Raw genomic sequence first — 144,179 nt, forward strand, 5'->3', positions numbered from 1 at the left:
AAAAAAGCACTATTTTGAAACATACCTTACTCCTCCTGCAATGAGGATTACAGGGATGCCAAAACATTGTGGCTGTTATTTCAGAAATAACAGGTGCATGTCAAAGACATAGACTAGCTATTTCAGGATACTGAGTTATCCCAGAATAGCTCTGCTACATGGACATAACCTGTATAAGCAAAAGAGAATAAGATTCATACAGTAACTTGATCAGACTGCATATTGGGCATGGTAGAAACATGATGTTTTTCTTCCTGGGTTGCCACCTTCTGAAACAAAATACAGAAGATTGTCTTGGGCAATCTATAGCAATTCAAAATATATATGAACAAATACTTGTTCATCTGCACAAAGAGCAGCTAGCTACAGTAGACATCCACTGAAGAAAAAATTTAACTGATAGAGAAAAGGCTGAACAGAAGGTGAAGCCAGTAAAATATTGACTTCCACATACAACAAGAAGGAAAAAGTATAAACCAGTTTTTAGAAGCAGCGTCATTCAAAAAACAGCAGATTCTGGTACCTCTGAAAATTCTTTTTACTTAGTGGCATCATACTTTACAGTAGTCCCGCTAAATTCAATAAGACTAAGAGGGGAGTCAAACACATATGGACATGAGTGGTCCAGTGAATATCATGTACTTGGAATTTTAGAAAGCCTTTGGCCATGTCCCTCATCAAAGGCTCTGAAGTAGACTAAGCAGTTGTGGGTTAAGGGGAATATCCTCCTGTGGTTCCATAGTGCATAAAAGATTGAAAACAAAGGGTAGGATTAAAAGACCAGTTTTAAGAATGGGGAGAGATAAATAGTGGTTTCCCCAGCTATCTGTATTAGGATAAGCACAATGTAACATATTCCTAAATGAGTTGGGAAAAGGGATAAACAATGAAGTGGCAAAACTTGTACATGAAAAAATTAGTTAGGCTAGTTAAATCCAAAGAGACTCTGAAGCATTACAAAGGAATCTCACAAAACTGTGCAACTAGGCAAGTAAATGGCAGATGAAATTCAGTGTTGATAAATACAAAGAAATGCACATTGGAAAAATCTAATCACAACTATACAAAAAAAAATAAAGATGGACCTAAGTAGATAACCGCTCAAGAAAGATCTTGGAGTCATTGGCCGTGTCTACACTAGCCCCAAACTTCGAAATGGTCATGCAAATGGCCATTTTGAAGTTTACTAATGAAGCGCTGAAATGCATATTCAGCACTTCATTAACATGCGGGCAGCTGTGGCGCTTCGAAATTGACGCGTCTTGCCGCCGTGCGGCTCGTCCCGACGGGGCTCCTTTTCAAAAGGACCCCGCCTACTTCAAAGTCCGCTTATTCCCATCTGCTCATAGGAATAAGGGGACTTCGAAGTAGGTGGGGTCCTTTTGAAAAGGAGCCCCATCGGGACAAGCCGTGTGGCTGCGAGCTGCATCAATTTCGAAGCACCGCGGCTGCCCGCATGCTAAAGAAGTGCTGAATATGCATTTCAGCGCTTCATTAGTAAACTTTGAAATGGCCATTTGCATGGCCATTTCGAAGTTTGTAGCTAGTGTAGACACGGCCATTGACTGTTCAGTGGGAGCCAGGGCAAGTAGTGGACTCCCTGGGCAGCAGAGGGGCTGGCGAATGCTGGCCAGGATCTCAGGTGTCAGTGATATGGGGCTAGTGACCTGGACCCGAGGCACAAAACTTCAGGGTGCTGTAGCATCCATTGCACTTCTACTTGCATCTTTTGTCTGCTGATAGGAATAAGGGGATTTCGAAGTTCCCGGGTTCAAAAAGGACCCCCGTCTGAACCAGCTGCACGGCAGCGAGCCGCAGCAATTTCAAAGTGCTGCGGCTGCCAGCATTCTAATGAGGCTCTGAATACGTATTTCAGCGCTTCATTAGTAAACTTTGAAATGGCCATTTGCATGGCCATTTTGAAGTTTTGGGATAGTGTAGATGTAGCCCAAAAGGTGAACTGCTCCAGATCTTGCTGTAAATCAAAGGAGGCAATGTGTTTGAAAAGCAGGGTGCATACTGGAACTGTTATAAATAAATAATGGTGAATTATTATTTTCAATTTGTTCTAGAATCTCTTTTGACACCTCAGTCTGACAGTACCTGTAAAGCGCTTGCAAACCTCAGTTTCATAGAAGCACATTTTCCATATAAATCCCATCCAACACTGAGCACCAATCTAAAATTTCCAAGTAAAACTCTCTGTCATTAGGACTACTTCAGTCCATTAGCAAATACATGGGTTCTGTAAGTTCTGGTAGCTTTTAAAATCTGTTTATTTTGTCAGACTGAGTTATGTGTTTGCATACTAATAATATACCTTCCCAGAGCCAAGGCTGCAGATTGTACCTGGCAGTTCAGAAGCTGAATAGCATTTTACCTGGTTGCAGAGCAATACAGGGCATAGTTTTCTACAGGAGCTGTAAATATGTGAGTAGCTTTCACTTGCCAAAGCCGGGCACACACTGTTTGAAAGGGTCATGGGGAAGAATAACGGGTTGAGATGAAAAACAGCTCAGCCAGACATATCAACTTAATTTGAGTCAGGGAAGGGAGAAAAAATTAAATGTACTGTGGAGTACATAAACTAATCCTCAGCCTAGGTAACCATTGCTAAAGAAAGGTGACACAGCCACTCAAAATGTTCACTTAACAATTTAAGCGACTACCTCTTTGTAACGTTAAATACGATCAAGTAATCATAAGAAATATCCTCATATTTTTTTTTTCTTCTGAACTGGCCAGATTCATGAGAAGAAAGGGAGATTTCTGTTCCTGACAGCTTACACTTTTACCAAATGTCCTCTTTACCTTCTCTGCGGAAAGGAGAAGAACAGTAGTTCAGTTATTCAAAGTAGTTTTATAGCCATAATGCATTCTGCTGAGTACTAGAACTCTCTAATGTGGCAGAGAAAAGCACAAAAAGCTGCAAGTTAAAGCAAGAACAAATTCAAGTCAGGAATAAGGCACCTATTTAACAGATACCGGCTACGTCTACACGTGCACCCAACTTCGAAATAGCTTATTTCGATGTTGCGACATCGAAATAGGCTATTTCGATGAATAACGTCTACACGTCCTCCAGGGCTGGCAACGTCGATGTTCAACTTCGACGTTGCTCAGCCCAACATCGAAATAGGCACAGCGAGGGAACGTCTACACGCCAAAGTAGCACACATCGAAATAAGGGAGCCAGGCACAGCTGCAGACAGGGTCACGGGGCGGACTCAACAGCAAGTCGCTCCCTTAAAGGGCCCCTCCCAGACACACTTTCATTAAACAGTGCAAGATACACAGAGCCAACAACTAGTTGCAGACCCTGTATATGCAGCACGGACCCCCAGCTGCAGCAGCAGCAGCCAGAAGCCCTGGGCTAAGGGCTGCTGCCCACGGTGACCACAGAGCCCCGCAAGGGCTGGAGAGAGAGTATCTCTCAACCCCCCAGCTGATGGCCGCCATGGAGGACCCCGCTATTTCGATGTTGCGGGACGCGGATCGTCTACACGTCCCTACTTCGATGTTGAACGTCGAAGTAGGGCGCTATTCCCATCCGCTCACGGGGTTAGCGACTTCGACGTCTCGCCGCCTAACGTCGATTTCAACTTCGAAATAGCGCCCAACATGTGTAGACGTGACGGGCGCTATTTCGAAGTTACTGCCGCTACTTCGAAGTAGCGTGCACGTGTAGACGCAGCCACCATGATTGATCCAGTGGTTAAGCTGCCATCATTTAATTTTGTCAAATCAAGACGAGCCTGTTTGGACAGTCCTTGATCAGACAAATAATTGAGCTCAATCTACATAACACAATTCCAGGCAGGGGATAGGGGGCAAACTTATTGTGTCTATATTGTGTGTGGAAGCAGTGGCAGCAGCTACAAGCATGACTGAAAACAGTAAGTTTCACAGTCTTTTCTCCTCCATTTTAAGTTCTCAGAAACTTTGACTTTATTGAATTATATCTGTGTGGTGTACCTCTACTGTAAAGCATCTATCCACATCAAGGCAAGAGTCCTGCATCGTGGTAACTTGCCAACTGCTACCTTTTCTCTATAGGTAATTTGCAATAACTTCATCCATTATGTGAATGAGCCTGCATAGATACTGGATTACTTGGCCCAGCTAGTATACCAGAGTAACATCATGTGCAATAGCTCCAAAGACAGCCCTAACAACAATACACATTCTGCCATACACAAATTTCCTGGCACAATACACATTCATTCCCTGTGCTTACTCATAGTTAACATGAAGCCATAAATTTGTGTGGCAAAGCCATGGTTTCATCCCTAGATGGGGAGTAACTGCGTGGAAGTCTATGGCCTGTATTTTAGAGGAGGTGAGATAAGATGTTATAATAGTCTCTTTTGCTCTTAATAATCTACAAAAGCCTTGGTTCTATACAGCTGGTTTAATAAATTATGTATTAAATGCATCTATGTCTACATTACCAATGTCAACAGTCTCATATCTGCTGCCCAGCAATTGCTGAATTTGAAAAGTTTCATTCACCAAACTATTTAAATAAATGTGTTCAGGCTGGCCTGCGCTAGAGACTGGTCTACTCCTACTGCTGCTCCAAGCTGCCTTTGGGACATAGAAGATACATTGAGTGAAATCCTAGCATCTTGTAGTCAATAGAAATTTTGTTATTGATTCAATGGTGCCAGCATTTTACACACCATCTATTACAATAATATTAGTATTGTCCTATGAAGTACCTTCTATAGGCCACTTTTAATGAGTGGAACCCATATTATAAAAATCCTTCATCCTATCCTCTATTAATTCCTCTACTAATACATTTATCCTTTAAGACGCACCTTGTTCCTGTGAAAGGCATTGAGCAAAGTGTTCCCTTGCAGTAGAAACATGTAGTCTGAGTCTGAATCTACTGGACATGCAGCAGAATCTTGCAGCCTGTCTTATCCCTTTACACAATCATGAATGGTCAAGGGAAGGACAAGTCTGTTGGTGGAACCTCAAACTGATCTTGGTGGAAAACAATAATTTCATTGCAGAAAAAATATTGAGTTTTTTTTTTTTTTCTGCATATAGGAATGCTTTTTTTTTTCCTTGGGGAAAAAAAAGGTCTCAGAATAGTCAACATCCTAATGGATAGAACTAAAGAGGGTCTCACACATTATAGTTGAGTAACCTCATTTCTAGGCTATTGGATATTGCAGGCTACTTATCTGAAATTTAATCCTGGACTGGAGGAAATAACATTTTTGACCTTCTATAATTGTAACTGTCCTTGACTGTCTTTTGTTCATGTTTATTCCATGAATCTCAATATCCATATCACAAATTCTTTAAACTATCTTTGTCCCAAGAATATGTATTTACATGGAGGCCGCGTCTACACGTGCACGCTACTTCGAAGTAGCGGCGCCAACTTTGAAATAGCGCCCGTCACGTCTACACGTGTTGGGCGCTATTTCGAAGTTGAAATCGACGTTAGGCGGCGAGACGTTGAAGTCGCTAACCCCATGAGGGGATGGGAATAGCCCCCTACTTCGAAGTTGAACATCGAAGTAGGGCACGTGTAGCCGATCCGTGTCCCACAACATCGAAATAGCGGGGTCCGCCATGGCGGCCGTCAGCTGAGGGGTTGAGAGACGCTCTCTCTCCAGCCCTTGCGGGGCTCTATGGTCACCGTGTGCAGCAGCCCTTAGCTCAGGGCTTCTGGCTGCTGCTGCGGCAGCTGGGGATCCATGCTGCATGCATAGGGTCTGTAACCAGTTGTCGGCTCTGTGGATATTGTGTTGTTTAGTGCAACTGTGTCTGGGAGGGGTCCTTTAAGGGAGTGGCTTGCTGTTGAGTCTGCCTGTGACCCTGTCTGCAGCTGTGCCTGGCACCCTTATTTCGATGTGTGCCACTTTGGCATGTAGACGTTCCCTCGCAGCGCCTATTTCGATGTGGTGCTGCGCAACGTCGATGTTGAACATCGACGTTGCCAGGCCTGGAGGACGTGTAGACGTTATTCATCGAAATAGCCTATTTCGATGTAGGCTTCACGTGTAGACGTAGCTGGAGCTACATATGTTACGGTGTAAGTAGGCTACTAATTCAGTATGCTTATGGTGGATGGCATGACTGTTTTAGCTTGCATCTTTTTTAAATAGGCTCAGTCCATTAACTTACAACAGTTTTATCCATATTTACATGTGTATAAATTGGCCAAAAATGACTATGATAATGATCACACTTTATTATATTGTCCAAGTTTTAGTGATTAGGATTTTGTTTTTGTTTTTTGTCTAGTGATTATAATCTTACATAATCTTCTAAAAATAAGCAAATTCTTTAGGATTTCAACAAGACAAAATATCTCCAAGTAAGCAACTTCAATGAATTACAATTGAATTTTAAGTCAACACTTTTCTTCAAAAGAAAACTTACTTTCCTGTTGTTAACTGGCTTCAATTTGAAACATTAAGGGAATGAGTACCTTTGGAAAAAAATGTAGAGCTGAAGTTCTAAATACAGGATGTCACTTAAATATTTTAAACTATATGCATTAGAAAATCTCAAAACCTATAACTTGCTGTTTCAATAATATATTGGTTTTGCCCAAGGCCATATCACACAATACAATAAACACATGATAAGTAAGTTTTCAAATCAACTCATGATTCTATCTACTTTCTTGTAACCTGTACTGTCACCTGAGAAAAATGATTGATTTCATTTCTCACTCAAATACTCTATTATATAGTCTCAGACTAGAACACTACTATATAACAAATGCTTGGATTACTCAGGTTGTCAACCTCTTTGTCTGGCTGTCTGGAAAAACAAGAAGAAAGTATGTGGAAGAGATGTTCCGTAGAACCTAAATGCAGCCTGTATTCATGGTTTGGGGATAATAAAAGGTATAACTTATCCTACTGGGGGAAGTGATGCTCTGGAGTGTCTAAATCTTACATTTCTATAATTTTTATTAATTTTTCCTAAGCTGATTTTATAATTTGCATTTATGTTACATTTTGTGTTTTGTGAACTATAGCTAATATGCTTTCTTAAACTGTAAACATCTAGTAACAACACCTGAAATACAGTACCACCATGATATGGTAAACACTGAGCTTAGCTAAAATAAAGGGTGGAGGTTATTAATAGTCATTAGAATGAGTGATTTGTTTTAGACATAAGAACTGCCATACTGGGTCAGACCATAAGTCCATCAAGTCCAACAAGCCCAGTATCCTGTCTTCCAACAGTGGCCAATGCCAGGTGCCCCAGGGGGAATAAACAAAACAGGTAATCATCAAGGCTCATTAGTAATCTTTGAAATGACCATTTTCATAGCCATTTTCAAGGTTTGGCCAAGTGTGGCCACAGCCCAAGTGATCAGTTCCCTGTCACCTATTTCCAGTCTCTTGGAAACAGAGGCTAGGGGCACTGCCCATGCCTATCCTGGCTAATAGCCATTGATGGACCTATCCCTCATGAATTTATCTAGTTCTTTTTTAATCTCTACTATAGTCTTGGTCTTTATACATTCTCCAGCAAAGAGTTCTACAGATTAACTGCCTGTTGTGTGAAAAATTATTTCCTATTGTTTGTTTTAAACCTGCTACTTAATTTCATTTGGTGATCCCTAGTTCTTGGGTTGTGAGAAGGAGTAAATAACAATTCCTTATCTATTTTCTCCACACCAGTCATGATTATATACCACTATCATATTCCCGCTTAACTGTCTTTTTTTTTCAAGCTAACAAGTCCCAGTCTTATTAATCTCTGGTCACATGGCAGATGTCCCATACCCTTAATCATATTTTTTGCCCTTTTTTGAACCCTTTAGAATTCCAATATATCTTTTTGAGATGGGGTGACCACATCTGTACACAGCATTCAAGATGTGGACGTATCATGGATTTATATAAAGGTAATCTGACATTTTCTATTTTACTATCTATTCCTTTCTTAATGATTCCTAACATTTTGTTAGATTTTTGACTGCCACTTCACACTGATTAGGTGTTTTCAGAGAACTATCCACAATGACTCAAAGATCTCTTTCTTGAGTGGTAACAGCTAAGTCAGACCCCATCATTTTGTATGTATAGTTGGGATTATATTTTCCAAAGTGCATTACTTTACATTTATCAACGTTGATTTTCATCTGCCATTTTGTTGCCCAATCACCCAGTTTATTAAGACCAAAGACTTTCTAAAAAATCTATGTACATTATATCCGCAGGATCCCCCTTGTCCGCATGCTTGTTGACCCTTTCAAAAAATTCTAAAAGATGGCTGAGGCATGACTTCCCTTAACAAAAGCCATGTTGACTCTTCCCCAACAAATTATGTTCATCAACATGTCCAACAATTCTGTTCTTTACTAGGATTTCAACCAGTTTGCCCGGTACTGAAATAAGACTGACTGGCCTGTAGTTGCCAAGATTACCTCTGGGCTTGTTCCATGGCAAATGAATTACAACTAATTTCTAGTTGTCTAGTGTACTAAGGAGATACCTGCAGTAGACTTTCAAAAATACCTCTGAGTGACTAACTAGCTGGTAATTTATTATATAGTCCTACCTTGAGTGCAGTATACTGAACCAGGCGACCTCTGGATTTCCCTTCCAGTCTTACACTTTGGCCATTTTTACACAGGCCACTTCCTTTGGAAGTGGCATGCTAATACACGGAGCGAAAGATGCTAATGAGGCACAGATGCAAATTCCCTGCACCTCATTAACATAACATCACATGATTTGGAGTCTGGAAGACCGTTCTTCCGGACTCCAAAATGCCATGTAGAAGCGTGGCCCCAGGGGGAGCTTCTGGAAGGAAGTCCTTCTTCTGGAGGCCCCTTCTTCCCAAAAATTTTCAGAAAGAAGGGGCCTCTGGAAGAAGGACTTCCTTCCAGAAGTCCCCACTGGACCACGTTTCTACGCTGCATTTTGGAGTCTGGAAGAACGGTCTTCCGGACTCCAAATCACGTGGCATTATGCTAATGAGGCATGGGGAATTTGCATCCATGCCTCATTAGCATATTTTGCTCCATGTATTAACATGCCACTTTTGAAGGAAGTGGCCTGTGTAGAAACCACCTTTGTGATTCTAAAATGCTCCAGATCATTTCTGTGAACACAATAAAAAGTGAAACAACGTCAGTGGAATAAACTAGGGAAATGCTCCTTCATTTATACCTAAAAGAACTTTGCTAACACAGGCCTGACAATCAATATTATCAATATGGATTTCTGCTAGAAAAAGATCCTCTCCATAAGACTTATTATCTCATTAAATTTTAATGAACCAGCAGACCTCCCTTACATTGAAAGGAAAACAGCTGTGGTGCATTGAGGAGCACCATATTAAAGGGCTGACAGACTGATGACAAGACCTAAGAAAAAGCATATTTGGGAATCAGGAATCCGATATTTACTTTAATTTTCTCATAACTCATTGCCAGCAACTGCCAAAAAAAGGATTATTTTTCCTTTGCTTATGAGTTTAAATTTCTTTCACAGGAGTTTTGGATGATCCAATGTTTTCCTATTCAACAATATTTTATATTTTTCCCTAAAGATAACTAATTTCTTAATGGAACAAGGGGAACCATTATTTCTAATAGATCTTGCTGTAAATTGAAGCTGTTTTTATAGACATAGTAATCCAAATCATTATAGCTTGTTATCTTTTAGATGAAAATATATCATTTCAGGGGTAAGACCTAAATAATCTCCACAAATATCATGTGGGATTGTTCTGGATTGCTAAAATCCAGAAGTTAGTTAATCAAAATTGGCAAATCACTGTTTGAGTTTTTCTGCCTTTAGACTTAATTAATAGAGTTCACTTATTTCACTTCATGTACGACTTCAAAAGAAGGGGTGAGATAGAAAGTGACTGGAGGGCAGAAATTCGCTACAGGTGTTAATGACTGCTGGTAAAAGTAAAAAAAACTAAGAAGTTAGATGGGGAAAGAAACTAACTTAAAACCAGACCTGTAAATTATAATCACATTGCCTCACTCTAGTTAGTGTGAATATAAAATAATCCTCTGGATCACTGCAGTCTCTGTCACTCAATCTCCAGCAAAAATCCATTTAAAATTACAGGTTCTAGCCTGAGGATACTCTTTGCCCTTAGAATACTGAGGAGAAAGAGATGATAATCCAGCACTAACCAAGATGAAGGAAAATATTAAATGTCCTTAACCTCAAAGCCCAGTTGGGCACTTACCTCCTGAACAAAGGCGGTGGATGAAAATATTTCTTTGAACAGGTTAATGACAGAGTCAAGAGCTGCCCATGAAGACTCATAGAAGGGGATCCTAATGGGGTGAAGGGGTGATCCATTCATGCAGTGCTGAAAAAAATAATTAAGGAAAAACATTGGTAAGCAGGAAATAGGGGTTACTAGGTGCAAAACTTATTAGTTATGATATTTTAATTAACATAAGCATTGAATAAGCCACTTGCTCATCTATCCTTTCTATGCATAACACCCATTCTAAAAAGGCTTCAAAGTCCATGCAAGAAGGCAATCTTTCCTTAAAGGGTCAGAGAACAGCTATCCTTGTTCTGTGAACGAGCCCAACTGGCAGGTGTTGGAAATCATTTGACCACACAAGAAATCATTTGGTGATTGGAGAGGATTCCTTGCCCAGGGTATAAAGAAAAGACTCAGTGCCATGAGAGAGCTGGTGGTGTATCTGCTTTTAGTTGTATCGCAGTACTGTGAGAGGGTAGACAGTCTGTGCCAACCCATGACTGCTAACTTGAGAAGATCTCGTCCATTAAGTTATCCAAGGATCCCACAATCTCAGACAAGAACAGGACAGTGGATGTGTTTTTTTTTTTTTGGTTTTGATTTTTGTTAAAATTTAAATAGAGGGTGAGGGAAGGGCTATAAACTGAACTTGGCATGGGTAAACTGTCATTCAAGGCTAGCGATAGAGTCTATCAGTCCTTAGTCTGCTCAATAAAAAGAGTTAGAAAGCCAACGTTCCTGGAGGAAAACTAGCAATATTTATGTCAGTTTGATTTAAAGTACAAATCCTGGGATGTTCTTTTAACATTGTTTTCCAATAGTCAATTTTAGTGTGTTTTAACTAGAGTCCCAGTTAGAACTTGTGAATCACCTGTTTGGCACATTGAAAACTTGCCATGAGAACCTGCGCAGTTCAAGTTTAATTCTTCCAGGATTATAATCTTTAAACTTCTGAAGCCAGGTCCTTTGGTTGAATTTGTATGTCATGATACAGTCCAATAGGACTTGTTGGGAGCCAGGCCCATTTTTTAAGAGTTATTCTTTCTGGCTGTAAATTTGCAAATTGCCTTCATTTTGCCTTTCCTATTGGATGGCTTCCATAGCTAATAGTGGTCCCATACTGCACAGTTTCATAACACCTCCCCCACTCCAGTCTCTAAATTATACATCCTCCACTTTTTAAAATGTTTAAATCAGCAAATCTCTTTCTACCTTTTGGTTTCTGAACAGACAATAAGACACTGCTTATTCAGGTAATATAATATAAGCAGTGTTGTGTAGAGTCAAATGACTCAACCTTATATCTAGAAACATTATTTTAAAAACAGGGTCACAGTGCAAAAGTGTTTAGCATTTACTACTCTTGGGTCAGGATTAAAGGGGACTGATGGACCATTTTATTAACCTCAGAATTACGGGAGGGAAAAGCAGGAATGTGCACAAGTTAACATGTTTCCAAAAGCAGTCAAGTAGCACTTTAAAGACTAGCAAAATAGTTTATTAGGTGAGCTTTCGTGGGACAGACCCACTTCTTCAGACTAGAAGTAGGTCTGTCCCACGAAAGCTCACCTAATAAACTATTTTGCTAGTCTTTAAAGTGCTACTTGACTGCTTTTTATTTTGATAGTGTATAGACTAGCACGGCTTCCTCTCTGTTACTGTTTCCAAAAGGTGGGGCTCTGCTCAAATTTATGGTCGTGGCACCATCTCCAGAGTCATCAAGTTATTCTGAACCAGAGCAGGTACCCAACATTTCAAGCTAGATTAAGCCAGAAGAAGGCTGACAGCGCTGCTGTTTTTATCACTTTAGTGCAAGCAGAGCTAGTGCCTGCCTATCAGCCTCCCTGTGTTCTACCAGCTGCTGGGTAGACATCCCTATAGTGTGAACAATATTGCTGAACAAGAACAGCCAGAGACAGATCCGTTTTGAAGCAACAGGGTTCCTACACAGAGAGCAGCCACAGGCTTTGCACCACTTGTCGTAAACCTTAACATTATGGAGACATGGGAAGTAGCCTGTACTAAGGGCAACCCGATGCAAATTTTCCCCTTGTGCACACTGCTCTGAGATTTTCTGCAGGATGGCATGATTAGATCCTGGAAGGAGAGTGTTTAAGTAAGGACTTGCAGATAAAGGGGGTTTATGCTGTTGTGCAGGCAAGGCTGGAAATTAAGGAGGGCTGAACTTTGAAAGATCCACATGCTAGGCTTTTAAGGTAGACTTTGTTTTTAACACTATAGTGACTACTTTCAGAAATAGCCTTATTGTATTTATCCCCTTAACTCTAAGTAAAACAGGTTTATATGTTACCTTCAGGATATATCACATAGGCTATTTCTACACATGCCACTTTCCTCCAAAAGTGGCATGTTAATAAACAGCTTGCAATCTGCTAATGAGGCACAGATGCAAATTCCCAGCACCTCATTAGCATAAGGTCATGTGATTTAGAGTTCAGAAGATGTTCATCCACAATCCAAAACAATGTGTAGAAGCATGGCCCTTGGTGGGGGGTCTTCCAGAAGGAAGTCCTCCTTCTGGGGCCCCCTTCTTCCCAAAACTTTTTGGGAAGAAGGGGCCCCCAGAAGGAAGACTTCCTTCCAGAAGACCCCCCCAGGGGCCGCACTTCTACACGTTTTGGAGTCTGGAAGAACATCTTCCAGACTCCAAATCACATGACCTTACGCTAATAAGGTGCTGGGAATTTGCATCTGTGCTTCATTACCATATCTAGGGCTGTTTATTAGCATGCCACTTTTGGAGAAAGTGGCATGTGTAGAAACAGCCATAGGTGTTAGAACTAGGAGTGTTGGGGATACCTGAAGTGTTTTCCATTATATCTAATATTTCCAGTTTGGTTCAACTGCTCTCAGTACCCCCACTACACAAATTGTTCCACTACCCCAGTCTGCCTCTGTTTGATACCTTAGTCATTCTCACCCAGGCTATAAATTGAAAAGTTATAGAGATTGGGCTGCCTGCTATATCCCTTACAGGCAGGATTTAGGTAGGTGGAAAGAAATTATTTATATTAGAATATTGTTAAAACATCAGAACTATCATTAATTCTCCTGCTGGTATTTTTACCTCTGCTAAAATTCAGTCATCTTTCATTAGATGCTATGGCTGCATCTATGTCTTCCATCAGTGCCTGAGATGTGTACTGATTCAGGAGACAAGTGTGTCAAAAGACCAAAACAAACTGGATAGTCTCAATGCAAATCACTCTCCAGAGAATCTCATTAAAGTTATCCCATTTAAAAAAGGTCTATATTTTTAAAAAGAAAGAACTATTTCCTAGTACTCAAAACAGTTATATAAATTATCAACTATACTATCAATGACAATTTAAACTTCAGAATGAGCTGGTGTAATTAAAATTGTAATACTTCCCTTCTCTTTCCCTCCTTTCCTTTCTCAGGCCTTTAACATTCAAATTGCATTTAAATTATTTCATCTCTTGTGGAAAACATTCCATATTTTACTCTGGATCAAGCTTTAAAATGATCACAACTCACTTTGTCTAATTGTTTGACTTCAAAGAAAGTAGGGGCTTCTCGGGAGCCTTGGAAACACTATTTTAGGGAGCAGCTATGAATTTGGGCCCAAAATTTAGTGATGAAATCAAGTCCCTGTTTTAGTCCAAAACCTTTATCACTGATGTCAGCAAGGATAGTATTTCACACAAGATGACTACATTTGAAAAGCAAGCCAAGTGCCTAGTAACCATAACAGGAAATTTGCTCATGGAACAAATATTTTTGAGATTTTTTTGAAGAAAAGGAGGACACTTATTCTATGTTATTTTCTTCAATACTTTGTCCCCGTGGGATATCCATGTTTGTCACTTCCTTTTTTCCATATCTTTTATAGGGCAGAGTTTCTTCTTCCTTGTCTCTTCTCCCAAATAGTTCTGCTAGACACTGCCTAAGGTCCCTTTTTCTTCCAGTCTCCAGTAGCAGAAGGAGGAAGGAAGATCTAATAAATCCAGTGGGATAGTTATGCAGTATCCACTGAGATCAGTTGGGTAGCAGATATCAGAGGGGTAGCTGTGTTAGTATGTATCTACAAAAACAACATCTTATAGGCTAACAGATATGTTGGAGCATAAGCTTTTGTGGGCAAAGACCCGCTTTGTTAGATGCAATGTAGTGGAGATTCCACAGGTTTAACTATACAGGCTCATGAAAAGGAGGGAGTCCATAGTTGATGAGATCAATTCAGTCAGGGACATGTGGCCCACTTCCAGCAGCTAGTGTGATGTTGTGATCACCAAGAGAAGAGAAACTGTTTTTGCAGTTGGCCAGCCACTCCCAGTCTCTGTTCAATCCTTTATTGATGGTGTCAAATTTCAAATGAATTGTAACTCTGCAGTTTCTCTTTGGAGTCTTGTTTTTGAAGGTATTTTGTTGTTGTTGTTGTTGTTGCAGGTTGGCTACTTTTCCGGAAGATGGGTCTTCTGTAAGAAGGATTTCCTTCAGAAGGACCTCTGTTTCCTTCCAAAGGAGCCCCGTCTATGTGGCAGCTTTTGCTTGCAGAACTGGATCTTGCAGGAATATGCAAATGAGGCATGAGATATTTTAATCCATGACTCATTGGCATCTTCTGCTCTGCTCATTACTATTCCCCTACTGGAAGGGCAGTGTAGACATGGCCTAAGTTATTATTTATATCTGGCCTAAGTTATTATTTATATCTGATGTAGTAGTGATACTCAATAAGGCATATTTACTAATCAACCTACAGAGAATAAAGTGTAACAAATTCACTTCCTACAAAAGTGTAAGAGTCTGAACTGTAAAACTCTCATGCTATCAAAGGCATATTATGCAGTTATTTATGTCTGCCCGCCCCAAAACATGTGATCATGGCTTGGGAAATAAAAAGCATCCTTCATTTACAAGGCATCACACAGCCATTCTGTGGCAGAGCCAAGGACAGAAACCAGTTAACCACATGCAGCATTGTGCTGTTTTAACTATGAAACTTCCTATTTCTGCAGTTCTCTGCCTCACAATGCACCTTGCAACTTCATTAAAACAATGTATCAGAGTTGCTACTGACCATGACCTTGCTGATGATGAAAGACATTAAGCTGATAGGAGCAATGCTTGTTGGTTATCACACAGGTTTATGGTAATAAAATGACATTTCATTGTATCGGAAAGCTATACAACAAATATGATGTGCTAATTCAATATGCAAATTTTTGATAAATAATATGTTTATTTTGAATTGTTTGTAAGTTTATAGAGGATTCCTGTGGGGTTTGTAATATGCAGCTGCAATACTGCAGGCTTTGATCTCATAAAATCACAGATGCTAAGATGTGTCAGGCCCAGTCAGTATTTGATTAGGAGATTAATAAAAGGGGAAAACTAACTACTGAAAGAAACAGTGTTAGTTCTGTAATGGATTAATTAACTTAAAAGTTCAAGTGTTTCAGAGTCTTTGATTGAAATAATTTATATGCTGAGCAACCAATTTTATTCAGAAACTTATTCTTTTGTAATACATGAATGTGTGAATAAATTTCTTCCAAAGACAGAGACATACCTACAGAAAGATATTAATATCAAAGTGTTCAACTAAGAATCTTTCCATTGTTATCTCTTTTTCCTTCCTAATTAATAACCCTGAGATATTCAAAATAGGGAATATGAAAAAGGTTTTCTGTCTCTTCCCCCAGTTCCTCCTATTATCTTAAAGGGGGATTTGGAAAAAAAAATAATTGTGTGTTAATAAAAACTATTCCATGCAAATGCTTCTTGCTTCTCTGTGCATGTTGAATACACCAGATTTAAATCTCATGGGGATTACACTTGTAGCTAAATAGCAGATTGGCTCAGAGTGAGATGTATTTGAGGAGAACATGGCCTAAAATACGCATGCTAAGTCCATAAGTATTTTTGTTGTTGTTGTTGTTGTTATTCTTGTGCAGTATGAGGATGCCAAATAAAACTAGTTGCATGCTGACTTCAAATTATTTAGCCTATGTACCAGACATTGTAAATGCAATTTGATATCTATAAAGTCAAACCTGAACACACCATCCTTGTAAAAGTTGCATTTCTAGATATGGGTCTAGAAAAATGAACTGACTTTTAAGTTCAATAGAGTTAAACTGTCCACTAACGAGAGAACAATTTGTCTCATTTTCTTCATCCCATCCCTCTGGGACAAGACTCTCATCTCTGTAACAACTTCTGCCCCTGAATGATGGATTCACCTTGCATGCCTCATTTCTTGTGTAAATACACCAATGGAATCCAAGATTTGAGGCATGTGTGTGACTAAAGAATTCACTGTCTTTTAGATCAACATTTGAAATTACAGCACATGCACAAGCAGAAGTGACTTACTGAGGAGAGTGCAATTTCTGTCTAGCGCTAGCAAGATATGACTGACAAAGTATAAATCTAAAAGCTGCCTTTGCTCCATAATGGGTTTCCCCTGCAGGCATGGACTTTCTCTTGTTATTTAGTTATATTTTTCATCCTTCAAAGCACTCAGCAATCTATAAATTAGAAATAGTGACAGCGATTGTGACCACTCCGTCAAAGCCCTGCACTAATGAACTTGGTAAGTGAAAGGTGTCTCTGAAGTAAATCTACTTAAGCTTTTAGGTAAAATTTTTGAGTGGTGATAAATATTGAAAAAACTTAAATGAAATTACTGAAAGGCTTTCACTTCCTTTTGGTGATTTCCTTGATACTGCTGAAGTTTCTCGAAAGCATTTCTCAATAACTTTGAGTTAACTCATGGTTTGGGTATTAGTAATTCCAGTCTTTTTATTAATTTATTAATTTATAAATTAATTTATAAAAATTTTATATATATATTTCTTCAAGCCTCTTTTCATCTAAAGATGAACTATAAGGTAGTCAGCTTCAGTAATGGAAAAAAGTAATTGCATACACACAGAGATTATTCAGCCTTTTATTTTGTATAAGTACCAGTATTATTGCATTAACTTACTAGTCTGCAGTCTTCTGCAACTTACAGTTACAACTTAATACTGAGTCAGGAATTTTTTTAAAAAATTATTAATTTTGGCTGAAGACTATTAGCGTCAATTTTCTACCTGGCTTCCCATTTCCATCAACCTAACTTCCTGGATCTAATTACAAATGATCACTTCTACAGCACTCCAAAATGTTCCTGTTCAGCATGTTTTATAGAATTCATCAAAAGCGTGCTCTTCCTGCATGAATGGAAGGAACTGCTTGTCTGGTTATTTACCAACAGCCTTAAAAGTGCACATCCTAATGTTAAGGATATGAGGTGTTGAATCAGGGTTAATGACATGCTTTTACTGCATCCCTCAACACAGGATGTTGCCTCCATAGCATTATGTTGAGCTGGATTAACACCCTCCTGAAATATGCCTTCTTGTAGCTAATTGGATTAACACAACTCAAAAATTGGATTAATCTAGTGTGGAGATACCTAAGGTGTGTGTGGGGGGGAGGTGTTGAGTGTTTTTTGGGGGAGGATGATTCTTCAGAACCTTGCAGTGTAACTCACATCTCAATAAGGAGGCAGTATAGACCTACTGCAGCAGAATGGAAGCGACTGCAACCACTCTGCATAGTGTAAATGACTCTGCCTAGTGCCAGACCCTCGAGAGCAAGGGCACTGCTTGTTAACCACTGGGGCTTTACTGGGTGCAGAGGTACATTTCTTTTTTAATTGACTTGTCCCTTGGGAAGCAACGTGTTATTTTTCACTTCAGACTTACTCCTATCTTGGTCTGAGTCAGAAATTCGTGGGGATAATATTCAAACTTCTACATAGAGTATGTTGGGTTTTACAATTTGAAACAACTAAGAAAGGGAGGCCACAGGAGTATTCAGGATGACAACCAAAATTCAAGCTAGGGACAACCTGATTTCCAGGCCCAAGGAAGAGAGATCTAGTTAGGCATGGGGGGGGCGGGGTAATTAAAAGAGTAGTTAAGCTCTGGTGTAAACTTGCAAGGGAGGTTGTAGCTGACATAAATCCAATGAGCAAAGGCTTATGCACGTACTTTTTATTTTTATTTTTGTCTGCATGAGGAGACCCACTAAAGTCAATGGACACTTGTAGGTTCAAAACTATAATCATGAAAGGATTTTATTAAAGTATCCCAAAGCACATACTAACCTTCATAAGATTATACAAATAGAGGGAGAACTAGCTATCAACTTCCTATTTATGAACTCATTGAAAGCAAAACATTATGGGGTCATTATGCTTAACAGAAGATGAGTGAGTTAAAGGAATCTTTACGTAACATTTATTCTGCAAACAACATTAAAGGCTTTCCATCTTAATAATCTTTCCTTGGCATTTATTGCCTTCCACTTGTTACATAAATTGCCAGGCAAGAAAATTATCTATCTTTTTAAATACATTTTACAATTTTTATTGACTTCAGTGAACTTTTGTCTGACTTAGTGTAAGAGGGTTTGATTTATATTATTGCTCAATGATATGTCAGATAGTTATCACAACTAGTTTTATTGTCAAAGGCAAATGAGCACACTACAGAGAAGCAAAGGATAATAAATTACCCCTTCAGAGAGCAAACTTGCTCCTTAATGTATTTTAACTTCATAATCCAAATTTGATTTATTTATACCCCACCTATTTACAAAAACACAATTATTACAACCCTTTATTCTCTTCTCTTTCTCTATACTTTGTCTTTTTCAGGGTACAGAGGCATCTACCTCAATCATTTCTAACATTTGCACCATATTGACCTAGCATGTGATCAAGTTACAGAGATTTGTATCAATTATTCCCAGAGCATAACTAGTACTGATAGCTTGTATCACTTCTGAATGGTTCTGCATAGCTAAACAGGTGCTATGTGTAGTTTGTCATAAGCTTGGCACAAATACAAAGCATGCTGGTAGTTTGATTTATAGGTAGCTTAAGTGCTGAGAATACTATAACATCTGCACGTCTGCTATCAGTCTCTATGCTCCCTCTTGTCACACTGACTTAACATCACTATGGCATCTTTGAAAAATTCATATATGTAGCTGATGTTAAAGCATTTCTATGAAGTGTGTATTTTTCAGCAGACTATGTAAGTGACAGAAGAAAATCAACACAGGAAAATCAATGTTACTTGTAAAACAATTAAAGCTTTAAAGAATAACCTCTATCTGTGCTGTCAATATGTGCTGCACTGACTCAAAATCATATGCAGCCCTTCAGGGCAAATTATTAAGAGGCCTTGCACCGTTGAGAGGCAAGGCACAAACACCAAATTGGTTCTGAGTTCTATGTTTTGATTTAAGCACCCAATTATCAACAGTAAACTCCTCAGGCATTTTAGTAGAAATAACATGGGCTCACAAGTAATGATCTTGGGTACTCTAATCTAGCTTGCCAGCCACTTGAGCTTTCCTTTGTGATAGCTGGACCCAGTAGTAAGAACAACAACAATAGTCATATTAGTCCTGTCTCAAAGGATCAATCATTTTCCTCAGGTCAAACACACCTTACATTTTACACCAAAGAGAGCACTTATAACTAACTAATCCTCTCACAAATACAGGCTGAACCTCACTAGTCTGGCCTGTTCTCCTCCAACAATATCCATAATCCAGCAAGATTTTAGTTAGCTGATAACCACTTTTTATGGGTGTGGCCAAGTTCCCTGTGGTCCCATAAAGTTCACTTACAGTCACTAGTCCCAGCTCTCAGGGTTGTGTGCTGTTATTTAGCTGTAATTTATCCCTAAATATCTTCTAGAAGCTCAGTGAGCCATGGAAGTGATGGCAGTGCTACTAGACAATATTGACCTCCCATTGTCTCACAAATTCATTCAGCACTGGAAGGTTCTGAGAGTTCCAGAGCAGGGAGGTTCAGTCTCTATTTATTGACTAAAAAAAGCAAAAGAGAGTTAGTTACAAAGTTAAAGCATGTAACATATATACACACAAATGAGCTCCAGTCTTAAATTTAAAAAAGTAATAGATACTTCTACAATAATTAAACTGTGGCTATGTCTACACTAGAATCATCTGTCAACAAAAGTTACTTTCGACAGGGAAATCTCAACAGAACCTCTGTCAACAGATTCCATCTACACACAACTTGCTCTGTCGACAGAGAACTACCAGACTGAGCTGCCCTGTGGTGCCAGAAAGCAGAATACCAGCTCTGAAAAGAGGGCTGCCTGACAACTGGAAGCCCTCTCCATTGACAGAAGTTGAAATTGAAGTTAGACAGCAAGACGTCAAAATCGCTATTCCTATCAGAAGATGGGAATAGCACCCTACATCGACGTAGGATGCATGTAGACATTTCGTATCCTGATACTTTGAAATAGTGGGGTCTGTCATGGCAGCAATCAGCTGTTAGGTGGAGACATGCTGTCCAGCCCCTTTGGGGCTCTATGATCCCTGCACGCAGCAGTTCTTAAATCCGCACAGACCCGGCAACACCATAGCAGGAAGCTGAGACTGTGCAACCAGCAGCCGTGCCACGAGGTGCCCTGCATGGCCTAGAGACAGTGGATGTCATCAAGCCATCCCTCTGAGCTCCCCAAGGGCTCCCTCCCAGCCATCTTAGGGCTCCCAGGGCTCCAGACGGCAGTACAAGAAGCAGGGACCCTCCTGGACCGACTCTGATCTTTGTGACCTGCTGGGGCTCTGGGGTGAGGAGGAGGTGCTCCATGCAATGGGGAGCAAGCGGAGGAATGCAGAGCTGTTCACCCAGCTGGCCAAGGGCCTGGCTGCCTGGGGTCACCCTTCCCGCACACCTGACCATGTCATTAATAAGGTCAAGAAGTTGCGGCAGGGTTACGCCCTGGCACAGGACTTGGCCAGATGGTCTGAGGCTGCCCCCACTGCTTGCCCCTATTACCGGGAGCTCAGGGCTATCCTGGGCCCCCGGGGCACCTCCTCCCCCCTGGCCACCCTCAACACCACAGCCAAGCAGCCCCAGCAGGCCTCGGAGCTGGAGTTGGGGTCCAGAGACCAGATCTGCACCCCCAGGGCCAGAGCCAGGGCCATCTACCCCAGAGTGGTCCAGCGAGAAGGGGGAGCTGGTGCTGGACATCCCCTCCTGCAGCTCCAGACAGGCGTCTGCCTGATGGGCCTCCCCTGACCATGGTGGTGGACTGTTGGGTATGTAGCCCACAGGGCACACACCCCCAGGTCATGGGGTGGGGGCACCATGTGACCAGGGCCCCCATATCCCTAGCACTCCCCAGCCTGCCAGGGCCTGGGCAGACCATGGCCCAGGGATGGTGCCATGGACACCAGTGCCCATCAACACCCTCACCCACAAATACTGACATACCCCACCCCCAGTGGGAGGTGGGAGGGGGCAGACCACTGGAAGGGGCCACTCACTGGGCCACTGCACACACCGATAGGGGATGGGGGATAGGGAACAGATGCTTATGGGGGGATGGGGGTGGGCCATGAGTCAGGACTTGGTATTCATGGACTCCGTCCTCCCTTCCCCCCTGTTTCTGCAGCTGCACTATCTGAGGGCCAGGACAGCATGGCACCATCTGTGGTCCTGCACAGCTCCCCCCGAGATCCCCAGACCATCACCACCCAGGGGTACTTCCAGCGCCAAGATGGGCCCAACCCCGCCGGGGCCAGAGGTGCACCACCCACGACCCCGAGGTGGCCGCTTCCCTCTGGTGCCAGGCGGACATCATGGAGAGGAGGCTCTACTTCGAGGAGTAGGAAGCTGCCAGGCAGCAGGAGGCCTGGTGGGACTTTATGGCCACCATCAATCATTTGGCTTCCATGTTTGAAGAGCTGGTGGCCCAGCTGCCTCCCCCCATTGCCCTCCATGCTGCCCTCCCTCCTGCCCCACCTGATGTCCTGCCTGATGTCCCACCTGCCACCCCACCTGCTGCCCTGCTCAACATTCTGCCTGCTGCCCCACCTGCCAGTTCTGCAAAGCAGGAGCCCACTGGGGCCAAGGACTGGGCCGAGAACCTGCCGCAGCTGTACCACCCATCCTCTTGGCCCCCAGCCAGCCTTGCCAGTGACCCCAGCTGAGGAGGGGACCAGCCACCCATACACGGTGGGGGTTGCACCCATCCACCCCCCTCCCCAGAATGATGGGCCGATGGGTGGCCTGGCCACATCTCTCCCATGTATATAGTTGACCCACCCCCATATATAGTTATTTTTATGATGCTGTTTGTTATTAGTTTTATATGCACAGAGGCAAGGTTTTTGGTTAGTTAAGCAATGAAGCAGTTTTATTTTTCAAGAACTCCATGTCCCATGTGCTTTCAGTGGGGGCAGTGTGCGGGTGCTAGGTGTGGTGTGCAGAGGACCCATCAGGGATGGCCTGGGTAGTGCTCACTAGGCCCCCTGGTCAAAGTACTCCCACAGGGCCTCCTGGACCCAGACCCCATCCCAGTGGGCCTGGTGGCTAGGAGCAGCAGCCGGCGGAGGGTATCCTGTTCTGGTCTCCAGTGCTCATCCCTGCACGAAGGCCTTCCCCTTGCTTTCCAACAAGTTGTGCAGCGTGCAGCAGACACCCACAACCTGGGGGATGTTTGGGAGGCCCACATCCAGGCAGACTAGGACGCAACGCCATCAACACTTCAGGTGCCCGAAGGCCCACTTGACCACTTGGCAGGTGTGGTTAAATTGGGTATTGTAGCATTTCTGGCTAGCATTGAGGTGGCCCGTGTAGGGGCTCATAAGCCAGGGTTGGAGGAGGTAGGCCTCATCCACCATGAGGCAGAGGGGTACAGTGGTGTCCCACAGAGGGATCTCCCTCTTAGGGAAGTAGGTCCCCACCTCCAGCCAGTGGCATAGTCCCAAAATGCAGAACATGCGAGCATCATGGGTACATCCAGGCCAGCCTACAAATGCATCCTGGAAGCAGCCACTACTGTCCACAATGGCCTGCAGAAGCACAGAGTGATAGCCCTTCCTGTTGATATAGCACCTGCCACTGTAGTCTGGGGTGCGGAAGGCGATGTGGGTCCCAAAACAGTTAGGGAATCCCATGGTAGGGAATCCCATGACTACTGCATCCAGGTCCCCAACATGGATGACCCTCTGCAGCAGCAGGACATTGAGCTCCCGCATCACCTGCAGGGAGAAGACATGGGTGCCCATGAGGGTATGCAGAGTGTGCCCTCCTACCCTCCCTGGCCCCCCTCCCGGGCCCCCCTCCCCAGGCCTTCCACCAGAGCCCCCCAGCCCCCAGTGGGTGCAGGCCCAGGCCTAGGCCTCCTTACCTCCATCACAACAGCCCTGACTGGCCTTGCTTATGCCAAACTGCTGGCCCATGGAGTGGTAGCTGTCTCAAGTGGCCAGCTTCTAGACAGGTATTGTGACCATCTTCTTGACATTGAGGGTGCACTGCATCTGGATGTCTTGGTGCCTCAGGGTAGGCGTGAGACACTGTCAGAGCTCCATGAAGGTCTGCTGGCTCATACCGAAGTTCTACAGCCACAGGTCAGCATCCCATTCCCCCACGACCAGGTGCTCCCACCACTCAGTGCTGGAGGGTGAGCTCCAGAGCCAGCGGGCACTCAGAGTGCGGGGGGGAGCAGGACAGCCTGATGGTTTGCGGCATCCCCTTGTGGCCCTGGGGAGGGATTCCCCTCCAGGAGCTGTTGGGCAGCAGCCTGTGCAGCATTGAGCAGGGTGCCTGCCCCACAGGAGGCGGCTTGGAGAACTTCCAGCTGCTGCTGGATATCCATGTCTGTGGGCTTGAGGTCTGCAAGGCTTGTGTCACCAACACAGGGCTTGTGCAGTGCAGGCCAAGTTTCTGGGAGGGGCCCTTTAAGGGAATGGCATGGTGGTGCCCCAGAAGGGCTAGTCTGTCCTGTGGCCCCGTCCGTGGGCTTTCTTAGCCCCTTATTTTGAAGCGGGGGTGCTTGTGTGTGTGGATGCTCTGCTTTTCCTTCTGGGGCAGTGCCTTTCGACATTCCCCATCACTACTTCTATGTTGAACATCGATGGCACCTGTCCTGGAGGATGTGTGGATGATACTCGTCGAAGTAGCCTATTTCGATGACATTTCGATGTCGTTACTTTGAAATAGTCTATTTTGACATAGCATCCTAATGTAGACATGGCCAAATATTTTAGGGATAATACTGTTGCAGTAAATGCAGAGTTCTGTCAACACTCTATCGACAGAACGCTTTAAGTGTGTAGATGCTCCCTGAGTTATGTTGCCAGAAGGCCCCTTCTCTCGACAAAACTCTCTAGTGTAGAATCAGACTCTATGGCTATGTCTACACTTAGAAAATATTTCAAAATGACCATGCTAATGGCCAAATCAAAGAATACTAATGAGGCACTGAAATGAATATTCAGCACCTCATTAGCATGCCACCGGCCGCGGCACTTCAAAAGTGCTGTGGTTTCCTCACCTGCAGCTTGTCTACACTGGGGGAATAAGGGGCTTTCAATGTTTGCAGGGTCCTTTTGAAAAGGACCCCTGTGTAGAGGAGCTGCGGGTGAGCGAACTGCAGCACTTTCAAAGTGTCGCAGCTGGCAGCATGCTAATGAGACATTCGTATTTTTCGATTTGGCCATTAGTATGGTCATTTCAAAGTTTTTTGTAAGTATAGACAAGGCCTATATATCAGTTATAACTAACCAGCTAAGCAGTGGGGATCTTTCTCTAGTGATTGTCCCCTCTGGTTTTGTCTACTCAGCAGAGCTATTTCAGGAGATCTTTGTATCCTAAAATAGATGCTCCATATCCGTGAAATGGGCCTGATATTTTGAAATAATAATAATACTGTCCTCACGTAATATAGGTCACCTTTAGTGCTGAACATTACTGCATATTAAGCATCATGAGACGAGATGGCGGTGGTGAGTTCATCTGTAACATTCATTGGCTCCAGGCCTCCTCCTCCACATATTGGAGTTGCAGTGCCAAAGCCATCCCATCACTTACATTCATCTATACCTCTTAATATGACAAGAAGTAGTTGGCCATGCCCTCCAGGCTTATGTTGCTGCATAAATCACTAGCAGTGGTAAATTAAGAGCTTCTAGTGGATGTCTCCTTTAAAGTAACCTATTGGATGTAAAGACTAATTTATCAAAAATAGCAGGTTTAGGGTCTAATGTGGGTAGAGATGCATATTGTGTGGAAGCTACCACTGGACAAAACTGAGCAGGATAACATCCTGTTAGCATGCTGTTTTCCTGAGCCTAAATAAGAATTCTGCTATAGGGAACTTGCATGCACAATTTAACGCATGGGCCGTGTCTACACGTGCCCCAAACTTCGAAATGGCCACGCAAATGGCCATTTCGAAGTTTACTAATGAAGCACGGAAATGCATATTCAGCGCTTCATTAGCATGCGGGCGGCAGCGGCGCTTCGAAATTGACGCCCCTTGCCGCAGCGCGGTGCGTCCAGACGGGGCTCCTTTTTGAAAGGACCCCGCCTACTTCAAAGTCCCCTTATTCCCATCAGCTCATGGGAATACGGGGACTTCGAAGTAGGCGGCGTCCTTTCGAAAAGGAGCCCCGTCTGGATGCGCCGCACGGCGGCAAGGAGAAGCAATTTTGAAGCGCCGTTGCTGCCCGCATGCTAATGAAGCGCTGAATATGCATTTCAGTGCTTCATTAGTAAACTTCGAAATGGCCATTTGCGTGGCCGTTCCAAAGTTTGGGGCACGTGTAGACGTAGCCATGGCTGGTGTACAAGATTCTTTGACATATACTAAGAGCAATACCATATAGCTAATAGTTCATCACGAATAAGATCAGGCAGCTTATACATCTCAAGATTCCTTAATGAACTGGTTATGGCAGGAAATTGTTCACCATTTGCTACACACCTTTAATATTGAAATACTAGAATTGAAACATGGTCTTGCTAGGTACAATGTCTATAAATATACCCATCACTCTCTCTCATGGAGTTAACACAAAATCTCACCAGTCTGCCATTGCCTCCTTGTTTAGTTATGGGTTTCAAAATGATCTTTTATGCCGCCAAGTACATTGAGTTGCACTTTGTCTGAAGTTTTTAACACAAATGTCAACTTTGTCTCAAACTTGTAAAATTTGCAGTTGTAATTTTTTTATGCAGTGTACTTCTGGAATACTGCTCTTCTGTAGATTTCGTTTCTACTTGGAACATACACGATTTATTGTACATAATACTGTCCTTTAAAAGTTCCTGATTCTTCATGTCACCAGTGCAAATCAGAAGAGTACCAGAGTGACCCATATATGGAATCATCATAAGGATAATGCCATACAATATCAGCTCTTATGCCTCAGTAACAATATATATTGTATACTTCAGAGAGCTAATAAATTCTAATTTGCAGAGCTTAGAAACAAAAAGAAAAAAATATAGTACACAGTTTTCTGCATCTTCTGAACTGCGTTATAGTTCTCAATGATTCATTGTTTCTTTGATATATTCATTTTTCAAAAATTATCCCTACTATATCTGTAAAAACAATATGTCAGCAGAAACTAATAAGCTATTTCCTTTAATAGAATACAAACATTCATTCTGAAGAGTGGACAAACTATTTCTATTCCCCAAATAAGCAAAACTTATATATAAAAGCCTAATAAGCAATAAAATTAGCATAAATATCAGGTTCTTCTGTTCTGCCTTCACTTTCCTGTTTATTAATTAATGCAAGTCTAGAAATAATTAGTGTGATGAAATATGATGAAGATATTGAACACAATTTTTAGAAAATAAATGCCACGTTCAGTAAAAAAAAAGCAATATGTCAATAAAAATGTCCTTTTTTCTGTAAATTAATTCATATACTAAGCCTCTTTATCAAAAGAGAGGAAAAATATTCTTTCTGAAAAACAGATATATAGTAATAATTCCAGAAATTAATTACTTAGATATACGTGTGGTTTAAACAGTGAACTAGCTGCATTATAAAAAAAAATATGAAGACAATCATTCTGTGTTTGACAAATTGTGAGACTGATACTGGAGTACAATGCACAGTTCTGATTACGTTTTTTTTTTAAAAAAAGATGTTGGAAAATTATGAAAGATGCTGAGGACAATCACCAAAATTATTTGATGTGTTAACTTATTTAAGGTGTCTTTGAAGTTTGGAGAAAATGCCTCAAGTGAGACCTAAGCTCAACTGTTTATCCTACCAAAAACATAAGAGTTGACTTGATTTTGGTGTACATGTACTATAAGATGGAGAAAATCATAAAAACAGTGGCTGGAAACTGAAGGCAGACAAAGGCAGGTTAGAATTAGGCAAATTTTGAAAAACAGTGTTTTAAGCATTCAAGAGAAATGAATACTCCCTCTTTTGATTTCTTTGTATATCAAGACTGCACGCCTTTCCAGAAGATGTGCTTTAGCCAAGTGCAAGGTATTGAGCTCAATACAAGGGTAAGTAAAACATCTCAGACAATCTCTGAGGTTGGGTCAACAGAGTTTGGCTCTTGCAACAAGAAATAGCCATGTAAATTATCCCCACTTGGGAAGCAACCTGGATTTTGAGACCCAAGAAGGGGTGGACATCAGAGAGACTCTCTAGCTGCTAAGACCCACCCCTCTCCTTGGGTCTCAGAGTTTGGGCTCAAGCCTGTGCAGGAACATCTGTATAGCTATTTTTAGACCTATAATTATGAGCTGCGTAAGTCCAACTCAGTTGAACATAGCTCTCAGACTTGTTGCTGGGGGATTTCATGTTCTCTGTTGATGTGTTTCTATGACATGTTCAGGAGTTCAGATTAAATCTTACAGTCTTCTGGCCTGAAAATTCATTAATCTCTTTTACAATTTAAATTTACATGGAGGTCATTAGGGGGTTTGCGCGGGTGCCCATACATATACAATTGCAATTTTAGAGATTATAGAAAATAGCTAAAAGGGAGGGAGGGGGAGATGCAGTATGATGCATTCATTGGAAGTGAAATTGAACTTGTGTCTTGGTAGCCTCATGGGTTTTGTCTGAATTCTGTATAAGTGAAACTACATTAAGGTACCTACATGTAATGGTTGTTGTAGGTACAATTTTAGGCTGAGCCAACAATAACAAGTTTTTTCAAAAGTTTTTTCAAAAGAAGGGAGCTCTTTTGAAAGATCTCATGCAGTATCTGCACACACAAGTGTTGTCTTGAAAGTATATTGAAAGAATGCAGCACTCCTTTCGTAATCTCTCTTCCTTTCTTGTTTCAGGAAGAACTCCCCCTTTTGATAGCTTCTTTCTAAAGAAAATGTGTGTAGATGCGTCACAGGCCCTTTTTTCAAAACAGCAGTCCAACTGGGGCCTGATTTTTCGAAGACTGGCCTGTTCTTTTGTGAGAGCAGGGTCTGTGTGGATATTCTCTTCGGAAAGAAGTTCTTTCAGAAGAGATCTTCCAGAAGATCTTCTTTCAAAAGATCTCTGTAATGTAGACAGAGCCTTACTAAAACTGAGTATGTTTTTGGTTGCCCATCTTGCAATACAAAAAAAAAAAAAAAAGGGGGTGGGTGGGTGGGTATGAGAGTCAACGAGAAATGAGGATCCTGAGGCTGATACCAGGGCCAATCAGCCAAGGTTCCAGGTCAGCCCAACTGACAGGACAGGCAAACCAAAGAGGGAGTCCCACCCTCTGAGTGAACTGGAATTGCCTGAGCCCAGATGGAGCTAGTGAAGGGGAGAACAGGATTATACAGACCTCCAAGTAAAGGAAATGGGAGCACTAACTCAGATCCTTTTGCTAGCCAGTTTACATAAGTGTAACATGTAAGCTAGGAATGTTCCCCAAAATAACACATTCACCCCCCATACAAATATCAAATGGTTTATAAAACGTGGAACTGTTTTCCAGGTGCAACTGAAGGAGAGGCACCTCCAAATATTCCATAACTGACTGGTTTGGACACTCTGCTGCAGGATGTGAGTTCTGTGCTCTAAATCAGGTAGAGAGGAATTGAACCTTTCTCCATCTTCTGTCCGAGTGCTAATCATGGGGATAAAGGTTGTTAGGGGGGATATCAACTCCTTCCCACAGTTGTTCATATTGGCTACGTCTACACGTGCACCCAACTTCGAAATAGCTTATTTCGATGTTGAGACATCGAAATAGGCTATTTCGATGAATAACGTCTACACGTCCTCCAGGGCTGGCAACGTCGATGTTCAACTTCGACGTTGCTCAGCCCAACATCGAAATAGGCACAGCGAGGGAACGTCTACACGCCAAAGTAGCACACATCGAAATAAGGGAGCCAGGCACAGCTGCAGACAGGGTCACGGGGCGGACTCAACAGCAAGTCGCTCCCTTAAAGGGCCCCTCCCAGACACACTTTCATTAAACAGTGCAAGATACACAGAGCCAACAACTAGTTGCAGACCCTGTATATGCAGCACGGACCCCCAGCTGCAGCAGCAGCAGCCAGAAGCCCTGGGCTAAGGGCTGCTGCCCACGGTGACCACAGAGCCCCGCAAGGGCTGGAGAGAGAGTATCTCTCAACCCCCCAGCTGATGGCTGCCATGGAGGACCCCGCTATTTCGATGTTGCGGGACGCGGATCGTCTACACGTCCCTACTTCGATGTTGAACGTCGAAGTAGGGCGCTATTCCCATCCCCTCATGGGGTTAGCGACCTCGACGTCTCTCCGCCTAACGTCGATTTCAACTTCGAAATAGCGCCCAACACGTGTAGACGTGACGGGCGCTATTTCGAGTTACTGCCGCTACTTCGAAGTAGCGTGCACGTGTAGACGCAGCTATTGAGTTTTTTAATCAAGATAGGGCGTAGGCATCTGACCGCAGAAGAAAGTTCATGGTTGTGAACCCCAAGTATCCCATGCCCCAGAAGATGGCTTTCCCTGACCCAAATTTAGTTGCTTCAGTCTCATCTTCTTAACACTTTTATGGCTAGCTTAGCCATAGCTAAGCTATGTGGTTCCTGCTTAGCATGCTGCCTTCCATAAATTCCATTCTTAGGAGCCTAGAGTTAGTCATGGCAAAAATGAGCCTAAATCACCTTTGTAACTCTTGCCTTCATTCTTCTCAGATTGGCATATAGCAGGCACATTGTGGAAGTGATGTACTTGCTGAAGAAATGGAAGAGAGAATGTTGGGTGCTCTGATAGGCACTCTAAACCATCACTAAGTGAATTAAGTAACCTGAGCAGAAGGTCCAACAGATCACCATTTAAACCCGGGAGCCACAGGAGCTGTTCACCATATTTCCAGTTTACAGTATTCATCAGACCTGCTTCCTCACCAGCCTTTGCTCTGACCTTTTCTATTCTGCTCCAGTTGCACTCCTTCCTTACTTTTGAAGTGATTCCTTAATCCTGGCTGTGACTACTGGCTTCTTTCTCAGCCATGACTTTGGCTCTGCCCTTTCATTCAATTGGACGCCTGGCTCCAACCATTGGCTTCCCACCTGACCACACCTCCTGTTCTTCTCTGACCACCAGGTTGCCCTGCCTATACATCACTGTGTGGTGGAGACTCTGAAGGGAGGTAAACATTATACTATTCCGCTCTATGGATTGACGACTTAATGAAATGGTATCATTTGTGATCTTGAATTATTTTATTCTGTCCTTACTTTCCACAAAACCTGAAAGAAACTCAATGTGAGAAGAGACCTTGGCTATGTCTATGCTATGACATAATATCTATTTTAAGTCATTTAGCCCAATTTCACCAAGTGGCTATCTTCTCTGTAAATTCAATTAGCTTGATTTATGGTGTACTAAAATTGACATAATATCGATAAGACAATATCATAGTAATCTGATGAGTGTAGTGTTCAGTTTGAATTTAAAATTCCAAATGAAGGGTAGTAAGGAAGCACCATGTCTTTAAATCAAATTCATTAGCCTCTAGAGATGTCCTGTATGTGCTCCACAATATACCACAGTTCTCTGCTCTGGCCTCTTCCATCTCCACGGCTCTCAGGTGCAGGGGAATAAGGCAACAGGAAGACCATTTCAGTTTGGCACCTGGAAGCCCGTGGCTGTAGGGTCATGAGAGGCTGAAAAATCTTCTTTCTTTTTTGCTCTAAATGCAGCTGTGGGGTCTGTGGTTCTGTGTCTACCTCTGCTAGCTGCCTTTTTTTCTGCACTGCCTGGCGCCATTTGCTGCCCCAGGCACCATGTGGCAGCTAGGCTGTGGGTGGGGTTCATGCTTGTATGATAGGATAAGAAACTTCTTTTCACCCGTTTACACGTTGTTCTGCTCCCTACATCCCCTCTGTCGCCTCCCTGAGAGGCACCACACAGTCTGGAACACTCCCGCATTGTGTGGCTGCTTGTCTGTGGGTAGGGGTTCTGCTTGGATGAGAAACTTCTTTTCAGCCATCTATATTTTGTCCTGCCCCCCACATCCTCTCCCTTCCCTTCCGGCAGAGGCTCCAATCAGTCTGAAACTTTCCCATGCCCTGTCGCATCATGTGGCTTGACCCTGAATCAATAAAAGGACATGCTGCACGAGGCACCAGGCAGCTTGCACACGGCAAGGTTCCTGTAGCCAACCAAGGGAAGTCTCATTCAGTGGCTTGGGATATGGGGGGTCTGTCTGCTATTTGGGGGTCATGTTTTTATGGGTCTTTTATCCATCTGGAGGAAATCTCCCTCAGTGGTCACAATGTGCAGGGCTGGCTATAGTTAGTGGTCTTTTAGCTGCCCAGGGGAAGTCTCCCTCAGTGGTCCCAATGTTCAGGGGCTGGCTGTAGTTGAGGGTCTTTTAGCTGTTGGGGGGAAGTCTCCCTCAATGGTCACAATTTTTGGGCAACGGAAGATAACACTCTGTTACTTGAGTGGCTGTCCTTTCAGAGCAAATTCTTATATGGGCTTTATCCAAAGGCCAATGGTCTGGCTATAATTGGGGGTCTTTTAGCCACCCAGGGAAGTTTCCCTGGGTAGTCATGATTTTTAGGGTTGGTTGTAGTCAGGAGTTTTTAGCTGCCTGGGGGAAGTCACCCTGGGCAGTCACAATTTTTGGAGCTGGCTATAATTGGTGGTCTTTTAGCTACCCTGAGCCACAACTGATTTTATGATACATTGCATTTTTAGTGTTGTGCTCATATCTACTATGTAGACATGCATTTGCAGGTTTTGCAGTGGTTGCAAGGATGGAAATTCTTGTTCTAAGGGTCTCCTTTACTAGGTCTAAAACCTAGATCCAAGCCTGGAACTGCTGGTAATAGGTGCAGGTGACAAATAAAATTACCAATCTGTGGATCTTCTTTACTAGGAGGTCTAAATCCACATCCAAGCCTCCAAAGGTCCAGCGCATTTGCATCCCGTTTGGAAAACCTGTCAGTTAGGAAAACTGAAATCTTATTTCTAACCTTTCCAAAGCACTTTACTAACCCTCCCCTCCCCTCAGTTATAAAAAGTACATATCTTATACAGGCAAGCCAGATCCCTCCTAGAAAAAGAGACATTTAGTTAACAGGGCAGGGGAATGAGGGAAATGAAATGTGGGAAGATGTCTTGAGATACTCACAGCCACTTGTGGACCATTTTTTCCCATGTTGCACCAGTGAAAACAGCCAGAATGCTATGGGTCTCTGGGAACTGTGGGATAGGTTCCCACAATACACTGCTGCAAAAGTAAATTTTGTCAACTTGTGTGTGGCAGCAATAAGTCCATTTTGTGGGGAGTATGTGGAAAGGGGAGGATGTTCAAAATAGAATTGATAAAACCCAGAATTAATAAATTGATTTTAATGAAATAAATTTTAGCTCCTAGTATAGGCACAACCCTAGAACCCTTGGTAGACTTCACCCATTCCCCAGAAAGAAACCTGTGACTTAAAATTAAAAAAAAAAAAAAAAAAAAAAAGCATGAAGCAAAATAGTGGTAGCCACTTCGTCAAGCTTACTTAGTTTTTCAGAAGTATTTGACCAGTTTACCTAACAATCCAACTCCATAATATATTTTGTTATTAATTGATGATGAGTGTGTGTGAGTAGTATTATGGATCTAGTTCAAAACCAAAAGAGTGATTTTTTGTCAGAATGAAAACATGGCAAATTTACTATATAATGTATTTGATTAGCTCCAATGCATTGAATATATGCCAGTTTGGACACTCTCAGACCTAGATTAATATATTTTATCAATACTTCAACCTCCATTGAAGTCCCAGTTGTCAGAATATAATGTTCTAATCCCTGACAATTTAGTTTTGTATTATTACTTTGCAGAACAGTAAATTTTGGATTTCAGTATCCCAGGGCATAATATAGTTCAGTGAAGAAGAGGGAAAAGCACGAGCAAAGAATTAGAATTCATGATTATAACAGTAAGGCACATTTCTGGTTTAATAGTTTATTCTGCAAGGTTCCATTTGGGGATTGTTAGTGTACACTATAACTCAATATTAACAGATCTAAGTGACTAGTTCCCAATAGATGCTTAGTCCATGGGAGATAGTTTTTGTCTTCTTGATCACGTTACTATTTTCTTATTTTTTTTTAATTTGTTTACAGTGTCCATTGATTGCCCAGTGTGTTGCAGGGGGTTGGGTAACCGCACCATTTTTGTGAAACTCTTGGGCTTCATAACTGCCTTCAATACAAAGTAAATGAGGAAAACAATAAGTATTCCTAGGGTTAGTAATAGTGGGACACAATCTCCCAGGGACCAGCTGGCATGTGAGTCTCAGGATTGACTAGACCATCTGATCCAAGGAGTCAGCTGGTGGACTGGCAAGGAATGGAAGTTGGGGACTGATTGGATTGCGGGTGTGACAGTGAAGGGAAAAGGTGAAATTGCCCTCATGCCCAGCATTTCCAAGGAGACCAGAGCTCCAGCCACCAAAGCTGCCACTTTGGCAGTGGTGGCAGCTTGAGCTCTGGGCCCATTTCAGTTGCTGAGGGAGTACTGTTGTGCCACTGCCCACACCTGTGAGAAATGGGGAGGGCGCCCTAGTGCCATGATCCAAGTGGCTCTGAGGGCCAAATGTCATAGGCCAAGCCCCTTCTGCCCTTGACCCCCACCCCTTCAGGGGCACAGAGCCAGATTTTCCTCCCACCTTGCCCTGGGGCCTGCAGCAGCTGTTGGCTCCCCTGCTGGTGTATGTCTACACTGCATTGTCCTGACAACAGCACATAGAGTACATGCACTGATAAAAATATCATTATAGATAGTGAGGAGAATAGGCACCCAGAACCTTAACATATGTAACCTCTGTGGCTTGATATACACCCAAACAGTGTCTCTACATCTAGAAGGTTATTTTTAGCAGTGTACTGTTCTTTTCTCTGTTCACTGCTAGTTTCTTTCCCCAGAAAGGCTCTGGAAAGGGAAGGGTGTAGAAAAGGATACGCTGCAGCTCCTTTATCTTCCAAAGGAAGGTTCCAGAGCCTTTCACTGTTTTGGGTAGCTACACACCACAGCATGGAAGCAGCTCGATTTTCGGCATAGCACGTAGGTAAAAGTACCTCATTGCTTCCAGTAACGTGCAGTATAGCTATTTATTTAAAACAGATAACAGAGTGATAGAATCATAGGAGTGGAAGGGAGGTTTAAGAGGTCATCTAGTCCAGTCTCTAGCACTCATGGCAGGAATAAATATTACATAGACCATCTCTAACTTGTGTTTGTCTAACCTGCTCTTAAAAAGCTCCAGTGTGGAGATTTCACCACCATACTAGGCAAATTATTCCTGTGCGCAACCATCCTGAGAGTTAGGAAGTTTTTCCAATGTCCAGGTGAACCTTCCTTGCTGAATCTTAAGTCTGTTGCTTTCTGTTCGTCCCTAAGACATAGTGAACAATTTTTCTCCCTTCTTTTTGCAGCAGTCTTTACTGTATTTCAAAACTGTTTATCAGGTTACCACTCAATCTTCTCTTCTCCAGTCTACACAAGCCCATTTTTTCAATCTTTGATCAAAAGTTATATTTTCTATATGTTTCATCATGTTTGGTCTATCTCTGGACTTTCTTCAATTTGTCCACTTTTTTCCTGAAATATGGCACCCAGAACTGGACACAATGCTCCAACAGAGACTAATCATTGTGGAGTAGAGTAGAAGAATTATATCTCATGTCTTCCTTACACCACTTGCTAATGCATCCCAGAATGATGCTTGTTTATTTTGCAACAGAGCTACATCGTTGATTCATATTAACTTTCTGATGAAATATAACTCCCAGATTCTTTTCTGCAGTACACTTTCATAAGCAGTCATTTACAATTTTGTGTGTGTGCAACTGATTGTTCCTTCCTCGGTGGCATACTTTGTATTTCTCCTAATTGAATTTCATCATATTTACTTCAGAGCATGTCTCCAGTTTACCCTAATCTTTCTGATTCTTATTCCTCTCCTCCAAAATACTTGAAATCCCTCCAGCTTAGTGTAGTACCCAGAGGCGCTGAGACCTCATCTGGGGTGAGTGCAGCCTCTGCTCTACAGCCTCAGCTATAGGCCAGCTGGCCTTCAGCTTACATGGTAGAGTGCAGGACTTTAGACCCTGTGCTTGCAGGTTCCCTCCCTGGGGCCAGCAACCTGGGTCTGTCAGGATTACATTGGTAACATCCAAAATTTTATAATTACACTCAATGCTGTTATCTAAGTTATTGATGAAGATTTTGACCAGAAAAGGAGACAGAAACAATCCTTGAAGGATTCCACTTGGTATACTCTTCCAATATGATTGTGAATCATTCATAACTATTCTGTGAGAATTGTTTTCCACACATGTAGGTATTTATCATATAGCAAACCCTATTTACTAGGGTTTGTAGTAAATACAGGCCCAGTACGAGGCCTTAGGCCTGAACTAAAGTAATGGTCAAGACTTTGCTAACAGAAAGCAAAGTTCAGCTGTGAGCTAAAGGAATGCATTGCTCACAGAAGTTGGCAAGAAGAGGGTTGATGTTGCATAAACATATCTACCTAGCATATTGAAGTATGAACATGATACCAGAACACCCTACCCTGGAACATTCCACAGATAAGAAAGAACAGGCCGACCCATCCCACTGACAGGGGCAAAAGGGTAATATGATGGATAGAGTTGTTTTGTTCGAACCAACATGTACAAAGTGAGAGGCGGCACCTGACTACGTAGAAGGGTTGTACCTCAGTACGTCAGGAGTGATGTGTAAATTGTTTGTACCTGTGTATAAGAATGTACTCCTGGGGTGTGGTCTGGGTCTGGCCAAGGGGGCAGTGGAAATTCCTGCCACTGACTGAGCCGAGTCCATTGATCGTGGATACATATTTGTAGTATGCCCTGACTTAGACTAAGAAGTCTACAGGGAACTACTGTTGTGTCCAATACAGCAATAAACCTGGCTGACATGCCTTCGCACCTTACTAGACTTTGTGGTCATTGGGGGTTCCCTTTGGGTCTGCTGTGTCAGCTATCTGCAGAGCTGGGGCAGCGCACAGAGGGAACACATGCATGCAGCCGAGTGATACCAACATTGGAGAGAGCAGAGCACCACGCTGGTAGCATCTGACAACAGGGTTGTATTTCCCTAGTTTGTTTTTCAGATGGACAGGCAACACAAAATGAAAAGCCTTACTAGAGTCAAGATATACCATATCTACTGCTTACTCCCTATCCACAAGACTTATTATCCTATCAAAACAAACAAACAAACAATCATGTTGATTTGACTTAATTTGCTCTTGACAGCTTCATTCTGCCTCTTACTTACCAACTTACTAACTTGTAGGTGTTTGCAAATTGATTGTTTAGTTATTTCTTCCATTATCTTTCTGTATTTTGGAGTTCAGATGACTGGTCTATAATTTCCCAGGAGGTCCTTATTTATTAGGGCTGTTGATTTATTACAGTTAACTCATATGATTAACTTAAAAAATAGTTCCGATTAAATATAATCATGATTAATCACAGTTTAAATTGCGCTGCTAAACAATAAAATAGCAATTTACTGAAATATTTTCACTGTAAAAATGTATGTAGGTAGTCCGTCATGTCCGAAGATGATGTCTTGAGCTTGCACAGGCTCATCGGTTGTGGACTCTCATGCGGCTGAAGAGTCCAAGCTTTGAATGACATGGGCGTTCACAGTGGGGGCAAGGGAATTGTCCTGGCTCTGTTGGTGCGGATGCTGCTGTTGCTTTCTTCCTCTCACGAGCATCAATGAGGCGTATGCATCGCTGCTCTTCAAAGTTGTCATACACATGTCGTACAAGAGCACGCCAGCCTGTTTGGTCTTTTGCATGTTGCTCTACCTGGTCTGGTTTTAAACCAGCATGAGCAATGTTGGCCTTCATGCAGTCTTTATATCTCTTGCGAGGCCTACCTTGATTACTTTTGCCCTGGGAGGGTTCATCATAGAGGAGTTGCTTAGGGATTCTTGACCACTCCATTCGAATGAAGTGCCCTGTCCAGTGAAGCTGGGCTTTCAGAATCATGGCTTCAGTGCTCGTGGTTCCTGATCTGTCCAGGACTTCCAGGTTCGTAACTCTGTCCTGCCATCAAATGTGCAGTATTGACCTCAGGCTGCGTGTGTGGAAGCGGTCCAGTAGTTTTATATGTTTTCTGTAAAAGGTCCAGGTTTCACAGCCATACAGGAGACTGGTCAGGACTACAGCCTTGTAAACTTTGTTTCGTGGACTGTTGGATATTGTGGTGATTCAACACTCGCACTCTCAGACATCCTAGTGCCCTGCTGGCCTGGCAGATTCTGGTATTGATTTTTTTGTCAAGGGAGCCATCATTGGCTATCACACTGCCAAGGTATTTGAACTCCTCTACTGTTTCAATAAAGATTGAAGTGGGGAGAACAGCAGATCCTGAAGCAGGTTGAAACAGTACCTTGGTCTTTCCTAGGCTGATGGTCAAACCGAAGAGGTGAGTGGCATCAGCAAACTTGTTGATGATGAGCTGGAGATCAGATTCCTCGTGTGCTATAAGTGCACAATTGTCAGAAAAAAGAGTTTCGAGGATGAGCCTCTCAAGCATCTTGGTTTTAGTATTCATATGACGAAGGTCGAAAAGTGACCCATCAAGTCTGTATTTTATGTAAACTCCATGGTCCAGATCCCTAACTGCATGGCTGAGGATGCATGTGAAAAAGAGGTTGACTTACAGTGTTGCCAGCACGCACCCTTGCTTCACACCTTTGGATATCTCAGATGGATCTGAGGACTCACCATTTGCAAGAACAAAGCCAGTCTTGTCATCATGGAACAGGCATATGAGGTTAACGAATCTTCTCGGGCAGCCAAGTTTTGACAGGATAATCCACAGGGCTTCTTTGTTGATGGTGTCAAACACCTTGGTCAAGTCTATAAAGACAGCGTACACATCCAAGTTCTGCTCTATGCACTTTTCCATGACCTGACAAACAGCAAAGATCATGTCAATGGTGCTGCAGCCTGGGTGAAAACCACACTGTGCCTCTGGTAGGTTCTCTGAGATGCTGGTGATCAGACGGTTGAGGGTGACTCGAGCCAAGATCTTCCCAGCAGTACAGAGAAGGGAGATGACCCGGTAATTTCCACAGTCAGCTTTGTTGCCCTTGTTCTTGAAGAGCGAGATGATTATGACATCCTAAAAGTCTTTGGGCATGTTTTCTTCTTCCCAGATGCCCATCAAGATGTTGTGAAAGGCTTCAAGTGACACTGGTCCTGGCACTTTGAAAATTTCGGCAGGGATACCATCCATCCCACGGGCTTTGCCAGAGCTGGTTTGGCTGATTTCTTTTTTGACATCATCCTTGTAGGGGGCAGGTCAAGACTGTTTATTGTGGGTTTCTGAGGGATCTGGCCTAGGGCCACAGGGTCTACAATGGAGGGTCTGTTGAGAAGGTTGCTGCAGTGCTCTCTCCACCTATTGTTGATGCTGTCCTTCTCCCTCAGAAGGGTCATGCCATCTGCAGACAGAACAGGTGTAGTACTTGGCTTTGAAGGTCCATATATAGCTTTGATAGCACTGAAGAACATCTTGGAGTTCTTGGTGTCAGCATAGTATAGGACTGCATCAGCTTTACTCTGCCACCACTCATCTTGCATTTTGCGAAGTACCGTTTGCACCTGGCTCTGAAGGTGTTTGAAACAATCACATTTGGAGATTGAGGACTGATCATTTTGTCATAGCAGAAATGTGTTCTGTTTTTCCTCTAAGATCTTCATGATGGCCTTGTCATTTTAATCAAACCACTCTTGGTGAACTCTGTTTTTCAGTCCTCGTGTTGATTGGCTGACTCCATCACCACGGTTTTGAACTGGCCCACTTTTGTGTTGTGTCTCCAGTCAGAGGTCCATGGGATGCCAGCACTTTGTCAAGGCAGGCTCTGAATTTCTCATGATGACCAGTGCATTGCAGCTTCCCATTGTTGAAGGAGGGTCTGAAAACCGTGAGCTTCTTGTGGTGCAGTGATGTGATGTGTAGCATAAGGACTGATCTGATGAGTCTATGATCACTCCAGCACCCCCCGTCATGGCCCAGGTGATCTTAACATCTCGAATGTCCTGCCTGCAACTGATGACATAGTCAATCAGGTGCCACTGTTTTGATCTCTTGTGCATCCATGTGGTCTTGTATTTATCGGCTTGCCTGAAGAGAGTGTTGATAATTGTCAGGTCATTTTCTGCACACAAGCTCAGCAGAAGGTGGCCATTGGCATTCATGTTACCAACACCATGATGCCCCAGCACCCCATTCCACGTCCTACAGTCCTTGCCGACCCTGGTGTTGAAGTCATCCAACAGCACAACCTTGTCACTAGGAGGAGTTGCTTTCACAAGATGGTCAAGGTCCTCATAGAAACTTTCTTTTGCTTTGTCGCTGCTAGTCAGTGTGGGGGCATAAGTGCTGATGACTGTAACATTGCGAGAGGTGTGGAGGTGGAAGCGGACTTGATCAAATGCTCACTGATGCAAGCTGGTAGGTCCGGAGGCTGGTGCAGAAGTGATGTCTGGATGGTAAGTTCCACTCTGTTGATTCTGTCTTCATTTTCTGACCTGTATTTCCAGAAGGCGTAACCTCCTTTTGGTTCACATATGGATCCTTTCTCTGTCAGTCTGGTCTCACTCAGGTTGGCTATGTCAATGTTGTAATGTGCCAGTTCTCTTGCTATGAGGGCCATTCTTCTCTCAGGCCTCATAGCATTCTCCCTGTCCAAGAGGGTGCGAACGTTCCCTGCTGCAAATATCATCTTTCTTTTCACTGTTTTTCAACCGCTGTGAGGATAAAACTGCCAGATGCAGTATGCTGGCCATTTTGGTTGGGACAAGCAATTTTTGGGACACCTTTTCGAGTCCCCTTCCTCATTTTGAAGGTGAGCAGTGCTGTTCCTAAAAAGGCCTGCTCGGTTGCCTGGTATTCTGCCAAACTCCTCTGTCGTCCTGAGGTCAGAGTTGAGCGACCAAAGTCCACAGGCCACCTACATGCAGGTTTGGAGCTACGACTCCCAGTGGTCACCTCCATCTGTTGCTTCGCCCCTCCACCATCATTGCAGGACTTTGAGGTAGACAGAAATGATGAGAATGAGCAAAGAACCTGTGTGGGAGAATGTTTAAAGTAGAAAAGCCATTGCACAGGGGCAGTTTCATTCTCTCAACCTCAGAAGCCTGGTTCGAGTGGTAAAAAAAGTCATCATGGCTGGGACTTCCTAGGTTGTAGTGGATGGCCATGCCATCTTTGGTGCCTTGTCATGCCCTTCGCTCTTCACAGAGCATTGCAGAACCGCTTTCCTGGTCGTTGGATCTACTGTAAAAAATGATAAACCAGCTAAATAACGTTTTTCAGTTCATCTCATTCAAGTACTGCAGGGCAAATTCTTTATTGTGAAAGTGCAAGTCATTTTTTTTGCATGACTGCACTCCTCAACAAAAACAAATGTAAAACTAGAGAACCTACAAGTACCCTCAGTCCTATTTCTTCAGCCAATTGCTAATACAAAAACGTTTGTTCTTATTTAGAATGTCACCAGAAAGTGAGAACTTATGTGTGCATAGGAATTTTGTAGCTGATGTTTCAAGGTATTTATATGTTAGATATGCTAAACATTCAGATGCCCTTTCGTGTTATGGCCACCATTTCCAGTGTCAGACTTAACTCCTTGGCGGCAGGGGTATAACTGTACGGTTCAGTTTTACCCTCATTCTGCCATACATTTCATGTTATTTTAAACTTGGATGATGACTATGCACATGGTCATTAGACTGCTACAGAACTCTTTTAAGGTGTCTGGCGGGGGTGTCCCCTTAAGGGCATGTCTCCCCAGGGCTTCCAAAAGGGATTGCTGGCCATGCAACCCTGTCTGACAGTGTTCCAGGTGACTGTCTTGTTGAGAATGACTGTGCAGTCTGGTCACTCTCTATTGACAGAACGATCCACTTTGCAGTATGGCCACAATCTTTCGACAGAAGTTTTGTTGGATGATATCTTCTGAAAGAAACTTCTGTTGACAGACTGCACTAATCTAGACATTGCCCGTAAATGTTACTGAGCTACCCTAGAATTCCATCATGTCTAAAGAAAATGAATGCTGTACAGCATAATAAATATAGCAAATAATAATGTTCCTGGACATGGAGAAGAGAACGGAAGGTTTTAGTAATATAGACTGTATAGATGTGATTATTCAAGTTTTTTTTTCTTATTAGCTTTAAGCACCAGAGTTTTTTATGTTAAAATTAGAGTTGACACTTCTGTAATGACTCAGAAAAGGAAGGCTTTTTGACCGAAGAAATTTCAGAAGTCAAGCAAATTAAATTATTCAGCTAATAGAAAAATTTCAGAAGAGCAGCTAAGGGATGCCTTCTTAAAACTGTTAATTTAGTTAAGAATGATGTATGCAATGAAACAAGAGAAGAATCAGCTGAGCCAAAAGAGAATAAAAGTCTTCAAAGATGGAATAATAGACTTAGGAGTAACAAAGACACCTCTCTCCATGTGCAAAATGTTCCTTCCTTGACAAAGCTGCGATGCGGTGATACAGCTCATGCAAAACATTGATTAATTCGCTTACATCCATCTTTACATGTCAGCTGGACAGTTTTTATTATTTTCTAATAGCAAGTCAATGGAACTGACAATTAAGGAATTGTATTTATTTATTACTTTCCTTACTGCTTGCTTATTTGCTTGTTCGATACATGCTGGAACTCTTAAAACATACAAGATATGTTATCTAACATGGGCCTTTTAGACAATATTTTGTCCTTAACACTTGTTGCAACAGTGTATATGTTAGTCTCAACCCTTCAGGAATCTGCACATTTCATTACTTTTTTTTTTTTGTGAGAAGCAATGAAAATACCTGTTTTTCTCACTGGGAACAAAAACGTTTGATAGTCCTACATACCACAAAATATGTATCAGCCAATGAGTGACTAACTGGAAGATATATAACCACTTCTCACCTCGCTTAACCACTGTATGTGAAGGAAAGACCCTCTGAGTTATGCTGATGTAAAACTGATGTAGGGAGAAAATCAGACCCATAGTTTTAAATTGTCATCACCTTCCAATCCTCTGTCTCAGTTTATCTTCTTAATATGAAGATTTCAACCCTTGTCCCCTACCCCTGCTCACACAACTGCAGCATCCAGATGCTATCACAGTATAGCAACTTGATGAAAGCTGACTCTTGCTGTTCTGCTAAACCTTCTTTTCTCCCTTTATTACTGCTGACATCATAGTACATTAAATGTCTTCGAATTTTGCCACCTCACTGTTACATTTTTAATTCCCCTCCATCTCCACCTCCCCACACACCCAAGGTAATGCCTTTTCCATATCTTGTAGCATAATTATCAAGACTTCTCCCTAGCTGTTGGGTGCAGTGATTGCTATTGGAACAAGAGTCGGTGTGAATATAAATTGAAGAAATCAGTATTTGAAATGAAAGTAAGTAAAAGGCCCATGAAGTGGAACACTTCCACAAGCAGGAAAATCTAACTTACTGGTATGGGAGTTTGATGAAACAGCATGTTCTCCCCAACCCTCCTTCTTGTTCTTTTGAGGTTAGACACATTTTTTCCCCTGTTCTTACCATCAGAAAGAAATTGAAATGTCTCTCAGCCTAGCTGAGAGACTGTTGATGCCTGAGTGTATATACTGAAGCTATTTAGAAGTAATATGACTTTCACTAACTCCACCACCCCAGTGACTAGATTAGTCTCACCTCTTGAACCTTGCTAGTGGTGCTTGCTGTTTAAGTAATAAAATAACCTAACTGCCTTGTGTGGATATGAGATGCGCCAGTGCGGTGCCAGAGGTTACCAGGGTTTGTGAGAACGCTTCCTTTCATTCAATATTCTTTGACTATAGTTGGATGGCAGATTTATATCCATATTACTGAAGAGCTGCCCTCTTTGTAATAGTCTGAGCCAAAGCCCCTGCCCATGACTTGCCCTTGGCTATACCTTAATTCTGCAATTGTACCCTGAAGACATAGTCATCGTGTATGACCATCTTCTATCAGTCCCCACTTTCTCTTCTCGCTTCAAGCATATTATCTTACTTCATTCTTAGAGTTCACGCATCTGGATGCTTTGTTAACTCTGTGCCCTTCCTTTCTGATGTTTAGGTCATTCAGCTCCGACTTAAATGGCAGTCAACCAAAGCTCTCTACTTAAAGCATAGACATTTTCTTGAAAATTTTACTTGTTAAACAAATCACTAATACTCTTGGTAATAATTAGATTGTCAAGCACAGAAGGTAAAAGTAAAAAGTTTCCAATGGGGACTTGACACCTCAATGTAGTTTTAGAAGTAGGGACTTTTTTAGACTATCCTCCAGTCTCACTTTGATAAAATAATCCCTTTTCCGGTTTTTAAGGGACAATATTCTGTAGTTCTAAAAATGTAACTTTCTACATGAATGAAAAATACCCTTCACTCTGCTTCCCACTAATGGGAAAAAGACTGGTATGAGAGTATGTAAATATCAGTTCTTTTAAAATTTATTTAAATTGTTTGTTAGTAACAAATTCCATACTATTATATTCATTATTACTACTATTATATTGTGTTTTGGTACTAGTATGATACCTGATTAATGGTCCTGCTCTGTGTGTAAGCAGAACTATTTTAATAAAGCCATCTCATACATACAGCATTTTAACTTTAATAAACTAGTGTAAGGGACAATATTTTAGAATATAATCCTAAAAAAAATTATGCTTCTGTTTAACTTCTAATGGCACTTTGTGCATACTTAATGTCAAGGATACACAGGAGGGATTGCAGCCTGGTAGCCTATGACACCAGGTATGTAATCCTGGCCCACAGACTTTTGCAATGTTTTGTAATTTCCTCAGGAAGTCAGCGGTATCTTGGAGATAGCTGTGTGTTGGTTGCATAGGGTTTGAGGAGGGAGTGCACATAACTGGATAGACCGGTGGTAAGGGTGCCAATACCCAAAATGATAAGGTGTCCGAGGTTTGTGGCTCAGATGGTGTGGCTGAGTGAATAAGGTCCTGAATAGCAGCAGGGAGTTCCTTAAGTAGTTGATGGGAATAAGGGGATTTCGAAGTAGGCGGGGTCTATACGTGCCACGCAAATGGCCATTTCGAAGTTTACTAATGAAGCGCTGAAATGCATATTCAGCGCTTCATTAGCATGTGGGCGGCAGCCGCGGAGTTGCCGCGGAGCTCATGGGAATAAGGGGACTTCGAAGTAGGCGGCATCCTTTCAAAAAGGAGCCCCGTCTGGACGCGCCGCGCGGCAGCAAGCCGCATCAATTTTGAAGCGCCGCTGCCGCCTGCATGCTAATGAAGCGCTGAATATGCATTTCAGCGCTTCATTAGTAAACTTTGAAATGGCCATTTACGTGGCCATTTCAAAGTTTGGGGCTCGTGTAGAAGTAGCCTGTATCACATAAACTCCTATTTTATCTCTGTCAAAAGTTTTGCAATTTCAGTTTCATTTGTTTCAAAGGAAATACATATTTTTCTTTTATATCTTCTCATTTTAAGTTCCTCCAGAACCCTTGATAGCAGAGGGACAGTATATTGATGTCTTCTTTAGTTTCATCTGTACGGCTACATCTACATGAGCCCCAAACTTTGAAATGGCCACGCAAATGGCCATTTCGAAGTTTACTAATGAAGCACTGAAATGCATATTCAGCGCTTCATTAGGATGTGGGCGGCCGCTGCACTTCGAAATTGACGCGCCTCACCGCCACGCATCTCGTCCCGACGGGGCTTCTTTTCGAAAGGACCCCGCCTACTTTGAAGTCCCCTTATTCCCATCAGCTTCTGGGGATAAGGATAATAAGAGGACTTTGAAGTAGGCGGGGTCCTTTTGAAAAGGAGCCCCGTCGGGACGAGATGCGTGGCGGCGAGGAGCGTCAATTTCGAAGTGCCGCGGCCACCCGCATGCTAATGAAGCACTGAATATGCATTTCAGTGCTTCATTAGTAAATTTCGAAATGGCCATTTGCGTGGCCATATCGAAGTTTGGGGCTCGTGTAGACATGGCCTACGACTGCAAAACTGTCAGCCAACCATTTGCCAGTTTGAGATGAGTTGCTGCCACATAAGATGTGGTTTTCTTTTCTCTCTAATGAGACTATTATTCAAGCAAAGTTCATAGTATGTTGGCTAATTTTAAAACTCTAATACTACTGAACAGCTCTTTATCTATTCACACAAAAATTCTGTATTTTACATTCAGATTGAAAGACAAACTGAATATTGCATTCATCTCTTTTATTTTTAAGGTATGTAACTGAATGGGTAAAATAGATTGCCACAAATTTTAAAGTCATTAAGAGGCTTTGCATATATATTTCATAATAGACTATACTTACTAACTGCAGCACACAAATAGATGATCAAGCCAACGGGCCACTATTAAGCTTCTGCCACAGACTTAAAGTGTGTCCCTCAGCAGCTTGCCATATGATTGTAAAGAGAATAGTGGGCCAATACTTATTGACTTCTATAGAGGGTGGCTGAAAAGATAACTGAGTGCTATGAGAAGTGCTGGGTAGGAAGGAGATGCAGTGAAAAACCTGCTAGTTGAAAATGAGCCCCCAGAATGAAGGCTCTGGAAGACGTAGCACTGTGAAAAAAGCAAAGAACCACCCTGCAGAACATGAGAGTACAGGTAAAGAGCAGAGAACTTCTTCATAATTCAAGAGGGGTGGGAGGTCCAATTGTATAAATGTCTATTTGGATTTTCAATTGGAAATCTGTTTCCTTCCACTGTAGCAAAAAAAAAAAAAAAAATTGTCTTCACAAAGGCCGGGGCCACAGAAAATTCAGACACCTGTTGAGCTCTTGGGGGATGACAGGGTGTAAATCCACCCACATCTAAAGGCTTAAGAGGAGGAGCTACTAAGTCACAGGTTCAGATGAGGACAAAGGACAACTGCTGATGAAGTGAGTCTGTGCTCATGAAAGTTCATGCTCAAAACTTTTCTGTTAGTCTATAAGGTGCCACAGGACCCTTCGTTGCTGTTACAGATCCATACTAACACGGCTACCCCTCCAATGCTGAAAAAGAGGGACAGGAGTGAGCTGGCAGGATGCCCACGGGAGCCACAAAGTATAATTTGTGAAATTATATAATTTTTTTTTCTGCTACTTGAATGCCCCTTACCTTCCTGAACTTTGAATTGCTCTGTTTGAAAAAAGTGGTATTTTTCTTGATGCAACATCAGATAGCATGATTAATGTTCAAGGAGTGCTACAGGTTGAATTGCTGCAGTCCAGCACCCATGGGAACCTAACTGGTGTCATATGAGAATATTAGCTGGACCACAGAAGGTCTATATTTTTTTATCACCATTACCAACACTTTTATGGCTTACTGGGCTCCTCGAAGAAATTTAGGGTGAATTACAGATGAATAACAGTACAGAACAGTGAGAGCCAGGACTGGTGGCTATAAACAAAGTTTATGGGATCATGGAAAACTTGGCCACACCCAGGATAAATAAACTCCTGCTAACTAAACTCATACTGGTTTACGAATGTTGCTGAACAAGAGAGTGCCAAATTAGAGAGGTTCAACCGGTATTAAAATATAGTAACCCTTGTTTAAATGAAATAAGAGTTATAGCAGCTCAAACACTATCATCAAAATTAGATTTCTGTAGGCTCATCAAGGCTGGATTCAAATACATTCCCAGCAGAGCAGGAAATAGATTAACTTTGAACTTTTTTTCTGTAAGAAGCACTAATTTTCTCCATTTGTAATACAAGAGTATTCTCTTTTTGAAAAACTCAAGTCTATAACAGTTAATGGACTGAAAAGAGATTGACAGCAGGTAACTGGGATATGAGCAAAGAAATAGAAGAAGAACTTACTGATATGATTCTGCTATTTTATTAAGTACACATCAATGTTTAAGGATGGAATGAGGCATTAGGATTATTTTGATAAATAAATATCTCTAGATAGCCGTGTCTACACGTGCACGCTACTTCGCAGTAGCGGCACTAACTTTGAAATAGCGCCCGTCATGGCTACATGCGTCGGGCGCTATTTCGAAGTTAACTTCGACGTTAGGCGGCGAGATGTCGAAGTCGCTATCCTCATCAGGAGATGGGGATAGCGCCCTACTTCGACGTTGAACATCGAAGTAGGGACCGTGTAGTCATTGCGCGTCCCGCAACTTCGAAATAGCGGGGTCCGCCATGGTGGCCATCAGCTGAGGGGTTGAGAGATGCTCTCTCTCGAGCCCCTGCGGGGCTCTATGGTCACCGTGGGCAGCAGCCCTTAGCCCAGGGCTTCTGGCTGCTGCTGCGGCAGCTGGGGATCCATGCTGCAGGCACAGGGTCTGCAACCAGTTGTCAGCTCTGTGGATCTTGTGTTGTTTAGTGCAACTGTGTCTGGGAGGGGCCCTTTAAGGGAGCGGCTTGCTGTTGAGTCCACCCTGTGACCCTGTCTGCAGCTGTGCCTGGCACCCTTATTTCAATGTGTGCTACTTTGGCGTGTAGACGTACCCTCGCAGCGCCTATTTCGATGTGGTGCTGTGCAACGTCGAAGTTGTACATCGACGTTGCCAGCCCTGGAGGACGTGTAGACGTTATTCATCGAAATAGCCTATTTCGATGTTGCTACATCGAAATAAGCTATTTCGATGTAGGCTTCACGTGTAGACGTAGCCGATAGGGTTCATTGCCTATACAGTTTCTTCTACTTCCTGAACCCAACTTATTCATGAGTACTTTAACCTGGTGAATATTAGTATGTCTATTGTCAGTGTATGTTATACTTATGTGTATATATTTACAGTTGTGCTTGAAGTTACAGTTCAAAAAAAGGTTACAGATTCTTTGGGTCAAGTACAGTGTATGCTTCTCCAAATAACCCTGAAACAAATAAACTGTATGGCTACATCTACACTAGACAGTTTTATAAACAAAACTGGCATTTTGTCAACAAAACTCGCGGAGCAAACACATTACAAATGCGTTCTGTTGACAGTAAATTGACATAATGCGGCACTTTTTTTGACAGCATTCTGCTTCTTCCCCTATGAGGCAGAACATGTCTGTTGACAGATCTGTCGACAGGAAGCAAATGTGGATGATCCAGGAGGCCCTCTGTCGACAGACAGGGATTCCAGGTCACCGGTCAGCCCTGTCTGCTGTGCTTCTGGTTAGCAATCCAGCTGCTCTCTGACAACAGAGCAGATTGGTTTTTTTGATCGGTTTTGCTGTCTGGCCGCAATCTGTCAACAGAAGTGTTTTGTTAGAAAATATATTCTGACAGTAACTTCTGATGACAAATGGTTGTAGTGTAGACATAGCCTATTTGTACCTGCCATCGTTGTGACTTCACATCTTATGCTGTTCCTTGTGCCACACTGCAGGGTGATTTTTGATAGTCCTTAAATTTAAATTGATGATCTATGTCAGAGTTTGAACCTGATAATGCAATGGTGAAAATGTGCACTATAAAGAAGGCTAGCATTCAAAGGTTTGTTTTGAAAACCCAAAGATGAGCTCTGTGCATGTTCAATAGAATTTCTCACTCACCAACAGAAGTTGGTCCAATAAAAAATATTAACTCACTCACCTAGTCTATTTAGCATTCAAAGAAAGCTTTTGCTGTGAAACCATTTCAGTTTCAGGTTAGAACACATTTCATTTTTTTTACACTTTTATTATGAATCTTGTTATCTTCCTGAACAATTTGTTTGAACCCACGTTAAGTATTTCTTCTGATCCATTAATTTGTTAATACTTCCTTTTGCTCTCTTTGGCTTCCTTACTTCTTCCAGAAACCAGAGTCACTTTAAATTCCTGTCTTGTATCTTTCCACCTTTATGTGCTGTTATAGTAGCATAAATCCATGAAGATAATATGTGAATAGACAAAGTATAAACTTACCAAATTATCTAAAGTGAAATGTACTGTGTACACAATTCAAAAAAAAACAAAACAAAGCAGGAACTTAAGTAAAATGCTGTGAGGCAAAGGGTAGAATAAAAGAAACATTTTGTATTTTATATAGCAGGAAGTGCCACCAACCCTGAACCAAGTGTTCAAAAGCCCTTTAGTTAGACAGTTGATCCTTCAAACACAAGCTTATTGTAATGCATTGGCAATACTGGAATTATATGGTTAGAGCCTCCATTCGAAAACATAAGAACATAAGAATGGCCATACTGGGTTAGACCAAAGGTCCATCCAGCCCAGTATCCCGTCTGCCGACAGTGGCCAATTCCAGGTGCCCCAGAGAAGGACAGCAGAAGACAATGATCAAGTGATTTATCTCCTGCCATCTATCTCCTGCCCTTGTACTGAAGGCTAGGGCACCATACTTTACCCCTGGCTAATAGCCATTTATGGACCTAACCTGCAAAAATTTATCGAGCTCTCTTTTAAACCCTAATAGAGTCCTGGCCTTCACAGCCACAGGTTCCACAGGTTGACTGTGTGTTGTGTGAAGAAAAATTTCCTTTTATTAGTTTTGAACATACTATCCATCAATTTCATTTGGTGTCCCCTAGTTCTTGTATTATGGGAAAAGGTAAATAATTTTTCTATATTCACTTTCTCCACACCATTCATGATTTTATATACCTCTATCATATCGCCCCTCAATCGCCTCTTTTCCAGACTGCAAAGTCCCAGTCTCTCTAGCCTCTCCCCATATGGGACCCATTTCAAACCCCTAATCAACTTAGTCGCCCTTTTCTGAACCTTTTCTAATGCCAATATATCTTTTTTGAGGTGAGGAGACCACATCTGCACGCAGTACTCAAGATGTGGGCGTACCATAGTTTTATATAGGGGAAGTATGATATCTTTTGTCTTATTATCTATCCCTTTTTTAATAATTCCTAACATCCTATTTGCTTTACTAATTGCTGCTGCACACTGCGTAGATGTCTTCAGAGAACTATCCACTGTAACTCCAAGATCCCTTTCCTGATCTGTCGTAGCTAAATTTGACCCCATCATGTAGTACGTGTAATTTGGGTTATTTTTTCCAATGTGTATTACCTTACACTTACCCACATTAAATTTCATTTGCCATTTTGCTGCCCAGTCACTCAGTTTACTGAGATCTTTTTGTAGTTCTTCATAATCCCTTTTGGTTTTGACTGTCCTGAACAACTTGGTGTCATCTGCAAACTTTGCCACCTCACTGCTTACCTCATTTTCTAGATCATTGATGAACAAGTTGAACAGGATCAGTCCCAGGACTGACCCCTGGGGAACACCACTAGTTACCCCCCTCCATTGTGAAAATTTACCATTTATTCCAACCCTTTGTTTTCTGTCTTTTAACCAATTCCCGATCCATGAAAGGATCTTTCCTCCTATCCCATGACCACCTAATTTACCTAAAAGCCTTTGGTGTGGGACTGTGTCAAAGGCTTTCTGGAAATCTAGGTATATTATATCCACTGAGTGCCCCTTCAGCGAACAATCTTCCACACCTCCTGAGGCACTCACTTCCATTGTCCTACTGTTTTTTTTTTAAAGTTAGGAAGTCTTTCCTGTGATTTAATCTAAATCAGCTCAGCTGTAGTTTGAATGAACCCATTGTCTCTAGTCCTGCTCTCTGTGGCAAGAGAAAAGAGCTTTTTTTTCTTCATTTTATGGCAGCATTTCACATATCAGAAGACAATTATTATGTCTCCATTTTAATCTCCTCTTTTCCAAGCTAAATATACCCAGTTCCTTCAGTCTTTGCTCATGTGCCTTGAATTCAATCCCTGTGATCTTCTGTGTCATTCAGCTCTGAGTCTATTACAGTTCCTCTACACTTTTTCTATATGTTGGTGACAAAAATTGGACAAAATGCTCCTGCTGAGGCTTAGCCAGAACTGAATAAAGAAGTATCATCTCATCCTATGACTTGAATGCTATGCCTCTCTTAATGCAACCTAATATGGCAGTTGCTTTTTAATTTTGTAGCAGCATTGTGCTGCTGTCTCATTTAAGATTGAGAATCTACCTCACCTCTCAGATGCTTCTCAACAGTGTTGCTGCCAAGCCAATCCCACCCCACATCTTATATATGTGCTTTAGATTTTTTCACCCTGAGTAGAACATCTTATATTTGAATTTCATTTTGTTGTCTATTATTCTGTCTCCAATGAATGAAGATCCTTCTTTCTCTGTCCTTCAGTGCATTGTACCTACCACCTAGTTTTTTGTCATCTGCTAACTCTATTCCTATATCCTGGTGACTAATAAAGACCTTAAACAACTTCAGCTCCAGAAATGTTTCCCATGGAACCCCATTGCAGACCTCCTTCCAATCCAACATCATTCTATTAATAGTTCCTTTATTATGTCAAAACTTCACTGAAGTCCAGATACGTAACCTCCCCTGAATTTGTCCTATTCGCCAAATTGATTATCCTATTAAAGGAGGAAGCCAAGCTATTTTGGCATGATATTTTCTTCATCATCTAGATATTCACAAATTAGATCACTTATGATCACTCATAAAAGAGATTCCTTATAATTCTGGCAATATGCAAATATAGACTCTCACTTTTAATCAGCACTACTCTTTTTTAAACCCAACAAAACTAAACAATAAAAACAAGCTTAAACAAGCCCCTTTCCTTTGAATTCTACTTGCTCTTAGCCTGAAACTATGCAGAGATGAACTTGTACAGCATGGCTATGTCTACACTTACATTCCTCTTTCAAAAAAGGCATGCTAATGAGGAAAATCGAAATGCAAATGAGGCATTGATAACATATCTGTGCTTCATTTGCATAATCTCTTTTCAGAAGGGATTTTTTTGAAAGAAAAAAAAGCAGTGTAGAAACAAAATAGGAAGTAGTATAAGTAGTTATTACCCACCACTGGGCAGATTCTCCTTTCATTGTTAAAGGGGGCTTACCTAATGAGCCCGTACAGTGTAAAACTTGTGGGGTTTTGATCCTTTTTGGGGATTGGTTTCCTGGGTACTATGCCCTAAAACTGCATCCTCCCCAAGCAGAAATCGGTCAGTGTCTGCATTGCTCTGTAGGAGGGCAGTAACGCCAACTCTGTACCTTGCTTGGGAGAGACCAGAGAATTCTGCCCAGCGGGAGATGGTCATGGGGAGGCTTAGAGAGCAAGAAGATGGGCATCAGTGGCCTGTTCAGTATACTGGGGAGCAATCTGAAGGGGTCTTCTGTGACAGCACCTGGTCACACATGTACATTTTCATTTTATTTTCCAGACAACAAAAATTAACCAAGTTAAGAATTCAAAAAACACTGGTTAAATTTTATATTGTCTAACATTTTAACACATTTCTAACCTGAGTTAAATAAGCTACTAATTGTTTAAATTCATTGACACTTGCCCGGTATGCAAATGTCCACTGTGCATCTGAAAAAGTCCAGCTCGAACTCCCTACCCACTTCCAGAAATATCATACCACTGAGCCACTGGGAAATTAAATCTACTTCAAGCGTGGTAACATGTGAAGCTGAGGAAACACAAGGGAGCAGTCTGGACAGCATTCAGTGCATCATGATCTTATTTCAAACATGCTTTTATTTTTGTTTTTGTACATGAGGCTGTCCAGAGGCACGCTTTGTGTTTCTGTGGAAGGACAGGATGAGAGAAAGGATAGAGAGAAAGCCTAGAAGGATTGTACTGGTGAGGCAGAGGCAATGTGAAAAAAAAATCAAATAGAGTAAAAATTTTCAGTGACTGCAAATATACCATAGAATCTGTATATTTAGACAGCTCCTGGTTGAATAAAACAAGATAGAAGCAGGGATACAGCACAGACAACCTGACCAAAATGGTGATGATGTTTGAGAGATGCTTCTAGAGAGTAGAGAGGCTATAAAAACAAAAATACTGAATAGTTGAAGTTCCTCATTTACTATCTCCATATTGGCTTGATATATGTTATCTCCAGAATTGGATGCAGACATAAAGTTTATTCAAAACCGACAAGAAGTCTTGTGGCTCCCTATAGACTAACAGGTATTTTGGAATATAAGCTTTCGTGGGCAAAGACCTGCTTCATCAGATGCATGAGTGGAGGTTCCAGAGGATGGTCTAAATTTATAGGCTCATGGAAAGGAGTGGCACCATCAGGGCAATACTAAACAATATTGCTTGAAACTGTGTGGAAGCACTTTGTGTAATCCCTGGAAAAGAAAACCACATAGTGACCCAGCCAAAGGTCTCAGTCACAAAGAGGTGAGTACAGATCCTGGAATAAGAGGGGCTGTAGAAAGAGACAGTGTGGGTGAAAATAAGGCCAAAGGACAGTGCATGGCTTGCAGAGTTAATAGCCTGGACAGCCAGAAGGAAGCACAATCTGGAGTGAGTGGACTCTATTACAGGGGAACTACACAAAACTCAGGAAGCTACTTAAATGGAAATTAATAGGCACATGCACGAAAATGAAATGCCTTTTAGTTGTATAGAAACATCTTTAAAACATCATAATTCAGGCTCAAATTAAATGTATACCCCAAACTTTAAAAAAAAATACAAAACATGTATGAGAGCCAGAAAAAACCTCTGTCATAGCTGAACAGCAAAGTAAAAGAAAAGATTAGAAGTAAATGTCTTCCTTTAGCAATTGGAAGTTAAATCCTACTGAGAAAAATAGAAAGGAATAGAAATTCTGTGAAGTCAAGTGTAAAAGTACAGTTAGGAAGGACACAACAAGAAATTAAGGCACAACTAATCAAAGACTCAAACACTAAAGACAATTTTTAAGTGTGTCAGAAGCAGAAAGCCTGACAAACAAAGGCACCACTAAATGATGAAGGCACTATATGAACATTCAAGGAGCTGTTTAGGAGAAGCTTTGTGAATTCTTTCCATTGCTATTCATGGCAGATGATGTGAATGAGTTCTCCACACCTTAGTCTCTTTTAGATGACATTTCTGAGAAACTGTCCCAGATCATTAGAAAAGATTTTGAAATAAACTGATAACCTAAACAGTGATACATCACCATGCTCAGATGGAACTCACTCAAGCATTCTGAAAGAGCTCAATGGGAAATTGCAGAACTATTAACCGCTATATGTAACCTATGATTTAAATCAGCTTCCTCACCAAATGACTGGATGATAGCTAATTCAATGCTATTTTTCTTTTTTTAAATAAGGGTCTAGGGGTGATCCCAGCAATCAAGAGCTGGTAAGACTAAATTCAGTACCAGGCAAACTAGTTGAAATTATGGTAAAGCACAGAATTATCAGGCACATAGATAACCATACTTTATTGGGAAAGAGTAAAAGTGTTTTTTTCTAAAGGGACTTGCCAACCTACTAGCATTCTCTGAGGAGGTCAACAAGCGTCTGGAAGAGGGTACCCAGTGGATATAGAGTACTTAGATTTGCAGAAAACATTTGACGAGGTCCCTTACCTAAGGATCTTAAGCAAAATAAAGTATCATGAGATAACGTTAATAAGAATGAGACTTACCAGGTTTGAAAACAGAAGATTAAGGGTGGGATATGACAGAAAAATGACTGGTGTGGTGAAAACAATAAAACTTGCTACTTTCTCCTCATAACATAAAAACTATGGTTCACCAAATAAAATTAATATGCATGACGTTTAAAACGAAAACAACGAAAAAGCACTTCTTTACACAGCGCACAGTCAACCATGGGAGTCTTTGCCAGAGAATGTTATAAAGAGTATAACATTGTTAAAAAAACAAACAAAAAACACCACCTAGATAAGTTCATGAAGGATAGGTCCATCAGTGGCTTTACTCCAGAATAGGATAGCCATGCTTGGAAGTGTCCCTAGCTTCTGTCTGTCAGAAGCTGTGAATGGGCAACAGAGGATGGATTATTTGGTAATTGCCTGGTCTCTTCATTCCCTCTGAAGCATATGGCATTGGCTGCTGTCAGAAAACAGGCTACTGGGCTAGATGGGTCTGACTGTATATTTCCATTAGTATATGATCTTCTTTCCTTTCCTTACCTGATTAGATCTTGATAGAGAGTTTAAGCTTTTTTCTTTTCATTTACATTTAAGTTAAACCATTTAAACATGGGATAACTAATTAAAGGTCTCCAAAGCAAGAGACTTGCATTAGTCAGAGTCTGGGAAAATCCAGCATTAAAATAATAGAGAATTATCTAGGCCTGTATTGGGTGGGGATTATTATACTACAAAGGAATGCAGTTCTGTGCTTCTAAAATGAATGAGAGACACATTGTGTTGAGGTAAAAAGGCTGAATATTTTGATTTCCCTAGAAAAGATGTTACTGAATTTTATTAGCAAGAACAAGAAGATCAGAACAATTTTATTCAAAATTGATAGTGCTATCATTAATGGTTCTGAGATTGTTTCCAAGTTTTAGTTGAGGAAGGAATTAATTAATCCAACTCTGAAAAAAACAGACTCTTTCCAGTGAGTTTTATTATGAAAGTTATGACAAGCAAGTGGAGTTATATGTCTTCATCTCTGAACAACTGATCAAAAAAGGAATAGTATGAGCTGTGAAGATATACAGTGAGAATTTAATACTGGAATTTAATTCTTTGCTTACTTTAGAAAAATATGATTGAATTGCTTATTGAGAGCCCAATTTTCTCTCATATAAGGCAATGACAAGATTCCCACTGATTTCCAGAAAACAGTATTGGGACCTAAACCTGGACTTAGTGATTAAGTGTAACTTTTTCACTTATATAGTGGTTTTCTATATCCTGTATCCATATTTTCTGTTAAACAGTCCCACAACACTGTCAAATTCATGAGAATTATACAATACTTGCATTTCTCACTCTCGAGGTACTTTCCAATATGAATAGTTGCAGATGGAAACTAAAGAAAATATAGTGTGCCATTGCTGATGTACCTGAGAGGGAGGTTAACAGAACTGCCTGAGCCTTTGGGCAAGGTGCAGGGAGCTGGCTCCATGATCGCAGAAGGTGTGCAGCCTTTGATGGAAGGGGCAGGGCTGGGGGCTGGCATTCCCTGACAGTCATTCAGAGCTGCTCACAGCCAGGGCTCTGTGGTGATTTAAAGGGCCTGGGTGTCCAGCATTTGTTGTAGTAGCAGTGGTGGCAGCCAGGACCCTGAACCCTTTGAATTGCTGGGCCTTGGGGCCATTGCCCCCTTTGGCTCTCCCTGTTGGTAGGGAGACTTTAAAAATTTTCCTTTTCTGCTTCCAGTGTATTTGGTCTATGTTACAATTTAAAGTTAGTTAAGAAGATGAGCTTGGAAGAATATTGTATGGTTTTGGGGTTTTATTTATTTATTTTTTTAACAGTGTTTGAGACATTCAGGCCAGCTTTTTGATAGCTTTAGCACTCCTGTGCTAGAAACTCTGAAGTCTGACATCCTTTCTTTTCCTATCTGTGCACAAAATTCTACACAAATTTAGCTAAATAACAAGGCATTAGCGAGAAAAAAAAAGAAATGCATTTTGCATTGTCTTTGTATTGCAGCTGTTTTGTGAGGATTTATCCACTTTGGGATGCTCTAACCCAGGACCAAGTAGGACATTGTCTGCAGCCATATATCCCTGTTCCTGCAGGAGGGACACCTTAACTGAGAGCAAAGCTTCTCTCTCCAGTGCTCTGAAATACCTTTTGTGGGGCCACATGCAGCCTAGAGGGTAAGTTGCTTGACTCAAATGCAACAGGGATAAGAGAAAGTCTGAAGCTTTGGGGAGTGGGAATGTGTTGGGAGCTTGGTGGTAGATACTGGAACTGGTGCTTGATATGGGGTGACAGAGGGACACTGATTTGGAAAGGGGATCTAGAAGGGACACAACGATAAGTGTTGGTTTGGCAAGGAGCCAATCTGGGAGATGGCTGAAATTGGTTGAGGAATGAGGAGTGTTGAGAGGCCAAGAAGACAGGGATTAGGAAGTGATGGTGCATTGGAAAAGAGGTGAAAGGGAAGGGAAAGGAAGAAACCTATGAGTAATCAGGGGATGGAGGGAAAACTGGGACTGGCTGAACCAAAAGATTGGCCCGAGGAGTTGGTGGACACGTGCTGATATTGAGTTTCTCCTGTTGACCACTCTGTGTGGATGACCAGGTAAATTGACTGCAGATAAGTCAATTCTCTAGCTACACGATTGCTGTAGCTAGAACTGTGTATCTCCAATCTACTTGCTTGCCTAGTGCAGACCACATCTACGTGTTGTCAGATTGCCTACAGGTATGCATCCTTTTAATATAATTGAAAACAGAGAATAACTGCGTTTGCAAGTAGGCTTGCACATGCAGAAACACTACATCAATCTCTGGTCTAATGGCTACACATTTCTAACTCCATTTCTTGGCTCATAGCAAAATCTTTAACTGATTTGCATGGTATTTTACATGTCTAATATGCCACATGCCTAGCTGCTTTAACACAAATCAAGGAAAGACAAATTTTCTTCTGGGACATGTCAACTGTTCATTTTGGCCACACACGTGGCATCAATCAAAATGATTCATTACATGTACTGTCTATGTGATTAAATCTGTGAAAAATGAAAAACAATGACCCTGCTCTAAAAGCTTGGTATTCTAAGGGCAGTAATCCAAATTCCCTTCAAGCTGGACTCTGTGTAGTTAGTAATGGATTTTGCTGTTCTTTGTCTGGCTTGTTTGGAATCACTACTTGTGACTTTTTGCGCACCAGAGGGCTGAAATAAGGACAATCTGAAAAAAGTAATATGGAAACAGGACTTGTAAATCAGTTCAACAGCAAACTAGGTGTTTTTGGAGACTGAGGGATAGATAGCAGTATAGCTGCCAGGTGGATTTTAAGAGGGTGAAATGCCTGGTTTTAGAGGTGAGAAGGCAGAAAACAATGTAAGGAGAAAACAATGTTTTGGACATGAGCAATGTCTCTTCTTAATATTCTTTGTTTGGGATAAGATACAATGGGAATTTCTCTCATCCACAACCTCTAACACTGACTTCAAATGGTGTAGATAAACTTAAATCCAGATGTAAAGCCTTATCTTTGTATTTGTGTTTATTTCTTTGAAAAAGACACCAGAGCAGTGAGATTTTGAAAATCAAAACTCAGCCTCCATGGCACATCACTCATCTTAATATTTTACTTTATATGCAAATTAAATCAACTCCTGAGCCCTCAAGGCTGCATCTTCCTTCCATTCCCTCCTGCAATTTCTGAAGTTTTTCTGAGAAAATACTTGTTAGAAGAAGGGGAGATCCAGGGAGAGAAAAACTCTTGAGACATCAAAGTCCTTAAATATTATGCACACAAAGTTATGTGAGAAGAATATAGTTAAGCTTGCAAACCAAGAACTCAACATTTAAGAACTGCCTCTCTGTCCCATCACACACTTCAAAACTGTGATATTGTCCACATGAGCAGTGTTGTAGGACATTTATAGATTCCCTTACTTTATTTATAGCCTTGAAAACTAGAACATAGAATTAATACTGGGGACTTTGTGTTTGTTTCAGCACCACAGACCTAAGGTAAACAAGGGATATTGTTTGCTAACTAAGGGATTTTAAAAAAGTCCTTGAATAGTCAAATATTTGTGCTAATGATATTTTGTAGTGTGTGCAGTTTAACAGTACATGCAATGAAGGATATAAAGACTTTCTCAGCATACATTTGAGATGATTTGCATAGTATATTTGTGATTTTAGAAATAATATAGCTAGCTAAATCCATGCTGACCCACATCAAAAAAAGCCAAGCTCTGGATGGAAGCAAATTGTGATTCTCTTTCTTTATGTTACTCTAACTCATCAATGGTTTAATGAATTGCACAAACATTTTGTAAAGATATTAATGGAGACCAAGCACATAATGGCTACAGCTACACTGTGAGCTAGGACTGTTACTCCCAACTCACGTGTACATTCTGAAATGAGCTCGGTGAGAGCTAATACAAGATAAATAGAAATGTAACACTATTGGTCAAGCAGTGGCTACTCAGTACAAGCCAATCTGAACACCGTGGATGCATCTACATCAGTATGTTGTTTTGGAAAAGCCAGGTGTGTTTCAAAAAAATATGTGGTGCATCTACACACAAAGGCTGTTTCTACACGGGCCACTTCCTTTGGAAGTGGCATGCTAATACACGGAGTGAAATATGCTAATAAGGCACAGATGCATATTCCCCACGCCTCATTAGCATAGTGTCATGTGATTTGGAGTCCAGAAGGCGCACACCCCCAGGGCATGGGGCAGGGGCATCACATGTGACTGGGGCCCCCCACATCCCCAGCAGGCCCCAGCCCACCCCAGACCATGGCCCAGGGATGGTGCCACAGCCACCAGTGTCCATCAGCACCCTCACCCATGGACAGTACCATGCTCTGCCCCAGGTGGGAGGTGGATGGAGGTGGCCCACTGTAAGGGGCAGACTACAGGGCCACCGCACTCACTGATGGGGGATGGGGACCAGACACCCGTGGGGGGATGGGGGTGTGGGCCATGGGGCAGGGCTAGGTACTCATGGCCTCTCTCCCCCATCCACCCCTGTTTCTGCAGCCACGCCATCTGAGGGCCAGGACAGCATGACACTGTCTGTGGTCCCAGACAGTGCCCTGACATCCCCGGACCATCACCACCCTGGGGCACCACTGGCACCAGGATGGGCCCGCCGCCGCTGGGGCCAGAGGGGCACCGCCCACAACCCCGAGGTGGCTGCTGCCCTCCAGCGCCAGGCGGACATCATGGAGCGGAGGCTCCACTTTGAGAAGCAAGAGGCCGCCTGGCATTGGGAGGTCTGGCGGGACTTTATGGGCAACTTCAACTGGGTGGCCGCCACCTTTGAGTAGCTGGTGTCCCGGTTGCCCCCGCTGTTGCCCTCTGTGCTGCCTCCTTGCCACCCCGCCTGCTGTCTTGCCTATCGCCCCACCTGATGTCCCCCCTGCCACCTCACCTGACGTTCCACCTTCTGCCCTGCCTGAAGTCCTGCATGCTGCCCCATCTGACATCCCGCCTGCTGCCCTGCCTGCCAGCTCCGCAGGGCAGGAGCCCACTGAGGCCAAGGACCAGGCCGATGACCTGCCCCGGCCGTACCTCCCTGTCCTCCCGGCCCCCAGCCGGCTTTGGTAGGGACCCTGGCTAAAGGGTGGACCAGCCACCCGGACACAGCAGGGGTTGCACCCATCCACCCCTGCCCTGGAGTGATGAGCCAATGGCAGACCTGGCCACATCCCTCCCATGTATATAGTTGTCCCCCTGTGTATATAGTTGTTCCGCCCTCCTCCATGTACATAGTTATTTATGATGCTGTTTGTTATTAGTTTTATGTGCAGAGGAGAGTTTTCTGGATATTTAACAAGGAAACAGTTTTATTTTTCAAAAAACCCTGTGTTCCATGTGCTTTCAGTGGGGCTGGTGTGTGGGTGGTATGTGCAGGGGACCCATCAGGGATGGCCTGGGTGGCGCTCACTAGGCCCCCTGGTCAAAGGACTCCCGCAGGGCCTCCCGGACTCAGACCCCATGCTGGTGGGCCTGGCGACTAGGGGCAGTGGCAGGCTGGGGGTAGCATGTTCTGACGTCCATCACCCAGCCCTGCATGAAGGCCTCCCCCTTGCTTTCCACCAGATTGTGCAGCGTGCAGCAGGCAACCACATCCTGGGGGATGTTTGGGAGGCCCACATCCAGGAGGGCCAGGAGGCAGTGCCACTGGCCTTTCAGGTGCCCAAAGGTCCACTTGACCACTTGGCAGGCATGGTTCAGTTGGGTGTTGTAATGTTCCTGGGTGGCATTAAGGTGGCCTGAGTAGAGGCACATAAGCCAGGTCTGGAGGGGGTGGGCCTCATTTGCCACGAGGCAGAAGGGTACAGTGGTGTCCCCAAGAGGGATTTGGGGGATGTAGGTCCCTGCCTACAGCCGGCGGCATAGTCCCGAATTGTGGAACACACAAGTGTCATGGGTACAGCCGGTCCAGTCCATATATGTGTCCTGGAAGCAGCCACAGCTCTCCACCATGGCCTGCAGGAGCAAGGAGTGATAGTCCTTCCTGTTGATATAGCGCCTACCACTGTGGTCCAGGGTTCGGATGGGGATGTGGGTCCCATCAAGGGCCCCAAAGAAGTTAGGGAACCCCATGGCGGTGAATCCTGCGACGGCTGCATCCAGGTCTCCGAATTGGATGACCCTCTGCAACAGCAGAACATTCAGCACATGTACCACCTGTGTGGAGGGGACATGGGTGACCATAAGGGTATGCAGAGTGTGGCTTGCCCCCCGACCCAGGCCCCTCTCCCCCAGACCCCTCCACCCAACAGTGGGTGCTGGCCCAGGCCTCCTTGCCTCCATCACGACAGCCCTGACTGTGGCCTTGCCAACGCCAAACTGATGGCCCATGAAGTGGTAGCTGTTTGGAACGGCCAGCTTCCAGACAGCTATTGCGACCTCCTTCTTGACAGTGAGGGCGCACCTCACCTGTGTGCCCTGGTGCCTCAGGGCAGGGGTGAGCCACTGGCAGAGCTCCATGAAGGTCTGCCCGCTCATGCGGAAGTTCCTCAGCCACTGGTTTTCAGCCCATGACCAGGTGCTTCCACCACTTGGTGCTGGAGGTGTAACTCCAGAGCTGGTGGGGCACCCAGTGGGGGAAGGCAGGAGGGCCTGATGGTCCGGGGCATCCCCTTGTGCCCCCAGGAAGGGATCCCCTGCCAGGACCTGCAGAGCAGCCACACTTGCAGTGTCTAGCAGGGTGCCTGCCCTGCAGGAGGCAGCTTGGAGGGCTTCCAGCTGCTGCTGGACATCCATGTCTGCAGGCTTGAGGTCTGCGAGGCTGGTGTCACCAATGCAGGGCTCATGCAGTGCAGGCTGAGTGTGTCTGGGAGCGGCCCTTTAAGGGAGAGGCATACTGTTGCCCTGGAAGGACTAGTCTGCCCTATGACCCTGTCTGCGGGCTTTCTTGGCCCCTTATATCGAACGGGGACCCTTGTATATGTGGACTCTCCCTTTCTGCATCTGGGGTAGCCCCTTTCGAATTAGCGTGGCACTACTTAGATGTTCAATATCGATGGTGCCAGGCCTGGAGGATGCGTAGATGCTACATGTCAACGAAGCATATTTTGATGTTGCTACTTCAAAATAAGCTACTTTGATGTAGCATGCTAGTGTAGATGTATCCAATACCTTACTTTGGAATAACATTGCTGTGTAGACATATCCAGGCTTCCCAGTAATTTAGGAGCTTTTAATAAATTTATTAGTGGATTCTAACTTTCATCTGAAAATCTTACAGTACTTGATAATGCATTAAGTTGTTTGGTATTACTGCCACACTGGAATCATGTGCACATTCAGACTATAATTTTCCTTTGGGGAAAAATAAAACTAACTCTGGGAGTTGGATTTTTCTGTATTCAGGAGCCTGGCTTTGGATATCCATGTCTGGTTCGTCTCCCCACTTATTAATGCACAATTTTCATTGGCAATAAAAATTATAAGGTGGGTGAAGAAGGGGGTGTTTTCAAGGTAATTGTCTTTTAAATCCAGCGTAATTGCCACACAGCATGTGAATTCAGCTGCACTCTCAGACAGGTTCAGAGCTCACTCTGCTGAATACATTAAACATAAAGAACAAATTCAGCCCCAGATTCTTCCTCAATTTTTCTGTCCTTATTTGTTACAGTTTCATTGGAAGAAATAGATATGAAGTTCTAAAGCATACCATGCATACAGTGTACAGTTTTTAAGCTTGTGCAACATAAGCTTCCTATTGTAGCCAGAAAAGAAAGAAGAAAAGGAAACACCTTTGTGAAGAGATTACGCTGAAGCACACCATTATAAAAAGTTGAATAACAATATCAGAAAAGAATAATACTTCATTTTGGTATGGAGTAGCAGCAACACACGTCTTGCTTCTGGTTATATAATGGCCTTGTACTCCTCCTCATCCATCAGTGTGCCAAAGCCCAGGGTTTGAAATAAGGTCTGTAATCATTAGCAGATCATAAATCTTGTAGTCTCCTCCGTGTAAAATTGTCATATCTCATCACAGGTTAAGCTGAGCCCAACATTATGCAACCCAACTTTGAAGGTGACAGGTTTTATTCTTTGGACTTGACAGAGTCTGTCCAGTTATATCATTTTTCAGTTAGCATTTCTGCCAATGACTCGTGATTTCTGGGTCAAGGTGGCCACATCTACACAAGAAGCCACTGTTGACAGAAGTTGCTGTCAGAAGGGATTTCCTGGAAAAACTTCTATTAACAGATTGCACCTATACATAGAAGCAGATCAAAAGAGCAATTGGCTCTATCGACTGAGAGCAACCAGACAGCCTGTCCCTCTCTCAACAAAACAGCTGACTGGGAGCTCTGCAAAGAGGTCAGACTGGTGAACCAGAAGTCGTCTCTATTGACAATAGGGCCACTGAACATGTACATGGCTGTTTTGTTGACAAAACACTGTCGACGTAGGCATTATATCTGAATGGGGAGAGGTATAACACTGCCACAAGATGTGCTGGGCATTGTCAAAAAACTATCAATAAAGTGCATTTGCCATGCAGATGAGCTGCATTTTTTCTGGCAAAGGCCTGGTTTTGTCTGGAAAGGCCACTTGTATAGATGTGGCCTATATGTTTACCTAGAACACATATGAAAGATTTAGGAAAGATTTTACAGGTTAATGCTTGAATTTCACTTCCTTTATTGATTTATGGGCTGTCATCCATAGGTTCACTCATTCGTTTGTGGTGTTTTTTCTTCTTCTGTCACTTATCTGTCACTTCATTGTAAGATTACATGTACAATAAGCAGAAAATAAGCCAAAATGTAGCAAAAATGCAGATTGTTATGATCTGGACTACACCTTGTTAATAGGTTGATTTGAAACCTCATTGAAACTGCCTTATAAACTGCCTTATAAACATGACCTTCTCTTAAGACTGCTGTGTGAGACAATTGAAGGGGCCAAACCTCAAACAAGGTCTAGTAGGGCCTGTCTGGAATCTTGTGCCATGTAGAATGTTCCAAAGGGTATTATTCTGGAATGGGGTGCAAGAGAGTGATGTAGGACGCAGACAAGAAACATACTAGCTGCGTCTACACGTGCACGCTACTTCGAAGTAGCGGCACTAACTTCGAAATAGCGCCCGTCACGTCTACACGCATCGGGCGCTATTTCGAAGTTGAAATCGACGTTAGGCGGCGAGACGTCGAAGTCGCTAACCCCATGAGGGGATGGGAATAGCGCCCTACTTCGACGTTCAACATCGAAGTAGGGACGTGTAGACGATCCGCGTCCCGCAACATCGAAATAGCGGGGTCCTCCATGGCGGCCATCAGCTGGGGGGTTGAGAGATACTCTCTCTCCAGCCCTTGCGGGGCTCTGTGGTCACCGTGGGCAGCAGCCCTTAGCCCAGGGCTTCTGGCTGCTGCTGCTGCAGCTGGGGGTCCGTGCTGCATATACAGGGTCTGCAACTAGTTGTTGGCTCTGTGTATCTTGCACTGTTTAATGAAAGTGTGTCTGGGAGGGGCCCTTTAAGGGAGCGACTTGCTGTTGAGTCCGCCCCGTGACCCTGTCTGCAGCTGTGCCTGGCATCCCTATTTCGATGTGTGCTACTTTGACGTGTAGACGTTCCCTCGCTGCGCCTATTTCGATGTTGGGCTGAGCAACGTCGAAGTTGAACATCGACGTTGCTGGCCCTGGAGGACGTGTAGACGTTATTCATCGAAATAGACTATTTCGATGTTGGCTGCACGTGTAGACGTAGCCAGTGAGAAATATAGTGTAAAATACAAAGTTGTCAACTTTATGGATAAACTAGCAACAGATGCATATATCCCTGAAGTACAAAGATGTTGACACTGTTCAACATCATTAGACAGTTACTGAGAAGGAAAACAAACACCAAGTAACCAGCTCAAGCCAACAAGGACAACTTAACAAATATATCAGAAAAAAGTAAATTTTGGATGCAGTATTATAGTCAGCTACTGAATGGTGAGCCATTGGCAAATCCACAGATGTAGAAGAAGGAGAAGGTCTGTTAGTTGAACTAGGACTGAACACTAGATTACAAGTAAGAGAAATCAATCAGTTAAAAAGTGGAAAGGCACCAGATCCCACTACCATTCCAATGGAGAATTTTAAAGTAGACTTGAAGAATGTAGTAGACATTTTGATAGGCCTTTTACAAAAGATACGGAAAGAAACAAAAATACTTAATGTGAAAGTATGAAGAGGTTCATATAAGGAATCTGCCAAAGAAAGGAGAACTCATTCAGTGTAAAAAACCTGGAGGTGCATTCAATAGCTGTCTACCCCAAATAAGCTGCATTCTAGACAAAAAAAGTGGTGGAGTCAAGGTCACAAGGACAGGATGGATTCAGACAGGAAAAATCATGCAGCTCAAGTAGTAACTCCCCCTATCACAGAACTGCTATTAGCAGGTCTTTCCCACTTTGTAGTACTTCTATAGATCTCCAAAAAAAAGCCTTTGATACAAGACACAGGACAGTTTTGAGGAGGTCGTTATACCACAGTGTAATCCCTCAGAAATGTGTGAATGTCACTCAAAACATCTATGAAAATATGACATGTCAAGTAATACATAACTGTGAACTAATTAAGCAATTGGAGTTTATGATGAGTGTGCGTAAGACAAGGGTGTAGCACATTATCCATGGTCATAGGTTAGGTCATGAGAAAGACCATAGAACAAACAAGGTATAAAACATGGACTTACACACACAAGTTAGAGAGCTTTTACTTTGCAGAGAACATCAGCTTTCTATACTATATCTAGTGCTTTTATTGTGCTAGTACTTGCTGATATACTTGAGTATATGTGCCTCCAAAGCCTCAGCAAGTGGTTTGACAGCAGAGGGGTGAGAAGCCATCTGAGTACTATCTCCTCTTTTATTTTTTTAAAGAAAAAAGTACTGCCTATATCCATAGACATGCAGACCAGAACACATGATCTCCAGGCTAATCCACAATAAGTAGGGCTGAAAATCAACTCTGAGAAAAATAATATAATGAAAATCGACACACAACAAAAAGCACTTGACAGGAACTCAGCTGGCTTTGCATATAGTCACCTAGAAACCCATTCAGTTCAGCTGGACCCGTGAAGGGTGGACTTGTTAACCATTTTCAAAGTACAGAAAATGTTGTTACAAGGAGGAGGGGGAAAAATGTTCCTATTATTCTCTGGAGATAGAACAAGAATGAAAGGGTTTAAACTTCAGTAAGGGCAGTTTAGGTTGGATATTAGGCAAATTATTCCATTAGGCTAGTTAAGCACTGAGATAAAGTCCCTTGTTAGCCCCTGTGGGTCCCTGTGCTTCCTGGCGGTTCTCTGTTGTGCATCAGAGACTCACGGAGACCCCTTATCTGACCAGACGTTTCCAAAGGCAGGAGTCTCTGCCTCATGAGCCATCCTCATCATAGGCAAGTCCAGAGTGGGGAGGACAAAACCAGTCCCCTTGCAGGCCTGTGCCTGCTCCAATGGAGTAATCCCTCTAGGGGAGGGTGGGGGGAATCCAGACCCACGCTCTACCCTGGACTCCGGCCCAGGGTCCCTACAAGGACAAGAGGCAACTGGCAGGGCCTCTACCCCTGCCCCAAAGTAGCATCCTCACCCTGGGCCACTTCACCCACCGCTTCCCCGTGGTACCTTCTCACTCACTCACTCACTCTGCTCTGTTCTCACTCTTGCTCAGCTCCTCCGGTGCACCTTCCAAAACCTTCCCCCCGCTACCAAATGGAGAGCCTTTTATAGGAAGTGCAGGGCCCAGCTGACCAATGAGGGCTTGGGACTAGTCAGGGAACAAAAAGCATTGGCCCACCATCCAGTATACCATCCTTCTAGAAGGTTCCTGAAGCGTCCAGGGAGGGGTCTGCCGCAGCACAGGAATAAATCATCAGTGATTTTTCAGGGAAGGTTAGACAAACATCTGTCAGGGATGGTCTAGAATACTTAGTACTGCTGTGAGTGCAGAGAGCTGAAATAAAAGACCTCTCAAAGTCTCTTCCAGCCCTGTGACACTATGATAGGGTTGCTGCTAAAAGACTTCAGTCTGGCATCTGGGACTGCAATCGATGACTTGACCCAATTTGTGCTCTGGGGTGACTGAACATATCAGTGTACAGGAGGAGATCGGGACTGGCAGGTAGCTTCTTCAACCATCTAACTGTGGACTGTTACAAATGTGTGGAGGAACTATGTTGTTCTGACTTGGCAGCCATGGAACAGGAATGGTGCGTAGTGTGCCTGTGATGATGCACATTGTGAAGTTCAATTTGGTGTTGACTAATTTAATGTGAAGCAAATTACACCACATAAAGGCACAATATTCTCCTGCGGAATAACACAGTGTCAGAGTTCATGTGGCTGTGTGGTACAGTCCCATGTTAAACTGGCTAATTTGCTGATTAGACTATTTCTAGCCCTGATTATGGCAGCAGTATTTTTTAGATACTCATGTTAAATCAGAGAGCAGTTGAGTGTGACACAGAGGTGGACCAGCTTTGCCTCATGTTTCAGTCATGCTTTCCCCAGTGTTATGGGTGTTGTTCAAAGATATTAAAGCCACCCTTACTGCTACTCTTGGGTTCCTGGCAAAAGACTTTTCCACGTTCATAAAATATTAGTGAGAAAAAGTTCCATTGCCTCTTTGAAGTTATCAGCATCTGTATTGTGCCTACAGACCACATTAAAGGGAAACAAGAAGGCTTTTTATATATATATATATATATATATATATATATATATATATATATATATATTAGAAACAAGAGGAAGACCAGGGACAGGGTAGGGCCATTGCTCAGTGAGGAGGGAGAAATAGTAACAGGGAACTTGGAAATGGCAGAGATGCTTAATGACTTTGTTTCGGTCTTCACTGAGAAGTCTGATGAAGGAATGCTCAACATAGTGAATGCTAGTGGGACAGGGGTAGGGTTAGAAGTTGAAATAAAAAAAAGAACAAGTTAAAAATCACTTAGGAAAATTAGATGTCTGCAAGTCACCAGAACCTGATGAAATGCACCCTAGAATACTCAAGGACCTGATAGAGGAGGTATCTGAGCCTTTATCTATCATCTTTGGAAAATCATGGGAGACAGGAGAGATTCCAGAAGACTGGAAAAGGGCAAATATTGTGCCCATCTATAAAAAGGAGAATAAGAATAACCCAGGAAACTACAGGCCAGTCAGCTTAACTTCAGTGCCAGGAAAGATAATGGAGCAGGTAATTAAAGAAATCATCTGCAAGCACTTGGAGGCCGTGTCTACACTAGCCCCAAACTTTGAAATGGCCATGTAAATTACATGGCCATTTCGAAGTTTACTAATGAAGCACTGAAATACATATTCAGCGCCTCTTTAGCACGCCGGCAGCCGCGGCACTTCGAAATTGACACGGCTCGTCCTGACGGGGCTATTTTTCGAAAGGACCCTGGCTACTTCGAAGTCCCCTTATTCCCATCTGCCCACAGGAATAAGGGGACTTTGAAGTAGGCGGGGTCTTTTCAAAAATGAGCCCCACTGGGACGAGCCAACTCAATTTCGAAGTGCCACAGCCGCCCACATGCTAATGAGGCACCGAATATGTATTTCAGCACTTCATTACTAAACTTCGAAATGGCCATGTAAATGGCCATTTCAAAGTTTGGGGCTAGTATAGACATAACCGGAAGGTGGTAAAGTAATAAGAAACAGCCAGCATGGGTATGTAAAGAATAAATCTTGTCAAACTAATGTGATAGCTTTCTTTGGTAGGATAACGAGCCTTGTGGATAGGGGAGAAGCGGCTGATGTGGTATACGTAGACTTTAGTAAAGCATTTAATACAATCTCTCATGATAGTCTTATAAAAAAACTAGGCAAATACAATTTAGATGAGGCTACTATAAGGTGGGTGCATAACTGGCTGGATAACCGTACCCAGAGAGTAGTTCTTAGTGGTTCTCAATCCTTCTGGAAAAGTATAAAAAGTGGGGTTCCACAGGGGTCTGTGTTAGGACCGGTTCTGTTCAATGTCTTCATCAAAGATTTAGATATTGGCATAGAAAGTACACTTATTAAGTTTGCAGATGATACCAAGTTGAGAGGGGTTGCAACAGCTTTGGAGTATGGGCTCATCATTCAGAATGATCTGGATAAATTGGAGAAATGGTCTGAGGTAAACAGGATGAAGTTTAATAAGGACAAATGCAAAGTGCTCCACTTAGGAAGGAACAATCAGTTTCACACATACAGAATGGGGAGAAACTGTCTAAGAAAGACTACAGCAAAAAGGGATCTAGGGATTATAGTGTACCACAAGCTAAATATGAGTCAACAGTGTGATGCTGTTGCAAAAAAAGCAAACTTGATTCTGGGATGCCTGAACAGGTGTGTTGTGAACAAGATACGAGAAGTCATTCTTCTGTTCTACTCTGCGCTGGTTAGGCCTCAGCTGGAGTATTGTGTCCACTTCTGGGCACCGCAGTTCAAAAAAGATGTGGAGAAACTAGAGAGGGTCCGGAGAAGAGCGACAAGAATGATTAAAGGTCTAGAGAATGTGACCTATGAAAAAAGGTTGAAAGAATTGGGCTTGTTTAGTTTGGAAAAGAGAAGATTGAGGGGAGACATGATAACGTTTTTCAGGTATCTAAAAGCGAGTCATAAGGAGGAGGGAGAAAACTTGCTCTTCTTGGCCTCTGAAGATAGAACAAGAGGCGATGGACTTAAACTGCAGCAAGGGAGGTTTAGGTTGGATATTAGGAAAAAGTTCCTAACTGTCAGGACAGTCAAACAGTGAAATAAATTGCCAAGGGAGGTTGTGGAATCTCCATCACTGGAGATATTTAAGAGCAGGTTAGATAGATGTCTATCAGGGATGGTTTAAATAGTACTTGGTCCTGCCATTGGGGCAGGGGGATGGACTTGATGGCCTCTCGAGGTCCCTTCCAGTCCTAGAGTTTTATGATTCTATGATTACCTATTGCATAATGCAGTGACACATGAATTGAAATGTAGTAATTAATTCCTGATCTTTTGTGCAGCCATATGAAGGCTATTTTAAAGTTTCCAGTTCAATATTCAAATAACTCACATCCTCTTTGTCAAAGAGGACAGGTAGGCAAATAATCAGTTTCGTTTTTAGTTGTCACCTTTTGATGTAATCTATTTCTTTGGAACATCCTTGGGCCAGATCATTGGTGCCGTGTCTATACTATCCCAATCTTTGAAATGGCCGTGCAAATGGCCATTTCACACTTTACTAATGAAGTGCTAAAATGCATATTCAGCACCACATTAGAATGCCGGTGGCTGCGGCACTTTGAAATTGCTGCAGTTCACTGCTGCGCAGCTCATCCAGATAGGGATCCTTTTCGAAAGGACCCCACCAACCCTATCTGCTGATAGGAATAAGGGGATTTCGAAGTTGGTGGGGTCCTTTCGAAAAGGACCCCCATCTGTACAAGCCACGTGGCGGTGAGCCGTGGCAATTCCAAAGTGCTGCGGCCACCGGCGTTCTAATGAGGCGTTCAATATGTATTTCAGTGCTTCATTAGTAAACTTCAAAATGACTATTTGCATGGCCATTTCAAAGTTTTGGGATAGTGTAGACGTAGCCTGTGTGGTGTAACTTGTTGCTCAGTTCACCTTTATTGAATTAGGACAATTTATACAAGTTGAGACCTCACGGGCATGGCAGAGCCCAAGCTTACTGACCATCATTTCAACTATGTGCATTTCTGTGCATCTTATTATTTGACAAGGTGAGGTTTGTTATATTTTAATGTATGTGTGAGAGTGTGGGGGTTTAAATGCAGCCAAAGACAGTTAGAGGCATATTAATGCGGTCTTTATATGGCATATGATAAGATGGAAAATAAATACATTCATAGTAATTCAAGGTTCCTGTGAGTTCCTGTCTTCCAAGCTGTGTACACAAGTTCATTCATGGTCAAATTAGCAAGAAATACTGCTTTAAATATTAAGAAGTTGTGATGGACTAACCAGTGCCAACGGACACAAAGTATTCCAAAAGAGTGAATGTCATTTACAACAGTAGTGATAAACTTTACAATTATTAATTTTTCACTCTATATACCATGACAGTGTGCCTTTAAAAATTCCTTTTTTAATGCATTTATAATTCCATGTGCAAACAACAGCAGGATGCAAATTTCTGTACTTAGATCAAATAATGTAATTGCAATTTTCTGGTCTGTATATTTAGTCATTGTTTTAATTAGTGCAATATCACTTAGTGCACCATATGAGCTTGTATAAATTAGTATAAAATACAACAGCCTCAACATTGTCATTTGGGTTGCCGTTTGTTAAGTTTAAACAGGTTAATAAAGCCTGCTACGTCACACCATTGCTGTTTAGCAAATTGGAATGACACATAAGCTATACTGGTACCAGTTCCCATTTAAAGTTCTGAGTGTTCCACGCCTCTCCAGGAGTCACATCCAGAGCCCACTGAAGTCAGTGCATGTCTACAATGAATTTTGACCTAGACTCATGAAATGCTCAGAAACTTACAGAATCAGGATCTAACTAAAACAAGTACATGTGTCTAAATGAGAACAAAATATTTGAAGCAAGCTCCCAATTGTAAACTTCCCTCATTTTTCACTCAATATTCAAATAACTGTGTGCATCAGCAGAGAAAAAAAAATAAAAAACCTTAATGCATGAATTAAATCTTCCTTGAGTTCTCCAACTGCTTTACTTGTCAGACAGGCACTCATGCATATGCAGCATATCTTACTGAAACTGACAGCACTGAAGAGTTAATAATATTAACTCAGCTGTTCAAGTCTTCTGGTATATTTGGAAAAGTGGAATTTTTTGTCTGTCAGATATGCGTAGTTTCTCTTTATAACTGTTATTCTTAAAAATTTTGGTGTAAAATGTCTTTTATTTTAATGCTAAAAGGTACTAGCACGTTGTTCAAGGTGATGTGTGCTCTTAGCACCCCATGAACTTCATGAGCGGCACTTAGCACTTTGCAGGACCTGTAGTCTGTAAATTATGTTGCGTACTGTACAGCTATGTCCACACATATGATTGTACACAGTTACTCATGTTGTGGTAATATAACCCTCCTATATTCCACACTGGAAGACCTGAAACATGTTCCTGAAGGACAGTGCAGTGCAGGAAAACTATCTCATATTGGAGGTGTGGGTATGTACATGTTGCACAACCAGTGTGATATAAGATGAGGCAAGGGGCATGATCCTTGTCCATGGGTACTGATAGCCCTCCAGGACCATATTCACAATACCGTGATTTCTTTGCTACCTGAGCCTTCACGTTCTCCCTCTACCCTGGCTTTGTATGTGGATCTACAAACCTGCCCTGAAAACCTATGAGCTCCTGTGAGCCATACTGAGTAACACCAGAAATCCTGGATAATGTTCTTAAAATCTGAGCGATGCTGCCTGGCCTGAGGAACACAATCAGGTGCTGATCACGGTGTGGTCAGAGTACACCATCATCCACAACTTCACCCATGCTGTCAGGAATGTACCTCTGTGACTGGTGATTTCGCTCAGGATGAAGGAGGCTAGCCAGATTCTTCCCTGGAGCACATTAACCACTTCAGGCCTTCGTACTGACAGTTAAACACCCCCAAAGATTGCTCGGGAAGGGATTCAGCACATACACATCCTTGATGAGCTGCCCCAATGGTATCCAGAACTAGGAGTAAAGAGGCTGATGTGATTCACAGCCCCCTCCTTGTTTCCCAGAACACCAATAACAGGCAGTATGGGAAGACATCCTGAAGGAAGCACCAGGAGACGCCAAGGAAGAGGACAACATTTTGTTGCACCTATATCAGATAAGCCATGATTGAGAAGCCCCTCCCCTACTCCCACTCCCGTGAAGGACCCTGAACCACAGCAGGAGCTACAATAGGAAGCTGATAAAGTAAAATTCAGCCCTATCACACATTCCCAGGAAATCTCCCCTCTTGCTCCAGTAATACATGTTAGTCTAAACATACTTGGCTCCACCCTGACTTGTTCCCAAGAAAGGCATGGATGTAAATTACTGATTTCACTGAAATCCCATAAACCACTGTAAAGCATTTAGAAGAAGATGTGATGCATTATTATAAAGAACACTCATTGAGGCCCCATGTCTATCATTTCTTAGCCAGTGCACTGAATAGCAACAATCCCTTGCCATGTGGCAATATGTAGAGGGGTGAACACCAGTGCAAACTTCTATGTGGCATAGGTGGATGAGTAGGACTGGAAAGCCTCTTCTGTTTTCCATTTCAGCACTTGGAGCTCTTCTATGTTCCCAAGTGATGGCCAGCCATTAAAGTAGAAACAGTGAACTCAAAACATAATCAATGAAACCCCAACCAGCCCCCGATGCACTGAAATTATTACCAGCACAATTCCATATCATTTCAGGGATCTTCCCATTTTGACCAACATGTCCTTGATACTAGGTTGCAAAAATCTCCATGCAGTATTCATGATGTGGGCATACCATGGAATTACCACCACTGTAATCATTGACATCCCAATACCAAATTAGTTTACAAGAGAATAGTAGATGTCAGGTGTTGCCAGCATCCATCGAGCTAAAGCCACTCATTTCTGTACTGAAATGGGTTTATGAAAATGAGTTCTTTTGTGATGGAGAGTTGATCCAATCTGCCCATACAACTCTATGAAGTTCTGCAGCCATTGATCATTGTCCCAGGTTTGCAGGACGATGTAGTCCTACCAGGACTACAAATAGCAGTCTCCGCATATGCTGTTAGCCGGTGGCCGGGTAATGTGCGGTGAGGTACTCCCCTGGGTCCTAAACAACCCAGTTTTTTACTGTTAGAGCAGGGAGCTCCTAGCACTCTCACCGACGGGCAGGCTGTAGTAACCAAACGGTTAAAGTTCTTTTGTTGTGCCAGCTGTGTTGTAGTGACAAAAGGATAACAGGGTCAGGCTTGGATCTTAACTAGTTACAAGTTTATTAAGCTACAGTTGTAAGCGTGTGGTTACAAAAGGCCATTGTCTACCTCTTATATGCTAGCAAAGTACAGGGTGTTAACAAGTTACGTTACAATCCAATACAAAGATATCTGTTACCATCTAACACAATGATATCTTGACACAACGACATCTATAGCTGTGCACAAAAAAGTTGGAGACCTAGCATGGGTGTATCTTACCCTCTCTGCATCTCTCGATACCAGCGTAGCCAAGCCAGATCGGTCACTCAATTCCGCGGAAAGACGAATATGAGGTTGGGCGTCCCCAGTTGTGGACCTCGGGAGGCAATCACCTGACCCGACCAGCAGGTAGTTGGTGGAATGCACTCAGAGTTAGAGTTCTGCTGGACCCACCTTTTATACCCCTCTGGGTTAAGTATTCTCTTTCTTATCTAAGGTGCCAGATCGTACTGGTCTGTCTTTGTGACACCAGTTTGTTACAAGGGCATTTCTTACATAATTTGCACTTGTAAGACAGGAGATAAGCAATTGAGGAGTACAGGGCATTCATTTTGTGTGGGCTGGGGACTTCCCCTTCTGGGGTGGTTGTGTGTGTGCATCATATCCATCAATGCCAGCTGGGGTGATTTCATGAGGGTCCCCCCCCCTTGTTGACAGTTTGGCCTGTTAGCCTTCTATCTGTACTTTCTGCTTCTCAGAGTCACGATGAGCTAGCACATTTGGGCCTCAATGAGGGCATCAAAGACTGTGCTGTCAGCAGCTGTTTCCGTGCCCTGTGTGCTCCTCAGTGGGGGGGGGGCGCAGCAAGCAAGCTGGCGTGTAAGGGGGAGACTTTGTCTGGCTACATATGCATATGGTTGTGGTCTTGTCATTCAACATGTGTTCCATGAGGATTTTCATCCTCCCAGTGGATTTTCATTCACCCTCTTGATTAGCTGTCTTCAACAACTCAGATTTTTCTGTATTCATATAGGCTACGTCTACACTAGCACACTACGTTGAAGTAGCCTATTTCAACGTAAGAACATCGAAATAGGCTACTTCGACGTGTATCATCTACACGTCCTTCAGGGCTGGTGCCATCGATGTTCAGCATCAAAGTAGCGATGGAGAACGTCAAAAGGAGCTGCCCTGGAAGGAAATACGGAGTGTCCACACATACAAGCACTCCCTGTCGAAATAAGGGGCCAGCAAAGGGCCCCTTCCAGACACACTCGGCGTGCACAGCATGAAATCCACAGAGCCAACAACCAGTTGCAGACCCTGTGCATACAGCATGGACCCCCAGCTGCAGCAGCAGCAGCAACCAGAAGCCCTAGGCTACGGGCTTCTTCACGCGGCAACCATAGAGCCCAGCAGAGGCTGGACACAGTGTTTCTCAACCCCTCAGCTGATGGCCGCCATGGAGGACCCTGCTATTTTGAAGTAGCGGGACACGGATCGTCTACACATGCCCTACTTTGGATGGAAATAGCGATTTCGACGTCTCTCTGCCTAACATTGATTTCAACATCGAAATAACACACCGCGCATGTAGACGTGACGCATGCTATTTCAACGTTGTGCTGGCTGCTTTGAAGTAGCTGGCTAGTGTAGACGCATCCTTACTGTAGTGTTCCGTGAGTGTTGCACTGCATGAACATAGCCCTAAAGCAGTAGGAGGAGCACAACCACATTACTATGGGTGTACTCCATTTCTTCAGTGCAGTTGAGCAGAAGGGAGAGTGAACAGGGAATTTCCAGTGCTAAATGTGTAATATTGGAGAACCAAACCAGAAAGATGCAGGAAGGTGTTTCCCAGAGTACCACTTGTAATTCACAGTACTCCTGGATACTACTTTTGTAAAGGTAGTGTTATCCTTATGTACTAGAAAAGGGCAGTATGGAATCAATATGTGCCAGTGCACAGCCTATAACCCTGCCCAGCACAGCTTTGGTTGGACCCTTGATGCAGGTAGCTAGCACAACTGAGACAAGTACCAAGGGAAGCATGTAAGTGTGTATGTAGCTTAAATGAATATAAGGAAGGGCAGTTTACTCACTCATTATGAATGAAATAGAGCTCGGGGGGTTTTGAGCTTTTTTAAGCTTGGGAACTCCTTAGCTGAAGTAAAAATGTTTGAGACCTCCTTACAATTACTATAAAATTAGAGTTAAAATATATTGGTAATAGTGATAGACCAGTATAATACAATCAGGACATTTCACCTGAAACGTTTAAGTTTTTGGTTGACCTAGAGTTATTTTTACAGGTTTATTGTCTCTGCTTTTGAATTCCTACCAAATTTCCTCAGAAGTTGCCTTCTCCCCTGTGTAAAGGGATGGCTATCGTACTTTAACTTGTATGTTCCCTGAATCTTCTCTTTCACCATTAGTTTTTCCTGTTCAACTCTCTATTATTTTTCAAGTTAATTAATGTTCATGAGAAGTCAGACAAACAACACTGGGATAGTCAAGAATAGGTACTTCCTTACAGAGCTGGATTGGATTGAAAAATGTGACATAAAGATGAAATGTTCCTTGTTTAATATCCTCAGCCATCCAAACTCTATCCTGAGCGCAGGCAGTCTTGTTTCTTGTGAAGATAAGTATCTGCATCTGCCAAGATACATTTGTAGGATGATCTATATCCATATCTATGTCTATATCTATCTATATATATCTATATATAAATTAACTAATTAACATGTTTATACTACACATAATTTATTTTACATTCGATGTCCATACTGCCCATCAAATAATGATATCAAGTTTTCCTCTTTTGATAGCCCATTTTTATTTGATTTTTCAAGTGATAATCTTACACTGTTGACATGCTCTTATAGTAACGGTGCATCATTAATCATCCCATAGTAATATTGCTTGTCTCTCTCTTTTATCTTACCGTATTGTTGCTGCTGTGTCTTATACAAGTTTTCCTTTCATATGATTTTATATGCATGTCATCACATCCATTACAGTTTCCTTCTAAGCTTCTAACTCCCCCAGCATTTGCATTGGATCTGCTTATTATCTTGTGATACAAGATTAATGGCAGGTTAAATTGTGTTTTAGATGAATTATAAGGGACTTTTTTATATACACAACACATAAAAGCTACATTTAATCATTTGAAACTACATTTAATTTGTTCCATATCACAGTCTAGAATGTCTCACTAGCAAGGTTCTGCTGGATACTAAGATGCTGGAGGCAACTATTATATGTAAAATAACTGGCAGCAGTAATATTTTATTTGTGAATTAAGTGCTTACTTAGTAAGAGATATACTGGTTCATTGCCTGGTTCATCTTCTTTGTTCACAATTTGGCTACGTCTACACGTGCAGCCAACATCGAAATAGCTTATTTCGATGTTGCGACATCGAAATAGGCTATTTCGATGAATAACGTCTACACGTCCTCCAGGGCCAGCAACGTCGATGTTCAACTTCGACGTTGCTCAGCCCAACATCGAAATAGGCGCAGCGAGGGAACGTCTACACGTCAAAGTAGCACACATCGAAATAGGGATGCCAGGCACAGCTGCAGACAGGGTCACAGGGCGGACTCAACAGCCAGCCGCTCCCTTAAAGGGCCCCTCCCAGACACAGTTGCACTAAACAACACAAGATACACAGAGCTGACAACTGGTTGCAGACCCTGTGCCTGCAGCATAGATCCCCAGCTGCCGCAGCAGCAGCCAGAAGCCCTGGGCTAAGGGCTGCTGCCCACGGTGATCATAGAGCCCCGCAGGGGCTGGAGAGAGAGCATCTCTCAACCCCCCAGCTGATGGCCGCCATGGAGGACCCGGCAATTTCGACGTTGCGGGACGCGGATCGTCTACACGGTCCCTACTTCGACGTTGAACGTCGAAGTAGGGCGCTATTCCTATCTCCTCATGAGGTTAGCGACTTCGACGTCTCGCCGCCTAACGTCGAAGTTAACTTCGAAATAGCGCCCGACGCATGTAGACGCGACGGGTGCTATTTCGAAGTTGGTGCCGCTACTTCAAAGTAGCGTGCACGTGTAGACGCAGCTAATGTGTGAGAAAAGTGTAAAGGATTGGAATTCTAATTTTTGAGTTATTTTCTAAACAAATGTATATCACTAGACATAGTGTTAGGATAAAAAGTGGACTGGTTAGCACTGGAATAAAAATAGACACACAAATGAGAGTAGTGAAAACTGGGAGGAAAAGGCAGTCTTAGTCTTCCACATATTTTACTCCAAAAGTTCTTCTAGAGTATTCAGTTGAAATACATTATTTAGCATCATAACTTTCTGAAAACTCTCCTCTTTTTCACATAGAATAGATTCATATCAGAGAGTTCCATTCAGTACAGTTTTTTTTAGCCTTTGATGCCTTGCATGTTGCTTATGGAATGATCCTGGTTGACACTGTTATTTTTGAACTATTTTTAAATTTTATTTTACCATAATAAAACTTCTCATAATTTGTTCTTCAGTGTCAAAGAAATGGTAAACAAAACCAAAATTGGCCAAAGTTTATCATGGCAAAAAATAAGTGGGTAGAAAAACCTGACCATTAGGCTGCTTAGCTCAACCATCTGACAACAGATGATTGTTTCCTGAGGTTCATTTTATAAGACTAATGCAGGGTCTTTTCTAAGTGATAACATACAAAATATAGAAAAGATTGTGAGGATCTAATCTCATACTAATTTTATGAGAGTGGTATTACTCACTTGACCACAGTGGAGGTATTTTTGATTTCTGCTAATGTAGGTGAAACCAGACTCAAATTTAAGATGCCTTATTATAATGTTGTCTTTTAAGAAAAACTCCTTAACCTTGCTTTTGTGTATGGTTGAGTACAGAAGATGCATAGTGAAACAGAGGAACACTTACACCTCCTATAGTCCTCACAGAGGATATCCAAAGGTTATGGATAGCATGATTCATTTCTGCCCTCATTTGGAGCAAGTTATTGCACACTCTGAACCCTAATATTTCTTCTCCATTTCTGATCTTTATCTCCACCCCTGCTTTTCTTCCACTAACATTTTTGTCCCTCAACAATGCATATCATCAGTGTATTGTATTACAGATGTACTGGAAACATCTCATATATAGACTGCATGTCTGTGAAAAACTTACAACCTTTTAGTATTTAAACTCCTAGAAAACTGCATTTAATGCTTCAGTACTTCTCCCCCATCCTTACTATTAATAATTGTAATGGTGCTATTTGCTTTGCAAATGAAGTACTTTGCCTGACATCTATGTCACTCTTTGTTTTGAGCTCTATTATGCCATCCATTTAATAAATGCTTAAGGTATTAGTTTCTGATCTTTTGGCTTATTGAATAAATGTCTGCACTTTAATGTTATTAAATACAGTGCTCAAACCATTTGGGTGACATTTCAGATCAGTGGTAATTTGTGTGTGTATAATTAAAAATAAACAGAATAGAACTTCAGCTTTTAAATTTATGTGACAAGGACAAAAGAGAGCAATCAGTACCTTAACCTGTTGCCCCAAAGGTCCCTGGGTTTTTGGTGTAGATTGCTAGTTAGATTGTTATGAGTACAAAGACAATACACTTGAGAGTCCAAGGGTAAAGCTACCTTAATAGATATTTTCTGCTATCATGGGAAGGTAAAAATATTCTTACTGATTCTAAACTAGGATATGTCTTTGCAGCTATTGGGATCATTCTTCCCAGCCCAGGTCAACAGGTACACACTAGCTCCTGCTTGGATTAGTGCACTAAGCATAGCAGCATGGACATAGAGACTCAGGCTAGCCACCTAAACACATACCAATGGTTTGGCAGGATTGTACTTGCTCGACTACCTCAAGCATCAACCTGGGCCACTGCAGCTACACTGCTATTTTCAGAGCTAGTACATGTGTCTTCACATGAGCTGTGAAGCACACACATAACTGCATTGTAGACAAACCCTTAGAATTCACAGGACCAGGGAGAAAATATATCAGTAATATACACATGTGAGGGGTGGCACTGACTAGAAATACTCACCAGTGTAATGTTCCTAAGCTATCTAAAACTGGGTAGGCTTGTGATAATATTTTAAATGAAAATCTACCTTACTTTGTGAGTTACTCCCCGCAAAGTAATCAGAATGTTGCTATACCCTGTTCTCTCCCAGCAGGGTCCCCCTGTCAACAAAGAGGGCTTCTGGTTAACTGGGCCACCCTGTTTGCAGAGCTTCCGGTTGGCTGTTCTGTTGCCACAGGGCTGGACAGTCTGGCCACTCTCTGTTGACAGAGGGTGTTCACAGGGAGTCCCTATTAGGAGGGGACGTGTTCTGTAGACAGAGGTTCTGTTGGCAAAACTCTGTCAACAGTGACTTCTGTAGATAGAACTTCATAGTGTAGACACAGCTAATGTGAATCACTAGACAGTCTTTTTTCTGTCTTCAAGGTGCCTTCCTCTACCATACAGTCTTTCTACTGTCTTTATACAGTTTGCACTGTGGCCTTTCCATCATTAAGGTTTGTTTTATTAATTTCAGTAGAATAACTGGGGTCAGAGTTACTCAGATGAGCCTCCAACTGTCCAATATTAAACACTTTTAAATACAGTTTGGGGTCTGGTATATTGAGACCTCAATCACTTTATTTCCAAATGTATCAGATGAGTCATTCCAAAGATTAAAAGTGTATAGATTAAAATAGACAAAAGGAAAATAATCAAAATTAAGAATGGAGCATTGAGACTGAAATTGAGAAATTATGCAAAACACGCATAATTAAACACCTTTTGGAGGCAATGAATATCTGTTAAAATGTCTTATTTAGTCAAATAATCCTTCTGGGAGTAGAAGAAAGGATTAGTTCTGTATTTCAGTTCTGACATGGGAATAAATACTAACTTTCCTGCTGTAGAATAAAAGACAAACACAAAGGGAGAGAAGAGATAGTCTAGTAAACATGGGGAAATACAATTTTGTGGATGTTCCCAGGATACAAGGTTTCTGTTCTGCCATGAGCAAATGGTTTGGGCTGGCAGATTGAGTTGTTCCACGTTCCATCTGACATCACCAGCCAAGGACTTCGGTTGGTTGGACTGATCAGGTCTATCTCCTTCAGGTTTTGTCTGTTAATTGCTTGTCATATCCTCTTCTTTAGCAGGTATAATCTTAGCAAAGTCCCTGTGTGGTATCAGTAAACCCTTTCTATTTAAAGTAATTCAGTCCTACTATCATCTTTTACATTTTTAATTAAGCGATTTTATATAACAGGTAAATGTAGCAATTCATGAATGTTTACCCACTTTTCACCAGTTCAGCTAACAATTTAAGTGGACCTGCTGTGTCCCAGTTATTAACCACTCACTCACACTCCAGACGAAAATTGGTTCCAGTACAGCAAAGTCACGACATTTGCAAATTTAACATTCATAAATTCAATTATTCACGAGTGAATCATGGTTCTCTGTGCTGTTGCCCCCACATGGCACTCCTGTTGCCTCCATGTGGCATGAGGAGCCACAGCCACCAAGTAGTGTGAGGCACTGTAGCTGCCCACGTGGCAATGCTGTTCACACCGTAGCTGCCCGTGCGGTGCTAGTGTTGCCGGCTGAGGTGCTGTGGCCACCATGTGGTGTGGCACACCCTCGCTGCCCACATGGTGCTTCTGGTGCCACTCTGAGGTGCCCTCACCACCAGTGTGGTACGTCCAGGTATTTGCAAAATTCAACATTCACGGGGGTTCTCAGCACGGAATGCTTGCAAATGTTGCAACCCTACTATATTTTCTTATACATTTTCACTTGTTCTAGTGCAGAGATGTGCAAAATACCACCTTTGAGCTGGATCTGACTCACCCAACATTTCCAACCGGCCCATCCAGCTCAGTTGCAGAGGAAGCATAATTACAGCTGTTCCCAGAACCCTCCTGCAAGCTGTGCAGGGGAGAGGGCAGGAAGTGCTGATGTCTGGGTGACTCCCCACCCCAGTATCTCTTCTCTCCAGGGCAGGGTCAGGGAGGGGAACACAAAGGGGAGCTGTTCCCATCTGAGGTATGCATGGTGACTGAGAGGAGAGCTTCTCAAAGAGGCACTGCACTCTTCTAAGATTTCTCCAACAGCCCACTCTCACCATGTCTCTCTCTCACACTGTGTTACACACCCAGTTTGTCACACTCAGAGTCTCTGTGCCACACACAGCCTATGTCTACACAAAGTCTCTGTGCCACACACAGTCTCTGCTTCACATGCACACCCACAGTCACTGTACACACACCCATACCCACCGTTTGTCACACACACAATCTCTGTGCCACACTCCCAACCGACATCCATTCTCTGTGCCACACCTGCACACCTACACCTAGTCTCTGTTCCATGCACAACCATACCCAATCTCTGTGCCACGCCCCCACACATATCCACACCCAGTCTCTGTGCCAAACACTATCACGTTGCCTCAGATGGAACACACATTTACTGTAACCACACACAGAGTTCCCCACGCTCTTCCATTCTCAGAGCCTCCAAGCCCAGTCTCTGTGCCACATCTCCACACCCAATCTCTGTCACACACCATCTCTTTGCCTCAAACAATGCGCTCACACACACTATTCCCCAAATCTCCCATTCCCTGCACCACACAGTCTGTCACACACTGTCTTTCTTCATCACACATCCCTGCATCCAGTCTCTGCTCCACACCCCCAGGCCCGGGCTCTGTGCCACACACTATCTCTTTGCCTCACATGCACACACCATCACTGTGCACGCACACACACACACTGTGCCCCATACACTCTCCCAGTCTCTGTGTCACACACAGTCACATACACACACAATCTGTGCCACAGTCTCCGTGTCACAAACACACAACACAGAGTATCTCTCTCTCTCTCTCACACACACACACACACACACACACACACACACACACACAGTCTCACTCTTTCTCTCTCCCAGTTCCTTCCCCCCCCACCTTAAGCCCCACCTCTTGTGGACAGAGGTTGTAGCCAGCCCCTGCTGACTTCTCAAATTTCACAGAGTGCCCCTGCCTACAAAAATTATTGCTCACCCCTGTTCAAAAGGCTGATTTTCATATTATGGCTTTTCTATCATGAAGTATGAAGCAGAGCCACTTCAAATCCTCAACCTGCTATTTTGTACATAGTGACTGGTATCAACAAGAAAAGTACTTTGCTTGGGAAGAAACAATCAGTTGCACACATACAAAATGAGAAAGAATTGTAAAACTAAAGCAAACTTGGATGTAGTTTAGACTTTGGCTGTGGCCACACTAGGGAGTGATGTCGAAAGGGTTAATCCTTATCCGTCACTTCGAAATAAGCTGTTTCAAAATAAGTGCTCTGGAAGCAACTACACATGAAACGCGGATCAATGTTGCGATCCTCAACATTGAAAAGACTCCCAGTCATTTCGAAATGGAGCGGCTACACAGCCAGAGCTTCATTTCGAAATAACGGAACAGGAAATGGTGAGGGCAGGGTCGAATGGCCAGCAAGCCCTTCCTGGAGCACAGGCCAGCCGACCCCTTAAAGGCCCCCTCCCAAACACATCCCCCGTGTGGCTGCTTACAGCATGCGACCTCCAGCACAGCACTTTACAGAGCCTTGGTTAGCCACCACACCACTGCCTGCCATGGACCTGCAGCACTTCACTGACGGGGACACCTTGGACACCTTGGACATCATGGCCAGCCTGTTGGCCATCGTGACAGCATGCCATATGAGGCTACGTGCTCCCCGACACATGGCCAGCCTCCTGTAGGCTTCCCCCATGGTGCATCCAGAGCACCCCCTGTTCCAGCCCGATTGCTGCCTCTGGCAGTACCCCACCAGCTGGGAATGGTGGGACAACAATGTCTCAGAGAGTGGAATGACAACGGGTGGCTCCGCAACTTCCGGATGTCTCGGGCCACGTTCATGGAGCTGTGCCATTGGCCGGCACCAGCACTTCGCCACCAGGACACCCTCATGCAGCCCACGCTCCCCCTGGAGAAATGAGTGGCCACCACTCTGTGGAAGCTAGCCACTCTGGACAGCAACTGCTCAGTCGGCCACCAGTTCGGGGTGGGGAAGGCCACCATCTGGGTCATCCTTCTTGAGGTAAGGCACCTGGGGCCACACACCCACGGCGGGGTCCCTGGGCGGGGGATCCCAGGGAATGGGGCCCCAGGGGGTGGGGAGGGGGTCCCCCATATGCTACCACACACTCATGGGAGCATGTGCCCTTTACCCCTACTGGTTGCTGCCGCCATCAACAGGATCCTCCTGAACTGCCTGATCTGTCTTAGAGACTTGGAACCTGCCATGACCAGTTTCCAACACCTGGGATTCCCCAACTGCATCAGTGCACTGGACAGAACGCACATCGCCATCTGGGCCCCAACACACAGCCGGGGATGGTACATCAACCAAAAGGGCTACCACTCCGTCGTCCTCCAGGCCTTCGTGGATGCCCGAAGACATTTCATGGACATCTGTGTGAGCTGGCTGGGCAGGGCCCACAATGCCCATGTCTTGTGGAACTCATGTCTTGGCCACAGGATGGCAAAGGGCACCAATATCCCCCCATGGGAGATGCCAGTGGGGGAAGTGACCATGTCCCTGTGCGTCGTCGCCAATGCTGACTACCCACTCCAGGCTTGGCTAATGCATCCCTACACAAGACACACTAATGACAGACAGGACCTCTTCAACGCCCACCTCCACCAGGCCAGGAGCACTGTGGAGTAAGCATTTGGCCATCTGAAGGCACGTTTCAGGTGCCTCCTGATGTGCCTGGATGTAGGCTTGCCCTGTGTTCCTGCAGTTGTGGGCTCCTGCTGTGCACTCCACAGCCTCATGGAGAGCAAGCAGGAGCTCTGTGTGGCACACTGGGCAGCCGAGGCCGTGCTGCACTATGAGCAGCCAGGTGAGGTCCCATGTTGCCAGGTGCACCGGGATAGGGTGAGCGTGTGGGAGACCCTGTGGGAGGACTTTGCCTGGGGGCCCCCCTGACCTGGTGTGGCTCACTTCATGTGACCCCCCCCACCCTGTTCTCACCACTGCCCCACCAGCACCCTCATTGCTATCCCCACCTGAGGCAGGACACATATCGCTGTTAAATAAATTCAACTGCTATTTTTGGAACACAGAGAATATGTGACTATATATGGAGGGGGCAGGGGTGAACTATTTATATGGGTTCGGGGGTGAACTATATACATGAGGAGGCAGGGGCCTCAATCGTCCATCAGAGTGGCTGGTTGGGAGTCTTGACAGCCCCTGGAGCCACGACCACCCTGGGTCCAGGGACCTCGGTGGGGCTGGGATTGGGAAAGTGGAATGGGAAGGTAGGGCTGGACTGGGGTATCTAGGGGCTTGGACTCATGGCGGGGGGAGCCACAGATGGGCAGGGCTTGTCCGGCCACAGCCAGCATGCTAGCTCCCACCGCTCGGCCAGGGTCATGTTGGATGGGAGCAGAGCTGCAAAGGCAGGGGGATGGGAGGGGTGCAGGAGGGGCTGGGGAAGAGGAGGGGACTGGGGAGGAAGGGGAGGCTGGGGCAGTGGGGGGTGCTGTGGGAAAGGCCATCCACGGGGCGGGAGGCTGGGCCAGGCAGTTGGCGATGGCCTGGGTCAGGGTGTCGAGATACCTGGCCACCTGGTCCCAGGCCGCCCACTCCATGGAGAGCCATTTCCACAGCAAGTGGTTCTGCTCCTGCCATGCAACCATGTGGGCTGCCACCAGATCATCTGCCCAGCTGCGGCAGCAGCTCCTCCCACCACTGCACCCAGTCCGGGGAGACATCACCCCCTTGCCCTCCTCTGCTGCTGTGGGGCTCCCGGACATGTCCAGGGGGCTGGGTGGCTGGCAGATGCCAAGGTTGTGAAGACATAAGGTGAGAAGGTGGTGCCCCCTCATTCATGAGCCCAGGTACTGTGGATGAGCGGCCTCATCCCCACCGCCATCCCACCCTGCTTGTGGTGAGGAGCTCTGGGGTGGCTTGTCTTCCGTGGGGTCCATCAATGTGGGGCCATTAGAATGGCTGCCCCAGCCCTCCCGGGCTTCTGACCCTCATGGCAGCCCATGACCTCATGCACCCCCCGCCCCCCGGGGCAGAGATGACGGCCATCCCCGGGTCCCTGGACCATGGCCATATGCCCAGGCCTGTACCAGCTGAGTCAGGGACCACCCTCCCCCGAGCATGACCAGGGCACCCCATGCCCAGTCCTACCTGAGGGTTCCTCGGGTGGTTCAGGGGAGGCCCGGGTGGAGGTAGCCTGGCTTGGACCCTTGGAGGGCTCGGCAATGCACAGCAGTCCCTCACTCCTGCTGTTGCTGTCCCCAGTGCCAGCACTTCAGGGCTTGCAGTGGGGGAGGGGGGGCATTGAGTGTCCTGGCTAGGTCTCCTTGCCCTGCCCTGCTAGCTCCGCCGTGTCCAGGGTCTCTCCGGGTGATGCAGCCTCCCTGGGTCCCAGCAGCTGGTGGAGCTCCCTGAAGTAGGGGCAGGTGGCCGGTGCTGCCCCTGATTGCCTGGCTGAGTTCCTTGCTCAGGCATAGCCCTGCTGCAGCTTCTTCACTTTGGAGTGGACCTGGTCGAGAGTCTGGAGGGGGTGGCCCCTTGTGGCGAGGTTGCTGGCGAGGTGAGAAGACATCTGCCTTTCTCTTTCACCCCTCCGTCCTGAACAGGAAGTCCTCATCCCCCGAGACAGACAGAAGGTTCCAGACTTCAGCTTCCAGCCAGAGGGCGCGTCTCCTTTTTGGGGGCTGCCCATATCCCTGGGAGCCCTGCTGCCCCGACCCCTTGTCTCCGCAAGGATCCTGGGGGTCTTGGCTGCTAGCCATATGTCTGGCCACGGACAGGTGTCACTTTCTGGGGGTGCTAGGGAGTGTCGTCTGGCCACCTCATGCTCCTACATCTGCCAGCACACTTGCAGCTTCCTGAACAGTGTTTCTGTGTCCCTGAAGCTATGAGGCACCCATAGCTGACAGCCCTAAAGCTCTGGCTGCTGCTCAGGGTGTGTCTGTGCTCTAGGGAGGGGCCGGCTCTGTGGAGGACTTTTCCTTTTGAAATGGCAGCCAGGGAGCAGCTAAACACATTTAATTTTGAAATGAACATAGAAAGGAGGTGTTATTCCCAACCATGGGAGTGGAATAACAATTTTGAAATTAACTCCTTTTAATTTCGAAATTAATTTTGAAACAAGCAATTGCTGTGTAGTTGCTCTCCTGCTCATTTCGAAATTGCCTCTCCTTTCAAAATAATTTTCCAAATGAGTGGCTAGTGTAGCTACAGCCTTAAGTTCTATGCATCCAACAGCTGGGTTTCTTCCGCAGATTTACAGAGGAATATGCCACATAAAATAAGAATTTGCCCCCAAAATGCTATAAAAGATGGTGATCATGACTGAAATGGAAGAATTGCTGAGGAAATCTTCCTTCCTTCCTTCCTTCCTTCCGCCCTGCCTTTGAAATAGTAACACACAAAACGCAGAGGCTACGTCTACACTAGCACACTATGTCAAAGTAGCTTATTTTGATGTAAGTACATCAAAATAGGCCACTTCAATGCATATCATCTACACTTCCTCCAGGGCTGGCACCATTGACATTCAACGTCGAAGTGGCGACGAAGAATGTTGAAAGGAGCCACCCCGGAAGGAAATGCAGAGCATCCACACACAAAATCGCTCCCAGTCGAAATAAGGGGCCAGCAAAGCCCCAAGCCGCTCCTTTAAAGAGCCCCTCCCAGACACACTCATCCTGCACAGCACAAGATCCACAGAGCCAACAACCGGTTGCAGACCCTGTGCATGCAGCATGGACCCCCAGCTGCAGCAGCAGCAGCAGCAGCAGCTGCAGCAAGAAGCCCTGGGCTAAGGGCTGCTGCACGCGGCGACCACAGAGCCCCACAGGGACTGGACAGAGTGTCTCTCAACCCCTCAGCTGATGGCTGCCATGGAGGACCCTCCTATTTTGACATAGCGGGACACGGATCGTCTGCACACGCCTTACTTTGACTTTGAATCTGGAAGTAGGGCGCTATTCCCATCTTTGGGTGGGACTAGCGATTTCGTCGTCTCGCCGACTAATGTCGATTTCAACGTCGAACTAGCGCACGGTGCGTGTAGACGCAATGCGTACTATTTTGACGTTGTGCCAACTACTTCAAAGTAGCTGGCTAGTGTAGACTCACCCAGAAAGTATTTTAAAATACATGGTAATACCATTCCCCTTATATAATGAATGCCTACAGACCTTGATTATGCCATAAGGGCATTACAGAAATGCAACACCACAGGATATTTCGAGGAAGAACTGCATCTGAAGCAGGTAGAATACTGCCAGTAAATGAAGGGATGTGCATTTACCCTCTGCTTGGGAAACCATGGCTCTGCTCTGACAAGGATCAGGAAGCCAAGATTCTGCCCCTTCCTCTAAGCCAACTAGTTCTCAAACTTCATTACACTGAGACTCCCTTTAGACAAACAATTACCACATGATCCCAGGAAGAATGATCAGAGCCTGAGTAGTCCTGCTGTTCTGGTGGTGGAGCCAAATCCTTAGCCCCACTCTCCCTGGGGGGAGGCATCAAGCAGGGTGTCTATAGTCTCATCCCTCAAGCCAGGCCCCAGAAAGCTTAGTGACAGCATCAAAATGGGGTCAAAACTATTGTGGTCCTGACATGCAGTTTGAGAACCACTGTAACTCATTCAGTGGGCACATAATATATACACCAAAGTATGATCAGATATTGGACAATGGGTCACACTGTATTAGTCCTTTTTTTTCAGATTGAGGAATGGGGTTGTAGAGCAGAAATGGTTTATGTAGCTATTTAAAACACCTGCAAATCAATAATGTATTCAATGCCACTGAGAACTTGTGAACTTCCATACGTAACTATGTCTTTCATTCTCTTCAGCTTATTTTCTGCTCTCATTTCTGGTCTTGTCCTATAGCTGTCCCATTGCAAGCCCTTCAGAAGGAATTTATTATTTTTATGTTATGTTCCATGCTCTTTGGGATTCAGGGTTTGTCCCTGCTCTTAATGAAGTAAACAAGAAAATTGCTGATGATTTCAATGATTTGAGAACAGACTCAATAGGTTATAATAATGAATAATGAATAATGAATAAAATTCATTTGTAATGTTAATGATTTTATGCTAGTAGGACAAAACACCACTGTTACATGAAATAGGGTTCCCAGTGGCAGCCAAATTTAATTCTCTTTGCTTCAAAATTGAATTTTATTTGTGACATTCCAGACAGTTGAATATAAATCAAATAGATTCATCAACACCTACAGGAGACTACGTGTCCCTTCCCATTTTCATGCTGTCTTGATATGCAATTAGATGCAATTAGACACCTGTGTCTGGCCCGTGCCAGATTATTCAGATTTACTGGGCTTGGATTGTTGCACAGTTTAATGGCATGGTAGATTTCTGAGTTCAGGCTATTGCCTGAACATGGAGACCCGCCCACCTCAGAGGGTCCCAAGCCCAAACCTGAAGTCTACATTGTAATTAAGTAGTGCTGAAACCCAAGCTCTGCAAGTCTGAGTTCGCTTTCATGTTCATCTGTGGGTGTCTAACTACAGTGTGGGCAAATCTTAAGTGAACTTAAACTGGTCTTTATATCCTCCAGTAAGTCTGATAATGTGACCTGCTCCACTCATGTGACCATTAGATTTATTTCTTTCATTTGTGGAGACAGCTTACACCTACCGCTGTTGAGAGTCCCAACGTCCTCAAAATGCCAATACCACCCTCCTACTAACAAATTAATCAATGTTCTTTATTTTTTTCTTTAACATAACACACCAAATATCAATAAATTTGATACTGTAGAGGTGGCTATTTGATACTCTTGATGTTTGCTGTTCTTAGTTCTAGCACTGTTTATGACTGTTGTGTGAAATATTAATCTTGACCACATCAATGTATATGCTATACATTTCTGCATTATTTTCATAGAATCATAGAACAATAGAGCTGGAAGAGACCTAAATAAAGCCATAGAGCCCAGCCCCCTGCTTTAAGAAGGACCAAACCCATCAGATCAGCCCTGCCAGGGCTTTGTCGAGGCGAGACAAACACCTCCAGGGAAGGACACTCCACTACTTCCCTGGGTAGACCATTCCACGCTTCACCACCCGCCTAGTGAAAACATTTTTCCTAATGTTCAACCTGGACCTTTCCAACCACAACTTGAGACCATTGTTCCGTGTTCTGCCATCCGTGACCACTGGGAACAGCCTCTCTCCAGCCTCTTTGCAGCCTCTCTTCAGTAAGTTGAAGGCTGTTATCAAGTTCTCCCTCAGTCTCCTCTTCTGCAAACTAAACAGTCCCAATTCCCTCAACCTTTCTTCGTTAAGTCATATGCTCCAGCCCCCTAATTATTTTGGTCACCCTCCGCTGGACCCTCTCCAGTGTATCCACATCCTCCCTATAAATGCGGACCCAGAACTGGACACAGTACTCCAGATGCAGCCTCACCAAAGCCATATAAAGAGGAATAATCACTTCTCTGGATCTACTGGCAACGCTTCTCTTGATGCAGCCTAATATGCCATTAGCTTTCTTGGCTACAACAGCACACTGTTGACTCATGTCCATCTTCTTGTCCACTACAGCTCCCAGATCCCTTTCTGCAAAACTTTCCTTTATTGAACCTCATCAGATTTCTTGCAGCCCAGTCTTCCAATTTGTCTAAGTCAGTCTGGACCCTGCTCCTGCCCACCAGCGAATTTACCTCTCCCCCTAGCTTAGTGTCTTCCGCAAACTTGCTGAGGGTGCAATCCAATCCCTCATCCAGGGATTTATAATTGATAAATATGTCGAACAGAACAGGACCCACAACCAAACCTTGGGGCACTCCACTAGAAATTGACCACCATCCCGGCATCGAGCCATTGATCACTACCCTCTGGGCCTGACCTTCTAGCCAGCTTTCTATCCATTTTACCATCCATTTATCCAATCCGCATTCCTTTAACTTGCCGACAAGAATATTGTGGGAGACCATATCAAAAGCTTTGCTAAAGTCAAGATAAATCACACCCATTGATCTTCCCCTATCCACAGAGCCAGTTATCTCATCATAGAAACTAATCAGATTGGTCAGGCATGACTTGCCCTTCATGAATCCATGCTGACTATTCCTGATCACTTTCCCCTCCTCTATGTGCCTCAAAATGACTTCCTGGAGGAACCCCTCCATGATTTTTCCAGGGACTGATGTAAGACTGACTGGCCTATAGTTCCCTTGATCATCCTTCTTCCCTTTTTTAAAGACGGGCACTACATTTGTCTTTTTCCAATCATCCAGGGTCTCTCCCGATCTCCACAACTTTTCAAAGATGATGGCCAAGGGCTCATCAACAACATATGCCAACTCCCTCAGAACCCTAGGATGAATTAGGTCTGAGCCCATCGATTTATGTATATTTAGCCTTTTTAGATAGCTCCTAACCTGTTCTTTTCCCACCAAAGGCTGTCCACCTTTGTCCCCAAATGCATCACTTATTGTATGAGTCTGAGAGCTGTCTTTGTCCGTGAAGACAGAGGCAAAGAAAGCACGAAGTACTTCAGCTTTCCCTTCATCATCTGTCAACTGTGTTACCTCCCTCATCCCGTAGGGGCCCCACGCCCTCTCTGATCACCTTCTGCTTGCTAACATGCCTGTAGAAACTTTTCTTGTTATCCTTCACATTCCTCGGGAGTCGCAGTTCCAGTTGCACTTTCACCTTCCTGATAACTGCCCTACATTCTTGAGCAATATGTTTATACCCCTCCCTAGACTTTTGTCCCAGTTTCCACTATTTGTAAGCTCCCTTTTTGTGCCTAAGTTTTCCAAGGATTTCCCCATTAAGCCAGTCTGGTCTCCTACCATATTTACTTCTCTTGCTGCGCATCCAGACAGTTTCTGCACCTTCAATAGGGCTTCCTTAAAATACGGCCAGTATTTTTTCACAAGCTCCATGCTTGTCTGTTTGTTCCTGTAATACTAAAATATTGAAATATCAGTCAGAATAAATTACAGCAGCCTGGAAAACACAACCATGGGATGAAAAGATGTGTGAGGAGCAGGAAAGAGTTGGCAGGAAACAAAAGCCACTATTTTGCCAGTTAATTATAGGCAACAACAAAAGAGAAATATTTGTTTTTAAAAAATTGATAGATTTCTTGCCAATGTCCTCTCAACTCAGAACATTCAAACAGCATCTAGCCTTCAAAGTCCCATTATGGTCAGTGTGCACATGGATTCTCTGCTATTGTGGTCTCTGTCTCAAATTAAAAGGGTTATTTCAAGGACCTCAGCTCGCTATTACCTCACCCATCATGTCAGAGCTGAAAGATTCAGAACTTTGTCAGGCAAAATATCCTGGAATGACACTGAGTATCAGATTTTACGGTTAGTTTATGTGACGGTAATTACGGGCACAAGGGAGGATGGTGATCCATTTTCCCCTCTTTGGCTAAGCATTCACACAGCTTTTTTCTTGACAGAATCTGTCAACAAAAGAAGGTTCTACACTCACCCCCCACATCAGGGGAGGCATGGTAATAAAGCCATTCAAACCAGACTAATGAGGTGCTAATGTGCATATTCAGCACTTCATTTGCATAATGGCATCCACATTAATTTCAAAGTTCAGACTTCAAATTGACGGTTGACATTGTAGATGGGGGCATCTTTGAAATAAGTGCCCCACTGCAACATTCTCGTACTCTGATCTAGTTTTGTAGGAGTAAGGGAATGTCAAAGTGGGGTGCTTATTTCAAAGCTGCCCTCATCTACACTGCCAATTTGCAATTCAAAGTCTCCACTTCAAAAGTCGTGCAGCTGCCATTATGCAAATGAGGCGCTGATAGGCACATTAGCACCACGTTAGCCTGCTTTGAATTGCCTCATGACCATGCCACCCCTGACAGGAGGGGGCGAGGCAAGAAGCAGCCATAGGTGCTCTTCCTTATTTGGGAGACGCAGAAGTTTGTTGGTGGAAATGCCAAGTTTAGTCGACAGACTGTTGAAAAAACACATTTTTATGTGGATGTAAAGTGAGTTTTGTCAACAAAACCCTGTGTGGATGCTCTGAGTGGCCTTCTGTTGACAGACAGGGCTCCCAGGACACTGGGCAGCCCTGTGCGCTGTGTTTCCAGTTGGCTGTTTTGTTGAGAGAGTAGCCGGGCAGTCCAGGCACTCTGTCGACAGAACAGGTTGCTCTTTCGATCCGCTTTAGTATATTGCAGCACTCTATCGACAGATATTTTGTCGGAACATTTCTTCCAACCCAAATGTCAGTTGACAGATGCTTCTAGTGTAGCCATAGCTTTTATGTTTTCTGGCCTGCTTGTTCTCTGCCTGTAGTTTGCAAGGCAAATAAGTTTCCTTCTGTGTTTTCTCAGTGTTTATTCAGGTTTGCTGGAAATTTTAAGAGCCAAATGGTGGAGTCTTATGGAAATATCTGCCGGGAAGCATTTGCAGGTAGAGGAAAACAAATAATTCTGTTATGGATGAGCTGAAGGAATTTACTTAATCGAGAAATAAGATGTAGGAATGTTGTAAAGGAGACAAAAGATGTTTCCCACAAAACTGCAGAATACAAAGGACAGGGAATTTCCTGTCTTCAGGTAGACTGCTCTCTTTTCACTGCTCCTGGGGCTCCAGTAGGGAACACAAACTCCGATAGGAGCTGCACTGCCCTTTGTTTCTTGGATGTTCATGCAAATGAATGTGAAATGGGGATGCAACATGGTATCCCTAAATTAGAAAAAAAAAGATCATTAATCTTATCAAAATAATGGAAGACAAAAGCTGGGGATTTTCCAAACCTCATTCTGTGTAAAATATTGTCAGAAATATGGATGAAAAAACCTACTGAGAGTGTGCCAGGAAGGATTATGACAACAAAAAGTTAATAGATTATAACTAAGGCTGAAAGTCCTTCAGGGAGCTTTCATGACTTTCTGAGACCTCCAGTGCCTTCTGTGGGGCCAGTGTAGCTGACCCTAGGGCCGCTCAAGCTGGGGCTGCACAGGGGCCAAAAGTATCAGCTGCTGATTGAGTTAACCAGGGGCTAGACACCACAGCAACCGCTGGGATGGCCCCACACAGCTGGTATCAGCGACTTCCTTAGAGCTGCTGTATGGGAGGAAAAGTGGAGCCCCAGACAACCTTCCACATACCCCACAGCAGCTGAGGTGCTTCAGGCTGCCCCCTCCTAGCAGTAGCAGCAGAGGTGCCCTGGGCTGAATCCCTTCCCACAGAGCAGCAGAAGTGTCCGCTGGATTGCCTCCCCCTCCTCCCCAGAGTACCTGCAGACCCTGAAGCCCTCCAGGCTTACCCATGATTAAATCAGGAGTGTGTTCAGTACAAACCATGGGCAGGTCATGGACCATGACTTTTGTTTATTACCCATGACATATTAATGACTTCTTGTATGCCACCACAAGGTTTATCTGTATTAATTCCAGTTTGAATAGACCATATCTTTCAGAAAAAAGAAAATTTCAATTTGATTGTAAAATTGCCAGTGGAACAGAATCCATCACACCACTTTGTAAATTGTTCCACTGGTTTATTTCCCACACAATTAAAAATGTGTACCTTTTTTCAGCCAGAATTTGTTCAGCTTCAGTTTCCAGCCATTGGATGTCATTATACCTTTGTATGTTAGATTAAAGAACCTGTTGTCATATTTTCCCTTTGGTGTTTAGATTGTGACAGCAGGTTTAAAACTAACAAGCAAAAGGAAGTATTTCTTCACACCACACACACAGTCAATCTGTGGAACTCCCTGCCAGAGGATATTGTGAAGTCCAATACTTTAACAAGGTTCACAGAAGAACTACAGAAATTTATGAAGGATAGATCCACCAATGGCTATGAGCCATGATGGACAGGGATGGTGTTCCTAGCTGATGAGTGTCATGGCTGGGAATGGGCGACAAGAAATGGATCACTTGATGTTTAACTGTTCTGTTCATTTCCTCTGAGACACCAGGCCACTGTTAGAGGGGAGGATAATGAGGAAGATGGAGCTTTGGTCTGAAACAGTATGGCCATTCTTACATTCTTATATGATCAAGTTACCTTTTAATCTCTTTGTTAATCTAAATTGATGAGCTTCCTGAGTATATCACTGCAAGTCATATTTTCTTAGGTTGTTTTTTTTCCCCAATTTTGTAAATATATAAATAGACAAGGAACCCATGCAACAAAATTGACCAACTATACTACTTTAATAAAGGACAAAAACTTTATTTTAATACCACAATACACACTGAATTAATTCACATATATTATTTCCCAATTCAAGAAGAGTCACATTTAAATTTTGACACCATTAATCCATTTATAAGCAAACAAACAAATAAATAAATAAATAGAATGCTGTCAGTTTCTGCATCCAGGCTGATACATCTCACTCTCAAGGCAGAAAGGTAAATCATTGCAAAGCTTTGCACAGAGTATTTGAAATTGAATGGTTCTCATATTATGGCATTTTCTGAGACCATGCGTAATACGTTGAATATGCAACTTCTGCAGTTAAGCTTTGCTTTGTGGGACCTTCATAAAAAATTACATGGGCCTAAGCATCAACATCATGGGTGTGTTGGCATCCACTGGCAGCCCTTCCCCATCCCCATAATGCCTCCAACCCATGACAGATCAGCCAATTTGGAGTGTGCAGAAGGCACTGGAAGGGGCAGAAGGGGAGGAATGAGGGAAGGGTGCATTAGGGTGAGGGGGTGGAATAGGGTGTGATGAGATAGGCTATGGGTGGGGCCTTGGTGGAAAGGGTGAAGTGTGCGTGGGGCCTGGGGCAGAGCCAGGAGACATCATCCCCTGGCACAGTAGAAATTTGACACCTCTGTCTATAGGCATCACTCTCACAACTTGTAATGTCTTTTGACCATAGGAGTAAGCAGTTCCATGTCACTGGCCATTTTACAAGCCCTGTTCCAATGTCACTCAACCTGAGCAATAGTTATCTAATCTTTTCAGTGCTAGGGGAAGATAAGTAAATTCAGATGATTCCAAATGAGTGGTTTAGAAAAGGATAGCTTGACTGATACATGCTAAGCTTTCTTGGGCAGGGACTATTATTTCCTATATGTCTGTACAGCACCCAGCAAAATGGCTGCTTGTTCTCTAGGGTCTATCACAACATAACAATCTAATCACAGGCTATTTGCACTATCCTACACCAGTGACACCAAAAGAGAGGAAAAAATAAACAGATAAAGTATGACAGGTCTCTTAACATATATATTTATAAATCTCTCTTTCTGGGATTCTTTGTGTCAAGAAGCGTTCCCCTATAACTGATGGGTGGAAAGGTGAGAAATTAGGCCAATATGACAAAGAGCAGTCTCTGGCAGAGGCGGCTCATAAGGTCTGTGTCTCCATACCTTCCAGCACTAATGAAGGCCTGGGCATGCACCTTATGTCAGGCTTTCTGGTCTTTTTAATAGAGATGATGCCTGATCTCAAAGGCTATCTGTAAACTGGAGGGGTTTGTTGGCAGAAGTTTTTGTCAGAAGACAGATCGCAGCCACACATGAAAGCAGATTGCTCTGTCTATCCACTATGTTGATGTAGAGTGGACAGGATGCCCAGCAAAATAGTCAACTGGAAGCACAGCAGGGAGGGTTGCCTAGTGTCTCAGAAGCCATTTCTACTGACAGAAGGGCCTCCAGAATGTCCAGACTGGATTTTTGTCAACAGATCTCTGCTGAGGGAGGCACTCCTCCTTGTGGCGAGCAAGGTGCAGCTGTCGACAACAGTGCTGCATTCTGTCAACTTTCTGTCGACAGATCACTCTTGGGAATTTGGATATTCTTGCCTACACATAGCCAAAGTGTTGGGCATTGTTCTTGATGATCCTCCAGAATACCTGATCCTCCACCTGAGTCTCTAGGGTGTCAGCATCAATGTCGCATTTTACCAAGGACAAATCTGAAGCAAATGGAAAGGTTTAATTAAAGATATTTTCCTGGCATTTAGAGTTCATGATACATCTATTCAATCTAAATGATAATCTTTATTACCTTGAAATATACTCACAGTAAATCATTGCTGCAATATATTATTTATATATTATTTACTGAAAGATGTGACCAGTTGCACTAGCTATTTATTATGAGTATTTTCATTACCAGTGGAGATTTTTGCTGTTATGCAATAAGCCATACAGTCTTTTAAAATGCAGGGAGAGAATGTTGGTTGAGACTCCAAACTAATATATTGGTTTTGGCCTTAATTTAGAAGTTTCTCCCTATTTGGCAAAGTAGTTAGTATGTGATATGCAAACCCATTGGTTACAGAAAGCAAGCCTAGAAGTTTCACAAATAGGTCTTTTGAAAGAGAGAGTCCTCCATGCTGCTGATGAGCTGGGGGATGGTGGCACTACTCACATCACAAGCAAAGCTCTATGGCCCCAGAGTCGGTCTGTGTTTAAAGACGCAGGCTCCCACAAACCCCGCAGGAAGGAGGCTGAAAGCATAAAGGGAGCCTATGCTGCTGTCTAGCCCCCTGCTGCCATGATGGCCCTGCCTGCCCACCTCACTACCCAGCTTCATTCCTAGCCAGCTAGACTCCCACCATCCCCAGGGCCCCCCCCCCACACACAAGGAGACCAGGCAGCCCTCTCAGGAGACAAGCTAGGCCTCAAAGAACCGGGCCCCCTCCTGGATGAAGGCTGAGCTCCAGGACCTCCATTGCCTCTGAAAAGATGAGAAGGTCCTGAATCAAATGTGGGATCCAGCACCACAACGCGGATGACACAAAACTAGGGGGAGAGGTAGATATGTTGGAGGGTTGAGAGAGAATCCAGAGGGACCTGGATAAATTGGAGGACTGGGCCAAAAGAAATCTGATGTGGTTCAATAAGGAGAAGTGTAGAGTTCTGCACCTGGGGCGGAAGAATCCCAAACATTGTTCCAGGCTGGGGACCAACTGGCTCAGCAGCAGTATGATGGAAAGTGACCTAGGGGTTATGGTGGATGAAAGGCTGGATATGAGTAAACAGTGTGCCCTTGTAGCCAAGAAAGCTAATGGCATACTGGGGTGCATTAGGAGGAGCATTTCGAGCAGATCTAAAGATGTAGTTATTCCTCTTTATTCAGCACTGGTGAGGCCACATCCGGAATATTGTGTCCAGTTTTGGGACCCCAGTATAAAAAGGATGTGGATTTGCTGGAGTAGGTTCAGCGAAGGGCAACAAAAATTACTAAGGGTCTGGAGCACAAGACCTATCAAGAAAGGCTGAGGGATTTGGGCTTGTTTAGTTTACAGAAGAGAAGACTTAGGGGTGATTTAATAGCAGCCTTCAACTTTCTGAAGGGGAGCTCTAAAAAGGAGGGTGAGAAACTGTTCTCAGTGGTGTCAGATGGCAGAACAAGGAGTAATGGTCTGAAGTTGAAGAGGGAGAGGTGTAGATTAGATATTAGGAAAAACTTCTTCACCAGATGGGTGGTGAAGCATTGGAATGCGTTACCTAGAGAGGTGGTGGATTCTCCATCCCTTGAGGTTTTTAAGTCCCAGCTGGACAAGGTTCTGGCTGGGATGACTTAGTAGGGGTTGATCCTGCTTGAAGCAGGGGGCTGGACTAGATGACCTCCAGAGGTCCCTTCCAGCCCTGTGGTTCTGTGATTCTGTGAATGCCATGGCCGTTGAGTGGCTCTTGAAGGGCCTCACCAGCTGGGGGCACCCCACTCACAGCCTGGACCAGGTGAGGTTCAAAGTCAAAGAATGGAGTATTGCAAGTCCTGGGTCACAGCTGAATAGTCTGGGGCAGTGCCTACCAGCTGCTTTTATTATAAGGAAATGGACAGCCTTCTTGGGCCCAAGGAGGAGGGACCCCCAGCCATCGTCCTCGACACCATGGAGCCTAAGAGCAAGTGGAGATGGGGACAGAGGGTAAGGACCATCTGGGACTGGTGGCTGGCACTAGGGACCTGCAGAAAGCAGAGAGACGATGCCATCAGTGATGACAAAGGCTCAAGGGAGGGGACCTTTGTCAGTGAAGTCCTGTACAGGCCATCCAGCTGTGCCCCCTCCATCCATGCCTCACCTAAGTTCCTGGAGGGATCCTCAGGTAGATGTCATACATTAAAGTTGCCCTGGGGCTCAGGGAGGGGATGCTCGGTCCTGCCCATGGTGCCCGCAGCCCACCCACATGGCCACCAGCCCTAGTACATGTGGAACCTGGATGACCATGCTCCATGAGCCCTGGGGGCACTGGAACATGGCATACAGCACCACACCACTGAGACAACACTATGGGCCACACAGCCATGGAGGGATGGGGGTGGCAGAGGAGGGCCCACACCCACCTCACCCATGTGGAGAACCCTGTGATGTGGACATCACAGGACCCCTGGGGTGGGGAAGGAAGGGGCAGGGTTGCAGCGGCCATCACATGGGACTAATGGCCTGTTCTTCTGTCCCCTTCTGTCTCCACAGCTCCAGCACCCGACAGCCAGATAAGCCCTGTCCATGGGCCAGGGAGCCCAACCACTGACGGCAAGCAGCCCAGACCCTGATGCGGGCCATCCGCCAGTGCCACCAGGGCAGAGAGGAAGAGGCAGGGGGACCCTGCCCACACCACAGCCCTGCAGGACCTCACGGGCATGTTGTGGGAATGGCTCACAATGGAGCAGCAGGCCTGGGACAGTGTGATGGCAAGCTTGGACGCTCTGACCCAGACCATGATCACCACTGCACCCCCCCACCCCACAGTCACCCAGCCCCCCTCCAGCTTCCCCTCCTCCAAACCTCCCTGCCGCTCCAGTCTTCCCTTATCCTCCCCCTCTGAACTCCCCCTGCTCCAGTACCCTCACCAATCTCCCCCACACACACTGGCAACCACCCATGAGCCCAACCTCACTGCCCTGGTCCCAACCCACTTCCCCACAGCCAGCATCATGAATCTGGCCCACAGGCTGCTAGCCAGAGCTAGCCATGAGGTGGCATCAACCTCTGCTCACACTGCCAATCCTGGTGATGCCGTGAAGGCTGAAGTGCAGACACTCCCCTACCTCCCATGCTCCCAGCCCCAGCCCTGCCCCAATGGGGCCCCCATACAAAGGGGAGTAGAAGTAGGTGTGGACAACAGGGATCCAATCCCTTGAACCCCATCGAAAGGTAAACCCCCCCACAACCCTTGGCCTTCCTGGGGCATTGGAGTTTGCCTGCGCTGGACTGCACTACCCCTGTAAGTAGCTACCCCAGCCCCCAGTTCCCAGTTCTCTCAACCCCTCAGGTCATGGTTCCCTCCAGCCCCATTTCACAGGTCTTCCAACTCTTCTGCACATAGTTCCCTCAACCTCCTGTAAATAGTTCTCCCAGTCCTCAGTTCATAGTTTCCCCAACCTGCCTGTAAATAGTTCCCAAGGTTATGGAGAGGTATATACTGTGTTAATGTGTGAAGTAGAGGGTTTATTGGTGTTGAACCCCATGTCCCCTGTGTGTGTGTGTGTGGGTGGGGGTGATGGTGGGAGATGTGTGCTGGGGGTGTCAATGTGGCTCCTGGGAGAAGGCCTGGTGAAGGGCATCCCTTATCCATACTCCATCCTGCTCATACCCATGCCATGCCTCGGCGGCTCACCCCTGTGTAAACAGCTCTTGCTTAGCCTCCATCAGATTGTTCAGGACACAGCATGCCATGACCACCACCAGCACATTGGAGACGCCCACCTCCAGCCTGGTGGGGAGGCATTGGAAGTGCCCCTTCAAGTGGCCGAATGCCCTCTCCACAATATTCTGGGCCCAGCTAAACCACACATTAAAATATCCTGTTTCGATTGGGTGTGACCTGTGTATGGTCTCATGAGGCTGTCATGGTGCTGGAAGGCTGAGGCGAGCCAGTGGCACAGCTACAGGAATGTCACCTTGGGCATCCTAAAGTTCTGCAGCCACCAGTTGCTGCCCCAGTCCTCCAGCACCAACTGGTCCCACCAGTCACTGCTTGTGGGGAAGCCACACAAATGGCAGATGGCCCAGGGAATGGACTAGGGCATTATGCCCTTAGGACAGCCTTCAGGAGTGTGGCCACCAGGAAGGTCACCCAGAGCCTCTGCAACATCATGGCCTTCACCACGGCCAGTGTGCTGACCACAGCCTCGAGGTGTGGGGAACTGTTCAGAATCCATGGGCTAGCCCAGGGTGCCTCCTGTAGCTGCTTTCTGTCTGACTGCCTGGGGACAGCTATCCAGCACTCAGCAAGTGCAGGAAAAGGCTCTGGGAAGGTGGGGGCTTTAAAAGGTTGGCTGGTGACGGCCCAGGGAGGGCTTGACTATCATGTGACCCTGCTCACAGCATTTCCTGGCCCTGTACTTTCAAAAGGGTCTCCTGGGATGTGTGGAGGCTCTCTTTCAAAGGTGCGGTAGGGCTTTTCGAAGGGGTGGGAAGGGCCTTTGGTCCCCGTTTGCCTGTGTGAATACTCCTTTTTGAAAGGCAATCTTTCACCAATTATTTTCAAAAGTCATCCTTTTGAAAGGGTGTTGTAATGCAGATGCAGTCTTTGTGAGGTAGGGTCATTCTGTTACTCTGTGTTTGTGCAGCATCTAACACATGCCCTTCTGACATTTCATCCTGAACAAAGGGACAGAACAATGTTAATCAGCAAGTGTTGGAACAAAGTATGGGCACTGTGTATGAAGCAAGTGGGAGGGTTTTTACACACAGCGCTGGTGGAGTGTCACTTCGCCCATCAGGACTCTGTGGAGTACTGCAAGATAATAGGTTGCAATTGATTATCTAGGAGGATGATGGGTGGCAAGGTGGGGGGGGCACAACGATGACATGGGTGTTATTCACTCCTGGATAGGTTCTAGCGTCAAGATGAAATAAGCCAATAATCTAAAAGGTTACATAGTGTCCCTGCCCATAGCTTACAGAACACCTTATCCCTCGTACAAGTAGTTTTCCTTAACAAGTTACTTCTACAAAACAGACATTCAATAACATCTATGGGTCTAATTGGATGGATGATGTGCCTACCAGAGTAATGATGGTGCCTTCACAGGAGCACATCCAGGGTTGCTTATCTAGAAGATAAAGGAAAAGAGACAGTAACAACATAGAGCAATAATACATTTGTTTTCAGTACAAGCCTGAAATAGAAAAGAGGATGGTGCTGTATGCTGGCTTTCACATGCATAGCCTTTTCTTGGAATGTGGTTGCTGGGGCAACTATCCCTCTCTCCAAACTCCAAGGCCTTGTCCAAGTTGGGATGGCCTTCTTTAGTTCTTGTGAGTGAAAAGTAGGGGAGGGCAGCAAGCAGAGGGAACGCTTCCACTCATGCTAACTGGGTTTCTGAACTATAGGATTATAAACTTACTCCATACTTTAGGATTTCAATAGGGGGTCTTTAGCAGAATACCATAGCCTGCCTCAGAAATTTTCATCATACAACAAGTTATGTTTGTACTCGACCCCTTCTGCATTGGGTTTTCATTGTGCCAGTAGAGTTACTTGAATTGAAAAGAAGGAAGATGACTAAAGACATGAATACTAATTTGCCTTCAGTATAATTTCTGAAGGGGTACTCTTTGATTTTTACCTGCTATAATCGGCTAATAGAATAAAAATAAAGTTAAGTTCTGTAATAGTGTGACAAGGAACAGCTGCTTAGTTTATGTCTACACTAAACAAAATAGTTGACGACTGATATTCAATTTTAGCTACATCAATTGTGTAGTAAAAATTGACTTATCAGCAGTCAACTGCTAGTGTTGTCCTCATGGAAGAAGGTTGATGGGGACATTTTGCCCATCTACCTTTCTTAACCCTCACCACTTACAATGAGTTCCAGGATCAAAGTTGACTCTGGAAATCACCATTTTATGCATGCATGAAACAAAACCCTGGAAGATTGACCTTGAGTGGCTCAGTCTTCCGTAGCAGTATAGATGTAGGCCTATCATACAAAGCAAGCTAGACAAAGTATGTACAATCCTTCTATTTTCTGGAAGGTAGCAGAAGTCCCATAGAATAGCCCTGCAGTATGTTATCACAGTCTCCAAAGTAAAGATCCCTTGCTTAATGCACAAGTCTCCACATCTTTGAAGTCCACTTGACATATCTGGTCAAACTCAGATTTCGAAGTTACATTGCAGCTCTTATAGATTGTATAAACACCTAAAGATAGTCATCTCTTCATTTGGTTTGCAACATAGTCTCTTTATAAATTCTCTATAGTTTTTACATTTGGCAAAACACATTGAGTAGGTCTAGATATAAATGCAGAATCTCCACAGCTGCTCAGGTACAAACGCACCACCACAGGGCTTCAGAGAAGATGTTATCTGCACATGCAGGAGAACTTCTCCACTCAGGATAGGTATTCTACTGCCACAAGAAATGGCAGCTATATTATTAGGAGGCTTCCTCTCATTAACATAGCACTGTCTACATGAGGGGTTAGGTTGGTATAGCTATGTTACTCACAAATGGGGATTTTTGTCATCAATGTCCAATATAGTTGCACCAATAGAAGACGCTAATGCAGATGGGGTCTTGGTTTATATTTCCTTCATAATTTATAATTAATATATCATCAGGCACTGATCCAGTACTCTCTTAAACTCTCTTACTGGGGAGTTCTTACCTAGGTCATGTGAGTAGTCCCATTGCATCAGTGGAACTATTTGTAGCCGTGTCTACACGTGCACGCTACTTCGAAGTAACGGCACTAACTTCGAAATAGTGCCCATCACGGCTACACGTGTTGGGCGCTATTTCAATGTTAACATCGACGTTAGGCGGCGAGACGTCGAAGCCGCTAACCCCATGAGGGGATGGGAATAGCACCCTACTTCAACGTTCAACGTCGAAGTAGGGACCGTGTAGTCGTTGCGCGTCCTGCAACTTCGAAATAGTGGGGTCCGCCATGGCGGCCATCAGCTGAGGGGTTGAGAGATGCTCTGTCTCCAGCCCCTCCGGGGCTCTATGGTCACCGTGTGCAGCATCCCTTAGCTCAGGGCTTCTGGGTGCTGCTGCTGCAGCTGGGGATCCATGCTGCAGGCACAGGGTCTGCAACCAGTTGTCGGCTCTGTGTATCTTGTGTTGTTAAGTGCAACTGTGTCTGGGAGGGGCCCTTTAAGGAAGCAGCTTGCTGTTGAGTCCGCCCTGTGATCCTGTCTGCAGCTGTGCCTGGCACCCTTATTTCGATGTGTGCTACTTTGGCGTGTAGATGTTCCCTCGCAGCGCCTATTTTGATGTGGTGCTGCGCAACGTCGATGTTGAACATCGACGTTGCCAGCCCTGGAGGATGTGTAGACGTTATTCATTGAAATAGCCTATTTCGATGTCGCCACATCGAAATAGGCTACTTCGATGTAGGCTTCACGTGTAGACGTAGCCTGTGTGAGCAATAACTCACAAAGAAAATTAAGGGTTTAATAAACCAACCCTTAAGGGACAAATACCAGACTAACATCACTGCAGTGTATAAGAACAGCAGAAAATCTTCCTTAAAGGGTACATTCTGCCCCCCTTTACTCATGATGACTGACTTCAGTGAGACGTCTTTTGGTATAAGGTAATGTGCTAGGTGAGTCAGGATACCAGAACTGAATACAAAACCAAATCTGACATTTTCTCCTAGTTTGAATCTGGATAATAGCTATACAAATAGTGGATGTGCTAAGAAAGCAAATTAGCTTGTCCTATTTATCCTTTCTTATCACATGAGAACATTGATATGTTTAGTGAAGGCAAGAGAACCGGTTTTAAAGTGGCAAAAGCATAATTGACTTTTGCAACACATTGCCCTAATTATTCAAGGCAGGGTTTTAGGGTGATTAAAAATAGACATTTATATGAAAAATGTCAACAGCTACCACCTGTCTAATATATATATCTATATATGGGATACAAATACTCATGCTACACATTACAATTAAAAGACTAACTCTGAAATTAGAAAGAAAGTGGACAGTTTATTTGGTAGCTTTTAAAGGTTCTAGCCTTTTCCTTTTGCCATCTGACTCTGAACATTATTAGAGACACATTGCTGGACTAGATGAAGCTTAGGTGGAATGCAGAGTGTCATTTCCTACACTCAGGAAAAGAATAGGGTCTCCACAGCTACATTTTTGGGATAACTGGAGAGTGCTGAATGAAAACATCTTCTGTCAGTTCTTGGAGATATACTTGCATAATCCAAAAATGTCACTTGAGTCCTTCCACCATAAACTCATTTATTATTAATGTATGTTATATGTAAATATTTATATGCAATCAGAGGACAATGATTTGATATGAAGATTTTCCTGTACATTCTAATTTCATCAGCACCTAATCACCCCAAACAGATGTGGGCACCATTACATTATAACCTGTGCAAACATTAGAGAGATTATTCCTGTCCCAAAGAGATTATAATTTCAGGCCTTGTCTACACTAACATTGCAAATGCTTTTAAATTATGTAAATAAGATAAGGTTAGAGGACATGACATATCTGCATGGCACTATAAATAATGGGAGACTCTCTCCCATTGACACTGATTCCTCCTCTCATTTCAGCAGAGAACTGAAGTTGATGGGAGGTGCTCTTCCATCAACTTAGTGCATCTTCAAAATATTCACTAAGGCCGTGTCTACACGTGCCCCAAACTTCGAAATGGCCACGCAAATGGCCATTTCGAAGTTTACTAATGAAGTACTGAAATGCATATTCAGCGCTTCATTAGCATGTGGGCGGCAGCCACGGAGTTGCCGCAGAGCTCATGGGAATAAGGGGACTTCGAAGTAGGCGGCATCCTTTCGAAAAGGAGCCCCGTCTGGACGTGCCGCATGGCGGCAAGCCGTGTCAACTTCGAAGCGCCACTGCCGCCCGCATGTTAATGAAGCGCTGAATATGCATTTCAGCACTTCATTAGTAAGCTTCGAAATGGCCATTTGTGTGGCCATTTCGAAGTTTGGGGCACGTGTAGACACGGCCTAAAGCAATACAGATGCATTGACTTCAGTGGTGCTCTTTTAGTGCCAGAGTCAAGAAGAGCCATAAATTATAAAAAAATTTCAACTACTTGCTGTAAACCAGCCCACAGAATGCAAGATAAGAAATCTTTCTTGAGGAGGGGTGTCAAGGGGTAGAATTTTGGCTCCACATGCGAACTTCAGATTGAAAATTAACAGACCCAGTTTGCCCCAGTCCCTTTCTGGCCTGATTCTGTTCTAATGATGCCTGATTAACTTTGGGGTAAGTGGAATGTAGCAGAGGGGAAAAAATTGTCTGGTCTGCCCCATAACCGAGTTTTGGAGTCTGCACAGTTTGTGCTGGGACATGAGAATATTGGACCCTGCAGTCTATCCCTGAGTTACAACGTAATGTTTCATTTTCTGGTACAAGCTCACTTTCAATATCTTTCCACTTCTATTTTTCCTCTGAATTGTTCTGCCTTTGCTCCTAAGTGCTGGATTTATGGACATTTTTGTATTATTTGAATTATCTTCCCTACATTGTTCAATCCCACCATTTTATTTATTAAAAAAATTATACACATTTTAAAAAAAGAAAACAATTATAATTTCCCCCTAAATACTTGTCAAGTCACAAGTCCTACATAAGGGTTGGGAGAAAATTGTTTTTTAATATGTTATGAAAAACACATTTTCTTTTTCTTAATCCTATTAGTCCTACTTATATCCCCTTTTATTATGGGAACTATATCATTTTTGCTAGACTCATACATAGTCAATAGGACTATTTACATGAATAAGGCATGAGGATAGAATACTTGTTCTTCCTTGTTGTTTACACCTTTGAAATAATTGTAGACTTTCCATGTCTCCCTTTATTTAGACAAACTCTGATATATTTATTTCAAACATAGCAGAGAAAATTAGATTTTGTAAAAAAAAGTGGGCCCCATGTGAAAGAGACAACTCCCCAATAGATACCCATAGAATCTCAAGGTAGGTTTACACAGAAAAGTTATTTAGAAATAACAGCTTTTATTTCTAGAGCTATCCTAGCATCAACACAAACTAATTTTGAAATAGCAGTTGGCTTATTTTGAAATTGATAAGCATTGTGGCTATGTCTACACTAGCCCCTCCCTTTCAAAAGGGGAATGCTAATGTGACACTTTGGGATATGCTAATGAGGCTCTGAAATGAATACGCAGCACCTAATTAGCATAATGTCAGCTGCAGCACTTTGAGAGTGCCACTTTCGATTGCACACGGCTTGTTTACAAAGATGCAGATGTCAAAATCCTCTTATTCCTATAACCAAACATAAATAAGGGGCTTTTGAAGACTGGGGGGTCCTTTCGAAAGGCCCCCCATCTACACAGGCAGCACTTAATTCAAAAGCAGCACTTTCGAATAGATGCAGCCGGTATTATGCTAATGAGGTGCTGCATATTCATGGCAGTGCCTCATTAGCATCTGCCAAAGTGTCCCATTAGCATCCCTCTTTTGAAAGGCGGGGGTTAGTGTAGACATAGCCTTACTGTTATTACAAGTTATTACAGGGATGTTAAGTTCAGTGTCTTCTCCTACTGACCATCATACACAGGAATTTGTGACAAGCACTCTGGAGAGAACGAGCGCATCTTTGAGATCAGAGTTTCCTTCTCCTACCTAGAGAGATGTGCCTAAGAAGGTTTAGCAAGCTCTTTCTAAGTGTCCCAGTTTGAAATCAGAATTTTGCTTTTCATAAGTACTCTTAGTCCATGGGGCTATATTCAGCACAAACCCTCAAGATCATGCCACAAGAGGCTTCCTTTCCCTACCATTCCAAGGATGCATCTCAGTGCTGTAGTACACCAGCCACATGGGTGAGGTAGGAACACACAAGCCAGCCTCACTTAAATCCATTCTTATGTCAAGGTATATCCCTTGACGCTAAAGATTTACCTTGTGACTGAAAGTGCTTTGGCGAGGGGCAAGTGATGCAGGTGGAGGATACCACTGGAAGTCTCTAGGCACAAACCTGCACATTGGCAGCCTGAGTTTCATAGTTATCTTTCTGCCGAACTGGAACAACAGCAGCTTTTATAACCTGGGCAACAAAGCAGCCCTATTTAGGGGCACCACCACTTTCTTCAAAAGAAGAGGGAGAGGGAAAACCATCCCTAAACACAGCTCATTCTAGCTGGTTAACCATAACCTACTGGATATCCAATTTTGCAGTCACAGGAGAAAATCAAAGACTAAACAGAAACTACATGTTGCATCCTGGAATGTATGTATACTTCCTGACACTGATGATAACCATAAATGCAGATTAGCAATCTTTGCTAGAGAACTTGCATGTTACAACATTTATGTCACAACCTTAAACAAAACAAGAATTCTGGTGCCAGCCAGTTCACAGAGACTGAAGCAGGCTATTCATATTATTGTGTGAGCTACCCTGAGGGGGATCCAAGATAATCAGGAGTTGGCTTCCTCATCAGGACATCACTAGTCCCCAAGCTTGAATCTCAGCCACATGCCATTAATCATCCCCTCATGACTGCAAAGCTTAGCCTGAGGCATGGATGGTGCCTTGAACCTGTTAGTGCATATGTACCCACGTTGCCTACTGCAGATGATGAAAAGAAGCTTTTCATGAGAGGCTGAATTCAGTGAATTTCTTCAGGATCTTTTAACTCCAAGCTATAGATCCTCGGCAATTTTAATACTAGTATTGGTCAGGACTTCAGAACATGGCAAATGGTGCTTGGACATAATGGTGTTGGAAGCAAGAACTCAAACAGCATCCTCCTTCAAACCTCTGTGCAGCATAAGCTTGCCATTGCAAGCGCATTCTTTCAGAAAGTGAACAAATACAAAACAAGTTGGTCTAAGCATTGCTTATGATTGAGTATTTTATTACAAAACAAAGAGAGCTCTCTGATGTTAAGTTGACTCATGCATTGCATGGCACTGGCTTATGGTCTAACCATTATATGGTACACAATGTCTTTTCCTTCAGCTTTTGTCCTCCAAAGAGTCATCATTATGCTATATGCCAGAAAAAGCTGGATGTAGGTGAACTTGAAAGACCTGAGACACAACTATTACTTGGACTCAGCCTTGATGCTTTCTTAGTCATCAACAGTAAAGGTCCAGAGCAGCTACCCACTAACTGAGGAAGACTGTATTAACATGGAAGAAACAAGATATAAAACTGATGTCACAGTACTAGGTTTCTGAACATGCAAACAAAAGGACTGATTTAATGAGAAGGTCAAAGATGCCTGACCATGTCTTAAAAAGATGCTTATGCTACACCTGACCTGGATACATGCTAATGAGCCAGTACCAGGGAATAGCTCAGTAGTTAGTGCACTGGTCTGCTAAACCAGAGGTAATGAGGTCATGCATATTTTATGAACACAACAGATTTCAAGTACCTAGGGGCAGATTAGATAAATATCTATCATGGATGATGTATATGGCACTAGGCCTTGCTGTAAGTGCCTGGGACTGGACTTGATGACCTCTCAAGGTCCCCTCCAGCTCTATGATTCTATTGTACAGAATGCCTCCAGGAAATCAGCATACATTTGAGCTAAGAAGGAGGCACAATTCAAATTATGAAAAATGAAAGAGAACTAGAAGGTGGAAATGTAAAAGAGTCAAACTTCAACATGCATAGACATGATTTTGATGCATACAATGATGGGCTGAAGGCATTTTATTTGTCAAGCGATGATGAGTTTACACCTTCATTCTCCCCTGATGTTAGTACTCTGATTACAGATAGCGCTAAATTCCTTGAAAGCTGGTGATGATCAGTTGATGTGTCATCTTACCCATTTATTTATCATCATTGAGAGATTTGGCAGATGTCATTGCAGACCCTTTGGCCATTATTTTGAAAACTTGTGGAGATTGGGAGAGGTCCCCGATGACTGGAAAAAGGCAAATTTTGTGCCCATCTTTAAAAAAATGAAAGAAGGACAATCTAGGAAACTATAGACCAGTCCATAGAAAAATCCTCAAGGAGTTAATTTTGAAGCCATTGGGAGAGGGGAAAGTGATCAAGAATAGTCAACATGGATTCACCGAGGACAAGTCATGCCTGACCAATCTGATTAGTTTCTATGTTGAGGTAACTATCTCTCTGGACATGGGAAGTCAATGAAATTTTATATAGCTTGACTTTAACAAAGCTTTTGTTACAATCTCCCGCTATATTCTTGCCCATAAGTTTAGGAAATATGGAATGGATACATGGACAGTAAAGTGGATAGAAAGATTGCTACATGGTTGGGCCCAATGGGTAGTGATCTATGGCTCAATGTCTGGTTCGCAGTCTGTTTCAAGTGGAGTGCCCCAAGGATCAGTTCTAGGGCTGGTATTGTTCAACAGCTTCATTAATGACGTGAATGAGGGCATGGATTGAATCCTCAGTAAATTTGTGGAAGACACTAAAATAGGGGAAGAGGTGGATATGTTGAAGGGTAGGAATAGGATCCAGAGTGACCTAGATAAATTGGAGGATTGATCCAAAAGTAATCTGATGGGGTTCAGCAACGATAAATGCAGAGTCCTGCACTTGGGATGAAAGAATCCCAAGCACTGTTACAGGCTGGGGACCAACTGGCTAAGTAGCAGTGCAGCAGAAAAGGACCTGGTGATTACAGTGGATGAGAGGCTGGATATGAGTCAACAGTGTGCATTTGTAGCTACAAAAGCTAATGGCATATTGGGGTGCATCAGGAGGGATATTTCCAGCAGATTGAGAGAAGTTATTATTCCCCTCTCTTCAGCACTGGTGAGGCCACATCTGGAGTATTACGATCAGTTCTGGGTCCCCAGTATAGAAAGGATGTGGATGCATCAAAGCGAGTCCTGCGGAGGGCAATGAAAATGATTAACGGGGTGGAGCACGTAACCTGTGAGGAGAGACTCAAAGATCTGGGCTTATTTAGTCCTTAGAAGAAAAGAGTAATGGGCGATTTGGTAGCAGCCTTGAGCTTCCTGAAGGGGGACTCTAAAGAGGATGGAGGGAGCTGTTCTCAGTAGAAACTGATGGCAGGCCAAGGAACAATGGTCTAAAGTTACAGGTGGGGATCAGTAAGGTTATTTTATTGGGAGAGTGGTGAAGCACTGGAATGTATTACCCAGAGAGGTGGTGGAATCTCCATCCCTAGAGGTTTTTAAGTCCCAGCTTGACAAAGACCTGACTGGGATGGATTAATTAGGGTTGATCCTGACTTAGGCAGAGGGCTGGACTCAATGACCTCCTGAGGTCTCTTTCAGCCCTCGTTTTCTATGACACTATGATTTGGGAGAATGAGCAAATTCCACAAGAATCTTACTGCTGGATATAGGTGGTAAGATCCTGGCTCACATCTTGTACACCTAGCTGTTATTACATGTGTTCATAAATGGCATGATTCCTGAAAGTGAGTGTGGATTTCATGGCAGCAGAGGCACTACGAACAAGATATTCACAGCCAAGCAGATTGTAAACAAAAAAATAGAGTACAACATCAGGATCACTACATGAATTTCATTGATCTGATCAAGTCATTCCACAGTCAACTGAAATGGGCTTTGGAAAGTACCTGGGCAAATTGGCTTTCCTGAAAAAAATTATCAATGTTTTACAGTATCTTCATGATACACTGGGTTATGCCCTTAACAAAGGAGAGACATTGGTACCTTTTGAAGTATAAAGTGGTGCAAATGAAGGATGTAGTTTTGCTCCTCTTCCGTTCAGCATCTACTTTTTGACGATGCTGTTAGCTGCTGTTAAGAATTGTGAGCACACACACCTCTCCAGTTCTGAACTGACTGTAGCATTTTCAACCTCCAGAAACTTCAGGCTCACACCAAAGTGTTCACTGCAGCTATACAAGCCCTCCTGATTTTTTGTGTCCTCTTCATTGTTGCCTCCTTCAGCTGAGGATGCACAGGAGGTTTTTGATAATTTTTCTACCTGTGCTCACCATTTTGAACTCACCATGAGCCTCAGGAAGACAGAGGCTATGTTTCAAGGTATTTGAAAAGAGTTCAGCACTCCAGCAACCACTGCTGCCCATACTGTCCTTAAGGCTGTAGATAAGTTTTGCTGCTTTGGAAGAATACTGTCCACCTATTTGTGACAATATAACTGTTCACCTACCCAAGACTAGTGCTGCCTTTTGCAGACTGACTAATCACTTACGACATGACCATGGTGTTAAATTTTATGCAAAGGCAACAGTTTTCAGGAAGTTTTCCTGACTATCCTGCTATATGGCTTGAAGTCATAGACCGTATACCGCTGCCGAACTTTGGAACTTGACCAGTTCCATAGGTGCTGCCTCAGGAAAATTGCCCATGCGAATTGGTGGGGCAAAATTTGAAGCACAGAAGTCCTTAAACCATGTTATGGTAACAATGCTTATGGACAAATAGTTTTACTGGGTTGGCCATGTTATGATACATGGGGACTGAAAATTGTCTCCTACAGCCAGATTATTCACACAGGAAAAGCCCTCTATTGGCAGTCAGTACAAGTGTTATGAAGATATTTTAATGGACAATGTGAAGTAATGCAGCATATCTTCTGGTGCTCTGAAATCACAGCTCAGGACAGAATGCTCTGGTGACAAACTATTGCATGGGCTCTCAAACACTTTGAGAGTCAATGTATCCAGATATCATCAGAAAAGCATAGGAAGTGAAAAAGTGCACAGCAACTGAAGATGATAGGTATTTTATGTGAGATCTATAATTCTCCATGTTAATACTTTTTTTCCTGGTAAAATTTGTGAACTGCTATATTTTTGCCAGGTAGTCCCAAACAATCATCCCAATAAAGTTTTGCAAAGAAAGCTTGAATTTGATTAAGTATATAATTTATTTAAGTAATTTTCCTGTGGTAAATGAAATTGCAACAGTTTTAAAAGCTGTTAGTTACAGAGAAAGTAATTTATCCAGTTTTACATATGATATGCAGGATATGCTCTTTTAATAGACATATAATTACTCTAACACCAACAGTCTGAAAGGACAATAATCCATAAGCAACATTTATAATCATGTTGAGTCATGAGATGCACACTCTATTCAGCCCTAGTGACTTCACTGAGGTGAGCAGGTATGAGGATGAAATCAAAATGTTACCTTTCAAACTTTGCCTGGTGTTTTGATTGGCAGCTCAAGGGCATTCAGAAGAAATGCTTGGGAACAGATTGTAATTAAATTAAAAGTTAAAAAAGTTCTTGTGATGGGGAAAGAAGAACAGAACTTGATTCAGAAGCAACTGCCTGAGGTACCTGCATATATATCTATATCTATATATATATATATAGATAGATATATATATATACATATATATATATATATATATATATATACAAGTTTGCAAAGTATCACAAAGTATCACATTTCATTGTTAGCTACAGTGTTTTTCATTCTACATCATTGCTGTCGGAGGAGACTATAGAACTGCTCCTCTGCAATGCTACTCTAGTCTTAACATTATCTGGAACTTCTGCAAATCAGCTATATCACCATCATACTTATACACCTTGGTTTGCCACCACCTGACTCCTTATACTAACATTTTTTAAAAAACCCTGCAAAGTAGCTCTTTGCTTCTTCTATCTGATCTAGATAGCCAGATGCACACAGACTTCCAGGACAAGGCAGGGAAAAGTACTACTGAAAGGTTGTTGCAGAACCATCCAAATTAATTATAACTGTGCTGTGAGAATGAAGTTGGTACTTCTATGAAGTGGGAGTGGGGAAGTGTTTTTCAGAATGTGTGGTTATAATTTCCTCCTTTTACCTGAAAGGAAATTATTGTCTGTCTAGCACATTTGTGACATACTGGCATTTAAATGAAAACATAAGAGGTAGTTCAGTAAGTCAACAGGAACGTGCAGGGGAGGTTGCAAAGCACTAAAGCTTTCAATACTATACACAAACCTGCTACTTTTCATTATTTTCCAAAAAACTCCTCCCACTGAGAGCTTACTGTTTTAAATCCATAATTGCAGTTAGCAAATTATCTACTAGATCTAATTGAAATGAACCCATTAACTACAATGTATTAATATTCTGATATCTTAAGCATGTTCCACTTCCATACCTTACAGCACTTATTTCATGTACACACTAAAAAACCCTCAATATTAGAGAAAAAACATTCAAGACACTCAAAGAATGTTTTGCTAGAACATCTTCTCAAACCATCTTGTTAATAGAAGATAACACCCAATCATATATTTATAAATATGACATTTTTAATATATCATCAATAAATCAGAGGCAAAGATACAGAGTCATAGGTAAGGATGTTTCCAGTACCTGAATGTGACTTATAGACCTTTATAAATTGACTAAGCTGTAAATTAATGGGAATACATATTGTACTTACTGGTAACTTGTGAACTTTGGGATCTCCTTGTGCTTTTCATGCTAATGTCCTTGAACTAGGGTTTAAGTTTTGGATAATCAAGGACCTACAGCTTTCATTTTTCAGCTCACAAACAATGTGTCAACCTGCAACACACTCTGCCCCCTGTCCCAATGCTATGCTAAAGCTTTTGTTTATTATATTACCAAGTGAACTTGAACTAAGACCATGGTTCTGCACATTCAAATGGATACCTGCAAACCCAAATGCATAGTCTATAGTTGGAGATGTTTGGGAGGAATAAAATTTGGTGGGTTAGATTACTGTGTCTGTGCTGTAGCCAACGCTTAAAATACGTGGGCAGTTACCCTTGTGGAGTTTCTTCCTCATGGACTCTGCAGTCCATCAGGATTGTCTGTGGAAAGATCCCACATTGCTGCACTGTTTGTCTTCATGGCCACAAAATATTTTCCCTATATGAGAAGCTACGTGGAAAATACAGCACCAGGTTTTTCCCATATGATCTCTAAGATGCTCTAGATTGCCGAAAAATTTTGGCAACAGATACACAAATTGGGCAACATATTTCCATATCTTTGGCTGACAGTTCTGTCAGGAGAGGCTTTTCTGACAATTGGCCCATCCACACAGGGCCAAATATTGGGAAAAAAATGTCTGTCAAGACATTGTCTTCCTCATGGAACGAGGTGCACAGGGATGTTGGCAGAGTGCTCCCAACTGGTAGATCTCTTCCGAGAGATCTACAGTCTGGACATATGCTCCTTTGACAAAACTTAAAGAAAATCAATTTTCTTTATAGTAAGAAAACCAGACAAAAACAAAAGAAAAAAAAGAAACAAGTAGATTATATGTTGGAATACATCCTGTTATAGATCTGTTAGTCTGTGTATAGATATAGATATAGATATAGATATAGATATATCCTGTGTTTTTCACTAAGTTTTAACTTATTCTACATAGCTTTGCTTACCCTATGTCAACATTGGGTTCATTCCTTCCCCTGTGCTAAATAAACTGTATTTCATCCTTTCAGCAATAAGCTTTGCTCACAGTTGAAACTGTTAATTTTCACATATATATATTAGAGAATTTCTAATCAGCCTTGAGATACATGAGCACTTGGCCTTATACATGTCCCTTTGAGTTAATCAGTGAATGTCCATAAGTCAGCTATGAGATTCATGTGCTGGTGGATCCGTCAGACATAGGTTTTGACACCAAAAACTCAGCACGTGTCAATAGTAGTGTCTTAGATTTCCAATTTCCTTCTGGCCAGTGGAAAGGATATACGGGGTACAAATTGGCCCATGCTGCCTTTTGTATTGTATGGAGAAAGTCTGGCCATTGGTCATGTCCTGGTTCACTATTGTTATTACAGTGGAACAATATAAAAGCAACCAAACATAAAAAAGTGGGCTGGTGATTCAGATCCAGCAGTGATTCAATTACATTTTATTGATGTCATTTTAGCTTGATTAATGTTTTTTTTATTTGTCTAGCTTGTATTGAAGAAAGCGTATGTATAACCATGTTCAGCACTTTACAGACTTTGTTGTGGAGAAAATCTTTCATTTTCTTTGCAGTATATTTCTGCTTATTTATCGTCTTATCTGCCTCTCATTTAAGGCACGGTATCATTGACTGAATGATTTCTAAATGGATCAGAAAATATCATTCCATATATGCCTCTGTATTGTGCTAGCATGCAGTAGCTCCCTTATGAGTCAGTGTTTATTACATGACAAGAATACTAATAATGAGCTTGCTCCATATTATGGACAAACAAGACAAGTCACTAGATGGCAGTGTGTCTGTCAGTCTTTACCATGTATTGCCCATCTCACATTTTGTTCTGATTCATAAATATGCAATTCCAATTCAGTTCACAACATGCATATTAATAACAAATTACTTCATTTTGGTTATTATTAAAATAGAAAATATGCAAGTAATTAATGATGATTTTTGCTCCTTATTCCAAGATTACAAATATGTTTTATTTGGCTTGTTGATTATTCCAAATACCATAACACTAACACAATTCCAGTGTAAATTTGTTAAACTATTTGCAATTGACAGGATTTTTCAATTGCTTTTTTTTTTCATTTGAATGCTGAAATTTCAGAATTTCATGACACCCTGTTAAGAAAACTAAGCCTGCTGTAGAACATCCTTCAACATTTTTCTATCATTTTTCAAACTTTTACTTATGAGCTGCCCGTGTTGTTCAAGAGATGCTTAATACTTAGCACATTTTCTTTGTTTTTCTTAGTTCCAAGCTTTACTAGGTATGAGAGACAGAGTAGCAGACAGTCTTTCAAGTGTGTGCTAGTACATAATACTAAGTGGGGCTAATCTAAATGCATTGAAACTAATTGAAAAACTCCCAATCACTTCAGCAAGCTTTGGATCAGGCTGAGTATGAGTTCAAAGAAGATAATCCTATCTACCCAGCAAAGTATAGATGACTCAAACCATGGTCTATACAGCTTCTATAAGTTAAAGGGATCAGACATCTCATCACCATCTTCCCTCCTGATCGTGATGAATCTCACTGAACCCTTTCCTCGACCTCATCTCCAAAACTGTTCCACTTCAACAATGCATGGTGACATATTCCAAATGGCCTCTTCACTCTAGACCACAGACATTATGCAAGCATGCCTTGGACCCTGTGTTGAACCTGGTGGAGTAAACCTTTATTTCCTCATAACTGGAACCTCTGCTACACTGCGGCATGTTTTAACACAAAATGTAAGGGTAGGTCTATCCAGCAAAGTTATTTTGATTTAACAACTATAACAATAATAGGCCGTGTCTACACTGGCACAAATCTTCATAATAGCCATGCTAATGGACATTTTGAAGCTTACTAATGAGGCCCTGAACTGAATATTCAGCACCTCATTAGCATTAGCAAGCTTCTGGCTGCAGCAGTTTGAAAGTGCAGCTTTCGAATGTGCGTGGCTTGGGGTGGCTACATGGGGGTCCTTTTCAAAAGGACCCCACAAGTTTCAAAATCCCCTTATTCCCCTCAGCTGAGAGGAACAAGGGGATTTCAAAATGTGCGGGGTACTTTCGAAGAGCCAGGGCTGGAAGTGTGCTAATGCTAATGAGGCACTGAATATTCAGTTCAGCACCTCATTAGTAATCTTCAAAAAGCATGGCTATTTTGAAGATTTGTGCCAGTGTAGACATGATGATAAAGTTACCTCAAAATAATTTTGAAATAGTAGTTGGCTTATTTTGAAGTTGGTAAACCTCACTGTAAGAGGAACAGAGCAATAACTAGTTAAAAAAAAGGCTGTTTAGTCAGGGAATAGAGCCTATTTCAAAATAAGTCATAGTACATCCAATGGCTCTATTTTGCAAGAGGCTGAATTGTGTATAGATGCTGTATTTCAAAATAGCTAAATGCCAATTTGAAATTATTTTTTGTGTACCAGCATTATTTCTAAATAAACTATTCTGGAATAGCTATTCCAAGGTAGCTTATTTTGAAATAAGGCTGCTGTGTATTCACACCCTAGTACATTTAGAAAACCTTTCTCTGAGACAGATTTCTCAGTATTATCATCAGCACTCATCACATAAAGCATAGGTCAAATCTAATGTATGTTATCTCAGTGAGTGGCTGTTTAAAAAACAAATCAAGGAAAGCAATGGACTTACCCACTTCTGGAAGAAATCCAGGGTGGGAGTGGGGCTGATCAATTTTTTGTATTAAATAAAATATACTGTTAAAGGAAGATCAACCATCAAAACCTGGAGTTCATTCAGGCTATGTCTATACAGCAGCATTATTCCTGAATAAGCTATTCTGAAAGTGGTATTCCAGAATGGCTTATTTTGAAATAGCACAGCTACAAACAAAATGAATTTCAAAATAGTAATCAGCTATTACAAAATAGTGTCTACAAAATAGTGTCTCAATTTTAAAATAGAGCCCTTGGATGAACTGCTGCTTTTTTAGAAATAGGCTCTCTTAACTGTCTATGTAACTCCTATTTTGAAATACCTAGTCATTATTCATCCTACAATGACATTTACCAATTTTGAAACAAGGCATCTGCCATTCTGAAATTATTTCAAAATAGTGGTTGTATTGTGTAGACCAGTGGTTTTCAACCAGTGTGCCATGGCACACTGGTGTGCCGTGAGAACTGTGCAAGTGTGCCATGAAATTTCATCAATTTCTCTTCAAAGTGGCTTTTTGCAGAGCCACCACAAGGGGAAATGCTGACCCTGCAGGACCCTGCTTGTGCCAGGAGGCAGCTAAAATGCTTGCAGAGAAAGTAACTTTCCTAGTGGTGTCTGAAAACAGTCTGAAACAATGGATTCTTTATATATTAGCATCTTTATACTGCTTGGAGGGCTGATAACAAGGAAACACTGAGCTCTAGGGAGAACTTCCAAGACTGTGCCAGCATGTTTAGGGATCCTTACCACAATATCCCACAGATCTGCAAAAGGGGTTTGATTTGGGGCTCCCATCACAATGTTCTCTTGTCAGGCACATAAATGCTAAATCCTCCTTCCTCTGGGATGGAACCTGACCACATAAAGCTGGGATTACTGGTCCAGAGAAGGGGGAAACAACCTGGCCATAACAAGTGGTGCTGGGCCTTTTAGCAAACAGGTTGTGTATAGGACAGCTATGCCTGAGATTGCCATAATTTAGCCCTATAGATTACTCATATCAAATCTATTGGATTTCAGAAGCAAGAACTGATTCCCCTCCTGCTCACTGTTATGATTGTTGCTCCTCTTCAGCTGTGCCACAAACAGTGTCATAACCTCTGGGGTATTTTTAAACAAAGTTTTTGTAGCTGCTGAAATTAAGGTCATCTCAGCTGGAGGAAGAACTGTTTTTGACAGAGTAGGAGGCCTATAACTATGAATGATAAGTCATTAAGTTATTATTTTATAATCTCAGAAAAGAAAAAAATAAGTACATAACATTCTTTGCTAGAAAACTGGTTTCTCTTAGGAGATGTTTTTAGTTATCTAACAATTCAAGCTTCCATTTAGTTGAATACTATAGGGGCTTGTCTACACTACCACCTTCCTTCGAAGGAAGGATGGTAATTAGGGTATTGGGAGTTTACTAAGGAAGTTCTGCCATGCATAGGCAGCACTTCATTAAGCAAATCCCGCCCCACCCATGGCAACTTCGAAGTTTTAGACTTCGAAGTACTGGCATGTGTCTAGCCACAGCTCACCTGCTTGTACTTCAAAGTACCGGGGCAACTTCGAAGTCCCCTTACTACTTAAAATTTTAGGGATCCAAAATTTTGAGGAATAAGGGGACTTCGAAGTTGACCCAGCACTTTGAAGTACCGGCAGGTGAGCTGTGGCTAGACGCGTGCCGGTACTTTGAAGATTAAAACCTCGAAGTTGCTATGGGGGGAATTTGCTTAAAGAAGTGCTGCCTATGCAGGGCAGTACTTCATTAGTAAACTCCCAACACTCTAATTACCATCCTTCCTTCGAAGGAAGGTGGTAGTGTAAACAAGCCCTCGTAGAGATTGAACATCTCTAATCTGGCACCCTTGGGACCCAACTGGTGCTGGATGAGAGAATTTGCTGGGCCATGGGAGGTCAGTGTCTAGCACATTACCAACACTTCCACTACTTACTGGGCTTCTAGAAGACATTTAAGGATAAATTAGAGCTAAATAACAACACAGAACCCTGACAGACAGGATTGGTGGCTGGAAACAACCTTCATGGGACCACGGGAAACTTGACCACACCCATGACAAGTGGTCATCTGGCAAACTAACATCACCAGATTATGAAAGTTGTCAGATGAGAGTTCTGGATTAGAGAGGTTCAACCTAAACTAGCTACTGAAATTAAGGTGACACCATCAGAATTTACCTTTACAAACAACTGCATTTTTCAGTCACTTCTGGAAATGTATCAGAGGGGTAGCCGTGTTAGTCTGGATCTGTAGCAGCAACGAAGGGTTGCCACAGGACCCTTCGTTGCTTTTGGAAATGTGTAAATGTTACACTTCTATTTAATACTCCAATATCCTGAGCTAAATTTTCAAAAGAAGGTATGTATGTTGCTCATGCAAAAATACTTCCATGACTAATATGTGGATTACTATATGCTTTTCCATAAGTACAAAACTTACATACCATGTTTCTTCTCATGTACATCTGTGCTTTGTAAATTACCATTTGAAAATGGTAGGTATTTTTACATTTGCATTCTGTGAAATTTACATTAACAGAAGCCACATAGAAAATACAGAGGCTGAAATTTTCAAATCCAAGTTCCTAACACTAAAGATCTAAAATATATTTTAGGCTCCCAAATAAAAATGGGCTCATTTTTAAAAGTGGTGAGTAGCTTTTGCTCTTGTTGTTTTTAATTGGATTGCAGCTGTTGAGAAGTCTTGGAAAGCGAACATGTATTACAGTAACTTTGTTGGAGTTAAGAGCCTTGCTTGAAGAAAGCTAAAATAAGAGCTATTTTTTTAAAAAACATATTATTGGTACTTCTGTAAACCAACTATTTAACAGACGCTGCTGCCTCTCTCTCTTTTAATACAGAGCAAAATTGTATTTGTTCTTTTTCATTTAAACAAAGTTCTTTATTCTTTTGTAGTAAGCCCAGCTATCCAATTTTACCCAACTTTTCCATTTTAACTTATCTTTTCCTAAATGCTAATTCTTCCCTATCCAAACTTACAATTATTTATCTTTGGAAAATTAGTTTCTGTTGCATTATGAAATGAAATAAAAACATGCCTTATCAAAGCAAGCTTTCACTTTTACCTACTTTAATTATAACTGCACCATAAAGGAATGATTATTTTTCTCCATTTTACAGTGGAAGACTCCAAAGTAGTTATTTAGGGCAAAAAAATCGATTTGAAACTGCAAGACTAAAATCAAGGGACATTACTGCACAATTTATGTTACAAGTCAAGTCTTAGAGGAATATTTATGCACTAATGATGGAAAAGTGGAATGTTTTTCGTACCTTCTAATATAATTATTTCAACTTGTTAGAAAGCTTTCAACCTCCACATCTACAAGGTGCAATAAAACACTAATGGCATATAAACTTTTGTGCTAATGGCCAACAAATATCCTATTAGAACAGTCCTCCTTCTTCCGCAGCTCTTCACTGTGTACACAGTGATGTTAGAAACTATTTCTCACAGAAAAAATACTTCTCTTGTCACCAACTATATGGAAAGCTCTGCCTATGGGAATCAGTGATGTTCAGCTGCACAGGGGAGGACAATTGTTCATTGTTAGATCTCATCTTTTTCAGGATGTAGACAAGAGCTCAATGGATACTTCCTACTTCCAAGAATTGAGCGTTGGAGAACAGCAGAGCAATGCAATTTCTCGTCCAGCCATGCCCCACCATCTATGTACCAGTACGCATGTTAAAATGGAATACAGCATTTTCAGACATTAAGAAGTTTTAGCACAAGCTGACCAACATTTTCTGCTGTTGTTTTGCAGTTTGTAAAAATGTCTTTGTGAATACACATGCACATCTTTCCCCCATGCACAAACAATCTACCAATCTGAAGTCAGTTGACTTGCAAAGAGAGCAATGAAGAAGACTCCTGCAGTTACCATACTGCTCCTTCAGTTAAGAGTTTAAAAATAGGCATGTTGCATAGTTTTTAATGTGTATAACACCCTAGGATGAACACTCTTTAACACATCTGATGAAACTGTGCATTATCAATAGACATGGTACAGTAGACATGGCGGTATATCCAGACGTGTTGGGAAACTAACACAGCAAGACACAGACTATCCAGTAAATTCTTGGATTGCATTGAAGACAACTTTTTAGTTTCAGAAGGTGGTAGAAGCTACTAGAGAAGTAGCAGTTCTAGATTTAATATTAACAAATACGGAGGAACTGGTTCAGAATTTGAAAGTGGAAGGCAGCTTGGAAGAAAGTGATCATGAAATCATAGATCACAATTTCCAGATCTGAAAAAGTGGGTCTATCCCACAAAAGCTGATCACCTAATATATAATTTTGTTAGTCTTTAAAGTTCTACAGGACTGCTTTTTTTGTTTTATGAAATCACAGAGTTCTTGATTCTAAGAAATGGTGAAAGGGAGAACAGGAAAACAGAGACAACAGATTTCAGGAAGGCAGATTTTGGTAAACTCAGAGAGCTGGTAGGTAAGGCCTCATGGGAAGCAAGACTAAGAGGAGAAACAACTGAAGAGAGTTGGCAGTTTCTCAAAGGGACATTATTAAGACCCCAAAAGCAAGCGATAGCACATAAGAACATAAGAACATAAGAATGGCCATACTGGGTCAGACCAAAGGTCCATCCAGCCCAGCATCCCATCTGCCGACGGTGGCCAATGCCAGGTGCCCCAGAGAAGGAGAACAGAAGACAATGATCAAGTGATTTATCTCCTGCCATCCATCTCCTGCCCTTGTTCTGAAGGCTAGGGCACCATACTTTATCCCTGGCTAATAGCCATTTATGGACCTAACCTGCAAAAATTTATCAAGCTCTTTTTTAAACCCTACTAGAGTCCTGGCCTTCACAGCCTCCTCGGGCAAGGAGTTCCACAGGTTGACTATGCGCTGTGTGAAGAAAAATTTCCTTTTATTAGTTTTGAACCTACTACCCATCAATTTCATTTGGTGTCCCCTAGTTCTTGTATTATGGGAAAAGGTAAATAATTTTTCTATATTCACTTTCTCCACACCATTCATGATTTTATATACTTCTATCATATCGCCCCTCAATTGCTTCTTTTCCAAACTGAAAAGTCCCAGTCTCTCTAGCCTCTCCCCATATGGGACCCTTTCCAAGCCCCTAATCATCTTAGTCGCCCTTTTCTGAACCTTTTCTAATGCCAATATATCTTTTTTGAGGTGAGGAGACCACATCTGCACGCAGTACTCAAGATGTGGGCGTACCATAGTTGTATATAGGGGAAGTATGATATCTTTTGTCTTATTATCGATCCCTTTTTTAATAATTCCTAACATCCTATTTGCCTTACTAACTGCCGCTGCACACTGCGTGGATGTCTTCAGAGAACTATCCACTATAACTCCAAGATCCCTTTCCTGATCTGTTGTAGCTAAATTTGCCCCCATCACACTGTATGTATAATTGGGGTTATAACACCAATAACACCAACATAACTGAACATTTTGAACACAAATTAATGTTTAGGAGGAATCAAACTGTGCCATGGGAACATGTCAAAACTTTAGACATAAATCAAGCACACCTGCTGGTCAGACTTTTGGCAGGCTGACTCACCTGACTTCTTGCAAGTCTGTCAGCCAACTGATTGAAAGGAGGATGGTCTGGCAGGGAAAATGGCAGTCAGGCATTGCAAGCATGCTGATCAGTTGGCTCCTCTACTTCCTGGCAGCCTGGCTCTCCAGCTCTCTGCCTAGCTGACTGGCAAGTGGGTTGCCTGGAAACTGACTGGCCAGCTATCTGGTTCTGTGGTGGTCAGGGGTTTGGACGCGCAGCTCACTGGCTGTTCAGACACCTTGCCAGGAAATCAGGAATGTGGAGAGCCGCCCAACTCCTTATCTAGTGGATGCCAAAACAGATCACTATATTTTTTCCAGAAATCCCACAATGGTGACAGTTCTTCTGATGAATGAAATTTGATAACCAAGAATCTTCTGTGAAATAAATACTCTTTTCCAGGCAGTTGTACCAGCAATGAGACAACTATATTGGTCAGAATGGTAGTTATGAGCTCAGCACACCAGCAACCTAAGCATTGCCAAGTCCTTCTCTAGAAATCATGGCAAAGGAGAGTTTCAGGTTCCCTTTGCCTATGAGCGCATATGCCCCATTAGACATGTGCATTAGACAGATGATTATGCTAAGATGATGAACGAGATAATTAAATTTAATAAACCCACCCATTGAGATGAAAGGAAGCACACATCTCTTGGAGCTCTTGGTTCAGGTTGCCTGCAGACTTAAGCAGAGAGCACTGCATTCATTTACATTCACTTCGCATTTGGAAAGAGGTTTAGAGATTTTATTGTTTTGAAAATGACAACAAGAAGTATGTAGCAAGCTCTATGGCTACATTTTCTATCACAGACCCTTGATACACAACTTTGTTATCTAGTAACAGAGACGTAGCCGGGCTAGTCTGTACTCCAACAAAACAAAACAGCAGAAATGTAACATTTTAAAGACTAACAAAATGATTTATTCAGTGATGAGCTTTCCTGGGACAAAGCCACTTCATCAGATATAAGATTGATCCAATGATGTGGGTCTGTCCTATGAAAGCTCATCAACAAATAAATTGTTTTGTTATCTTTGTCATCTGTTCAGGTACATGCTTTTCATTGAGAAAGAGTTCAAGATCTAATGTTTAAATACACTCTGGACCTGTAACATACTGGGAGCTCATTTAGAAACTTCCAATCTCAGAAGCCTTAAATGATGGACTAAATCCTATTAACCTTGGGCCCCATTTTGCAGACATCAGGTAGACCTACTGAAATCAAACCAATGGACCAATTTACTTTAGTAGGTGCCATACAAGCAGGTTCCTATTCACACAGGGCCTTATCTTGTGGAACATCCTGAATGCTCTCAACAATCTGTATTACACAGGATTTTTAAATGTTATTACCCTAACCCTGTAGTAAACCCAACTCTACCTCCTACATAAACAGGATTTCATGATACAAGAATTGTACCATGGGTATATTTTTCTTATTTAACCCCCCGCCTTCCTCCCGCACCCAGTGCTGCTGTTGGTAATTTTCATAAATATCAAAAGATTTATCTGACATTTTCTGCCACAGCTTTCCTAATTACTTTGGTAGAAGCAAACTGCACAATATGGAAGCACTGAAGCACAGCGACAGAGATAAAATTATAAAATATTTGATCATGAATGTTCACAAAGCAGACCATATTTTTCACATAAAAGTATGTAGCCCTTATGTTGCACTTATCTATTTGCTTACAGGAAATATTAATACATTTCTGCAGGTTAAGCCACCAGTGAATCCAAAATATTTAAATGTCTCGCTTGTAGGTAGGCATCATAACGTGTCTTTTTTCCTCATCATAGAATAATATTGTAGATAACATTTGTTTTGCAAGTGTATGAAAAGATCCTGCTTGCTTTACTCATACACATAATCCTATTGTCCACTACAAATTAATTCTAGTTCTACAAATTAAACATACACCACTAACACTATATTAACAAAAGTAAATATTTTAGCAGCCAGTTGTAGCACTAAAAATGAGTTGGCTTTTTAACACAGAGCATGAATAATCATAAGAGATGTGAGAATATCACCAATAGGAGCAAATTCTCTTTTTTACCTCAAGGTTGACTTTACACTACAAGTTTGATGTATAAGTTTGCCCACATATCTACACCAGCAGCAGCATTACAGGACCTAACCAGATCAACCACACCATCTTGGGTTCATTCAGCTGCACATCTACCAATATAATTTCTGCCATCATGTGCCAGCAACGTCCCTCTGCTATATACATCGGACAAACTGTACAGTCTCTACGCAAAAGAATAAACACACACAAATCAGATATCAGAAATGGAAATATACAAAAACCCATAGGAGAGCACTTCAATCCCCCGGGCCACACAGTAGCAGACTTAAAAGTAGCTATCCTACAGCAAAAAAAATTCAGGACCGGACTCCAAAGAGAAATTGTTGAGCTACAATTCATCTGCAAATTTGACACCCTCAGCTCAGGCTTAAACAAAGACTGTGAATGGCTGGTTAAATATAAAAGGAGCTTCCCCTCCCTTGGTGTTCACACCTCCAGATCAACTGCTGGTAGTAAGCCTCCCCCTTCCTGACTGAGCTAACTTTGTTAATCCCAGCCTTGCTCTGACTTATTTATACCTGGCCCTGCAGATTTCCATGACCAGCATCTGATGAAGTGAGTCTGTGCTCACGAAAGCTCATGCTCAAAACTTTTCTGTTAGTCTATAAGGTGCCACAGGACCCTTCGTTGGTGTTACAGATCCAGACTAACATGGCTACCCTTCCGAAGTTTGATCTATATCAATGTGTTTTTAACCTGTTTTTCTGGATCTGTCAGCACTAATTTTGTCCTTCTTCAATATTAGTGCACTGGTATAGTGACACAAAACATACATCTTCCTGAATGTGAAGAAGATTTGGTTGATGCCTTGTGGGTGTAGATACTGTATTACATGTATCAGCCCTAAACGTCCTCCAGCAGCTGTTCCTCAATGCCCTATCTACACGCCAATGGTCACTCAAAATTTTGAACTCCATGCCTGGGGCAGGCTGCCAACACTGTGAGTCTAAGGAACTGGGGCTGCAGCAGTGGCTGCAGTTCTGTGCCCCTTTAAAATATCATGACAGTGGTGCTCTGACTGCTCATGGCTGTGGGGGGATTGTGGAGGGAGCGGGCAAGGGGTGTGTCCAGCACTGTGTCCAGGAGGCATTGAGACAGAAATGCCCTAGGCCCCACTCCTTTTTACCCTTGACTTTACCCTTTCTGGGGCATGAAGCATGGCTCCCCTCTTACCTTGCCCCAGAGCCTGCAGTGGCTGTCAGTGCCAGTGGCAAGAGGTTAGAGATTCAGGGAGTCTGCCCTCTGACCTACTTTAAAGTCATGTTTTTGAAGTGCCCTCTCCTCACCTTGATGAACACATCTACTAGTCTACTTTTTGTGAGCATCAGACCAGGCTTGTTCCGTGTGCACCAACAGTTACTGGACATGTACCCATGCCGAGCAGAAAAGATGTCATTCATCTTGTTGGTATGTGGGCTGACAAGTCTGTGCAATCACAGCCAAGGAGCAACTGAATAAACAGAGATATCTGTGTGCTAATGCTCAAACGGGGAACAACAGGGATGAACAGGTGTGGTATTTGAAAGCAAAGGAATGACAGGCATATCAGTAGGTGAAGGAAAGCAACAAGGATTCTGGGGCTACCCTGCAGGCCAGCCATTTTTGCAACAGACTGAATGACAGACTTTGGGCGGACCCTTCTGCACCCAAACTCCCTCTTAGACCCGAGACAACAAATCTTCTTCCACACTCCTATCCTCTGTCCTATCCCTCCACCAGAGCCCACGCCACCAGCCAGAGCTTGAACTCAACTCAATTTAACTCAACTCAACTCCAACCCCTCAAATTTTGAGGAGTAAAGGGACTTTAAAGTAGCCCAGGCCCTTTGAAGTACTGGCAGGTTAGCTGGGGCTACATGCAAGCCGGCACTTTGAAGTTTAACACTTCAAAGTTCCAGCGGTGGAGAATTAGCTAAATGAAGTGCTGCATATGAACTTCTGACACCCTACTTCCCATGATCCCTTCGAAGTTGGAAGCTAGTATAGACATAGCCATTGAGAAGCAATTCCATTCCAGGAACATCCCATTTTCCTGACACTACTATATACTTATGACAAGAGGAAGCAAAGTACCAAATATGGTGGTCCTAGCTCTTACTGTTTGGGAGGAGTTCTTGATCAAACACATAAACAAACAAATTCTCTAAAACATATAGTAGCTTACTTGAAAAAATATAAGAAAACATAATATCCTGGTTCTCCATAGTCCTAAAACTCAGATTCAAATTCTGCTAACTTTGCTCATAGAACTATATGAATGCATTCAAATAGGTCTTATCTGATTGGCGACCAAGTCCAGACCCTCAGAATTCCAGAACTGTTCTCATAATGTTTCTTTCAATTTAATTTCTAATTATTGAAATGCTGGACTTTCCACCATTACGCAGAATCTGCAACTGACTTTGCAGGAGCAGAATGAATGGTTTTCAATGCCATATTGCAGACAGGCAAACTCTTAGTTCCAAATCAATATCTGGGAGTCCCCAGTGAAAGGTTATGTCATTTGATATTAATATTCACATGGTTAAACTACAGGGCTGATAGAGTTTGGAAAGAAGCCCTCACTTTTTGATATTTTCACAGCCTTTGTCAAAGTCACCTTGAGTACATCATCTCTATTTCACCACTGCTCCCAGATTAAATTAAAAGGCAAGCAAAAATGAAATATGCAGATATGTATTTACGATCCTTCCAAAGCCTAATATATTAAGCAAGGATTAAGTTCTAAAGAAGGGTTCCAGTTTGTGAGAGTGGCTGTTTCTTATTTCATTTAAATAAGTTCCCTTGTCCCTATGGTGAAGCATTAATGTAATAGTGTATTCAGAGACCAGGAGTTTTCTTATTACAATCTCATTTGTAATCTCAAGCGAAGAGGGAAGTTGAGATTCTAGATGCATGTTAGCTCCCTATGGTGAGAGTAAATGACTTACCCAAAGTTTTGTAGGGTGGCTATGACAGAACAGACAGTACAGCAAAGTATTCTGTGTGTGACAAAGAAAGACTCCTAGGAATTCATAGAAGATGAAATTCATCTGACAGATTTGGGACATAACTTTACTCTCCCTCTCCCTTTAAAAGCAAAACCAAACCAAACCAAACCAAACCACCGCCACCAACAAAGAAAACCTAGAATGACATTTCTTAAGGAAGAAAATGCAGATTCAGCAACATTAAAACATTTTGCCATTTCACGCTTTTGTTCAGATGGGGTGAAAAACAAACAAAGAAACACTTGTAATTTTCTCAAGAATTAAAATGTATTCTTTCTACATTTAAAAAAATGAAATACTTTAATATTTTGTTTCAAAAATAACTCTTTATTTTGAAACTCTTTAATTTTGTTTATTTTTAAAAATCAAAAACTTAAAAAAATGTTCATAATTACAATGTAATATTTCATGGGACTCTGAGGCTAACCCTCACACTAGAGGGTTTTGTTGGCAAAATGGCGGTTTTGTTGACAAAACCCTCAGAACTTCCAGATTCTCAAGGGCGATCTATCAACAGTAAGTCAACAGAATGCAACACTTTTGTTGACAGCTGTGCCCCACTTGCAATGAGGAAGAATGCTTCTGTTGACAGAGATCTATGAACAGAAAGCCAATGTGGACACTCCAGGGGCCCTCTGTCGATAGACAGGGCTTCTTCTAGGACACTGGGCAACCCTGTCTACTGTGCGTCCAGTTGGCTGTTTTGCTGGTAGAGCAGCCAGGCAGTCTGTCGGATTGCTCTTTCAATCCACCCTGCACTCTGGCCATGATTTGTGGACAGAAGTGTTGTTGGAACAGATCTTCTGACAAAAACTTCTGCTGACAAATCTCTTTCATCTAGACACAGGCTGTGCTTGAGTGTGCACGTTTGAAATTGCCAACAAACTGAAAGGCCCATTATTTGCCCAGGAAAATCACTTATTAAAAAGGAAGTTTTCTGGTGATGATACATCAAAACTAAAATCTCAAAAATATAATTGTTTTGACATCTCTACAACACCTAAACAGAAGGTATTTGTTGTTAGTGTAACATCTTATCAGTTAAGAAAATCAAGGTAGTCTATCTTTGCATGTTTCTGTTGCTTTTGCCTGGCAACTTGTTTATTTCTCATGTAGTTACTTCCATCCCACAATGTTGATGAAAAATCCATTCTGCTCAGCAACTGATGCAGGAACATGGTTATCAATTGCATTTTATAACATTGTTTGGCTCTGACATTGTGCCTGTTATTGAAACTGCCCTTTTCCCCCAGATGGGGCTAATTAGCATTTGCTACTTCAGTGAAGCTGATAATAGAACTCAATGGATAAATGACAACTGGAGGGTCCTTTTACTAATCTTGTTTGTCATGATGTAATGGCAGCTCCATTCATGTGCTTAATAATTTGCTTATTCAGGTATCTGCCTGGATGATTTACCACTGTTTTATCTCTGTTGAAAGGACTATCTCCAATCTGAATACAAATCGAGCAAAATTTTAAAAGATTGTTTTAATGGCCTTAAATTTACTTTCTGGATTCCCATCTATTTGAACTGGAATGCGGGAATTGACCTCCCAGAGGTATTATGTGCAGTTAACTATGAATTGAATGCCTTCTTCTTATACTGAGAGTGTAATAGCCTTTAACACACAGGAAAGTAAGTACATCTGCATCAGACAAACCTAAAGCACATCTGAATTATTCCAAAGGCTATCACTAATTTTGCTGTTTATTTACAGTATTGTACTAGTCTTCCATTTGGCACAAAAGTGATCCTTCGTGCCAAGCAGCTTGCCCACATGCAACTATCTCCCACCTCTGCTCCCCACTTCCCCTCTCATACCATTCTGTCTCCAACATATTGTTTTCCCTTCACTGCTCCAGACATTTACTCTCCATGTTACCTGACCAGGATAATGGTGACATTGCCGTGTTGTCAGATCAAGCATCAGGTTGAGAGGTTGGTGATGGCATCAGTAGTCAAGAGCCTGAGCCAAGGGTCAAACTGGAGGGCAGAAATTGGAGGAGCAGAGGGCAGGCAAGCAGGGCTTCCAGGGTGGGAGCAGGGCAGAAGCAAGGATGAGCGCAAGCGAGGAGTAGCGGGATGAAAGTAAGACCAGAGCAGCCATAATGGTGGGCGTGAGCATGGAAAACACAGTGAGCTGTTGCTGCGTGGCCTCTGCAGCCAAGCAAGAAGTGTGACTAAGAAGGCAGCTGGGTGCAGGCCAGCTGTACTGATTAATCTGCCTGTAAAATAGCTCTACTTAGGCTCTGATTCCTGACAATGCCCCCTCACTATTTAGGACACCATCTGTGGCCCTTGGGACCTGTTTCTCAAAGAAGTTATATAGGAGATACAGGACATGGAAGAGTTCCTAGGAGCAATTAGCAGCAGCTATTGTAATAAGAATTAACAAGACAATGCAACAATCAGAAAGACAGATTCTGTATGCACAAAGTGAGATCCAAGGCCAAGGGACAGTCACCAATAGAAAAATAAAATGGGTATGTTATAACCAAATCTTTTAGTTGGTCCTCCTCTATTTATTATTTTAATGGTATATTTCAATAAAAGAATTTATCTTGCAATAAATGTTCACTCTCTTACCTAATGCATATAACACATACATTTGATATTAAGTGACCTGCTTGATTTGTAATTACCCATATAGGCTAATTCCTCTAGTGGTGACCAAAGTAGTCCTTAATTCAGATAACTTCTTGGAGATGAGAGTTACACAGTATTTGGCGACTAAACCTTCAACCGGTCATAGTCAACCATATCTTTAGCAGAGCTTTGGTGATTTTGAACAGTAGAGTGTCTAACCCTTTAGCTATGTTTGGACAGTTCAAAATAAGTTAGCTGAAAACAATTTAGGCAATTTGCATTGAGCAAATTGCATAAATGATTTTGAGTTACAGCTACAGCCTAGACATAGCCTTTGTGTTTAATGGGCTAAATCCAAAGAAAAGAGACTTCTGAGGAGACACTGGATGCATTTGAAGGACCATAGAATCATAGAATAACAGAACTAGAAAGAAACTCCAGGGGTGGGTCATAAAGTGCAGTCCCCTTAGCAGGACCAAGCACCATCTAGTCGATCTCTGACAGGTGTTGTCTGACCTGCCCTTAAAAATCTCCAGTGATGAAGTTTCCACAGCTTCCCTAAGCAATTTATTGTAATGCTTAAAGGGTTCATTTGTGTCTTATACTTTGTACATCTTCTTTGTTAAATATCCCGTAAAAATAATTTAATTCATTATATCACTACATTTGCTAGGTCTTTAGAATAACTTATGAAGGTTTAGCTGCAATCCATCCTCATCTTTGCATTGGGCAGTGCAGTTCTGCATCAGCCTTTACACAGGACTATATTACAGGGTAAACCTCTCTAGTCTGGTAACCTTTGAACTAGTGAATGAGAGAATTTGCTGAACCATGAGAAGTCTATATTGACTAGCAGTATTACCAACACTTCTACTGCTTACTGGGCTCTTAGAAGACATTTAGGGATAAATTACAGCTAAATATCAGAACAGAATGCTGAGAGCCAGGACTGGTGCCTGTAAACAAACTTTATGGGAGCACGGGAAACTTGACCACACCCATGGTAAGTAGACATGCAGCTAGCTAAAATCATGCTGGACCACAGATGTTGCCAGACAGAAGAGTGCTGGACTAAAGCGCTTCAACATGTATTACAAATTCTAGTCCTAAGGATTCAAAGAAAGAAGGATTCTGAGGTATTGGTACAACTCAACAGCCAATTTGATAATATATAGCTTTAACTTTCACTGGAGTGGAGGTTGCACGTGCTGTCATAAAAAAAAAGTCCTCTCCATGAATAAAAAACAGCCTTCTGTCAGGAAAACTGTGGAGAGGAAATTAAAACTTATCATAGGAGCCTGTGATAATCAGTGAATTATGGAGTTCTTACTCAGAGAAATAAGATGTAATGGTAATGTACATATAGACAAAAATCCAAGAAAATGGAATATATAAAATCTTGACTAAGAAAGATGTGGATGAAATGTAAGGTAAGATTCTAAAGTAGTGGTCTCCAAAGCGTGTGGAATGCAGGCACAGAGGAATATTTAGGAGAGTGAACAGCAAGGCCAGAGCCAGCTCCTATGCAAGGGCAGAGAGGTAGCACCCTGAAGCCTTGATCTGTCTCCAGCAAAGCTCTGGTCCCATTCACAATTCTTGTCCACCCTCTGCTCCACCTTCACCTTAGCTCCGAGCCCAACTGTAGGTCAACTCTAGTCCGTGCTATATCCCTAGCCCAGCTCTGCTCTCATTCCTCCCACAAGCCAGCTCCACCTCTTGCCCCAGACCCTCCTCAGTCGCCAGGTTTGTCCCCAACTTACCTTCAGCCCAAACTCTTCTGCTGAGCCATACTATGCATTAATGGAGGAGGGGCACTGACTGATTGCATTGCTAGTGAGGGGAGCACGATGAAAAGTTTGGACACCAGTGCCCTAAAACAATCGGATGTTTTTTACAGAAAGGGAGACTGAGAAACAACATGGATTTGTATAAAATATTAATCAGAGTAACACTGTTTATTGTGGTGAAAGACACAAGGCAGATTCCCATGAAATATATTGCATAATTCAGGTATCTTATTGGAAAATATTTCTATAGCAATGAAAAAGACTTAGCAGAGGATATTAAGGACTGCAAGGTGAATTGCAGATCTTGGTATTACACAAAGGTGATAGAAACTTCAGAGTTCTCAAAAAAGAATTATAAGACCTGACAGATGTGGTGTACACATAATTTTAACACAGAGGATAAAAGCGAAAACTATTTGCTGAGCTATTGTCAAATATTAGATCAAGGGGCCATGAACTTGAATTAAGAGATTGATAGTACTTTAATGTATGTCAGATTACATTACGTAGAGGGAAGTTGATGACGTAAAGCCAGATTGAAGTGTTATGACTCAGGCCTGCTTCAAAGGAACTAAGACCATCAAATTTGCCTTTTCAGGAGAAGATCCAGAGCTACTTGGCCTACAGTAGGGAGTACACCAGCTCTGTATAACAAACACTCCCTGCTGTCACATAGGAACCCACAAGAATTGCAGGTGTGGCTGGCCCTTGCATAAAATACAAAGAGACAAAAATCTATAGCAATCAAATCCAAAGGGCAAGGACAGGAGGAACAATGAAACAGGAATGAGATAAGTATTTGAAAAAATATCATCTCTCTCTCTCGGTGTATATATATATATATATATATATACATATATATATATATTTGAACTGTAGATTACAGGAGAAGATAATACCTTTAAAGTGGAAACATACCCAAATGGATTTCTTCATCTTTGTCCATCATATTTCCTTGATTAAATAGTACATACACCACTGTTTAAATGTAGAGCCTTACCAAATTTATGGTCCATTATGGCCAATTTCATAGTCATAGGATTTAAAAACCATAAATTTAATCATTTTCGTTATTTAAATCTGAAAATTCATTTTTTAATTGTAAGAGTCCTGGTACAAAAAGAAGTTGAGGGAAGAGAAGGTTTGCAAGGTTATTGTATGGCAAGTTGTGGTGCTGCTACTCTTACTTCTATGCTGCTGCTTGAAGCAATGCTGCCTTTAGAGCTGAGCTGATGGAGAGTGGAAGCTGCTGGTTGGAGCCCAACTCTGAAGGCTGAACCAGCATCAGTGCAGAAGTAAGGCTGACATGGAGTGGTATTATCTTTCTTATTTCTGGTGTTCTCTGGGCATCATATTCAGAGCTGGGTTCCAGCCAAACAGCTGCGACTTTCTGGATGCCCAGCTGTGACAGAAGAACAGAAGTAAGGATAGTGATGCTGTGACACTCCTAAAATAACTGTTCTTCCCTGCCTTCCTCACTCAAATCCCTTTTCAGTCAGGAACTACCAATTTGAGAACCACATAGCTCCTTTGTAAAAGCTGTACAGTCTTTCTTTCTCTATTGTCTTGGTCTTAGCTTGATAATGAGTTGGACTTCTTCATGTCACCTTCCTATTTGTGAGTCTGTTGATGGCTTATTAGCTCAATTCTGGAGCTGCAGGTCTTATCACAGAAAGGGAAGGGGTTGGAGGGGAGTGGGGCAGTTTTTGATGCTCTTTTCTTCTGTTTTGCCTCTCCTTGTCTGCACTACAGCAGGACCTCTCAAATAGCACCACCCCATCACAGATTATTGTTCTCATCTGCGATGGTCTTGGGCAAAGGTCTCCCAAGTGTCAACACCGATGCTGCACTTTTTCATGTGTGTCTTCAGCACATTCTTATATTGCTTCTACTGCCTCCAATGCTCCTCTGTCCTTCCTCCAACTCAGAACACATGATCTGTTTTGGGAGTTGCTGATCAGACTTCTGAACCACATGACTAGTCCAATAATACACTTACGAACCACATGACCAGTCCAACTTGTTGATAGATGACAATGGCTTCAAGGCTGGTCATGTTCGACTCTTTCAGGATGCTAGTGTTCATGTGCCTATTCTCCAAGGAAACATTTAGGATTCTTCTTAGGTGGCATTGATGATATTCTTGAAGTGCCTTCAAATGACTCTTGTATGTTGTCCGGGTTTCACATGCATACAGAAGAGTTGGAACAACCACAGCAGAATATACAAGGAGCTTTGTTTTGGTATAGGTGTCCCAGTTTTAAAAGATCCTTTGTTTCAGGTAGGTGAAAGCAGAACTTGCACAGCTCAGATAATTCAGATGAAGCTGGATTTCCACATCAATGTTCACTTTAGCAGAAAGATGACTTCCAATATATGGAAAGAGCTGCATATTTTCCAACAGTTTTCCATTGACTTCAGTAGAAGGTACATGGGGTTGTCCCATCAGCAAGTGTTGGTGGAGCACCTTGATCTTTTTTATGTTCAGTGTGAGGCCAATATTCTTGTATGCTTCATCAAAGGCACTTAAAATGGTCTGAAGGGCTTCAGGAGAAAGAGCAGCAACCATGTTGTCATCTATGTACTTGAGCTCCAAGGTCAAATTTGTGGAGGTCTTGCTTTTAGCCTTCAGTCTTCTGAGATTGAAAAGCTTCACTTTCATTCTATAGACAATCTGCATGCCATGTGGAAGCTTGCTATCAATGAGGTGAAGGGTCATGGCAATGAAGATGCAGAGAGTGATGGGGCAATACTCAGCCTTTTTTGACTCCTGTTTAGACTTCAAAGGTGTTGATTTGGGGTCTGTTGTTGCTCAATATTGTGGCATTTGTGTTGTCAGGAAGCAGCTTCAATATGCTAGTAAATCTCCTCCCTTGTAAAAGAATGTCCTGTACTCCCAAATTCTTTATCTCCTGTCTTACAAATGCAAATTAAGTAAGAATTGCCCTTGTAAAAACTGGCATCACAAAAGACAGACCAGTACGATCTGGCACCATAGATAAGAAAGAGAATACGTGACCCAAGGGGTATAAAGATGGCCACAGCAGCACACTGACTCTGAGTGCATTCCCACCAACTACCTGCTGATCGGGTCAGGTGATTGCCTCCCGAGGTCCGCAACTGGGAACTCCCAAGCTCGTATTCATCTTTCCGCGGAATTGAGTGACCGATCCTGGCTTGGCTACGCTGGTATCGAGAGACACAAGGAAGGTAAGATGTACCCACATTAAGGTCTCCTTTTGGTGCACACAGTTAGAGAATTAGAGCTCTATAGATAGATGTCGTTGTATTAATATGTTGTATTGGATTGTAATGTAACCTGTTAACACCTGTACTCTGCTAGCATATAAGAAGTAGACAATAGCCTTTTGTAACCACACACTTATAACTGTAGCTGAATAAACTTGTAACTAGTTAAGATCTAAGCCTGACTGCTGTTACTCTTTGTCACGGCAATACAGCCGGCACAATAAAAAGAACTTTAACTGTTTGGTTACCACAGCCTGGCCATAGGTGAGAGTGCTAAGAGCCTAGCATAGAGTCGTGCCGCATCCACGGGGCAGACTTCTGGGGCGCCCGTCAGTCAATCCTGGCTGCCCACTGTGAAGGAGCTCCCTGCTCTAGCAGTAAAAGACTCAGGTGTTTAGGACCCTGGGGCATCCGTCAGCCTTGCCCAGGCTGCCCGCTGTGAAGAAGCCCAGCGTTCTAGCAGTTAAAGATTCAGATGGTAACAAGGGCATAGTTGGTACCTCACCGCACATTACCCAGCCACCGGCTAACAAGGTCCTTACTCATGTGCTTTTAAATTTAGGATGAGATTTTCAGTTCCTGAGTTACCATTGGACTGAAATAGTCTCATTCCTTTAACTGTTTTTTTTTTGACAACAGCCTACATTATGTTCACTGAGATGCCTTTGTGATAAGGCAGGCGTGAAATAAAAATAAGGAAGGCATATTCAATTACTGGAAATTACTGTAGGTGGCTCAGTTTACTAGTACAAAGTATGGGCCTGCCAAGCTGCATCTACATGGCCCCTCCCTTTAGGAAGGGGCATTCAAATGCATCAAATTGAAAATGCAAATGAAGCACAGATTTACAAATCTTATGTCTCATTTGCATACTTTCACGTGATTGCATTTTTGAATGTGCTGTTTATGAAGGAAAAAAAAAAAACAACCATCTAGACAGGTTTCCTTTGAAAGCAAACCACATTTTCCAAAGATCCCTTCTTTCTCAAACAAAATAGAAGAAGGGATCTTTAAAATGTGGTTTGTTTTTGAAGGAACCTTGTCTACACAGCTGCTTTTCTTTTTTTTTTTTTTCCTGAAAACAGAACTGCCAGAACAGCAAGTGGATGCTATTATGCAAATGAAGCATGCATTATGTAATTCGGAACTTATTTGCATTTTTGATTGACCACATTTGCATGCCCCTTCTGAAAGAGAGGGGCCATGTGGAAGAAGCTCTTGCTTTTTGGGGAGCTCGATTTTGATTGAAGTTATAGTTCATTTTTCAAAAGTTGGGGATTTTTTCATGGGAAAAATATATACAACCACATGCAAGCTTGTTTATCCACCAAGAGCTCATCATTATTTGACAAAACGTGTGGTTATTTGGCATATTTTACTGTCTTGTTTCTCAGAAATTCTTGTCAGCAATTACATCTATAATGACAGAAATTAACTTTGCTTGTTTGCAGTTGCCTCTACTGTGGCAGGCAAACAAGCTGTTCTTGGATATATGTGTGTACGGTGGAGTGAAGCTGTGTTCAGTAAACCTAAAATAAATAAAAGTTAGGGATTTAATGTTTGCCATAAAACTAATTTCCTGGGTACTTTTAATTAAATAAGGCAACTTTATAAATAAAGAGAAAAACAGTCTACAAGCCATAGACATTGACAGACCATGAAGGTGCATAAGGACACGAAGCCTATGATGTGTTATATTCTCCCACCTGATTGTAATGGCATTAAGAATTCACTCAAATGCAGCTGGGAACAAAATCCAAATGTAGAACCATTCCGTACACCAAAAAGTGAGTCAAGGTAGCTACATATGTGTCATGGCAGATACAGTTCTTTCATATAATCCAGACACATCTACAGATCCTTGCCTCATGCTGTACCTGATCCAGAGCCACTTAAACAATGAAAAGACCTACTATGCATAAAAGCATAGTGCAGTCTTTCCTCATTAAGGAATTCATTCAAGTTCCTTTTAAGTTTATGGACAGACTTTGTTGGATAATTTTGACAAAAATGAAACATTTTGGGGGGAAGAAAGAAATATCTTTTTCTTTTTAAAATATCTTTTCTAGTCAAATACAGAGGTGCTTAGGACATTTTAGATAAAAATGAAATTTGTATGGAGAACAGATGTGAATTTTCACTTACATTTTTCATGAATACTCCCCTCCATTTTCTCACCCTTTTGAAAGTAAGCCCCATCTTCAAAAGAAGACGCTTGAGAAGAGTGGCCACGAGGCAAATTTTATTATATCACATCTGAAAAAGTGACTAGATTTTAGTTCTAAAATGTAAAATGTACAAATACTTTGGTGTTACTGTTAGGGTAATTTGGCTTATTCACAAAAGCTGAGAACACGACAATATTTCTCTTGTGGCAAAGTTATGTTAGGGACAAATAATCGCCTCCTATTCTTCTTACTTAGTCTTATTTTGTTGTCACAAAGATGAGAGAAACTGGTATTTCTGATGCTGGGAGGAAGCTCCCCAGACATATGGATGGCGTAATTGCCTTCTAATCAGTGGCCATCAGACCTCAAGGGTAGACACTGTATGGGTGAGGAGATATAGCCTGAGTATGGTGTGCTCTGATTATCTTCAAATGACAAAAGCAGCAAGAGTCCTGGGGCACCTTTTAGACTAACAGATATTTTGGAGCATAAGCTTTTGTGGGAAAAGACCCACTTGGTCACATCCATGAGTCATGCATCTGACAAAGTGGGTCTTTGCCAACGAAAGCTTATGCTCCAAAATATCTGTTAGTCTCTAAGGTACCACAGGACTCTTCTTGTTTTTGAAGATACAGACTCACTCGGGTACTCCGCTGATAGTGTTCAAATGACAGGGTCACTGAATCATAACTCACTGTTGATTGATCTTCCTTTAATGTCTTAGAATCTGATTCCATTATCTACTACATGATGTCAAATCAAAACGGGATCAGGATGCTACTTTTTTGTAGTACAACACAACACAGTTGCAGCATTGGTCAGGTGGGCACATCTATGGAGAGGGATTTGTAGAGAACTTTATAGTACATCATTGGGGTGATTTTTATGGAAACTTAAAATAAACTATCAAAACAAAAAAAGCAGTCCAGTAACACTTTAAAGACTAAAAAAATGATTTATTAGGTGATGAGCTTTCATGAGACAGACCCACTTCTTCAGATCATAGACAAACCAGAAAAGACTCAATATTTAAAGCACAGAGAACCAAAAATAGTAATCAAGGTTGACAAATCAGAAAAATATTATTAAGGTGAGCAAATCAGAGAGTAGAGGGACAGGAGGGGGGGCAGTCAAGAATTAGATTAAGCCAAGTATGCAAAAGAGCCCCTATAATGTACTAGAAAATTCCCATCATGGTTCAAACCACATGTTAATGTGTTGAATTTGAATATAAAAGAGAGTTCAGCAGCCCCTCTTTCCAAACTGTTGTGAAAATTCCTTTTCAGTGAGACGCAAACTTTCAGGTCATTAACAGAATGTCTCACTCCATGAAAGTGTTGACTGACAGGTTTGAGGATCAGGAGTGTTTTTATGTCTGTTTTATGCCCATTAATTCTGTTAGTATTAAAATAAACTAGATTATCTTCAATTCGGAAAGAAATATACTGCTTGTCTTAACTACCTATATTTTTTTTCTTATTTTTTCATTTGTCATCTGAAAATAACTTCAGCTTCATTCACTAGCCATTCTAGCCCTCTGCTGTATTTCATGTGCTATTATTTGCTCATAAAGTTTGTGTTATATCTTGTCCTTCATCACTTTGAGCTCATCCTGGTTCATCCCTGCTAACTTTTTCACCCCTCCTCCCTATGTTTATCTACATTGGAATTCATAACACTTACACATGTATTCATTTTTCTTTGAATATTTCCATTTCCCTTTGCTGTCTTTTCCCTCTGAGGCTTTACATTGGTTGATTGTGCCCCACAATTTTCATGTTATTCTGATATTCTCTCTTCTAAAAGTTATTATTCTCTTAAGGGTTTTCCTTCAGTCCTAACTGTGCATCTAACATATTATGCGCACTTTGTCTAGTTGCAACTCCATGTGACCTTAGTCTTTCCAATCACATTTTCTATCAGGAAATGCTCTTCATTGGTCTAACGAGATTTAAAAAAAAAAAAAAGAAAAAAAAAAAACATGAGTACTGATGACTTGACAGTAGGTGCAGTTCACCTGCTTCACCTTCAGTTCACCTCAAATATATATGATTTATAGGCCACTGGACCCACCAAGTAATCCACAGAACCATAAGCAACAGATAAAATTGGAGCTGTCTACATGATGGCATAGTGCAGTCTATAAGAAAGTGATCACTAATCTGTAGTGCATTAATTGGGTCTGAGTAGACCTTGCTGGTTGGCTTTAATGTTGACGCATTTGTTTGATGTGACTAAGGGTGCCACAATTGGGCCCACCAAAATAAACTTTCATTTTTAGTTTAAAATTTCTGTCTCTGCAATGACAAAATCTATCATATTTCTCTAGCCATAGAACTGACTTTTCTCATGGGCATTGTCTCCTCATAGTGGATTAGTTCCTCATATTAAAGTATGAGGAAAATATACCAGCAATGCATTTAAAGAGGGGTGTGGAGGACTTTTTAAATTGTGTATGTCAAAAACTAGCTGCTGAGAATCTTCAGTGAAGTGTGACCATAAAATATAATAAAACTTTAGCATTATTAAATATTCAACAGGGCAAATAATGTTACTTGGCAGGAAAAGAAATCCAGAATAAATTTCAAAATCTTGTTTGATCTATAACTTGTAAAAATGAGGTTCTTGGAAGCCTGCTTATGATTTTATTCAAATGGAACAAGTTCTCTATCTGACTATGCAGCACATATATTTCCCAAGATGACTATTTCATCTCTAAGATTCCCCAACCCCGCTGGCTAGTTTTTATTTAAATCCCTACTTAGTTGACTCAAGGTGATATTTATGTTTTGCATACTTGCTCAGAATTATGCTGCCATGCATATTCAAACCCTGTATTCTTTCTGTGTACTGAATAAATATAAAAATTCTTCAGCAGTATCAGAGTTTTATGATTTATATTTTTCTTCTCCTTGCTTAAAGATCAGGGCTGAAAGAAATGAAAATATGGTGCTTTTTGCAGATTTCATTTTACAGTTGAATTGAATTTAGCATTAAAGTTTCAGACTCTTGAGAACATCAGTCTCTTTTGGTCTAATTAAAACAAGATTATTTGGCATGCTTAAGCCATTTACGAAATTTATATGTGCATACATAGAACACATCTAATTAGAAAGAAGTTGTGCTGAATCTCAAAAAAGCCTGAAAAAACCCACCCATTCCACTCTGATACTGTGTTTATTCTGACATTCTGTTAATGCTGGTGGCTGATATAAGCATGGATGAATAAAGCAAATTGTATCATATATAAATTTGTCTTTGTTAATTGACTAGTGTTCTCTGGACTCTGACAGTTTCCTAAAGGAATAACATAGTTTACAAGTTTTATTGAAATCAGAGTAACAGGAGATGCTATAGAACACAGACCTAGATATTGACTGAGGTTCTATTTTTGTAATAAAAAAGGGAGGTAGTTGTTTTTGCTTTCTTGCAATTTGGGAATATGGTTCTGTTCTGATTCACATGAGCAGATAAAAATTTGCATATCCCTGAATAGGATCAATCCTAGGAAGCTAAGCAGAAAGGATTGTGATCCTCTGAGGTTCATCCTGAACTCCTTGTGTATTCAAAATCTCCCCTAACTCAGTTGGAGAATCCTGACTACATTGCATGTATGTGTTTGTAAGTATGACTGAACTGGGGTCCATACTGCTGTCCAACAGGTCTTCAAAAGAGGGTTTACTGTGGGAAACCAGTGATCAAGGCCCAGTACTTGAGATCATTCTATCTCCATAAGAACATAGGAATGACCATATTACATCAAAACAATGATCAATCCAGCTCAGTATGATTGTATTCCAATAATGGCCAATTCCAGGTGCCCCAGAGAAAATGAACACAACAAGACAACCATCAAATGATCCATCCCCTTTTGTCCAGTGCCAGCCTCTGTTACTCAGAAGCTTCAGGACACCCAGGCTGCGTCTAGATTAGCAAGTTCTTTTGGAAAATCCAGCCCTTTTTTGAAAGAACACATGGAGCATCTAAACATAAACTGCGCTTTTTCAATCCAAAATGAAAAGAACACAGCTCTTCTTTCGGAAGTCCTGTTCTGCTCTGAGATCATGAAGAGTGCCTTCCTTAAAAAAATTCTTTCAAAAAAAAAAGAGCATGTGTAAACGCTGCATGCGCTCTTCTTTTGAAAGAACCATCCTCATGGCATCAGATTTGATCCCTGGCTTATTCTTTTGAAAGATCAGGGGACATGTGGATTCTCTCTCTCGAAAGAGCAGATCAATTTTTCCATCTGCTTTTTTGTGCATGGATGAGAACTTTCAAGATAAGTTTTTTCATAGGATCTCTTCCAGAAGAACTTCTTTTGAAGGAATGATGTAATGAAGACATAGACCAGAGGATGGGGTTGGTTCCCAGCCCATCCCATCCCAGCTAATAGCCATTGATAGCCCGATTCACCAGGAACTTAACTAATTCTTTAGTTATAGTTATAGTTATAGTTATAGTTCTGGAGTTCATAATGCCCCCAGGAAATGAGTTCCATAGATTGACTGGATATTGGCTACGTCTACATGTGTATGCTACATCGAAATAGCTTATTTCGATGAATAATGTCTACACTTCCTCCAGGGCTGGTGCCATCGACGTTCAACGTCAACGTTGGGCAGCACCACATCGAAGTAGGCGCTGCAGGGGAGCATCTACACGCCAAAGTGGCACACATCGAAATAAGGGTGCCAGGAACAGCTGCAGACAGGGTCACAGGGCGGACTAGCACTTCCGGGGCAACAGCTAGCCGCTCCCTTAAAGGGCCCCTCCCAGACACACTCAGCCTGCACAGCACGTGGTCTGCAGACCCATAGGCATGCACACCTCGGCGACACAGTTATGGACTCCCAGCAGCAGCAGCAGCAGAAGCAGCAGCCAGAGGTCCACCCAGCCACCCCTGCAGGAGCAGTGCTTGCCCTGCTGAATGCCATGCAGGAGGCAGCTGATCACATTCTAGCCACAGAAGAGGAGCTGCACCCAAGGGAGGAGGAAGCAACCCCAGACCCTGCAGCCCCCTGCCCCACCCCCGCACGCGCCGCCGGCTGTGGAGCTACCCCATAAGCACCGACTGGTGGGAGCGGCTGGTGCTCGGTGAGTGGGACGACGACCGCTGGCTCCAGAACTTTCGTATGAGCCAGCAGACATTCCTGTAACTCTGCCAGTGGCTCACCCCCGCACTGAGGCACCAGGACACAACCATGCGGCATGCCCTCAGTGTGGAGAAATGGGTCGGCATCGCTGTCTGGAAGCTGGCCACTCCAGACAGCTACCGATCCATGGGGCAGCAGTTTGGCATGGGCAAGGCCACCGTCGGGGCTGTCCT

Source organism: Carettochelys insculpta, chromosome 3 (genome assembly GCF_033958435.1).
Source record: "Carettochelys insculpta isolate YL-2023 chromosome 3, ASM3395843v1, whole genome shotgun sequence".
In the NCBI taxonomy this organism is placed as follows: Eukaryota; Metazoa; Chordata; order Testudines; family Carettochelyidae; genus Carettochelys; species Carettochelys insculpta.